The sequence below is a fragment of the Crocuta crocuta genome, unplaced genomic scaffold (assembly GCF_008692635.1).
Source record: "Crocuta crocuta isolate KB4526 unplaced genomic scaffold, BGI_CrCroc_1.0 scaffold343, whole genome shotgun sequence".
NCBI lineage: Eukaryota > Metazoa > Chordata > Mammalia > Carnivora > Hyaenidae > Crocuta > Crocuta crocuta.
This window is the reverse complement of record NW_027532679.1, coordinates 5,242,400-5,360,846: the sequence shown is the minus strand read 5'-3', so window position 1 is coordinate 5,360,846 and position 118,447 is coordinate 5,242,400. Positions and strand designations below refer to the sequence as shown.

The 118,447-nt window shown below is 42.8% G+C and overlaps 5 protein-coding genes, 1 non-coding gene and 1 pseudogene across 14 annotated transcripts; 4 read left to right on the top strand and 3 right to left on the bottom strand.

The window, feature by feature from the left end:
- Positions 1–4,445: 4,445 nt before the first annotated feature.
- Positions 4,446–15,458, bottom strand: PTTG1 (PTTG1 regulator of sister chromatid separation, securin). 8 transcript variants are annotated; one of them, XM_077780720.1, is made up of 6 exons: positions 15,356–15,458; positions 11,639–11,739; positions 11,021–11,205; positions 9,255–9,348; positions 5,376–5,534; positions 4,446–4,580 (listed from the first exon to the last, which is right to left on the bottom strand). In XM_077780720.1, the coding sequence occupies exons 2-6, from the start codon at positions 11,727–11,729 to the stop codon at positions 4,504–4,506; spliced, it is 606 nt and encodes a 201-aa protein (XP_077636846.1). In that variant the 5' UTR covers positions 11,730–11,739; positions 15,356–15,458; the 3' UTR covers positions 4,446–4,503. The 8 variants fall into 8 exon arrangements, with proteins under 8 accessions (XP_077636846.1, XP_077636851.1, XP_077636850.1 ...); XM_077780725.1 differs by lacking the exon at positions 15,356–15,458 and adding an exon at positions 15,011–15,029; XM_077780724.1 differs by lacking the exon at positions 15,356–15,458 and adding an exon at positions 12,226–12,244.
- A 74-nt stretch (positions 15,459–15,532) lies between these two features.
- Positions 15,533–32,337, top strand: SLU7 (spliceosome associated SLU7). Its single transcript, XM_077780717.1, has 16 exons — positions 15,533–15,632; positions 17,781–17,966; positions 20,269–20,422; positions 20,766–20,846; positions 21,141–21,305; positions 22,193–22,261; positions 26,583–26,630; positions 26,816–26,947; positions 27,210–27,307; positions 27,484–27,551; positions 27,686–27,825; positions 28,677–28,838; positions 30,653–30,757; positions 30,914–30,985; positions 31,307–31,423; positions 32,027–32,337. The coding sequence occupies exons 2-16, from the start codon at positions 17,797–17,799 to the stop codon at positions 32,204–32,206; spliced, it is 1,761 nt and encodes a 586-aa protein (XP_077636843.1). The 5' UTR covers positions 15,533–15,632; positions 17,781–17,796; the 3' UTR covers positions 32,207–32,337.
- Positions 32,338–35,012: 2,675 nt separating this feature from the next.
- FAM200C (family with sequence similarity 200 member C) lies at positions 35,013–41,267 on the top strand. The gene is made up of 2 exons (XM_077780736.1): positions 35,013–35,416; positions 38,850–41,267. The coding sequence occupies exon 2, from the start codon at positions 38,895–38,897 to the stop codon at positions 40,677–40,679; it is 1,785 nt and encodes a 594-aa protein (XP_077636862.1). The 5' UTR covers positions 35,013–35,416; positions 38,850–38,894; the 3' UTR covers positions 40,680–41,267.
- Positions 41,268–56,846: 15,579 nt separating this feature from the next.
- Positions 56,847–79,646, top strand: C1QTNF2 (C1q and TNF related 2). 2 transcript variants are annotated; one of them, XM_077780746.1, is made up of 4 exons: positions 56,847–56,939; positions 68,017–68,095; positions 74,971–75,223; positions 78,876–79,646. In XM_077780746.1, exons 2-4 carry the CDS (start codon positions 68,030–68,032, stop codon positions 79,487–79,489), a joined length of 933 nt encoding a protein of 310 aa, XP_077636872.1. In that variant the 5' UTR covers positions 56,847–56,939; positions 68,017–68,029; the 3' UTR covers positions 79,490–79,646. The 2 variants fall into 2 exon arrangements, with proteins under 2 accessions (XP_077636872.1, XP_077636873.1); XM_077780747.1 differs by lacking the exon at positions 56,847–56,939 and adding an exon at positions 68,865–68,944 and having other exon boundaries at positions 68,016–68,095.
- On the bottom strand, positions 60,290–60,841 carry LOC144245408 (surfeit locus protein 2 pseudogene; annotated as a pseudogene).
- An 11,492-nt stretch (positions 79,647–91,138) lies between the features above and the next one.
- On the top strand, positions 91,139–91,544 carry LOC144245365 (large ribosomal subunit protein eL33). Its single transcript, XM_077780755.1, has one exon. It carries the CDS (start codon positions 91,197–91,199, stop codon positions 91,527–91,529), a length of 333 nt encoding a protein of 110 aa, XP_077636881.1. The 5' UTR covers positions 91,139–91,196; the 3' UTR covers positions 91,530–91,544.
- Positions 91,545–116,536: 24,992 nt separating this feature from the next.
- On the bottom strand, positions 116,537–116,648 carry LOC144245420 (U6 spliceosomal RNA). The gene has a single exon (XR_013339258.1). It is a non-coding gene; the product is annotated as a U6 spliceosomal RNA (small nuclear RNA).
- Positions 116,649–118,447: the final 1,799 nt, after the last annotated feature.

Sequence of the window (118,447 nt, the reverse complement as noted above, 5' to 3'; positions counted from 1 at the left end):
CTTAAAGAGTGGAGATGTAGGAACCTCACAAGGGGAGAATGGAGATTTGTGTAAACCTGCCAGGCAATGCCATGTGTCCAGGTCAACACACAAAGTTGGTTGATCCTGAACCCGTACAGGCACTGGGTCATTTTCTCCAGGAATGATCTTCAGCTAAGGGCTCCCATACCAAAGCACCATGTCCCACCCCAGCCTCCTTTCAGGCTGTTTCAAAATCAGCTGGACCAGCCCAACCCAAGACACAAACTGGGTATTCAGGCTTCCCAGAACCTTAGGGGCTCAATGTAAGGCCCAAACCTGATGTCCCCAACCCCACAATGAAGTCTGTGAGCAAGAAGATAGGGATTCATTTAACTGTTATAAAGACAAATGGAATAGATATTTTTCTTAAAAAAAAAAAAAAATTGGGGGAGGGGGCAAGATGGCGGAGAAGTAAGGAGCTCCGTACTTGCACTCGCGCCCATACATCACACAGAAAAGATCTGAAGCCATTGGAAGCCTTACAAAAAAAAAAAAAAAATTTACCTTTCCAGCCTCCAGAGAGAAGAGCATTTTTCCTAATATTTATTTTTGAGAGCAAGCAAGCATGAGTAAATGAGGGGCTGGGGGGTCGGGGGGAGGATCCCAAGCAGGCTCCATACTGACAGCAGTGAGAGCGATGTGGGGCTCAAACTCACAAATGGCAAGATCATGACCTGAGCCAGTCAGATGTCCGACCAACCAAGCCACCCAAGCAGCCCACATTTTCTCTTTAAGTGGTGTAATCCTATTAATATACAAATTTTTAGAAGTGTAAACAATGCTAGTCTCCCATAGACACATGCAAGATTAACTCTGGTAAGGAATGAATGATCAGCTTTATGGACATTTTTATACTCACAAATAAACCTAACCATAATAGTAACTAAAAGGCTTACTATGTGTCAAGCCCATTTTGAGTGTTCATGTGTTAGCTCACGTACTCCTGACAACCTTTTAAGATAAATTCAATCATGGGTCTCGTGAATGAAAAAAAAAACCAAAAACAGAAGTTCAGGGAGATTAAACAACATGCTCAAGGTCACAGACTAAGTTGCTGAGCCAGGATCTCACTTTTTACTTCTTGTCACTATGCTTTTCTATCCCATAAGTATTTAAATAAAAGTGATCTTGGGCAGCCGAGTAGCTGTCAGTCAGACATCCAACACTTGATTTCAGCTTAGGTCATGAGCTCATGATTTGTGGGATCAAGCCCTGCATCAGGCTCTGTGCTGACAGCCAGAGCCTGCTAGGGATTCTTTGTCTCCCTCTCCCTCTCCCTCTCTCGCTGCCCCTTCCCTGCTATGTGTGAGCACATACTCTCTCTCTCAAAATAAACTTAAAAAAGTAATACTAAATGATGATCCTAAATATAACCCACTTGTGACACTGAAAAAGTTCCACATCCACATACATAGATCCTTTTTAATGAATACATTTCATCCCAATGTACATCTGTATATTTTCCCATTATATACTAAGCAGCAATAAACATCTTTGTGAACACATCCGGGGACCCTCAAGTGAGGGATGTTCCCATACATTGTTGATGCTGTCCTGTGCCTCTCCCCACCATTTGCCACCCTGTCAATATCAATTCTTCTTGAAGCCTTACTGTTCTCTGCCATCACTTCTTCAAGACCATTTAATCACCTACTGCAGACTCTAAAACTGGTCTCCCCACCTCCAGACTGAAGTTCTGAAACACAAACCTGGCCCTGTCAACTTCCCTCTTTAAAACCTTTTCAGATGCTAAACCCCCTTCTACAGTCTACAAAGCCATGTGGCCCTGGCTTAGCTCTCTAGACTCGTTACCAACTACACTGCTTGCCCAAACCTCAAGTAGGAAAAGGAAAAAAGGCGGGGGAGGGGGAGTTTTCATTTAATAGGCTGTATTCTCTTGCCCCCTGGCACTTGCAAAAGCTGTTCCCTCAGCCCAGAACACTTCTCTTCCATCAAGTGTTCATCACATGTTCCTCCTCAGGAAGCCTTCCCTGCCCTTCCAGAAACTGGGCTGGCAAGCACTCCCCAGCAACTGGTTCTTCTTGCCCCTATGTTCACTTTCCTAGATCGTGATAGCGTTTCATGCCAGTCTCCCCCAATGGACAACAGGCTCCTGAGGGCAAGGGAAACATGTTACTTAGCCATCACAGCCTTGGTCCCTAGCAGGGATAGGCCTGCTATATCTGCGGATGCCAGATCCAATACTCTCCCTTAAAGCCATGTGTCCTAGTGGTCTTATTTTATGCTTTTATTTATTTTTTTAAATGTTTTATTTATTTCTAGGAGAGAGAGAGACAGCGTGAGCAGGAGAGGGTCAGAGAGAGAGGGAGACACAGACTCCGAAACAGGCTCCAGGCCCTGAGCTGGCTGTCAGCACAGAGCCCGACGCGGGGCTCGAACCCACGAACCGCGAGATCATGACCCGAGCCAAAGCTGGACGCTTAACCGACTAAGCCACTCAGGCGCCCCTATTTTATGCTCTTTTAAAAGTCTTTCTAGGAGCATCTTGGGGGCTCAGTTGGTTAAGTGTCCGACTTCAGCTCTCAGGTCATGATCTAGCAGTCCATGGGTTCGAGCCCCACATTGGGCTTTGTGCTGACAGCTCACAGCCTGGAGCCTGCTTGAAATCCTGTGTCTTCCTCTCTCTCTGCCCCTCCCCTACTCATGCTTTTTCAAAAACAAACATTAAAAAAAAACATTAAGAAACAAGTAAATATAAAAAAGTCTAATTCCAGTCAGATTGATTCACTTATATTTAAAAGGTACAAGTTTTAATCATGTTTTTAAATTTTTTTAATGTTTATTTTTGAGAGAGAGAGAGAGAGAGACAGAGAGACAGAGAGAGACAGAGAGAGACAGAGCATGAATGGAGGAGGGTCAGAAGGAGAGAGGAAGAGAGACACAGAATCCAAAGCAGGCTCCAGGCTCTGAGCTGTCAGCACAGAGCCCGACATGGGGCTTAAACCAACAAACTGTAAGATCATGACCTGAGCTGAAGTCAGATGCTCACCAACTGAGCCACCCAGGCACCCCTACAGTAACTTTTTCAATCAAACAATGATCAGATTGGGGCGCCTGGGTGGCGTAGTCGGTTAAGCGTCCGACTTTCGCTTAGGTCATGATCTCGCGGTTCGTGGGTTCGAGCCCTGCGTCGGGCTCTGTGCTGACTGCCAGCTCAGGGCCTGGAGCCTGTTTCAGTCTGTGACTCCCTCTCTCTCTGACCCTCCCCTGCTCACGCTGTCTCTCTCTCCCTCTCTCCTAGAAATAAACATTAAAAAAAAAAAACTTAAAAAAAATTATCAGATTACAGACTTTTGTCTGTTAAACACTCCCACTAGTTTTCAGTCTTAAGCAAATTGTATAGGATACCAGCAATAATGATGAAAAAGAAAAGGTTCAAATTCTAACTTGATTATGTAGGTTATAGACATTTCAGGGGAAAGGTGTCCTATAGAAGTTGGTATTAAGTAAGATCAATTTAATTGCCTATATGGACCAGGCAAGTAAGTGATCAGAGACAGAAGGAACACTTGAGTTCTCCCTTCAGGCCATCTCACCAAGCGTCTGTAGTACAGAAAGCCCACACTCTACCTAAAGGCAGCCTGCACTTCGCTGCCAGTCTCAGTACTGGAAATAAGGGCCAACTGTCTGCTTTTCCAAGAGAAGCTCCAAAAACCAAAGGTAGGTAAAACTTTGGAATTTTAAATGGGGGCAACACTTTTTTTGGATCAACCCTCCCATTCCTCCGAAAAAGAAAATCCATGAGCAATTGTTTGTAATCTCTGATATTTTGATTCCAATCACAGATTTGGAATCAAATTAACAGCTCTTTATGCCTCTAGCTTATCAATGAACTTCCAAGCTTCATGGTCCTCAACTGAAAAATCAGGTCATAAACAAACACGATAATACTTATTAAACACTTCAAACAGATCACAATATAGTGTAAGCAACTAAACGGAGTTTCCTACAGGTGAAGAGTGGATATTACCATCTGTAAATTATCTGCTGCAATCTTCAAAGAACCTAATTGAAGATCTCGGAAGATTTAGAGCCTTTCAAATTCTGATTACTAAATAGTGAGTATTAAAGTCATTAGAAACCAAACAGAACCAGCAATAAAGAATGCTTAGCAATAGATATTTAATGAGCTGGAAGTGGCTCTTCTAATTAAGAAATCTAATAACTGTCACTAGTTAATAGCCACAGAAAGGCAATAAAGTACACATTTAGGGGTATATGTTTCAGGGAGAACAGTTGCAGCTTCTAAAATCAGCTATTAAAACAAACCCAAAGGTTTTAAGGTAAGCTTTTCAAATCAGATGTACTTCTATTGTCAGGTGACAGACCCTTGCCAAACACTTCCACTAATTTTCATACTGTTTTAAGTAAATTCCACAGAAAACCAACTACATTAGGAAGAGTCTATTAAAGAATTGCTTTATTAATACAAAACATACAAACAATTGAGTGCTAAGAAATTTAAATATCTAAGTCATAGCAAACAGGTGGCAATTCAACATCCAGGGTCGACAGAACGCTTGGAGACTGCAAAAGATCTAGAAAACAGGAATTTCTTATTCAATATCTGCAAACTCTTTAGTCACCATCCATCTCAACAAAGATGTTAGTTGTCAGTTTTGCTCCTAAATTCTTATTTTCCCCTTTGTCTAATGAATCCCTACACCCACCCCAGTTAGACATGCACGCATGTGTGTGCGCACACACACACACAGCCCAGTTAGACATGCACACATGCACATACACACTTCTTTGAATGTGGCTAAGATCCCAGAACTAATCTTCATTAGGAAATATATCTTAGACATAACTGAAACTCTATTGTTTTTAAGGACCCAAGTAAGAGCCAACCATATCATTAACTTACAAAATAATATACGTTATCCCATCAGAACAAATAGAAAACATACTGATGGGTTTTGATCATCAGTTTGAGCCAAGCCTCAAACCTTGTCAGTAAAGTTTTGCCATTCTATGCTACTGTGCTCAGGGCTCTTGGTCCTAGATTAGCTTTGGATGGAACTTGGAACTCTCATTCCAAGCAAGTTTATTACAGTTCAAGTTATAACCTAAGAAGTTATACGCTAAATTTAATCTTCCTTTCTGTATCTAAGACTGTCTAGATTCCAGAATGACTTTATTTTATCTGGACATTTGAGACTAAAAACAGCACCAATTGAGAGCAGTTTTCATTATTCTGAAACCCTATCCCTAAAGTTTGAAAGACAGAAATTACTTGTAGGCTAACCTTCCATACAACTCTGCCCCCACGATAATGAAAGTATTCTGACAAGTAATTTGCAGCTCTTCTAGAAAGACACTTGTTCACTTACTAGACTCCCATGGTTGAGAGGGCATCTTCAGAGGTGAAGGGGGCCCCAGGTGTAACAGCTTTTCAAGTTCCCTCTCCTCATCAAGGATCATGAGAGGCACTCCATTCAAGGGGAGGTGTGCAATCTGGTGCTCTTCAGGCAGGTCAAAACTCTCAAAATCTGCCACAGAGACAAAGCACTTTATCAGAACAGTGGTTCTCAGGGTGCTCAGTGGACCCCTGGGGATCTGAGACCCATTTAGTGAGTCCACGAAGTAAAAATATGTTCTTAATAACAGTAACGCCTTCTACTACTGTGTTGACATTTGCAATGATGGTATAAAAGCAATGATGGATGGAATTGCTTGCTGTGCCACAAATCAAGGTAGTGACAATAAACTGTATTTTGTAGTCCTTATATTCCTCAATATCATTGGCTTGCAGCTTCACATATCACTCACTTTACCATATGCAGTAAGAAGTATTAATTTTGTCAGCTCTAAACCCTTAAGAACATGTCTTTTAGTATCTGTATGATGAAGTGAGAAGTACTCCATAAAGCACTTCTGCTGCATACTCAAGTACCACGGTGAGCTCAAAGAAAAAAAAAATCTGCGTGATTATTTGGTTTGCAAGCTAAACTGGAGGACTTTTTCCTGGAACACTGGTTGAAATAACAGAAAGACAAAGTGTGGTTACTCAGACTTAGATATTTGTAGCACATTTCCTCAGAGGAATCAAAGAAATCCATCACCTCAAGGAAAATAGTATCTGTTGCAAACGATAAAACCCACAACTTCAAGGAAAAAACAAACTAGAATTTTGAAAACTTATCTGTAATCATTAGCTTTGACAACTTCCTAATACTTACACTTTTCTGATGAGATCAGTGGTGACATTAATGAGTGTATATTTGACACTGCATAATGAAACACTTCAATGTTTGGATGATCTACATTTCCCCATGAATCATTATTTCTAAACGATCAATGTGTGATTAAATGTATCTTTTATTTTTGCATTTAAATTTAAATTGAAAATAAAATAAATGGATTTTATTTTTAGAGCACAAATGTTCACTGACAGGGTTTCAGATTACACATTGCAACCATACATTCAGAAATTGCCACTTGTTGGGTTTTAGTGTGGTATGAAAGAACTCTCCACACTTATCTAAAAAGACTATTAAATGCTCCTCCTTGTCCTAACTACATATCTGTAGGAGGCCAGATTTTTTTTCCATGTACTTCAATCAAAACAGGAGATGCGATAGGTTGAATGCAAACTTGGAATATAGGTGTTGTATGTTAAGCCAAATTAAGCAAGTTTTCAAAAATATAAAACCATGCCATTCTTCTAGATGTTTTAGAAAAGTTATTTTATGTTTAAAAAAAAGTTACTTACATTAATATAATGGGGGTTTTTTGAGGGTTTTTTTTTTTTAATCAATTTTAATTCCTAATACAGGAAATTTAAACAATACACAAAAGTTCTTTGGGGTCTTCACTAACTTTTTTAAGAGTGGTCAAAGACCTTAAAAAAAAAAAAAAATCAAGAACCACTGTGTTTAACACTCCTTATAATCCAAATGCCTTACTTCTTAGAATTATTTTAAAAAGATTTTTCTTAGGGCACCTGGCTGGCTCAGTTCGTAGAACATGCAACTCTTGATCTCAGGGTCATGAGTTTGACCCCATGTTGGGCATGGAGATTAAAAAAATTTTTTTTAATTTTAAAGTAATTTTTTGAGGNGGATAGGGGGTGCAGGGAGAGCACAAGTGAGGGAGGGGCAGAGGGAGAGGGAGGGACAGAATCCCAAGGTGACTCCATGCTGGACATGGAGACTCAAATCCCAGGACCAACCAGATCATAACCCAAGCCAAAAAGCAAGTCAGATGCTTAACCAACTAAGCCACCCAGGTGTCCCTAAAAAACTTTTTAATTAAAAAAGTACAATAGATTTTTCTTGACAGTAACAAAAATAAAATTTAGATTCTTTCCTTTTTTCAAGGGGGTTAGCATTTCCTCAAAAGAACAAAGATGGGAGAGAAGCATTATGTTCTCAAGTGTGAAAGTTCTTTAAAGCCTAATTACTAGGAATTACCCTACTCTTTCCAAGACTGCTAAACCTAGAAGTTAAAAAGGAACTGAGTGATAGGGGACTACTTAATTTAAAACCACTGAATTATAAAGGAAACCATAAGCAGACAAGACTCCAGAAGAAAAAAGTCTGCAATCTAATAGAGCTAATTTCTTTTATCCACAAAAGCTGCTGAGAACGTCATTATCAAAGGAAAACAGAGATACAAACAGGAAGTTAAAAATACTATAGAAGGCCAATAATCAAATATTGGCTCACTACACAGACATGCACCCCAATTAAAAACCATGAGATACCCACGGCCTTTTTGATAAGGTAAGGCTAAGAGTGTTTAAACATTTGCCATTAGAGATTGAAGGGGAAACAGGCATCCTCAACCTCTGGAGGTGGGTTTGGTAATTTATGCTATTTTCGAGGACAATTTAGCAGCTCTTTCCTCAAACACAGCCTACTGTGGTCACCCTTCTTGATCAACATGCATAAATCTACCTCATCATTTTTTTAAAATGTTTTTTATTTATTTCTGAGAGAGAAATAAATACTGCTCACAGGGTGAGCAGGGGAGGGTCAGAGAGAGAGGGAAATACAGAATCTGAAGCAGGCTCCAGGCTCTGAGCTAGCTGTCAGCACAGAGCCAGACGCGGGGCTCAAACCCATGATCATGACCTGAGCCTAAGTCGGACGCTTAACTGACTGACCCACCCGGGTGCCCCACCTCATTTTCTTTAATGGCTGAATAGTAACCATTAGCATGGAAGCACTTACACTGCATCAAAACTTAATCACCTACCTTTGAGACTCAGTAATCCTTCAAGTTTACCCTCCAGCTATACTCACAAACTCACAGAATTTCAAGAACACTAACTACAGAACTGTATTATATAAAAGCCAAAGACAAGCTGGATGTACAGGATGACTAAATGCCCTTTGGACAAAAGGGTGAAAGTTCCAGCTCCGTAATCTAGAAGGTCCTGTGTGACCTTCCCCGAGTTTCATCTGTGTTGTCCTTCCCTCTGTCTTCATTTCCCAGAACCCCTCCAACCCTTGGCTCTGCCTCAGATCTCTGCACACACTCTGTGCTGTGGTCTTGCCCTGCCCCTCCCCTTCTTCACCTGGCTATCCCCAGATAGCCTTTAAAACTCAACTTCCTGTCACTTCCAGAGAAAGCTTCCCCACTTTTCCAGGTGAGACTCAGTCCCACTAAGGGACCGGTTTTTCTCCTTGGTCACTTACAGTGAGACGATTTGTTTGGGGTTTGACTTTCCCTCCCACTCATGGGCTCCTCGGGGTGGGGCCTATCTTGTTAACCACTGCACCCAAAGTCTGGATACAGTAGCCTCTCCTCAAATGGGATTAAGTCAAAGCTTGAAAAGATAGCTCTATAACAGAAAATACTTGATTCACATAGCAGGTTGAAGGAGTAGAAACGCACATGTTTTCACAGACTATGTAGGTTTTTTCACCACTGTTCAACTTGACATAAAGCCCACTTTCTAAAAGCCTTGCCAGGAATAATGTCCACTTTAGACTTGTTCACTATTAATGAATACATCTTATTGCCCTTATGTGGGAAGTTTTTGAGGTTGGGAACAATGTGCTCCACATCTTTGCACCAATTCCCCTTCGGGCCTAAGAGATTCCTTACAAAAAAATCCATCAAATACATTTGTGCAAAGACCAGATTCAGACAGTCTTATTACAATTTGGGGTCACAGGTCTATTCATATTAAATTAGAGCTGAATTGGATTCTAAGAGAAACTCAAGACCCAAGCATCTTTGTAATACCAAAAAAATAGTACCTAAAGGATTGAAGGGAAAGAATTTTTCTATTTCAGGATAGGTGTCATCCGAGGCTGGAACAGTGCTTTTTGCTTTGACAGTCTTCTCAGTTACCTAAAACCACCCAAGAAAATATGAATTAGAGTGGAAGCCTTGTCAACAGATTAGTACAAAAGATCATAAGTCTTTAAGATATGTGACTGCTTCACCACTTTCACAGACTTCTAAACAACTGTAATCCTTAGTTCTCATTAATCACATACAAATGCAATTCAGCAATTCTAGTAGCGTAGCTGAAGAATTAAGTCTGTTATTTAAGTATCAGTACCTCTCAGCCTAAGTTACCAAGAATAGAACGTTAATTCAGAGCTAATCAACTCAATCACTCAACCTGACACAGAAAATGAGCATGAGTCACGCAAAAGGAAACTAATCCTAGAAGTCATGTTTGGCTATCCGAAGTGTGCTTTCCGTTTGTGTTTCCATCAGTGTCACCTTATTTATTTGCTTAGTTAATGTTAAGTGAAATACACACGGAGTAAGAGCCAGCAAAAGACAGTCAAGGACTTTAAAAGCCTGGATAATTCCCTAGCCTAACTTTGGCAGATAGGCAGTCTACATACAATAGGTCAAAGCAGAAGCCTACATATTCTTGATTTAACCTTACGTCATATGTGTATACCTAGAGGAAATATTTTTTTTAAGTTTCAGAGAGACAGTGGGGGGGGGGGGGGGTGTTGAGAGACAGCCACACTGCCAGCGCAGAACCCGATGTGGGGCTTGAACTGACCCAAGAAGCCCCAAGATCATGACTTGAGCCAAAACCAAGAGTCAGATACTTAACCGACTGAGCCACCCAGGCACCCCTAGAGGAAAACTTTAAAGTAGGGTTTCCCACATTTCAGTACTACGTCACATTCTCATTATTTTTGCCATAGCCTTGCAATACTTGACTATAACATTTCTTGCTCAGCTTAGTTTGTAAAAAAAAAAAAAAAACATTTGGGGCCACCTGGGTGGCTCAGTTGGTTAAGCGTCTGACTCTTGATTTCGGCTCAGGTCATGATCTCCTAGTTCGTGAGGTCAAGTCCCACATCAGGCTCTGTGCTAGCAGCACAGAGCTTGCTTGGGATTCTGTTTCCCTCTCACCCTGTGCCCCTCCCCTGCTCTCTCTCTCAAAAATAAACAAACATTAAAAAAAATAAAAATAAAAAAGACACCGTGTCCTAAAGCACACTACAAGTTTCATTTTGATCTAAAGTATTAGTGTTCTTCCTACTATACATTAAAACCATTATTCGAATAAAGTATTAATCTACATGCTGAAGTTATCTTTCACAGCAAAGTTTACTTAGTCTGGGATGCACGGACTTGCAACTTGTGCACACACACAAAGGTCAACATGTTAGCAAAGTAGAGTACCTGGTGCTTGCTCTAGGAGGCCAGGAGGAGGGTGGCAGCACATATTGTATTGCTATGTGACCTCCTGCAAAGCTCCCTCCCTCTTAGTACTTTCTGTGTAAGTAGATACCACCACAAACCAATCTGCTTCGACTCTAGTTAAGAGCAGGTGAGGCAAAAACATTCACCAGCTGCTTGTGAGACTTCTCATCTTGAGGCACAGAGAAGTCCACAAAGAGAATAGGATTCTCCCCTGCTAATCGGTGTTTGGTAGCCTATATATTTCCTTCTATTTACAAGAAAGAAAGGTAAGGTGCCAATAGTCATTTTAAAAGTCAAAAGTGCTAAAGTGTTTATAGACAACCACTTTGTAGCCAACACTTACCTTTTTGGCAGAGAAGTTTGGCTGCTTCTGTTTGAGAGGTCCGTTTGTCTTTACTGAATTTTCTGTGGCTCTGTTGACAGTTCCTAAAGCCTTTCTGGTAGCTTTAGGTAAGGCTCCTTGAGCATCAAACATTTTGCCTACACATGGTGTTGAAACCTGAGATCTTCCATCTAAAGCTTTGACTGCTGAAGAAAAAAATCTTACCATAAGTTTATTCAGGCAAGGAAAACCTGCCCAAGTTTAAGGCTGACTGTGAGTATAAACTTGGCCTAACTCTTATCCCCAGACTCAACCCCCATTTTTGACAGTGGCTTGGCCATATGCCTAACAGTACTTCAGTTTTGTGCTCTCTTAAATCGTCTCTTAAGATACTTAATTGAGATACTCTTTTTCATGTAAAGAGTTTTTTTTTTAATTTTTTTTAATGTTTTATTTATTTCTAGGGGAGAGAGNGTTTAAAAAAAAGGGGGGGGGGGAAGACCCAAAACAAGCAAATCACAATAGTAGCATTCTGCAGTACTTGACTCCAGGTACCAACAAAGTACGCTCCCGGACTCCAAGCCACGCCCACAATTGGTTCACAGTACCTGTGGCTGTGACTACTGCGCGTCTACTTACGAGGCTTGGACCGCAGCTTCTGCCCATCCTTGGGAACCACACGGGTGCCTGGTTCTCCATTCTCCTTATCAACAAAGATCAGGGTAGCCATTCTGGATCAGCTGCGGGTGCGAAATACATATTAGACCCTGGAGGTTACGGAAGATGAGAGAAGCGAAGGTGTAGGTAGCAAAGACCAAACTTTCTGCCCTGGGCACGTCCACGCGAAAACTAGAACTAAGGAGACAGCGAACCCCGTTCTTGAGCCAACAGGCATTTAATGCTCTTAACTCTTGAAGCCTGGGTCCGAGGCTCTTAATTCCAGAAGAGTCGGCGGTTTGGGGCTGGCAAGTGCCCGTACTCCTCAGAACCAAACTGCCGAGGACTGGAGGAGGGCGCCCGCAGTCCCCGGCCGCGGCTCAACCTAGCTTGGCGCTACAGACCACCTCGCGGAGCCCCGGCCCCCCAGCTCACCCCCTTCCGCGCGGGACCCGCGGGCCCAACACTCGCGACCTCTTGGTTCACCCACGTGAGGACCAACTGCCAAACTCTTCCAAGACGCAGCCTGCAGCGGCCGCGCCAGACCCGGTGTTTAAACCACAACTCACGCCCCGATTGGTTGCCCGGGAGGCGGTACCGCGGGTGGGGCGGAGGCTCCCAGGAAGAACCAATGGGAAGAGCTAAACTCCCGGTGCACTTCTGGAAAGCTTTTAACGGGAAGTCAGTAGCTTGTTTCCTGGGAAGAAAAAAAATCAAATCGGCTGACAGCTTTACTTGTAGGTGTTTTTAACTTGCTCCTCACAGAGATAGAAAGGGAGTGAATATGGTCTTCTATTCCAAGAAGTAAATGATTATCATGATATCAAGATACAGAGATTTGGGGTTTTTTTTCCTGAGACACTAGGATGTCCAGGAAGTTTTTAAATGATTGTGAGATTCAAAAATTCAAGGCAAAGTGCCAACAGAACTACTTTCCTAAAGTCTTTAATTAATTATTTGTCCAAAGAGTAAATTGACCAGATCAAATAAAAAAGAAGAGGCAGCACTGGCGGAAAGGCATTGCAGTCATTAGAAAAATAACTGAGGAACTATGGATACATACACTTGTATTTCAACTAGATATATGAAAAAAAAACCATAGTCGAGTGGAAAAACAACTTATTCCCTCTAAAGAACAACTGCAGAGCAGAATTAAAAATTAAGAAACAATGTAAATACAGATCAAACAGCAATGTTTGTGTCATTCCTTTAGGTTTGTGATGAAGAATGGACTGATTATTCCCTAATCGCAGAACAACCCTCAACATTTTAGGCTAGGATGCAGCGTCAGGAACCTGGCTTATGAACAAAATGATCCTAAGGAGTACATAATTCAGACTTTTACTAGATAATTCTGTTACTAGAATTCATTTTAAATCTCTAACATCTCAACAATACATTCATCAAAGCTGCCTAGAAAGGCCTGGTGGGGGGAGGGCAGAAAGATGAGGAAAAGTTCTGGGGAATAATAAAAACACAGAAAAGGAATTTTAATTTCCAAATTACAGAGAGAAGTTATGCTTAGAAAATTAATGACCTTTTCCTATTTCTATAAGTAAATGGAAACAGATTGAACACATACAAGGTAAAGGAAAGAATTCAAAAGACCAAAGCTGACCAGTGTCATCCAATCCCTACTCCCCACAGGTCACTAGATACATTCTAACTTGGCAGTAAGTTGGGAGAGAGTAGTTGAGGCTACGTTATTTCACAAAAGTTTTCACACTATACCTGGCACAGATGCGGTTCTCAATATATGTCAGTTCACTGGCCCTTTTCCCCTGACATTTCAGGACCAGAACTGAAGGACTGATTCGTTCAATAAATATTTATTGAATGTTGGTTAAATGCTAGACAGTGGGCTAGACATCAAGAAAAATGATCCTAACTAAAGAAGGTAAAAAGGAGAAAAAAAACCACACACATACCTTTATTGCCCCTTCCCTGTTCTTTTTCTTTATTCCTACTCCATCCCTTATTTTCACCCTGTACCACCTTCTAAATGTTTCAGCTCCATATTACATCATCAGCACACAAAAGTGTTCACTTTGAAACCAATCTGTACAGCACTAAAGCTTCAAAGTGGGGATTCTTTACTTCCTAAGGTCTTTGGGTGCAAGACTTACATCTCCCCAGGGTAAGTCTTCCCCTTACAACAGGAAGCATGGTCTCCCAAGGTCATGCAGTAAAATGCTATAAACCACCCCCTCTGAGTGATTGGTGTCTTGTCACCAATGACACCCCAGACTCCCTACTATTCTGGAGTTACCCAATTAGTAAATCACCCTCACCTTATAACAGCACCTAGATCCTAATCAATCCAGTTAACTTCAATTGTGATTTGCAAATTCTAGTACTGACCCTTGCTTCTCTACACGCTCCTCCAAATCCTCCGGGAGGAACCCAAACCTTTCAAAATACCCTTCCCTCTTATCCAGCATATTTTATGATTCCTCTGGGAGATGTGCTCCCTGACTTGTCCCTGGTGGGTTTTTTTCCCCCCATAAGATTTAATGGTAATTAAATCTCTACACCCAAAATGAGGCTCAAACTCACAACCCCTGTATCAAGAGTTGCATGCTCTACCGACTGAGCCAGCCATGTGTCTTGTGTCTAGTGGTTTTTAACAGGCCTCATACTTCCAAGCAAATTGCAATAATTGTTTAAAAGGATAAAAATAAAACGTAGATGATTCAGAGACTACTTACTTTCAGGCCATTCTCTGACCTTTTCTATCCCTTCACCTATTGCCCTATAAAATCAAGATTAGTATTTATGTTCTAAACTCTAGGCACTGCAAAGTTTTAATAAGGAAAAAAATAGATTATGATTGGCTTCTATTGAAGCAAGGATGTTAACTATTTTCACCTTTACTTTTAAGAGCAATACATGTTGGAGCGCCTGAGTGGCTCAGTGGGAAAAGCTTTTGACATCGATTGAGGTTATGATCTCGCTATTGGTGGGTTCCAGCTCTTCTGTGGGGCTGTGTGTTGACAGCTCAGAACCTGGAGCCTACTTCAGATTCTGTGTCCCCCTCTCTGTCTGCCCCGCCTCTGCTCATTATCTCTCTCTTTCTCGCCCGCTCAAAAATAAACATTTCTTAAAAATTAAAAAAATAAAAACAATACGTTTCTTTGAGGAAAAAAAGACAACAGCACAAAGAAAGAAAACACAAGAAATTCTACTACCAAAATTACTGCTTATTTTGGTATTTTTATCTCATTTCATATGTGTACTTTAAAAGGAGGGCTGAGATATCAGATACTATTGATTTCCCGAAACAGAAATTTTCTTGTAGTATTTTTTTCTAATGATAAAACACAAGATCACTTGGGTGCAGAAAGTCACAATTACCTAATAGTCCCCTATGTTTTCATAGCATCTGCTATTCCTTTCACAGCGACTTTTTACAACTGTAAATTATTTGAAATTACTATTTTAAGTGTCTTTTTCACTCTGTATGATTAAATTCGAGGACATAAAGACACTTTTTCTTCACCACGTCCCCAACGTGTCACACACTACGCGGCTAATTAATACTAATTTTAACAGTTTTTTTTCTCTTAATACGTCACGAACTTTCCCATTCATTTTATAGCTCTGTAGAGAAACTTATGCTGCTGCCTGTCCTCCGGACTTTTTTTTTTCCCAACGTCCTAAGATTCTGCGATTCTAAAAGAAACAAGAATTCAAACGTACGTTAAGAGGGAAACAGCTGCTGAAACTTAACCCCCTTTCACAGTCTCGACGTGGGGTGGGGGGTGGGGGGGGAAAGCACTCGAGATCTCGCGATAACAACGTCGCGTGGGCGCCTGAGTTTCCTCCTCCCCTCTCCAAGATGTTAGTGCGCATGCTGTCGCTCCTCCGGAAACTACCGAAGTGGCTGCTGGGAGAGGGCGGAACAACAGGAAGTAAACATTGACGGATTGCTTTCGTCTCTGTCGGAAGCCCTTGGCGTCCGCTGTGGCCGGACCTGGTGAGTAAATGTGGAAATTTGGGGATCAGGAAGAAGTGAAGCTGGAAAAGTCTGGAAAATAGGCCAATGGCTCCTAACTCTTATATATATCCTTACGGAAGTGATGAACGCCAAGTTGAGGAGGGAACGGGGATTGGAGACCGAGAAAGAAGCCGCGGTCCTAGGCCTCAGACACTGAACTTGTACCTAGCCAGACCAGGAGTGCGTCTTCAGTAGTTTTTAGAGTAATAATGATCGGATGTTGTTGGAGCTTCACTGTCCAGCTGTTAGCTACTTGTGGCTCTTGAGCTCTTGAAATATGGCTAGTCTGAATACCTTATAAAATGTGTCAGATTTTAAAGACTTATTTTATTCTCTTTTAGGTTAGAAGACACTTTTTTTTATGTTTTAATATGACTACTGGAATGCTTAAAATGATGTATGAGGCTAGTGCCTCATTGAAGGGTGTTAAGCTTGTGTAGTAGGACATGATATGATTAACTACGTATTTTGAAAAAATAACACTGCAGTGTGGAGAACTGACTGGAGAGAATGACAGAAGACCAATAAGGAGAAGTAATGACTTAACACTGAAACAGTAGCATTGAGAATAGAGAGAAGTAGATATACTTTAATGCTATTCAGAACGTGAAAATAACAATACTTAGTGATGAAATAGATGTGGAGATTAGCTGGAACACATATGTAAAGGGATAAGTGGTATTTTTCATTGAGAGAGGAAACAGTGAATGGAAATGAGATTTCATGGAGGAGATCATAAATTTCAATTAAGATTCGTTGAGTTTTGGGGTGCCTGGGTGGCTCAGGCAGTTAAGCATCCGACTTCGGCTCAGGTCATGATCTCCCTGTTGGTGGCTCCGAGTCCGCATCGGGCTCTGTGCTGGCAGTTCAGAGCGTGGAGCCTGTTTCAGATTCTGTATCTCCTTCTCCCTCTGCCCCTCACTTGCTCACACTCTGTCTCTCTGTCTCAAAAATAGGTAAACATTAAAAAAATTTTTTTAAACAAATTTGTTGAGTTTAGGTGTCACTAAGACCTCTAAGTGAAGATGCTATGAAGTAAGCAATTGGAATATATGTATATGAAGCTCAGATAAAAGATCTAAAGAGGAGAAGTAAGTTGGAGAGCCAGCAGTGATTATCGTGGCTATCAGAGCCTTAGAAATAGATGACCTAGTCTACCGATAGAGTCCAGAGTAATGAAAGAGACTCTAGAACTGAACCGTGTAGAATCCAAAATTAAATAACTAGGCAGAACTAGATAAATCTGCAAAGAAGACAGGAGCAGCAAGAGAGATTCAAGAAAAAGCAGGAGAATATAGTGTTAGGCCAAGGATAAGAATATTTTGAGAAGGGAAGGAACAGACCTGAAAAATGTATAGTGGACTTAGTACATTGATCATTGATAACTCAGTAGTAACTTTTTAGAGAGGTAGGGGATGGAAACTAAATTAGAGTGACTAAGAAGGGAAGTAGAAGCTAAGAAAATAGAGTCAGTGGCTATAGATAATTCTTAATGCATTTCATCTTTTTTTAAGTTAATTTTTTTCCTCTAACAGTTTATTTTTTATTTCTTTTTTTAAATGTTTGTTTATTTTTGAGAGAGAGAGACAGAGTGCAAGCAGGGGAGGGTCAGAGAGAGGGGGAGACACAGAATCTGAAGTAGGCTCCAGGCCCTGAGCTGTCCTCACAGAGTCCAATGTGGGGCTTGAACTCACGAACCATGAGATCATGACCTGAGCAGAAGTCAGACACTTAACCGACTGAGCCACCCAGGTGCCCCAAGGCATTTCATCTTTAAGGAAAACAGACAGGACATTGTTTAGTCATGTAGGGTTAATGTGCTAGAAAATTTTGAGACATAGAAGTAAAAAGAGAAACTCAGGAATGTTAATGAGAGAGTCTAATGAAGTTTTAAGTATATTTCTGTATGTTTCTCTGCATTTATAAATTAGAGTTGAGGGAGGAACTGCAAATATTATATAGAGACTTTGTGGAGGGGAAAGAGACCCTTCCCTTACAGGTACTATAAGAACTTATGAAATATAAGCCAGACTGTAGTATGTATTATTAGGATGTGCTTTTAATAGTTTTACTGATGAGCTCGTGAAGGCCTAGTTTATATTAATATGTGTTTCATTCTTTTCATAGAGGAGTCCAGATAACCATGTCAGCTGCAGCTGTAGATGCAGTTAATGCGGCCCCCCTCTCGGGGTCCAAAGAAATGAGCCTGGAGGAACCAAAGAAGATGACCAGAGAGGACTGGAGAAAGAAGAAGGAGTTAGAAGAACAGCGAAAACTGGGTAATGCTCCTGCAGAAGTTGATGAGGAAGGAAAGTAAGTTCTTTATTTTCCGCATCATCTGTTTATTCAGAATTCAGATTTATGGAGTGCTTGGGTGGCTCAGTCAGTTAAGCATCCAACTCCTGGTTTCCATTCAGGTCATGGTCTCGGTTTATGAGATCAAGCCCCACATCCAGCTCTACACTGAACACATAGAGCATGCTTGGGATTGTCTCTCTCCCTCTCCGTCTCTGCCTTTCCTCTGTGCACATGTGTACATGCTCACTCTCTCTCTCAAAGTAAATAAATAAACATTTTTTAAAAATTGAAATTTATGTCCACATAGTAATTAGTAATTTCTCATCCTTTGCTTTAACAGGAAGCTATCTTTACCGTTTACATCCTTTCTGTTTTTATTATTTTATCAAATTCATATATGTAAGGTTTAATAATAAAAAAAAATACTGAAGGACTTAAAATGAACAACAGTCATCCCTTTCAACCCCTCCCACTCCTCGTTCCAGCTGCAAAAGTGATTACTTAAAAATCTTTCTGTTTTGAGTTTTTCCAGTTGATACCTCCATCTCTCTAAATAATATACCTACATTGGGGCACCTGGGTGTCTCAGTCAGTTAAGGATCTGACTTTAGCTCAGGTCATGATCTCACGGGTTGTGAGTTCGAGCCCCGTATTGGGCTCTGTGCTGACAGCTCAGAGCCTGGAGCCTGCTTCACATTCTGTCTCTCTCTAACCCTGCTCCACTCCTGCTCTGTCTCTGTCTGTCTCTCAAAAATAATAAATAGGGGTGCCTGGGTGGCTCAGTCGGCAAAGCGTCTGACTTTGGCTCAGGTCATTATCTCATAGTCAGTGGGTTCGAGCCCCACATTGGGCTCTGTGCTGGCAGCCTAGAGCCTGGAGCCTGCTTCAGATTCTGTGTCTCCTTCTCTCTCTGCCCCTCCCCTGCTCGCTCTCTGGCTCTCAAAATAGACATTTAAAAAAAAATTTTTTTTTAAAGAAAAATAAATAAATGTTAAAAATTTTTAAAGAAGGTACATTTAAAAAAAATGTACCTACTTTATTGTTTTAATCAATGCTAGACATTATTAGCTAGCTTCTTACTTCTTTCATAAGATATATTTACTAACATACACCCCAGTCTTCCGTATCTATCTCCCCAACTCAGTTCTGTCACTATTTTTAGTTTCTATATAGGAAATTTTTTCACTCTAAAATAAATTATAAATTACTTTGCTTATTTTTAATTTATTTTTACTATATTATAGAGATAAGCATATTGTCTTCCCTCTCCCTCCCACTGCGTTATCTCTGATCTTAGAGTCTATAAAAGTTTACCTTTGTAATTGTAATATCAATTATTTTCATATTTTCTTCTTTTTTAATTTTTATTTATTATTGAGAGAGAGTGTGAGTGAGCATAAGTGGGAAGGGGCAGAGAGAGAAGAAGAGAACCCAGAGGAAGCTCCACGTTGTCAGCGCAGAGCCCTGTGCAAGGCTCGATCTCATGAACCATGCGTGAGATCATGACCTGAGCCAAAATCAAGAGTCGGACACTTAACTAACTGAGCCACCCAGGCACCCCTCAAATTTTATTCTTTAAAAAATGTATATATGGCACAAAAATAGACACATCGACCAGTGGAATGGAATAGAGAACTCAGAATTGGACTTACAAATGTATGGCCAGCTAATCTTTGACAAAGCAGGAAAGAGTATCCAATGGAAAAAAGACAGCCTCCTTAACAGATGGTGCTGGGAGAACTGGACAGCAACATGCAGAAGAATGAAACTAGATCACTGTCTCACACCATACACAAAAATAAACTCAAAATGGATAAAGGACCTGGATGTGAGACAGGAAACCATCAAAACCCTAGAGGAAGAAGCAGGAAATAACCTCCTTGACCTCAACTGCAGCAATTTCTTACTTGACACATCCCCAAAGGCAAGGGAATCAAGAGCAAAAATGACCTATTGGGACCTCATCAAGATTAAAAGCTTTTGCACGGCAAACAGTCCATAAAGCTAATAGGCAACTTATGGAATGGGAAAAGATAGTTGTAAATGACATATCAGATAAAGGGCTAGTATCCAAAATCTATAAAGAACTCACCAAACCCCACACCCGAAAAACAAATAATCTAGTGAAGAAATAGGCAAAAGACATGAACAGACACGTCTCCAAAGAGGACATCCAGANGGTGCATGGGGGAGAGGGGATGGGGGGTGATGGGCATGGAGGAGGGCGCTTGTTGGAATGAGCACTGGGTGTTATTGGAAACCCACTTGACAATAAACTAAGAAAAAAATATATACATATATTTTTTTTTAATTACAGAGACATCAATCCTCATATACCTCAGTATATTTCTTCAGTGCCATGGTATATTGATCCATCAAAAAGACCTACTTTAAAGCACCAGAGACCACAACCAGAGAAACAGAAACAATACAGCTCATCTGGAGAATGGTACAAGAGGGGTGTAAAAGAGGTATGTGGGCAACTTTTATGTATATCCTTGTGGAAATGGAGATTTTATTAAGAACTTAATGTAAGAACCTTGGATACTAAATTAAATTGAAACAGATTATACAATCTTTTACCTGGAATTAAAATTCACAATACATACTATTTTAGTCTGTGTTTTCTTTTATAAGTTTTAATATGTTGCTAAAGTATTTAAATTTTCTCATTTATAAAGTATAGAGACTCTAAGTTGTTTTTCTCTTAATAAGTAAATCACTTCATTAGATGATATAGTAGTGAGAGCCAAAATTATTTCTAATTTATTCAGATAATTAGAATATTTTGTTTTTCTTTATATCCATTTATAGAATTCCATAACTACTAAGTACCGCAAGGGAGCATGTGAAAATTGTGGGGCCATGACACACAAAAAGAAAGATTGCTTTGAGGTAAGCTCACCTTTGAGAATTTGAGAAATTTGTCAGAAAGTCTCTTTCATTTTTTGTCAGATAGCTAATTCTGTTTTTCTAAAATTACCTAAATTTTGGCATAAGTTAAATAAAAATTTAATTTGAGTGAAATTAGATTAGCCCCTTCAAAATTTACTGCTGGGAGAGTAACTGATAATTGAGCAGACCATAAGCACCCATGGTGTGTTTACACTTGCTTTGTAAAGATCATCTAAAATTTTCCTCTGGGCTATAGGAGCTGAGGGAAAGATTTTATTTTATTTTATTTCCCAGAGACCCAGGCGAGTTGGAGCAAAATTTACAGGTACTAATATAGCTCCAGATGAGCATGTCCAGCCCCAGCTGATGTTTGACTATGATGGGAAGAGGGACCGGTGGAATGGCTACAATCCAGAGGAACACATGAAAATCGTAGAAGAATACGCCAAAGTTGATCTGGTGAGCAAAGTTCCCTGCTTTCCCACACTGCTTAAAGAATGTACATTTTGCTGTTATCAATGATTTAGCAACTCTATTTTTCTAGTCTTCAAGCAATATAAAAATGGTGGCATTTTTATAATAGCAGTAGTAGACCTAATGGAATAGTGAAGATAAAGTGGGCTAGCCCTACTGGCAGCAGTGTCTTCTTATTTGATTCTTATATTGTTTTTAGCTTCCTGAGGTTGCAGAAGATATTTGAAGCACGAGAACAGATTAGTATCTAAAGCTTTTGGCTTTTTAAAGTTATAAACTCTTGTCCCTTCCACACACACTCCAGCCCCACTGCATCTTGCCCATGGACCTGTTTTTACAGTTGTCTCACATAGCATTTGAGAGAGGTGAGAGGGGAATAGGATAACTCATTTCAGAAAATTGAATTTTATTTTAATTCAACCTCAGTTTTTTTCTGTTATGATTTTACCTACTCATCCCCATTCCTTAAAGTCCATAGTCATACTGCCCTTTTTTTCTTTTAAGTAGAGTTTACATTTAAAAATTATGGGATATCGCATAATGTAAGTTTCATCTGTTCTCGAACAATGATATGGTAATCCTTGGTCTGCCTGGCAAGGGTCAGTCACCTGGAGTCAGGTGACAGCTGCCCCTTCTGGACAGAGCTTGTGCTCTGCAGTTTAGTCACTGTTGCTGTTTGGCTCAGTTTACATTAATGCCTGTTTCAAACAGAAGTTACAAACTCCTGATCTGGAGCTATAAGAAATCTCCTAGAGATGACCTTGTTTAGTGACCTTTCTGAACACAATAAATTTGTTGATTTTAAATCTAAAAAAACTAAATGTTCATTTGAATGTTGTAAAGTTAATTTCAAGTGTTTCCTTTTTTATTAGGCAAAACGAACACTGAAAGCCCAGAAACTCCAAGAAGAATTAGCCTCAGGGAAATTAGTGGAACAGGCTGTAAGTAATAAAAATGATCAATAAAAAAAAATTCAAACTCTTAGTAAACAAAAAATGAAAATTAAAACAAGAATTCATTTTATCTCTCCAATTAGTAAAGATTTTAGCAGGGTCGGGGTTGGGGGTGGGGGTGGGGCGCGCCTAAGTGGCTCAGTTAGTTAAGCATCCAGCTTCAGCTCTGGTCATGATCTCATGGTTCATGAGTTCAAGCCCTGCATCTGTCTATCTGCTGTCAGCATGGAGCCTGCTTCAGATCCTCTGGCTCCCCCTCTCTCTCCCCCTCCCCTGCTCTCTCTCTCTCTCTGTATCTTACAGAAACAAAATAAACATAACAAAACAAAACAAAACCAAGATTTTAGGGACAGAGAAGTGCTATTCAGAGGAAAGAGTAAAACTGGCACTCATACCATTCACGGGAATATACCTGGACACAATCATTTTGGAAAGAATGTTGCCATAAAATATTTATATACATTTTCTGGAATTAAATTAGAAGATGCTTTCATCCTAAAGAATTTTCTAGTAATCAGAAAAAAAATCATATATGCAAATATATTCATTGTAGCACTTTTTAAGATAGCACGACATTGAAATAGCTTAAACAGGAACAGGGAATTGGTAAAGTAGACTCTCTTGCATCTGCATGATAGAATGGGGCATGGCTCTTAAAGTTGCTTTTGTCAATACTTTGTAACTACAGTGGATACCACTTACATTTAAATAACACCTGAAAAAATACTGTAATATCACAAAGGAAAAAAGATCAGAATACTAATTCTCATTCAATGTAGAATTAGTAAATTTTTCTTTGTATTTTTACTAGTATTTTCTACATTTTCCATAATGACTATAATAATTTTATAGCTGAGTAAAAGAATTTTTATAGTAAAAAGATATAGCCAATTTTTTACTTATGACAACTTGATAGTTAATGTATATTGTGATTATTAAAAGTTTTCTTTTTAACAAATTTATGGCACACATAAATAATAAACTAAACATTTGGAATTTAAATTCCTAAAAGGGATTCTTGGCAAGTATGAATTAGAAACAGACCTAAGTAAGCACCAAGTGAACAGTCCTTGAGGCCACCTAGCAGGCAGGCTCACAGCCCGGGTTAACAGATAGATGCTAAAATCCAGCTCTGTCCTTGGCTAGCTAGGTGATTGTAGAAAAATTAATTTACTTTTCTGAGCTTCAGTTTGTCATCTCAAATTGAGATAACATGTACCCCTCAGGAGGTTTAGCATTCATATCACATAGTAAGAAAATACTTGGTAATTGGTAACTGTTGTTAACACCAACTCTGGAAAAAGGAAAACAGGCTGTTTCTCTTGTTCAATATATTTTCTGTTTATCATAAACATAGTAGAATTTATCTTCCCAGTAAGCATACTTAAATGTATACAGGGGACTGATGATTTTTGCCCACTTCAGTACTTGGATATTAATATTAACTACATATAGTAGAATCGTCTACTATAGAGATTGAACAGCATTCAAATAGATTTCTATACAGCATTATAAATTTTTTTTTGTTGAACTGGCAACTTGTAGGTAGGTACTCCAAGAAAAAAAAATTTTTTTTTAAAAACAGGGGCCCCTGGATGGCTTAGTCAGTTAAGCATCCAACTCTTGATTTTGGCTCAGGTCATGATCTCACAGATCATGGGATCAAGGCCTGTGTCAGGACTTGGTATTCTTTCTTCCTCTCTCTCTGTCCCTCCCCTGCTCACGTGCACTCTCTCTCTCTCTAAATAAACTTTAAGAATATATTTAAAAAAAAAAAAAAAAGGGCGCCTAGGTGCTCAGTTGGTTGAGTGTCTGACTCTTGATTTTCAGCTTAGGTCACAATCCCAGGGTTGTGGGATTGAGCCCCACACTGGGCTCTGCACTCCAAACTGAGTATTGGAGCCTGCTTAAGATTCTCTCTCTCTCTTTCTCTAAAATAAAAAATAAAAATAAATGAAAAAAATTAAAAAGAACACATATATCTGGGGAGCCTGGCTGCCTTAGCCATTAGAGCTTGCAACTCTTGATCTCAGGCTTGTGAGTTCAAATCCCACATTGGGTGTAGAAATTACTTAAAAAATGAAATCTTTATTTAAAAAATGTCTGATTCTGAAAATAACACATATGCATTGAAAAAGATTTGGAAAAATTATAAGGAAAAAAATCAGTATCTCCTATGTTAACTATAAACATTTGAAGTAGACCTTTCTAGGTCCCATTCCACCTCCCCCTGGTACATCTCTACACATGTATAATGATAATACAACTTGTTTTTTATGTGGATTTCATCTTTACATACTTATCACTTCTTTCAGTTAAACAATAGGAGCAAACATGAGGTCATGTTTTCTGTGTAATTAAACAAATACAGACCTATTTATTTTTATATAAATTCACATGGTTCAAAACTCCAAGCAATTTAAGAAGATAGGCAGTAAAAAGTCTCCCATCCTTGCCTGCATCTACTCTATCTCAAAACCTCAACCCTCCCCCTAATCTGTTTTATTTTTCTTGTGTATCCTTTCAAAGTTTCTTACATAAATACAAAGAAAAACAAATATATAATGTTATTCCCATCTCTTTCTCCCTTTTTTTTTAAATTTATTTTTAATGTTTTTATTTATTTCTAGGAGAGAGAGAGACAGCATGAGCAGGGGAGGGTCAGAGAGAGAGGGAGACACAGACTCTGAAATAGGCTCCAGGCTCTGAGCTGGCAGTCAGCACAGAGCCCGACGCGGGGCTCGAACCCACGAACTGCGAGATCATGACCTAAGCGAAAGTCGGACGCTTAACTGACTAGGCCACCCAGGCGCCCCTCTTTCTCCCTTTTTAACAGCAAAAAAAAGGGAAGGGGCAGTAAATTATATGGTTTTATCCTGCACATTGAATAGAATCATGTATTTTTTTTTGAGAGCGCAAGCATGAGCAGGGGAAGGGCAGAGAAAGAGGGAAAGAGAATCCTAAGCAGGCTCCATGCCCAGTGTGGAGCCAGACATGGGGCTCAATCTTAACAACCATGAGATCATGACCCCAGCTGAAACCAAGAGTTGGACGCCTGACTGAGTCACCCAGGTGTCCCAGATAGAATCACATTTAATGAATGTTTAGTGTTCATTGAGTGCAGCAATGTATATACCCAGTTGTCAATTACTAATTTGATTTTTACCCAACTCTTTGATAACTATATACAACACTGTAAGTCACATTCTTGTACATATCTCTTTATTTAATTGAGGTATTATTCCCTTAAAGTAAATTCTTTAATGTATAGTTGTTGACACAGTGAGTACTTTTATTTAAAATTTTGATGTCATATCACTCAGAGGCCATTCAGGAAAGCTGTACAAATTTATGCTCTCACCAATATATTCTATGTGTATCTATCTCTGTCTATCATTCTATTTATATAGGGAGAATGGATAGACTGATTGATTCACACACATATATTTCCATATTCCCCCACTAATACAATAAGGTACCTTTTTAACCTTTGAAGCTTTTTAAAGGGACAGAATAAAATACTGACTGCTTTGGTATAGACATTTTGTGAAATTAGAGAAAATCATGACCAATTACTAATGAAGAAAGAGTATCTTTGTGCCAAGGATCTTAGACTCTCCTTAAATTACAATATGGTGTCATCTGAGTAGATTCCTTCATTACCTAAATTTTACAAAAGCTGTTTTGGCTCTAAAGATCCTTATTACATGATCCTGTAACATTTTCTTTTTGGACTTGATAGAAAACTAGTAAGGTTTAGCAAAAATGGTATGTCTAAAGGTTAACATATAAGAAATGAATATATATTGATTACATTGATCATCTTGATGTTCTTCTTACCTTGTTTGATTATAATCCTGTATCATTGAAAATTCTCTAGAAATTTACTGGCTTTGTAGACTCTATGATAAAATTTCATAATGACATACTTGTATTCAGAACTTAATGTTCATTACAATGAGAAAATATGAGGATTTGTTCAGTTAGATTTAAATTATATTATTTTACCTATGTATTTAACGTGTGAATCAATAGGTGCACCTGGGTGGCTCAGTCAGTTGAGCATGCAACTTTGGCTCAGGTCTCATACTTCATGAGTTCAAGCCCTGCTCTGTGCTAACAGCTTGGAGTTTGGAGCCTGCTTTGGATGCTGTGTCTCCCTCTGTACCCCTTCCCTGCTCATGCTTGCTTGTTCTCTCTCTATCTGTCTCAAAACTAAATAAATATTTTTAAAAAATAATAATAAAGTGTGAATCAGTAGATTCAGTGGAATAAAGTTACAAATTCTTTTTCTTCTTGCTTGATGCAGAATTCTCCAAAACACCAGTGGGGAGAAGAGGAACCAAATTCTCAAACGGTAATAAATATTTGCCTTATCTGGACATACACTAAATTTTTCAATTTCTGATGGCTAATAACAATAACTAATAATAATAGTTTTAAGGAATATAAGTGAATAAGAGTTTGATTAAAGGAAAGCAAGAACTAGATGCTGCTCTTTTTTTCTTGTAATTTGTTTTTCCCTCTTTCCTCTTCCTTCAGGAAAAAGATCATAATAGTGAAGATGAGGATGAAGATAAATATGCAGATGATATTGACATGCCTGGACAGAACTTTGACTCTAAGAGGCGAATTACTGTCCGGAATCTCAGGATTCGAGAAGATATTGCAAAAGTAAGCCTTGCCAACTTAACATTCACATTGAAGAAAAATCTGTCTGCCCACTCCAAATTTTGTCTACTCATCTGGGATCTGGACAGTACATGGGTGATATAGTTAGTCATTCCAAGATTAGGTATCATTCTGTTTTTTCTCTTTTGTTCTCCGGAAACGCATACACACAACTGATCATGATTGACTCCTCTGCCTAGTCTGTTGAAATCTTTTTTAACAGAAGTAAACATTAATGCAGTCTTTAACCATATTTCCCTTCTAGTATTTGCGGAATTTAGATCCAAATTCTGCTTACTACGATCCCAAAACTAGAGCGATGAGAGAGAATCCCTATGCCAATGCAGGAAAGAATCCAGATGAGTAAGTGTCAAGTTAAATGTATAGACTTCAAGACAGGGCGGAGGTTGGGGGAGAGTTTTTAATCATAAAACTGTATCTGGGTTAAAATGAACATCATCTATGGTTGGGTCAGAAGAGAATGAACTTTCCTTAAAGAAATTTCTGAAACAATTTGCTTTTTAAATTTGTATTTACAGAGTGAGCTATGCAGGGGATAACTTCGTTAGGTACACAGGAGACACCATTTCAATGGCTCAGACACAGTGTAAGTATTTGCTCTAAGTCAAGGTATTTTATATAAGCTCAAAAGAAATTTGAGAGCATTTTTAAACATTTGTTTTCAAGAAGCATGCAATAAGTGGAGCTGACAAGACATTAAGATGTGTTTGATGTTTGTAGTGTTTGCTTGGGAAGCCTATGACAAGGGATCTGAAGTGCATCTGCAGGCCGATCCTACAAAACTAGAGCTGTTGTACAAGTCCTTCAAAGTCAAAAAAGAAGACTTTAAAGAACAGCAGAAAGAAAGCATCCTGGAAAAGGTACTTTTGACCAAAATGCTTAAAGAATGTTCATTAAAGAGAAATGACTAGTTACTAATCATTCAGTTTACATTTGGAATATAATTTGCTAGGAACAGTCCTACCCTCACATTGACTAAATCACGTGCATATATTATCAGTAGAGCTGTATCAGGAAGCTTAAGCAGAAAAAAAAAACCTCTAGAAAAACACTACAGTTTAAAATAAACATTTGTTGTTTTTGACAGTTTTGTATGTCAGCTGAGTCTCCTGGTTTCGGCCTGCCCATCTGAAGCTGGATGATCTAGAATGGCTTCATTCTAGTCTCTAGCAGTTAGCAGCCTAATTATCCTAAGAGCCCTCATCTGGAACAGCTCATGTCTGCCCCGGGTGGGCTGTCATCCTTTGGTAGGCGAGTCCAGCTTCATATGACTTTCTTGGGGTACCAGAGGCTAGCAACAAAAGTATGCCCCACTGCACAAGTGCTTTCCAGGCCTTTGCTTGCATCACATTTGTCAGTTTCCCAAAGGCCTGAACAAATAACATGGCCAGGCCCAGATTCAAAGGATGGAGAAACAACAGACTATCTCTTGAGGAGAAGAATAGCAAAGTCATGTGGCAAATGGGCATGTAGACATGATTAAGAGGAATTGATGGCCATCTGGTAATCTGCCACACTCAACACGTAAATAGTGATTTTATTTGCCTATAAAAATTATGTGGCTTTTTCTTTTTCACTGTATTTTATATAACAGAGTCCATGAAGAATATTCCTTTAACGTTTCTGACTGGAAATAAACTCATCAATAGAAATTTGAATGCAAACCTTTGCTATAAAATGTATTTAATAATAATGTTCTATGTTCTTTTAGTATGGTGGCCAAGAACACTTGGATGCCCCTCCAGCTGAATTGCTTTTAGCTCAGACTGAAGACTATGTGGAGTACTCAAGACACGGAACAGTCATCAAAGGACAGGAGAGGGCTGTTGCCTGCTCTAAGTATGAGGAGGATGTGAAGATCCACAATCACACAGTATGTGTTAAACTAGAACCATTTGGTGTCCTTGTTAGCATTTTTCTGAGTTATATTTTCTTATTACAGCTTCATTAGCAAATCATTGTTGTGCTTGTTTTTTTCTTACATTTTCATTTTATTTTATGAAATTTTTCCATAAGTACAAAAAATGTAAAAGAATACTATTATGTTCACCCACATATCCACCACCTAAGAGTCGGAAATTTGTTGCATGTTGCCATATAGACTTTGTCTGGGCAGAGGGAGGGGTGTACGTATGCTGATATTGTATGTATACATACACATATAAATATATTTGTACTTTTCATACTAAAACACTTGAAAATTACAGATATTATGATATTTCACCCATAGGCACTATATCATGTATCTCCTAAAATTAAGGATATTCTTCTACATTATCACACTTCAGAAAATTAACATGGACTCCTTAATATTATCTAATCTATAATTCTTAATCACATCACCAAATATATACCAAAATATCTTTAATGTTTTATTTTTTTTATTTTTTATTTTTTATTTATTTCTAGGAGAGAGAGAGAGAGACAGCGTGAGCAGGGGAGGGTCAGAGAGAGAGGGAGTCACAGACTGAAACAGGCTCCAGGCTCTGAGCTGGCAGTCAGCACAGAGCCCGACGCGGGGCTTGAACCCATGAACCGCGAGATCATGACCTAAGCGAAAGTCGGATGCTTAACCGACTAAGCCACCCAGGCGCCCCTATACCAAAATATCTTTAAATAGGTGGTTTGTTTTTGTTTTTGTTTTGAGTCGTAATCCAATCAAAGTTTATTTTGGTTGTTACGTCTTTTTTTTTCTCTATCTCCCTCTGTCGTAACTCCCCTTTTTCAGGACAGTGACTCTTAAAACAGATCAGACCAGTTATTTTGTAAACTGTCTCACATTGTTTTGACTGGTTCCTAGTGATACCATACAAGTTATTCCTCTATCCTCTGTATTTCATATAAACAAATTCAGATCTAAAGGCTTGATTAAAGCTTAATTTTTGTTTAATTTTTTTATGTTTATTTATTATTGAGAGAGAAACAGAGCATGAGTGAGGAAGGGGCAGAGAGAGAGAGACACACACACACAAAATTGAAAGCAGGCTCCAGGCTCTGAGCTATCAGCACAGAGCCTGATGCAGGGCTCAAACTCACATGCCATGAGATAATGACCTGAGCTGAAGTCAGACACTCCAGCTTAACCAACTGAGCCACCCAGGCACCCTAAAGTTAAATATTTTGACAAAAACCTAAGTGATACAGTGGAATTCATACTGCATCACATCATAAAACATGTTCCTTGCTATACCTTTGAAGTACCCAAACTACAGTTGTCTCTCTAAGTTGGGTCTAAGTTTAGAACTCCTATAGGAGCCAGTCCACTAAATTATATATGAGTGAAGTGAGTCAGGCAAATTTTACAAACTAGAGAACACAAACCCTGTCTAAAAGGGGCATCCGCTGGTCAGCAACAGCCAGTTCTTGCCAAGTAGGAATGTGGGCCCAGAATTTCCTAGTCCTTCTTAATTTTTAAAGAGAAGTCAGATATCCTCTTTCTTTCTTTCTTTTTTTTTTTTTTTTTATAGTTTTGGGAATAGAATGTAAGACCATTATAATGTAATGCCTGCTTCTCACACTTGAGAGCAGGCTACCCTCTCCTTATTAGCTAGCCCTGGAATCCCTCCCAAATTTTTCTCCCAAATTAACCTTTTAAAGGACTGTATTATTTTATACTTATATCAACAGTATATGAGAGTCCTTAGTTTCAAGTTCCTTTTTAAGTAACAGCGCTCTCTCTGCATGCAGCATATCTGGGGATCTTACTGGAAAGAAGGCCGATGGGGATACAAATGCTGTCACTCTTTTTTCAAGTATTCCTATTGCACTGGAGAAGCTGGGAAAGAGATTGCTGTAAGTAATTGTCCTCTAGTTCTTGTAAGTGTAAAACAACCAAAGCTCTTAAGTCAGAACCTATGTGAAACATATTTCTCATGTTTCAAATTTTAACTTTTTCTTCAATGATGGGTAACTATGATACTCAAGTCAAATGGCTATATTTTCTCACAGAATTCAGAGGAATGTATTATAAATGATATAACTGGAGAAGAATCTGTGAAAAAACCTCAGACCCTCATGGAGGTAAGTCTATAATCGTTTGTCCTGAATTTTTTTCTCAGTGTTTACTTTTGAGAGAATGCGCATGCACAAGGGAGAGGGCCAGAGAGAGGGGAACAGAGGATCCCAAGCGGGCTTCCTGATGACAGCAGAGAGCCCAATGCGGGGCTCGAATTCACAAATCATGAGATCATGATCTGACCTGAAGTCAGACACTTAACTGATCGAGCCACCCAGCACTCCATGTGTCCAAAAATTTTAAGTGCTGGAGGGCAGACTTTAAAATTTGCACTAGAACTTAATGTTTTTGCATTAATAACCCTATATTTCAATCGTCCCTATCAGATACATCAAGAAAAACTAAAAGAAGATAAGAAGAAGAAAAAGAAGAAGAAAAAGAAGCATCGAAAGAGCAGTTCAGATAGTGATGATGAAGAAAAGAAACATGAAAAATTGAAAAAGGTACTTTGTGAAGTCAGAGTGATGACAATATTCTTTATTTGTAGTGAACTTAAGAAATTATCTAGTCCTATATCCAAGCTCATTTTAAAAATGAAGAAGTGAGCCCCAGGTCTGGGTGATTTGCTCAGGTCACCTTGTATAAGGCCTAGAATACAAATGGAGATTTTTTTGTCTTAGTATTGCCTGCTTCTTGGAATGTTTGATAAATATCACTAATGTGCAGAAGAAACGTGCTTTGTAAAGCTGTTATTTTAGAGTTCTTGACATACATCCAGAAAGAATTGCCGTCTAGCTCTAAACTTTGTAAGTGTCATCAAGTCCTTGGGAAAAGTTAGAATTGTAGTTTCCATCAGAAGTATCAGTTGTGGACTTATGTTAATAAAATGAATCTCACTGAATCTTTGTTATTAAGTAAAAATTTTTTACATTGAAAATGTGATAGAATGTCAGCCAAATAGTGATTAGTTGTAGCTTGACAATAGACGGGCTGACTCTCAAGCTCTTTCATATAAGCTAGGTTTTTGATACAGCGGTTTACATTCAGTGGGGTCTTTTGGTACTCTGCTACTGTTGGTGGTACTCATGTTTTTTCTTTCACTGTAGGCACTGAATGCAGAGGAAGCCCGCCTTCTTCACGTCAAGGAGATCATGCAGATTGATGAGAGGAAGCGGCCTTACAATAGCATATATGAAACTCGGGAACCCACTGAAGAGGAAATGGAAGCCTATAGAATGAAACGTCAGAGGCCAGATGACCCCATGGCCTCTTTCCTTGGACAGTAGTAACTAGTTATGGACAGTCACCCAAGATAGACACATAGATACATTCTTTTGTATCTGTATTTGTATTTGTAGGTAGAAAACCCCTTGACTGCTCTTTTTGCTGCCTGACTTTAATAAAGCTTCCAGAAGTCTCTTAGTAAATTCATTTCTTTGCACACCGAAGAAACAAAGAAGAAAAACAAAGAGAAATTACATTAAGTGAATATTAAGATTTTATTTCCAATTTTATATTAGGTGTTGTGGAAAGAGGCTTTGACTCTCTACCTAACAAGAATGTCTTCTACTCAACATTTATTAAGGCTTAAACTTTATTTCCACAATTCATATGGCCCTTTATCTAGTTAGCATGCATGTTGAAGACAGATTACTTACTTTCTCAAAATCAGGGTTTCATTTTTTTCAAATTATTAGTATAACTCTAATTGTACTTATTTGAGAATCATTTGTTTTTGCCCTCTAAGGTTTCCCTGGTCTGAAACTAAAAAATTATTCTCTCTTGGGCTTTGGGTTACTGAAAGGAAACCTGTAGAACATTTGAATAACTTTATCCCCCATGTCAGTCTGTATAGTAATAATTCTGTTTTCTACTTGGTTATAAAATTTTAACTTTTAAAATATTTCCTTGTACCTTACACCCAGAATAACAAAAATAATATTTTGTCATCTTTGAGCCAATGTTGGAATGGTCTTTTACCATTCTGGACATGAGCCTTTAGACACAGAAATGCTTTCCTCTATCACAGAATATACGGTTTGTGATACTGTTTTAATTGTGATTGCCTTTATGTAAGAATCATGAATATTAAATTTTAAAAGATTGTAGAATATCCATTATACCTAATCGCTACAGCAAGCAGGTGTCTGTAAAATTTGCAAAAAGCAAAACCTAAAGTTGAAGTTTTCTTCAAAGAAAAGGATAGCTTGTAGGGCTATTAATAACTGAGACCACCATGATCCTCAGGCCTCTTCAAAGAACATTGTGAAGATAGTACTGACAGTGAGAGTGGGGTCAATGAAAATAGCTTGTTTCAAACCTCTGACATGAGTACATTGGCTTTTTAACAGCTCACCAAAACTGATTAGGATATGGCTTTAAGTTACCATCTCAGAAATTGTGCTGGTAAGAGTAATAAATTGTCAAGTAGTCTGAATATAGTATGTAGATTCAGACTAGTATGAAATTAAAACAGCAATGCAAATAGAGCTAATTCTTACCTATTTCAAGAAAGTCAATGACTTGTGTGTTCATATTCCTACCTTAACATGAAGTAGTTCAACAAAGTGACAATGTCTATTTTGTATTTTATTTATCTTTTGGTAATAAAGAATATATAATTAGAAAACTGAGTGGTTTGTAGCATTATTTCAAATATTTGGCAGAAAAGTAGTTTATGGGACTGGCAGAGGGCTTAGCCTCTTTGATTCTGAGTTAGCAAATTTCAGGATCTTTTTAAGTCAAAAAATGTGTCACCTGACTTTTCTGAGTCTCTGTTTCCTCTTCTATGAAACCTAATTTATTGATTTTAGGAAGAATTCTATAATATCTGAATTCCTCTCATTTCTACTTCACTTTGGAAAAAAGATAACACCTGGAACAGGATTCATTATGTGAGCTCTGATTTTACTGTCTCACTTAATAGCTGCCTGTTGAGTGCTGGAACTATGTACTGTAATTTTTGCATATTCTCTCCACAGAAGAACTTAATGGAGTAATGGATAATCCCCCATTTTACCCTAAGCCCATGGGCTTAAGTCCAGGTAGCTTGCTCAGGTCCTGAAAAGTAAAAATGTTAGGGCCAGGACATAAAGCCAAGTATCTATTGACTCTAAAGCCTACTCCTTTCTCTACTATTTAAGGGCCTGCTTTCTGGACCAGAAAGACTGGTCTTTTGCAATTTCTCCTGTTGACAGAAATTCAAGCAGGCTTCACTCTACCAGGCTCGCCCTGCACCTGAAAATAATGCATCTATCCCACATTCTCTGATACTATCCCTCTCCCCAGCCCTGCGGGATGCTTCTACCAAGACAGACTATAGAAAGATGATTAAACTGTTCTTTCACTAAGTTTGTAACAATTCCAGAAGGAAATATCCCCCAAATACGGAGGAGGTCTATATTGGAGTTTCAGCAGTTTTCTAGTTTCTACTCTGGAATTTCTCCTCTAAAAATCTAATACAGGTTTATAACTTTAATATGCTATTGAAACGAATTTTATATAAAATTGAAGATCTTTTCTCTAGAATGATTCTGAGGAAATTCGTCCACATGCTTGAATTTATGGGAGGAGTGACCCGCGTGGGCAAGAAGTCACATGCTCTAAAAGCCCATCTCCACTCCGAGTATCTTAATGGAATTATAGCCTCATACTTGCCTGAATGTTCAATTTGGAAGTATAATGAGCTTCCTTCCCTTACCCCCTTGATCACACATAGAAAATGCTAATTATTGGAGCGTTACAATCCAAACCCAAAGCCTGACACAAACACAATTTTAATGCTCTGAAGAACTTTGTGTACTCTACCATACCTTCCATTCCTTAGGTTCTATATTCATCCTCTCTGGCAAACACACACACACACACACACACACACACACAATTAAACACACACACACACCCGCTCCACCTACACAATTAAACACACACACACACACACACACACACACACGCTCCACCTACACAATTAAAAAAAATGGAGAGGGCTAACACGCATGCTCCCTACTCGGGCCAGCCGAGCCCTCCGCCGGTGGCTAAATGCGCCTGCGTGCGGGGAGACACCTCGCTCTGTCTGCGGGCGGGAAGCCACAAGGAGAACCCGGATGGAACCCTGGCGCGGCAGGGGTGGAGATCGCTGCGGACGCTTCTATCACCGCGCCCCGAAGCTTCCTGCGCGGGGACCGGACCAGAGGAGCCGCCGCCCTGACCGGTTCCGGCGCCCACAGGCTGGACCCCAGCCCTAGCGGAGAACGACCTGGAGTCGGAGACGGGCGCCTGAAAGAAGCCCGAGCATCCCTTGGGCCTGCGCCCAGGCTCGGAGACCGGCGGGTGGAGACCCAGCGGAGTCTTCTTTGCTCGCCGCCGGCGCCCTAGCTCGGCCGGGCCGCTTCCCAAGCGCGCGGTCCTTAATAATGCACCAACAGGTCCTACCAGTTACGAGCTGCGTGTGCTTTACATGCATGCTTAATCATTAAAGCTCCCAACAATCCTGTAAGGTAGGTACGATTGTCATCCCACTTGAGGAATCGAGGCTTGGAAGGGACCCAGCCTCCAGGTGACAAAGCCAGGATCCTAAGCGTTTGCCTCTGGGGCATTTGCTCAGTTACTATATTTCCGTCCCGTTTCTCCGGGCTGTTGCCTTTACCTGCTGGGTGTACTGATGAATCCCGACGCCCGGCCACCCGCACCTCCCTTGGACTGGCATGGGCAACGGCTAGAAAGAAGTTGAGTGGTGTTTGCTCTGGAATTTGGGGTTTACGATTGCACTCGGGTGTTGTCAGTGCCGAAATCTATAGTTTAGCATTTCCCAGAGATTTCTGTGATATGAATGTTCACTTTGAACTGTTGTGATACGTTTTCCTATCTACCCTTATACCTCATAAACTTGCAAAAACATTTTTACTTTGTTAGATCACATCTTTCACTCTGCATCTTGAGATAACTCCCAAACTCTCAAAAGAAGCATTAAAAAAACAACAACAACGAATTATGTCTATCTTAATAAGATAATGTGTTTTTTTGTTTATTTTACTATTATGGAAAATTCCCCACATAACACAAAAATAGTGAGAATAGTGTAATGATGCGAACCCATCATTCAGCTCCAACAGTTACCAAGTCAAGGCCAATCTTAATGTCTTCTGTCTCCACCCCACTGTGTTCGTGCGTGTGTAGGCGCGCGCGCTGAAGTAGGGTACTTCAAAGGAAATTCCAGACGTCTTATCATTTCCCTTGTAAACCAGTAAGCCTGTATCTCCAATACATGAGTACTTTTTCTCACACAAGCATAGCATTATCACACCTGTTTAAAAGAACAGTAATTTCTTACTATGATGATGCCTTTTTAATGTTTACATATCTTAGGATATTGTGATTACTACTAAATACCACAGAGGAGCAAATGAAAACTGAGGTTTCTAAAACACAAGGAAGCCCGTTGGGCGGTCGATTCCTCTTTCAGGATCTTGAACATTCCTGCTACCCATTCTCCCTTTTTGAGGGGAAAGGGGACGCATGCTGCAAATGAATTTTTCTAAAAATTCTTTTGTTCAAAACAGGTACATTTTCAGTCAAAACATACTTGAGTAGCATAGTCATGGTGGATTGGAATAGACTCTTAACTGGTCCTGTAATAATATCTAATGAGACTGAAGCAAAGCTTTTTCACTCACTTCTTCCGCTCCCCAAAATATACATCGTAAATATACATAAGAGGATATAGAAAGATAAGCATTTTTATGCTGATGTCATAATTTTATTATCAATTAGGAGAGGTTCTAAACAGAGTTGGTCCTCTAGTCTTCATAACTTGACAAAAGAAAGCTTAAGATCAACCTTTAAACTTCAAATCGTCATTGCTGATTGGCAGACATCTTCCGACTTTTAATTGACTCATAACAAACAGCTATGTGGCATGTCACCTTATTAGTTTACATAGAAGTACATTTTAAAGCTAGTTAATGTGGCACAGTCACTAGAAAATTAGTGTTTTAAATTAATATTCTTGGCTTATTGGAAGGTTTTTTTTATGGCCAAAGTGGGCATTTGGATTTAAAGGTATCCCTGTTAAGTTATTTCAGCCACATTCTGTAGTGTCGGACTTTGGAAACTTAGAGAGTCACTTGTTTATCTGGGAGATAAAACTTTTCTTTTATATCTATTTATTTTATTCTTTTATTATTTTATTGATAGGGTGAGCAAATGGGGGACAACAGCAGAGGGGGAGAGAGAAAGAAAGAAAAAGAAACTTAAGCAGCCTCCATGCTCAGTTAGGAATTCGAAGTGGGGCTTCATCCCACCCTCCTAGGATCATGACCTGAGCTGAAATCAAGAGTTGGACACTCAACTGACTGAGCCGCCTAGGTGCCCCAGAACTCTTTTCTAAGGTATATTTGACCCTGTCTGTGGATTATACCTTGCTCATTGCTAACGAGGGAGAAAAAGAAAAGGCCTGGCTTTCTTTTCAGGTCCTTTGACTTTCTTTGGAGGTTATTATCAACTCAGAAACGTAAATGCCTATTAAAGCATTTAGACTGTTTACTTAGCAACCTAGAATATGTGCAAGGTAGGGGTTGGCCCAAAGGACTTGTCTTTATTCCTTTAAATGTGACTACTCACTACGATGTGTATTAGAATCACCAGGACAAGATTTATAGTCTTTTCTTTTTTTTAAAGTAATTTTTATGGCCAACATGGAGCTAAATCTCACAACCCCAAGATCAATACCGACAGAGCCAGCCAGGTGCCCCAAGATTTAGTCTTTTGTCCTTCTGTAGAAGATGATTTATTAGTTCTAAAGTATGCAGGGAGATATATAATTTCAAGGGGTTCCCAGTGATTGTGATGAGTATCTGTTATTAAAGATTACTGTCCTAGTTACTTTTCATAAGAATTATCTAAAATGTTTATGTAGAATACAGCTTCTGAGCCCCTACTGTAGAGCTAGAAAATCGGAATCTCTGGGGGTGGGGCCATGAATCTGAATGTTAACAAAAGTCTTTGCTGAGTTTTCCATTTACTAAATGAGGAGCCACCACTTTCTAATCCTTGTCCTCAGATTGAAACAAATTTTAATTGTGGGAATACTGCTTATTTTCCTTCCATTGTTTCAGCTTCTTTCTTGACTGCTTTTACTGATGGGTAGTTCTGTGAAAAAGCATCATGAAACTCCCATTGTAACTAAGGGTGTCCTTCTGTGAGACAGGTTTCTGAAGTCTCAGTAACAAGAATAGTTGTGTTTCTCCTGAGCAACTTGTTTTCCTTTTGTGCATGGACAACACGAATCATGGACTGGTAGTGTGTTAACTTTGGAAGCAAGGAAGCTCCGAGCCAGATCTGTATCCTACTTCTGTGTCAAAGGCAGCTTAATAAGACTCATTTGAAATTCTCTGCTTAAGTTGGAGTCAAAGTCACTCAAGCATCGAATAGTTTTACAGACCTGTTTAATCCTTAACTGCTAAAAAGAACTAGCCAGTATGTCAAAATGTACCCTTAGAGCATTTAGTGAATTATTTCCTTCTCTATATCCTTGTTCATAACTGCTGGTGTCGTATGTCCTTGGCGTAGAATGAAAGGTGGGGGTGGTAGTGAGATGCCCTTTCAGGGAATACAAAATGTACCAGATTTGTTTGGAACCTACATCATTGAGAACAAATTAAGCCATAACTTCAGTTTACCAATAGAGGATTTATGGGTGTTCCCAACTTACATAAGTCCAAATCTCCCATACGTAACTTGCTGGTAAGTGGTACTAGCTGTGAGCTAATAGCTTTAAGTTGGACTGCCATGCTGCCATGGTTTACTTGATACTGACATGTTACAGGATATTTCTTGACATTGTACACATGACAGGATGGCATGTGATGTGGCTTTGTTTTAATTCGGTTAGCCACTGATTTTTAATGTGTGGGTTATATTTTACTCCCAAAGCAAAATTCTGCAGCATCTCTGGAATACTGAGAATTTTGGGGTGCCATGTCGAAGAAGCGCAAATGGGATGATGACTATGTTCGTTACTGGTTCACCTGTACAACGGAGGTTGATGGAACTCAACGGCCACAGTGTGTATTGTGTAACTCGATATTTTCAAATGCTGACCTCAGACCATCAAAATTGTCTGACCATTTTAACAGACAGCATGGTGGTGTAGGTGGGCATGATCTCAATAGCCTGAAGCATATGCCAACACCATCTGATGGGAGTGAAACCTTGAAAGCATTTGGAGTTGCATCTCATGAGGATGCCTTATTACAAGCATCATATCAGTTTGCATATTTATGTGCTAAGGAGAAGAATCCTCATACAATAGCTGAAAAATTAGTGAAACCATGTGCGTTGGAAATAGCACAAATAGTTTTGGGACCAGATGCACAAAAGAAGCTTCAGCAGGTACCTTTATCAGATGATGTAATCCATTCTAGAATTGATGAAATGAGCCAGGATATCTTACAGCAAGTTCTAGAAGACATTAAAGCCAGTCCTCTTAAAGTGGGTGTTCAACTTGCTGAGACAACTGACATGGATGACTGCAGTCAGCTAATGGCATTTGTACGATACATAAAAGAAAGAGAGATCATAGAAGAATTTCTGTTCTGTGAACCTTTGCAGTTAACAATGAAAGGTAAAGATGTGTTCAATCTCTTCAGAGACTTCTTTTTGAAGCATAAGATCACACTTGATGTATGTGGCTCCATTTGTACTGATGGTGCCTCTTCCATGCTAGGAGAAAATTCAGAATTTGCTGCTTGTGTAAAAAAAGAGGTACCTCATATTGTGATCACACATTGCTTGTTGAATCCTCATGAACTTGTCACAAAGACCTTACCTACAAAACTGAGAGATGCTCTGTTTACTGTGGTGAGGGTAATAAATTTCATCAAAGGACGAGCTCCAAATCATCGCCTCTTTCAGGCTTTTTTTGAAGAAATTGGAATAGAGTATAGTGTCCTCCTTTTCCATACTGAAATGAGGTGGCTTTCCCGAGGCCAAATACTTACTCATATTTTTGAAATGTATGAAGAAATAAATCAGTTCCTTCACCACCAAAGCAGTAATTTAGTTGATGGATTTGAAAATAAAGAGTTTAAAGTTCACTTAGCATACCTTGCAGATTTATTCAAACACCTAAATGAACTTAGTGCATCTATGCAAAGGACTGGGATGAACACAGTGTCAGCTAGAGAAAAGTTATCTGCTTTTGTTAGAAAGTTTCCATTTTGGCTAAAACGAATTGAGAAAAGAAATTTTACCAACTTCCCTTTCCTTGAAGAAATCATTGTTTCAGATAATGAAGCAGCCAGCATTGGAGCAGAAATAACCCTGCATCTGCAACAGTTGAGCAACTTCTTCCATGGATATTTTTCTGTTGGAGATCTTGATGAGGCAAGTAAATGGATACTGGATCCATTTCTTTTTAACCTGGATTTTGTTGATGATGGTTATTTGATGAAAAATGATCTTGCCGAATTACGAGCTAGTGGCCAAATCCTCATGGAATTTGAGACCATGAAGCTTGAGGATTTCTGGTGTGCTCAGTTCACAGTGTTTCCAAGCCTGGCAAAGACAGCTCTACAAATCCTTGTACCATTTGCAACTACATACCTTTGTGAGTTGGGATTTTCATCACTTTTACATTTTAAAACAAAGTCCAGAAGCTGCTTTAATATGAATGATGACATCCGTGTGGCTATTTCAAAAAAAGTTCCTCGTTTCTCAGACATCATTGAACAAAAGCTACAGCTACAGCAGAAGTCACTGTAAGCTGATACATTTTTAATGTATAATTTTTAATATATTCTTAATTTCATTGTAAAATTAAACTGCAATTCTATTTCTTCTATATTTATGGTATACCAAATCCGATGAAAAAGTGCAGCTTGTTTACCTTTTCACTTTCACATTAAGTCCTGTGAAAATGTTCTGAGAATAAGAACGCAAGCAGCAGTAAAGACTAAGTACCACTGCCTAGTTGATACATAGAATTCTCTTAATTCTAAGTATCTGTTTAACCTGTTGATGTGATACATAAAGACTCATAAGCACTAGACTATCCAGCTAAATGGTACACTAGGCTAGGAAGGGAGCCAGAGAAAAGAGAAGATCTCCCAGAACATGCCTCTTCATCTTAAGAGTAAAGGTTGAAGGACCAAATGAGAGATTGAGGCCTTGCATCTCTGTAAGTGTTTTTATGGGGAGGTTAATGGGATCAGAAGAGGGGTATGAAATGTTATAGTGGGAGAAGGGATGATTCTAATTTACATAAGATTTACTTTTAAATGTTTTCTTTGGAGTTAGTTTTACAATGTCCAGTCCCATGCTCTAAATATCATGACATTAATAAATATTCTAATATCCTATTAGTCACTCTTTGTCTTCTTTTCAATTACATCAGGGCTCCAAGTCATTGAGGCTGCTAAAAAGAAGATACCAGAGCCTCACCCTAGAGATTCTGATTTAGCAGGTCTGTGATAAGCTCAATGGCCCTCATTCTTAACCAGCTTTCTAGATGGCTCCGATGGATTCTTTCAACCTCTAGCCTCATCTTATTTTTCCTTTACCCCACTTTTCTTACTTACTTTACATCTTATGCTATGTATAATGTTCTAACATAGTTCAAAACTTCTGAGTGGACCGGAATATAAAAAATAAATAAATTGACATGAAATCACTGTAGTAATTCAGGGCTATCAAAAAATTTCCAATGGGAATTTAAGTTAATATACTTCTGGATAATCATTTGGTAAAATATACTTTTTAATAAATTTACATTTTTATTTCAAAAGTTTATTATCTTATCAAAGTAGTGTGCTAAAAATGAGTCCTATAATGAAAAGCCACAGTTCCTTGCCTGCCCGATTACCATAACCATCTCTGCTTTAACTTTTTGTGCTTCCACCCTTCTAAGTAATATGTTTACACCAAACACATATGCCAGTTTTGTGTTTTGTGTTTTGGTTTTTTATTAAGTAAACTCTACCCTCAACATGAGGCTCAAACTCACAACCCCAAGACCAAGCATTGTGTGCTCCATTAACTGAGGCAGCCAGGTGCCCCAACATATGCCAGTTTTGATTTATCAGCTTTATTTTTTGTAAGTTTATTTATTTATTTAGAGAGAGCGCGCACAAGTAGGGAGAGGCAGAGAGAGAGTAAGAGAGAGAATCGCAAGCAGGGTCTGTACTCAGGGCTCCATCTCACGAACCATGAGATCATGACCTGAGCCCAAACTAAGAGTCAGACGCTTATCCGACTGAGCCATACAGGTGCCCCAATTTAGAAGGTATATATTGACTCCTCTAGATACTAGGTAATTATTCAATTTATAAAATGTTCATCTCCCCTACTATTCCCAGTTTTTTATTATTGTATTAATTTTAGTTCCCTTTTTGATTATTCATAACCTTTTGGGGATTTTTTTCCCCTCTGGGAGTTTACCTCCTAGGAAGAATTGGGGATATCCACAAAGTTTTATTTATAAAGCAAGTAGTTACAACATTTTTAGAATAGTGAAAAGCTGGGAGAAAAAATCCTGAAGGGGAATGGAATCTGACTAACTTAGGTGCCACCTGCAAATTAAAGTTTGTATTTCCTACATAAAACTCAGCTTCATCACCCTCCATACATAAATGCATACTGTCCATCTAAAAACGTAGTTAGAAAATATAAATTTTTTCTAGTATAATCTAGCGTTAAGAGCAGTGGGAAGAATTTCCAAAGCTAATACAGGAATAAATCTGGAAGAGTATGTATAAAGTTTCATATGTATGTGTATCTAAGAAAGGAAGGAAAAAGGATGGAGGCAAGCGCATGTAACGAAGCATTGAAACTAGCAGTACAAAAAGGCAAAACTAGAACACAAAGCCAGAAGCAATGACCTTTGATGGCAAGTATTTCATTAAGTCCACTAGAATTCTCTCTTGAACCAAATTCATTAATTTCTGCTCTGAAACAAAAACTCAAAGGTTTTTTAAAAAGTTTATTTATCTATTTTGAGAAAGAGAAGAATGAACAGGATAGAGAGAATTTCAAGGAGTCTCTGCACCATCAGCTTAGAGCCTGATGGAGGACTCAAACCCACGAACCATGAGATCATGTGCTAAACCAAAATCAAGAGTTGGACACTTAACTGACTGAGCCACTCGGGTGCTCCAACTAAAAAGGATATTTTAAAGGGAATAGCTGAGTTTTTAATTCATTTTCAAATTCAATTTTATTTCCTCCTGATCAAATTAAAGAAACTACAGTGTCTGCTAAAATGAAGAAGAAACTTAGATTTTTAAGTTAATTTTTAAGTTAATCTCCCACAGGGGCATCTGGATTGCTCAGTTGGTTAAGCGTCTGCCTTTAGCTCAGGGCATGATCTTACGGTTCGTGGGTTCAAGCCCCTTGTTGGGCTCTGTGCTTACAGCTCAGAGCCTGGAGCTGCTTCAGATTCTGTGTCTTCCTCTCTCTCTGCCCTTCCCTCACTCATGCTCTCTTTCTGTCTCTCAAAAATATAAACATTAAAAAAATTAAAAAATAAATTTTTAAAATATCCCACAAAGATACACGTGTTGGCACTTATAAGTCATATGTTGGTTTGTTTTTCTCCCAAGAAAGAGATATTTTTCTTATGTTTTTACTATACAAGTAAAGTCACTGGTAAATTGCAAAGAATCAGGATGAAGATGTAGTCTTTATGACCAGCAGATGTCACTCTCTGTGTATGATTGGTTGAAAGTAAATGTAACCGCATCATAGATTTTGCCAAATATCTGATTTTAAACATCTCTAGAAAAAGGATTAGTAGCTCAAATTAAAAATGCCTCTCCTGTGCCTCTGATGGCTTAAAATTGGCAGACAGAACAATGGTGGACCATTGAGAAACGGGTAGGAAAAATAACATAAATGGCTTTTTCTCTAAAACTGACTTGAGCATATGAATATTTTGACAGCTACTTTTCTAAGCCAACAAAAGCTGCCTGAAGGGGGTGTATAGGTCAGCACCTACTCCTTTGCTATTCCATGACAGTTAATAAGGCTGGCAGAACTACCAAAGGCAAAGCCATACCTGATAATGTGTCTTTTCCAGTGAGAGTAAATTGCTGTCGCTCCCATGATAGAAGGGATCTGTGTAATACACCCGCAACTTAGTGCCCATACCAGGGCTCATTGTTGGTCTCTGGTCTCTGCTGTTGGCAGGTCAGGCACTCAGTAGGTCAGTCTTGGTGAGGGGACATCCATGTTGCTGATGCTGATAAGCCAACATCCTTGCCACCGTGGCCACTCTTATACTTGGGCCCATTGAGCTGTCCTTAGGATGACTGAAGAGGAGGCTAATAGATACAAAGTACATCATCTTGTCCTGATTATTGAGAGTCTCCTCTGTCTTTATTTAGCTTCAGCAAGGCCATTGAGAAGTCCTCAAGCCAAGGTCAGCTGTTATAAGAGACCCATATATACCTTAGTATTCCTGTTTCTCTCAGTCATTTGCTGGAAGCAGCCCAAGGGAAGTGTAAACCAGCCCAGGTGTGGTGATGAATTTCAAAATACAATAGCTGGGGCTCATGGTTAATTATGTCCCCTGTAGTTGTATGTCTAGAAAGTACATTCTTACAGATGTACAGTGTCCTTTGGTGAACACTCACTGGAGCACAATAATCTTCAATTCTCTACTTATTCTAAGAGATCCATCCACACAGCTCAACCCCAGATCTTGTCACTTGTTTTACAAATCTGTTCTTTCCAAGTCCTGAATAGTCATCAAATACTTAGTTAGCTGCCCTGGGATACTAGAGTTTAGATCCATACTTCTGGACAGTGCTCGGTGCAAACATAGTAGACAACCAATTGTACTCAGAATTCTGCTTAGGAAGATTCCCCTTCATTAGGGTATTTCAGAAACGTACTCAATTGAGGTGGTAATGCAGCAGTTTTGTAGCTACCAGTTGGCACCAGCCTATTAGGCAAAAATAAACTACAAACCAGACCTAAAATTCTTATTAGTCAGCTAGTCATAATTAACTCCTCATGTAGCCAAAGTTAAAGACTGAGAAAAAGGAAACCTTGTAACAGGAGGAGGTGTCAAAGGAGTTAATCCTTGCTTTGTGCACTTGCTTGTGCTTTCTAGACCTGCCTGATCTTTCTCCCTTGTATACCATTTCTACTTGATGATTGATTGCTGCTGTGCACAGTCCAGTTAATGGCTTGCTTGGTCACACAGCTCCCATGGAACTGGTTCTCAAAAGCAAAATCAGTTATCTTCAAAGAGGGTGTGGATTTGCTCCCAAATCCTAGAGGTATATGCTTTGATTCTCCTACTGGCATTTGCCTGAGGCTCCATACAGAACCCTTACTTGCCACATTAAGTGTCCTTGGATCTGCTGGTCCTAAGTTTCAAGTGACCAAGTAGCTAGCACTACAACATGGACTTTCTACAGAGCCTTTTCCAGTCCACCCAAAACTGGCACTGTTAAGGTAAATGGGTCAGAGTGATACACTCAAATATGGTACGTATTGCCTATAAAAGCCAAAAGTCCCACCAACTTCAAGACTCTGTTGCAGTGGTAGGTGATAGAAGGTACAGCCACATGGGTTTCAGCTCAAAAGAACTATTGCAACATGCTCCAGACCACCAGCACATCAGAAACTTCACCAAGCCACATGAGTCCCTGGATTTTTATGGGGTTTAGCTCCCACTCTCCAGTCTGCATTTCATCAGTGAAGTGGACCAGTGTGATATACTGTGACATGTCAGGATGATCCCAGTCTCTGCAGATTATATTATAACAGACAGTAGGTTGAGGTAGTCCTAAAGAAAGACTGTAGAGGTGATCTCTTGGTTCTGCAAGTAACAACAAGCTGCTTCTGGTCATCATTGCAAATTGATATGGGGGGGAGGGGGTGGACATTTGCCAGATCACTAATGGTATATGAAGGGCCATATGGGTTGTGTTGATTTTGTCTCATAAAGACAGCACATCTGAAACAGCAGCTGCAATTGGAGTCATCACCTGTGTAAGTTTATAGTAATCCATGTAATTCTCAGATCCATCAACTTTTGGCAGAGGACAAACATGAATTTAAGTGGAGTTGTGATAGATACAAAGCCTGTGGTGATGGCAGTAATCTCTGCAATTTCCTGTAGGGATGTGCTATTGCTTTTGGCTTACTGCCTTGGTAAGGAGGCAACTTTCTAGGGTCTCCTTCCTACTTGGTCATTTTTACAACAATAACCCTCAGTACATGGATCAGTACATGGATCGGAGAGGAAATTTGGGGATTCTGCCAGTAATGAAGTATGTCTAATGCAATTTACATGTTCAAGAACTAGCGATACAACCACTGGGTTCACAGATCTACTAGCCTCTCTTTAATTTTAAGTTGGATCAATATCCCATTCATTACCTGATGACTGTTAGCCCCCATGTTGACTGGTGCACCATTGTAGTGTTTGGGGTCCCTGAAATTACTGCCATTTCAGAGCTAGTGCTTATTAATCCCCAACAGATTTGAGGATTTTCTTTTTTTTTGCAGTATACAGTCTGCATTAAAGATTCACCCCATTAAAGACTGCAGCTCTCTGGGGAAGTTTTGAAAGAAGGTTTATAGTATACATAGTGGCAGTGTTGAGTTCTTAAGAGAATTCAGCATGTCCTTCAGTCAAGGGGCTCTGGGTCTGACAGCTGGCTTAGGTCTGGAAACCAGAGGAGAGGCTATGACTCTCTCTGTAATGACTTTAGTCAGATTTCTGAGCACCAGGCCTAGAGTTTTTCCTATTGTGCTGATTAAGTAATATTTGGTAGACTTCCCATCTATTTCATTCCTAGGTCTCTGTACCAACTCGCTACTGTATTAGGGTTCTCCAGAGAAACAACCAATAGGATGTGCGTATATATATACATAGGAAGATATTTATTATAAGGAACTGACTCATATAATTATAGAAGCTGGCAAGTCCAAAATTGGCAGGGTGGGCTAGTAGGCCAGACAGGCAGGAAAGGGATCCAGTCTGAAGACAGTCTGCTAGAGATTGCTCTCTTGATTGGGAGACTTGGTCTTTTTATTCTATTCAGGTCTTCAACTAATTGGATGAGGCACACTCATACTTTGGAGAACAATCCACTTTACTCCAAGTCCACCAATTTAAATGTTAATCTCATCCAAATATACCCTTGCAGAAACACCCAAATAACATTTTCCCGGCCAAATTGACACATAAAAGTAACCATCAACAGCTACTATCAATGATCCCTGGTGGTCAAAACATTCTGATGGCTGTTTTGTCCCTGTTGTGTATTATGTTAAGTGTATCCATCTTATTTCTAATGACTTGAACACTGCCATTTGGCCTCTGCTTTTCTAGATCCCTTCAAACCCAATGAAATTAATGAACAGCATTGAACCGGTGAGAGCATCTTCTACCATTATACCAGCTTACAGAGAACAACCACCACAGAGATTTTCAAGAATATGGATAATCTCCTCTAATGTATTGCTCAATACCTTAGTGAAGGAGTGTCTGCTGGGTCCTCTTGAACCATACCCTAAATCTTTTCATTTCTTTCTCTGCATTTGCCAAGGAAGTTCTGTGATTTGAAACTTCTTATATTTAGGTCACTGTTGAGTCCAAATAAGCAAAATCTTAGTACAAGTTAGCACATTAGAGAACCCCTGGTGAGTATACCTATATCAGTCATTTGACTGTTATATTCTGTCTTCTTGGGTCTAATGCTCTTAGACTTCCATTCCACACATATTCACTGGGTTTCTGCCTATATAGATTAGAAAAATCTTGCAGTTATCTTAAGTGATAAAATCTTTCCTTCAGGATCAGACTCTGAACTTGTTTCCTTGTAATATGCTGGATCTGACCCTAGTTATGGGTCTAGTGGCAACAAGGAGCATTGGCATAGATCTTGAAGAGCGAAGGCATCTTCTTGAAAGGCACCTGCCTCAGGTGAGGTTATTACACGGACTTTAAGGAAAGGAAGCCTAATCTCAGACACGGAAGGTGAAGACAAGGAAGACTCAGAATGACTTAGGGGTTAAGATTTTCAGCTTCCTCCAAGCTCATGCAGATGTCCTCACCCCAAGTTATGGAATTAGACACTGTCCCTATTCTCATCCCAGCTTTCACTGGAAGATGTAGACTCTGAAATCAATTTACATTTAAATTCTGCAACCCTCACAATTAAATATTGTGTCTGAGTTTGCAGTACAAAAGATTTGAGATACTTTTAGGGCTGCCATAGAATCTCCCTAACCAGGACTTGAGCTGAGACTTTAAAAACCTGAGCATGTCATTTTCTTTGTGTAAGCCCTCCTGTGCTCTCAGAAGAAGGCATCCCACCCAACAAAGCTTGAAGTCCTCATTATTCCCGGCTGCCGCTTGATCTCCCAAGGCACCTGCTTCAGGGAGTTGTTCATCCCAATAGTCTACAGCCAGTAATTGGATCAATCAGTACCACTCTGTGTCACAGGCTGCCGGCATCCCATTTCCATGACAAGAAGCTCAGTATCCCATTCAGCTCTAAAGACAAATCCAAACACCTGCAAAAATTCCATCTTTGAGGGTCTGTTTCCTGAGACTTCTGGTACCAATTTCTGTATCAGTCAGGAGACACAAACTCTACAGATTACTTTCACAGAGAGAATTTAATATAAAAAATTGTTACCCAGACATTAGACAACTGGAAAAGCAAAAGGAATACTGGAGTAAAAACACCGAAGGTAGTTACCAGCCCAACGGCTGGAAGAAAGAAGAGCTTGGGATTAATAAAATTTGGTAGCTTGGATAAAGGGACAGGAAAGGCATCTGCCAGCTGTTACCAGTATGTCTGAAGAAGTATAATGAGGCTGGTTCTGAAATTGTGGAAAAAATGTAAACTTGAACCAGCTGCTCCCATTGGAAAGAATTCTGTCATTGGCAGAGTGAGGAGGAACTGTTGTTTGGGTGACACTGACAGTAACAGGAAGCAAAACAGAAAAGAGCAAGTTCCTGGCCACTCCTCTGGAATCCCAGTCTGCCTCTAGTGCCTCCTGTTGGCAGACTAACAAAAGGTCAACTCGTAAAGAAGAAACCATTTGCAGAGTCCCAGCCTCGTAGAGCAGAGTGAAGCTAAGAGACTTAATAACTGTGTGTGTGTGTGTGTGTGTGTGTGTGTGAGAGAGAGAGAGAGAGAGAGAGAGAGAGAGGAGAGAGACCTTTTTTCTTCATAAGCAATAGCACACATAAGGATTTTTATGCCAATCATAAATTAAGTGAATAAGACATCTCGAGCTAAGTGTCTTCTGAGTGTTATTTCAAAGAAATCTGTAAAAGTCTTTTGAAATACAAGATTTAGAGAAATTGGCCTCTTTTCACTGCACAGTAACAGATAGATTAAAATTTTCTTTCTAGACACTAGCCAAATCTCACCTATGCAGTTAAATCATGCCTTGTTTCCTCAATCTGGGATTTCTGCTTTTCTTTCTATTATTTCTCATACTCCCTCCTCAAATTGTTCTGGCAAAACGTGGCAAGGCCTTGGTTTCTATACTCATTCCTATGCTGCTCTCTCTCAGAGCTTGATTCTGTAAAACCTTAGACTTTCTTAGCAAGGCACGCCCCTGAAATCCAAATGTCTGTTAGTTTCTGGTCCCCACACTGACTTGAGAAACGTCATCAAGAGCTTTTTGCATTAGACTCCAAAATGTCTCTCCAACCAAGGTCCCTCGAGTTACATCTGGAAAGTGGTTGGATCTTTTCTGGGTCATTTCCTGTTGAACATAAAGTAGTATCTATTTTGGTCTGACTTCATTTGAGCTGGGACTACTTGCAGGCTCGGGGCTTTAACTCTCCGGAAACCTTAGGCCAAAGAAGCCTCTCTGAACTCTCTGGTTCCTTTCCTTCCCGTGAAGACTGTGATGGCTGTGCTTGCGGAAGCGCTTGTCCCACTGACTGTGGCCCCAGCAGCTTAGGGCCTGATGAGGGCTGCGTGCTCATCGCACCTCTGTCCCGGCTCACTGTGTAAGCTTGAGATGGGCTGCTTCTGTGCCTCCATTCCTTCAGCTGTTTGATGGGAGAAGGACTAGTCCCAAACTTGAAGAACAGAACAGAACGCTCTGTGAAATGTTTTTTATTTACAGAAATTATATAACTTTAGGGGGAGTGTCACTATTATTAACTCTCTCAGCTCTCTGCCACATCCCCAGATCCATCAGAGCAAAGGAAAAATTTCCAAGAAGTGCAACACAATATATTCTTTTGTTTTAAATTTTATTGAGGGGAGGGGTGTGCAATAAATACTAGATTCCCATGGTTTAAAAGTCAAANTCTTTCTCTCTCTCTCAGAAATAAATAAAACATTAAAAAAATTTTTTTAATAAAAAAAATAAAAGTCAAATTATTCTGGGGGCGCCTGGATGGCTCAGTTGGCTAAGCATCTGACTTCGGCTCAGGTCATGATCTCATGGCTTATGAGTTTGAGCCCTGCATCAGGCTCTGTGCTGACAGCTCAGAGCCTGGAGCCTGCTTCAGATTCTGTGTGTGTGTGTCTCTCTCTCTGCCCCACCCCGCCCCCCCACTGACACTCTGTCTCTTTCTCAAAACTAAACTTAAAAAAAATTTTTTTAAGTCAAATTATTCCAGGGGTGCCCAGGTGGCTCAGTTGGTTAAGCATCCAATTATTGGTTTTGGCTCAGGTCATGATCTCACTTTTCGTGAGTTTGAGCCCAGCAACTGGCTCCACACTGACAGTGCAGGGTCTGCTTGGGACTCTCTCTCTCTCCCTCTCTCTCTACACCCTCCCCTCCCTCCTAAAATAAATAAATAACTTAAAAAAAAAAAAAAGATTGGGCTCCACCTCATGTTTATTTAAGAAAAAAAAAGAGTCAAATTTTTCCATACTATGGAAAAGAACTCTTCCTCTTAACAGTGTTTCCCAGTTCCCCTCTCCAGAGACAACTTCTTGGGTCACAATGTCTTGTCTCTCTTTCTTGAGACAGATTATGCTCATACATCCATGTGTGTTTGTGTGCAGTTTCCTCACCCCTTTTTAACTTGGTTGATAGCAAACTATACACACTGATCTACTCCTTATCTTTCTCTCTCAACAACATATCTTGCAGATAATTCCATAGTAGTACATAGAGCTCTGCCTCTGTGTACGTATGCATAATGATTTATTTAATTATTTAATTAGTTTATTTAATAAGTTCCCTATGGCTAGCCATTTAGATTGTTTCCAGTCTTTTATTAGTTCAAACACAGTTGCAACACTTCCAGGATAAATTGTGGAAATAAAACAGCTGCATCAAAAATAAACTGTGTATTTTCAATTTTTATAGATCTACAATGTTTCCTTGCAGTTCAGCTATCATCTTGTTTGATTCTAAGTGACATAATACCCAGGGCAGCCAGCATTCACTCCAACATCATGATCTTTCTGTAATAGCATCAAGTTCCTCTCTTTCAGCACCTCTCTCCCCAGTGCTGCCACATTAGCAAGACCCCATCAGGAATAATCTCATCCTAGAGAACTCTGTAGCCCCAAAGCCCCTTGTTGAAAGTAAACATTGACAATCTAGGTCATGGCCATTAGCTATTTGGAATGATTCATCAATCATTTTAAACCCTCTTTTGTACCAAAATTGGAGAAAGGGAAGGGTGGAAAAAAAGACAAAAAAGGAAGGCCACAAACATCTACATTTTAATCATGGATGGAAGTCAAAATATTGTGGACTTTCTTTGTCTTGACTCCACAGCTGACTACCAAGTCACTGAAGGACTCTGCCCTCTTCGTCCACATGTGTGAAATGAAGACCAAAAACCAAATTATTCCTCAGGACCTTTCATCCATTGAAGATCCAGATGCAGTGCAGCTCAGGGGCACTTGTCCTCCTAAACTCACCATATTCAAAAAGCAAGAGATGTCACAAATCAGTATATGATTAATGCCCAAATGGGTGGTACAGTTGAGAAGGCATTTAGACAGTGGTGTGCTGGTAATTAGGCTGGAGGCTGGGTTGAAGGAAGAGAGTCTTGATTTCTAGTCTTTGTTGATTTCTGTCATATAATTATTCCCACTATGACAATTGCAAACTTCAGATATGTCACTTAACTCAGAATTGGAAAGAGGGACACGGAATTGGCTGCTGTCTCCAGCAAACCACTAGTTAAGAATTCAAAGACAGCATATTATTCAGACTGTTCTGTGTTGAGAGGCCCTTCATGAAGAAGAGATTTGAAATAGGCACTGAAGGATAGTACTATAGGAGTCTTCCCATGACTTATCATGGGAACAATTCACACCAGCTTAAAGAAAGAGAGAGAATATGAGAATGTGAATGTTGTCCAGTATCTGGACAAAGGTTTCCAATAATGTAGTCAGAGCACTCTTTCTCCCATCTTTCAGTTCTTGCATCTGCTTCTATTTGTATATTGATGTCATTGACTCCTCCCTCAAGCAGGCTCCCTCCAAATGACAGAAAAAAAGGCTAGCGCAGCTAACAGAGAGAAGAGAGGGGAGAGAGAATCCCAAGCAGGCTCCTCACCACCCAGGGCTGTATCTTTACAGTTAACAGTTCAGAAGAAGAGCAGTACTCTTTTATGGAAATCACATGGGAAGTCTCTGATTATTTCTGCTTGAGTCTCATGCCCACCATTTGGACTCTTTACTGGGCACAAAAGAAAGAGGTACCTGATCCACATGCCCATGCCCCTGCAGCTAGAGGGCAGGCAGAGTACTAAGATGGACCACTTTTTCCCTACCATCCAATGCACATGAGAATCACCCAAATAAAATTCCCCAACGGACAGAGGAATGATGGGCAGGTAAAATCCATGAATCTCTAGTAGACATATGGGTAAGGCTTTGTGGAGAGGCAGAAGAGGGGTTCTAGTTAGAGGGAACTGTGTAAGTGGAGGTACAGACACATAAAAGTTGAAGGAGTAGTTGGGAGTCCACAAAAGGATGACTCTAACCAAAGCAGAGCTACCCATAGGACAGTAGTTCTCAATGGAGGGCAATTTTACCCTCCTTGGGACATTTGGCAATGTCTGGAGATGTATTTGGTTGTCACAACTTGGAGGCAGAGGGATTGTTGTTATCATCCATAGAGAACAAAGATCCTGCTAAACATCCTACAATGCACAGGATAGTCCTGCCAGGGAAGGCTTATTGAGCCTCAATGTCAGTAGTGCAGAGATTGAGAAATCCTGACATAGGAAAAATAGAAGTGTCTGGGAAGATGTCAAATCACAAAGGCTTCCAGTTAGTGAGGCTACAGAAAGGCTAGAGGGTTGAGGCTTTATCCTATGACCATTACACAGAGAAGCATTAAAAAGGGTTGGGGACAGCTAGTGTAGCTCTTACAGTTCCTTCTTCCTCATGCCTCTCTCACTCCTCCTTTGCCACCTTTACATGGCTGGGTCATTTTCATCCTTTGTGACTCAGCCTAGATGTCACCTATTCAAGAGATCTTCCCAGACCCCCCAATAAAGTAAATTCTCTGCACCACTATTCTCTCCCACAGTTCCCTCTTCTTTCTCTTTTATGACTCTCTTTTATTTTTTTAATGTTTATTTATTTTGAGAGAGGGAGGAAGGCAGAGAGAGAGAGAGAGAGGGGAGAGAGAATTCCAAGCAGGCTCCTCACCATCGGCACAGTCTGAGGCAGGGCGCTATCTCATAAACTGTGAGACCGTGACCTGAGTTGAGATCAAGAGTCAGACACTTAACCAACTGAGCCACTCAGATGCCCTTGAATTATGTGTTTGAGTGCTACTTCAATACCTATCTCCTCATAAGTACCAGCAAGTCAGGGAGCTCACTTATTTTGTGCACTACCATGACCTCAACAAAAAGCAGAGTTCCTTGTGCACTGTAATTGTTTGATATTTAATCAATCAATTAATTGCATTGAAGGTTCCTAATAGGACTGGAAAGGTGAAATGGAAAGAGTAAGGAAAGGTGGCCCATTCCTCCCTGCTATTCTGCTCACACTCACGTGCCTTCTCTGACACTCACAGCACCTGTGGTTCACAGCATGCCGTATCAGGGCTCTTGTGAAGGTACAAGACCATTCTAGCTATCTTAAGAAAACACAGATTAATAAAGAGAATCAAGTGAATTCAGAATCCTTGCAGAGCAAGTTCTGGCCTGGTGCTCCAAGAATGATTCCCAGAACACCGCACCATACTGACCCTCCAAGAAAACTACTATTCCTGCCACAGTATGGAAGCTGGCATTCAGGAAGTCGCCAACTCAGTCTCTGGCTATAGAAATACACAGTTTTAGGTGTAATCTGGGACCAGGAGTTACTGCCCAAACCCCAGGGCCATATTGCACGTTCTAGCTCACCACCAGCACAATGGATCCCTCCCAGGCTGATGCCTCATCTCCACCAGACTCAATTGTTTTTCTTAACTCAATTTTGAATTCAGGTTTGCACAAGTGCACAGGACTGGCTAAAGCTAAATTACAATGGGAACACCAACAGCAAAGAGGTTAGGAAGTGGGTTTTTAGCTTTCTAGCCTCTATAGTACGGGAAGACACACCAAGAAAGGTTTGGACACATGTGGAACGAACAAGCCAATCTACCACATCTGGCACAAGGCTGCCCCTACTGGTTTGTAAGCACTCTATGGCCGTAAATGTCACAATGTCATTCATCTTTTCAATATGCTGAGCATGTTCTCTAGACATGAATGGCATTATGGAATTAATTGAACTGAATCAAACAAATGGGAAAATCCTCATTTCACACACTTTGTATGTCTTCTATAGCACTTATTGCATTATGCCTCTTAGACCAATTTGTGTTCTGATTCATTCTCCCTGTAGACCAGAAGTTCACCTCTTTATCCCCACACTCATAGGTAACAAATGTTTGCAGACTGATTTAAGAGAGAAGCAGGCTCGAGAAGGAAGTTCTGAGTGCCATTTTAGCTTGAGGCAGCTCCTATAGCTCCTGGAACAGCCATTTCATGAATTTTTTGGATTTCCTGCTACATGAAGCCATCACTGCCTAGGCTCCTAGGTCCCAGGTCTCCTCCAAAAGTTGGAAGAACGTCCACTCCCATTCATTCAGCCAGGAAACATCCATTAAGTGCTTCCCTGGTACTGAGTGTGGCACCACTGCCTTTTCCTGTGCTTCTTTTAAACATTTCCTTACTGACAAGAGCATGTCAGGTATCTCAACCTCTGTGGCAATGGAGCCCCATGGGTAACACATGGAGATTCCTACTCTACCCTAGAGTCTTTCAGATTGAGAATGGCATCCATGCATCATTCGAAGGAAGGCTTCCTTACCTTTTTCCATTCCTGACGTACTTAGGAACAGACCAAGGTACTCAGAGGGAGTGGTGGACAGAGGTCCCGTTTCCACCCGTCTATGAATCAACACACTAGACCCTACTTCACAGGTCATCTTTCCTTCGTTTATACCTCATACCTCTCCTACATCCAGACAAGTCTAAGTTCTCCCTCACAGCTCAACCCAGGCCTTCCCCTAAACACCCAGGTTTATACTCAGTGTTTGCCTCTTCTGTAACACTCATTTCACTTGTAGCCACTTGTGTCACCCCTACTAGACTCTAAGCTCCATGAGGACAGGCACAAAGCCTATTTGGTTTCTTTCCACATCTCCAGCACCTAACTCAGGGAGTAACACGTAACAGATGCTTGCCAACTGTTTGTTGAATGAATATCTGTTGAGACCACTAACTTTCATCCTCAGACAATATTTATGTAATATTAGTAATAATTCTCTACATAGTTCAGTGGCTTATCACACCTTCGTGGGTGAGTGCCCCAACTTTGAGGGGAAAGACAATACAATAATATAACCCTTCTCTCTACTTTTCAGAAAACAAAACACCGTCTATCAAGTAACTGACTTGACTTAGGTGGTGGAATCGGCAGAGGTCAAATGCATACCTGTATTAAAATTCTGAACGTGGGTCATATATCATCTGCTAACCAGATGCTCTGACAGCTGAGTGAAATAGTGGTAGCTTGTAGAAAAGAACAGCGGGAAGAACAGGAAGAAGCTAAAGTTGAATGTCTATGATTTTTCTTTCCTCAGGTATCTACTTGCAACCTAAACAGGATTACTCTGCCTATTCTGGAACACTCAGCAATTTGAAGCCAGGCCACAGAGTTCGTGAAGCCAGTGAGCCTTTGCTTCTAAGAGGAGGGAGATGAGGGCTGGGACACAGGGGCACTATGATGTACGTGCACCCTCACATCTGGACAAAATCTACACCAAGGCATGTGTACATATAAACATACAGAATGAGCCACTGCACAAACAGGTGCCACAAAGAAATCACGCACATACACACTGATACGTGGTTGTGCACATCTGGACACACATTTAAACATGTACCCAACACATAGATATCCAGCCACTGATGTGTAAACCCAGCAAATGAAGTACATTTCAGTTACACATTGAGCTGCAACCTTCGACATGTGCATGCATATTCACGTACAGGAGCCCTGATGCACGTTTGGGCACATGCGTTTATGAATGAACACACATACAACTAAACCTGCACACACGATTCATAATCACTCAAGTACATGCAAATTCAGTACACTGGGGAATTTACGCTCCTATAAACCGTCATGCCCACACGCATCCTTTGATCCACAGCCAGATGAATGCTCACGTGCAAGCAACACAGATGTCTCTTCAGACACATGCACAAGTACCCACTCCCTCGCAATCGGCTGAGTAGCAATCACTCTCGTGCATGTAAACCTTCAAAGACACTGACAAATTCTACACACAGACATGCATTGACACACTCAAGTTGTCACCAGCGCTGAAATTTTTTCCAAACCTGTGCAGCTCCCAGACGGAGAGCTCCTAGCTGCGGGCTGGCCCACGTGACCAGGAACCAAATGCTCCCGCCCATGACGGGATGGGAAAAGTATGCCTGAGGCGGGCGCTGGCCGAGCTGCCTCGGCAGGAGGCGGGGACGCGGAGCAGTGCCGAGAGCTTCGAGCTTCGTGGCTCCGGAAGCCCCGGGACGTGGCCGAGACCGCTAGGGTGAGTGACCGAGAGCTACCCGCACCTCCGCCACCCTCCCGCAGGGGCGGAAAGCGCAGGTGGGAGGGGAAGGATCCGGTGCTGGAAAGTGGACAGAAGTATGTCCTCGGGTGGGAGGTGGAGTGCTGCAATCGTCCCTTCTTTGCAGGCCGGGCAGCCCCGGGATTCCCGGCTCCTGACCTCTGCCTTATGAATTATAACATGAATTAACATGTACTGAGTACTCACTGTATGCCAGGCTCTGTGCTCAGTGGCTTACCTGTTGACAGTAATACCTCTACCATTTATTGAGCGCCTATTTTGTGCCAGGCTCTGCCAGCCCTCTGGTGTGCTGTTTCATTTCCATGACGACAGGTTATTCCCATCTGCAAAAGAGGAACCAGGCTCAGGGATCTTTAACAACTTGCTCAAGACTGTACAGCTAGTAACTGTACAGCTAGTGGTAAAGGGACTTGAACCCTGGTAAGTCTGAGTCCAATACCCCAAGCTAACAATCATAGTTGTTATGTGTGGAGTGCATGATCTCATTTATTCCTGATAGCACTTCTTTAATTAAATATATTATGTAGATGGGCAGACTGAGTTCAAAAGGCAGTAAATGGCAAGCTGAGATTTGCACCCAATTCTTTACAACTCTCTTCACCCTCCCTCTTCCCCCAAACTACTTGTCTCCAAGCCTTGTCTTACTTTGTTCTTATTTCTCTAACCCACTGCTGCGGTCCTATTCCAGGACATTATCTCTCAGCTGAAGGACTGCAATTGTCCCCAGCGGTCTCCCAGTACACTTCTCTGCCCCAGCTCCATGAACCTTTACACAACCTCAGTGTCCTCTGCTCTTTGGCTTCAAGACTCTCCTATCTGAACCCTTCAAAATCTCCCCCTCTTAGATCCGACATCTCCCAGAGACCTTGTGGTCTTACCCTGACCTGTTCCTACTCCCACTGAACCAGCAGCAATAGCAACAACATCCTATATATGTCAACTCACGGCTGATGCTCGGTTGGCATTGTTCAAAGTCTGTGCTCTCCTCTCTCTCCCCCTGTCTCCTCCCCCATCTGCACAGTTCTCTTCTGATTTATTCTGTTATCTGCTAATCGTATCCATTAAGTCCACTGTCAACTGCTAACTCCCCGGCCCCCTCGCACTTCTGAGAACATCACTGTTACCCTTCATTCTGACGCATCAAGTGCACCATTGAGTTTGCATCTTTCCAAATGTCTGACCTCTCCCGGTCTCCTAGCAGGGACACCACACTTGCCTGTCTTCTGATCCTTAAACATTAGGGTGACCTTTTGTTTTAAATGACGTAAAACTAACAACGCTCATCATAAGAAATTCAGACAGTAAAAAGAGGAAGAAAGTGAAAAGTAAAAGCCCACACACTTGGTCCTAATTCTGAGAGGTAACCTGTTTATCAAGAAGTGGTGTCCTTTCAGAAATTGTGTGTGTGTGGGGGGGGGGGGGGTCCTTTTTTTTTTTTTTTAACTCAAAGAGAATCATGCTTTACATTCCATGCTGCAACTTGCCTTTTTCACTTTGTGTATCTTGGCCGTCTTTCCATCTGCACGTCTGGACTTACTTTGTTCTCATAATGGTGTCACAGTGTGTCATTGTACGAGTAAATTGAGATATCTTTCACAAGTCTGGGGTCATCTCTGAAGCTATTCTGTCTCCATCAAATAGTCAGCAGATTCCCTCAGGAAGTGACTGCTTTCTCTACAAATCCCTCTCTTCTTCCCTATCTTGCTACTCCTCATCAGCTGATTGGACACAGGGGACTGAACCTTCTTTCCTACAGTGCCAGTCTCTAGTGCTATCTGCTCCTGAATGTTCAGCATAAGCTGATAGAGACCATGTACACACTCACGGCTTCCCTCACCCTTCCCCCCATCAGAGGCTTGCCAGCCAGGCTTGCCTCTGTGAGATGAACTCCTGCATAAAGCAGATTTCAGTTCAATTTCTATTCTAGGTTTACTTTTGAAAGGAATTCTATGCCAAGTCTTTTTTCAAGGAAATAATTCTCCTTGGATTTGTGCATCGCTGTGAATGGCTTACCTCTATAACACACATGCATGTGCATGCACACACATACACACACACACACACAGCTGCCCTGTTAGTTAAGGCTTTAGGCTCATGGGTCCTATGCCCAAGTGCATGGTAGAGGGACGTGAGCCCTGGTCCCTGAGTCAGCAGGCGCGGATCGCCTCCCAGCTTTAACTGGGAAAAAATGACTTCACTTTTCTGAGCCCTGTTTTCTCTTCTGCCAAGTGAGGATAATAGTATTAGCCTTACAGAAGTGTGAAGAGAGTAAAAGGGCAAAAGGTACATCAAAGCTTTGGAATAAGAACACATAATGTACATGGAAAACACCCTTTGCCTCTAGGTCACAGGTTGCTGGCTCAGCTGCCAGTAGGGGCTGCGCGTGACACAGAAGTGAGCAGAATGCATGCCGTTTGGGAGTGGTGAGGACTGTGGACACAGAAGAGTGTAGGTCCTGTGTAGTGGTCTGCTAGGGCGGCCATCACAAAATACCACAGCAGGTGGCTTAAACAGTAGACAGTTATTCTCAGAATTCCAAAGGCTAGAAGTCCACGATAAAGGTGAGGGCAAGTTTGGTTCCTTCTGAGGTCCTTGACTGAGGTCCCTGCCTTCTCTCCTTGACTTGCAGATGGCCACCTTCTCTCTGTGCCCTCACACGGTCAGACCTCTGTGTGCTGTGTCCTAATCTCCTTATAAGGATGCCAGTCATAGTGATTAGGGCCCATCCATAGGACTTTATTTTCCTTTATCTCTTTAAAGGCCCAATCCCCAAATATATAGCCCCATTCTGAGGTTCTGGGGGTCAGGACTTCAACATATGAATTTGGGGGGACATATTCCAACCCATAACACTTCATCTCAAGAGGTGGCCAACTGGTGCCCTGCCAAATGTTTTTCAAGGAAATAATCCAGATTCTCAAGAATACCTAGAAATCTTGATTTATTTTTTATTTTTTGCTTTCTCCAATAAACTTTCATTAACCTGTTTAAAAGTGCTGAAGCTCTTAGGTTTATGGTGATGACTTTTTAAATAATTTTTAAAATGTTTAATTATTTGAGAGAGAGAGAGAGAGGGAACAAGCAGAGGAGGGACAGAGAGAGGGGGACAGAAGATCTGAAGCAGACTCTGCATTGGTAGCACAGATCTTGATATGGGGTTCAAACTCATGAATTGTGAGATCATGACCTGAGCCTAAGACTCAGAGCCTCAACTGACTGAGCCATCAGGTGCCCCAAGTTTATGGTGATAACTTTTGAACTTCTGCGAGCCCAGCTCTTTTCCCAATGCTTAAGGACCCTGTCCCTGTCTACTTCCATCTCTTCTCTGACCCCAGGGCCCTTCTACCCACGGTTCCTGGCTTCTCACCCTCCTCCTCTGGCAAAAAGACATTGGTGCTGTCCCCATGTTCAGTCCCTCCCAGGTCCTTTCTGGTGAACAACTCAGGTGGGCACAGGTCTGTCATTCTATCCTCACTGTCACTCACACCTTCTCCATCATTGCTGGACAAGGATTCCCAGAAGGCTTCTCCTGCGTGAGGCGGCCCAGAACTGTCCATCTGGTCTTCCTTCCTCCTCCTTTTGTGCAGGAGACAGGGAGGCGGGCACACACTCCACACGCTGCTCCTGACACTGCGCACGGAGCTCTCTGGTATTGCCGGCACTGGGTGTGCCTGAGCCTGTCTCCAGGACCTTGTTGATGTGCCTCAGGGTGAGGTTGCAGGACAGCTGGTGTGGGTTTTTGGTATGGGGCATGATGTGCAGTTCGGAGAGGCACAGACCAGCTGCCAATATTTCTTGCCACAGGTGTAGACCTGGAGCTCAGGCAGAAGGCAGGGCAGCTGGTGCCCATGAGAGCACATTCCCTTGCAGGCATCAGCCTCCAGCCAGACTCTGGAGCCCTTGCCCAGAAATCTTGAGTTTAAGATAAGAGCTCCCACGTTTTACATTGGCAACAATTTCAAATTAAAAACAAAAAAAAGCAGGACGCCTAGGTGGCTCAGTTGGTTAAGCGTCTGAGTTTGGCTCAGGTCATGTTCATGGGTTTGAGCCCTGTGTCAGGCTCTGTGCTGGCAGCTCAGAGCCTAAAGCCTGCTTGGGATTCTGTGTTTCCCTCTCTCTCTCTCTGCCCCTCCCCCACTCATGCTCTGTCTCTCAAATAAATAAACATTAAAAAATTAAAAAAAATAAAAGCATCATGTAGTCACTGGTTTGCATAAGGCCACTGATAAGCCTCGGGTCTAGATTATCATTCCCTCAGTGGCAGGGCCATTCTCCCTAGCTTATTTATTTATTTACTTATTTAAGTTTTATTTATCCATTTTGAGAGAGGGTGCGGAGGGGCAGAGACAGAAGAGAGAGAAATGCAAGCAGGACCTGGGATCATGACCTGAGCTGAAACCATAACCTAAGCCACTCAACAGACTGAGTCACTCAGGACCCCCATCCTCCCTAGCTTTTTAATACCTTTCAACCAGAGGTCAGTGCACATTGCAATGTTAATAAAGAGCGGTTTGTTGAATGAGTAAATTCTAAGTTTACAACCTCGTTTAAAGTAGATTACACTTAGGGGCAGCTGGGTGACTCAGTGGGTTAAGCGTCTGACTTAGCGCAGGTCATGATCTCATGATTCGTGGGTTTGAGCCTTCAGTTGGGCTCTGTGCTCACAGCTCAGACCCTGGAGCCCATTTCTGATTCTGTGTCTTCCTCTCTCTCTTCCCCTCCCCCACTTGTACTCTCGTGTGTGTGTGTGTGTGTGTGTGTGTGTGTGTTTTCTCTCTCTCACTCTCTCTCAAAAATAAATAAACTTTAAAGTAGGTCACACATACAGAAATCCTGGACCTTTGCATTTGTGCCTTGCTGTAAAATCGTATCCGCTGTTAAAATCTGCCTTCCAGCTGTTTACCCCAAAGCTCACAATTGTTCAACTCACCATAATCATATTTTACAGAGGAGGAAGCAGAAGCCCAAGATCTGCTCAGTTAACCTCCCATAATATCGTTATATCATATCTCACATTGTTTTCACTTATTATCATTGTATCAGAATAATACTACCATTAAGGAGTGCTTACTGTTGCCTAGTTACTATATTATATCATTTGATAGTCACAATTATTCTATAAGAGAGCTTTGAGCAATCTAATTACTCAGAGACACATGCCTAAAGACCTCAAACAATTCAGACTTGTGTAATTTACAATTCACCTGCTGAAGGCTGGCAGCTATTTATGTTTACCTGTTTGGAATAATGTTGCATGTGGTTCTAGCATAAGCACGGTTTACAATTTACAATCCACACTGCCTTGCAAGGTTCCTGACAAACTTTTAATTTGAGGATTTTGTGTTATTTCAGATTTCACACATAAAAATGGAATATATTTTCTACCATGCTTTTTCCAAATTCAAATGGTTTAAACAAGACCATGCAGTGTGTTTTTCTCCATTTTTCAGATAAGGAAATTGAGGTCCAGAGGGGTTAAAAAAATATCTATAACATGACTCCTAAGCACCAGACTAGCTCTGTGCTTCTTGAAGGCCAGCCCTGTGTCAGGTCTTTAGAATTACCCCAAATACCAGTCAGAGACTGACTGGGACTGACTCCATGGAGACCAGCAAGCCCAGAGAGGTCAAGGAAAACATAGCCTTTTCTCCCTAGCCCTTCAGAGTTCAGAATTTGTTCCTCTACCTTAGTTCCTGGGTCTTCAAGTGTGGTGCCTTCTATACCATTCCAAGGAACCATCTAGCCCTGAAATTTCCTTCCCTTGCCTTCTGCATGGTCCTGGATGCTCTTTGGAGAGATAGCCTGCTTCAAAGACAAAGGAGGTTCAAGGCTTGCTTTCCCTAATGGTCACACAGGTGTACGAGGCTGGGCCCTCAGTATAACCAGACCATGTGCCATATGAGAGTGACTACCACATCTTTTCATCTCCGGAACCTCAGTGTCTGGTCTCAAAAGTGATAAGAATAAGTGACACCATTTATTGGACATCCATGTGCCAAGCCATGGTACCAAGCACATGATACCCCATTTGGCCTCCTATCACTTGATGAGCTGAGCACTTTGCCATTGATTCATAACTTGTGTTATGGAGCATGAACACAGCACGTAGCTCAGTGACATGGGGGCATGGCAGACAGCCCCCTCCTTCCCTCAGGATGCAATGCCAGGGCAGGAGCAAAGGGCAAGCCTCCTCTCTTTGGGTGGCAACTGACAGAAACACAGCACAAGCCACCGTAAATGAAAATGGAGAAATAGAAGAAGGCAGGGGCCCTGCCTGAAATGCCACAGGACTCAGAGATTAGGACTGTTTTTCATGAGTTCAGCTGCAGTTAGTGACAATTACAGTTTTAAACAAGGTCTTAATTTTTGTATCATGCTTTATCTTCAATATCCATTATCTTGTTTGATCTTCAGAAGGATAAGAAATAATAATAATAGCTAATGCTCTTGTATCCCTTATCGCATGCCAAGCCTTGTTCTAAGAACATTCTATCCTCATAACAACCTTCTAAGGTAGGTTATTGTCCTACCTTATTATTTTCCCTATTTTGGAGAGGATGAGGCTGAGAAACATAGAATAAGTAATTTGTAACAGGTGCCACAGCTAGTTCATGGGATTTCAACGCAAGCGGCTGTGTTTAGAGCTGGTGCACACCACATGATAGCTGAGCGCTTGGAATGTGGCCAATCTGCATTCAGATGTGCTGCAAGTGTAAAATACACACTGGGTCTCCGAGACTTCGTGCCAGTTTATGAATGTGAATGCCTCATTAATAAGTTTTACATTAATTACATGTTGAGATGATACTTGAGATCTATTAGGCTATATAAAATATTAAAATAAATTTCATTGCTTTTTACCTTTTTAACATGACAGTGAGACCCATTTTGAACGGTAGCCGCACATCATATTCCTACTGGACAGCCCTGCTCAAACACGCTCCCTGGCACTCCGGCCTGCCACTTGGAGGCTGGCCCTCGAGACAAGCTGGATACAGGGCTCCAAACACCCTCAGACCTCCTTCCCTCCCCTCACATCTGGCACATCAGCTGCATTCTTCTAGCTCACTGCAGTTCTTGGTCTCCATGGCAGAAAACAACTGTGGGCAGCTCCAAAGCTTGATGGCTTTGTGCCCTCATTGCACAGGCAGCTGAGGCCCAATGTGAAGCAGCCCGGGGGCTCAGGGGAGGGGATGGGCCCCCTGCCCACCACATCACATCACCTGCCACGTTGGTTGGTTTGTATGGGTTTGGGTGTGTATAGCAGAGGTCTACCTTTGTCAGTCACACTTTGTCCTCGGACCTCTTTTTCTACACTGGGACAGAAACAGGGAGTGGAGGAGGAAGAAAACAGATAAAATAGTTTCTGGGGCTTCTTGGCAAGTGGACCCCATACCTTTTAATCTTCTGTGTTAGGCTCTGGTTGCTGGAGTGTTTCCAAATCCCAGGAAAGGGGACTTTTCTGTGAGCACTGTGTGAGGAGCTGCCACCAGCCCCTCTCCTCCAGGCGGTCCGTCTGCTTTTCAGAGAAGTTGGAGAGGGCTGTTTCCAATTTGCTTCCTGGAATTCAGGGAGGGCACGGGGTGTTTTTCATTGTAGAATTCTCACTCCCATCAAAGGGAATTTTCAGGGAGCTTCAGCAGCAAGCAAGCCCCACCCCATTCCAGCCACCAGCCCTTCCCCTTTAACCCCAAAGTCTGGGAGAATCCCTGGCCGGGTCAGAGTCAAGTACACTCCCCCACCCATAACTCACCCAGACACTCCAAGGGCTCCTAGTGGGAGGTTGGGACTGCTCGCTGTTCAGGGGCAGGAGGTGCCAATTACAACTTCAGGCTCTAATTTTTGTATCATGTTTGCTTTCAACATTCGCTATCTTGTTTGATTCTCAGAACAGCCCTGTAAGGTAGGTGGGGTGAGTGTTATTACCTCCATTTAATAGGTGAAGAAATGGAACCTCAAATACGAGGAAATGACTTTCCCATAGTCACATAACCAGTAAGTTACAAAACTAGGGCTGGGACCCACATCTTCCAATCCAAGACCGGTCATCTCTCTACATTTCCTTCATTGACCAAGTGTGGCTTTGTCATCTGCACAAAGCAAATGAAAGTTGTGATCCTGTGTTATGCCCAGATCACGATCTCCCCAAAATCCCAAGACCACCAAGGAGTCCAAGTCACATATGCAAAAGCAAAGGGCTTTATTACGGGCTTAAACTTGGACTCCCAGACTTCACCAGCATATGGATCTGTGCTGAGAGCCCCAAACAAGGGCAGAGTAGGGTTTTTATGGGGTTTGAGACGGGGGAGTTACAGAAGTTGTGACATGGGAACAGTGATCCAATCATAATTATTCAACATCATTAACAGAGGGTTTAACCATACACATTGTCTAGAGTATTCATTACTTTTGGCGGGATCCAATTACAACATTTAGAGTACCTTTAAATTCAACCAATCACAGAGCGAGCCTAGGATCTTGTTCGGCGACTAACAGGTTAACTTTAACATTAGGTAACAGGGTCCTATCTATAGTTTCTATCTCCCTTAACAATGTGGAGGGTGGTAGCTGGCCTTTCTGGATTGGGTGTTGCAAGGGTGGTTACTCCTGCCTTGGGCAATGTGTAACTACCTGGTAGTTTCGGAAAGCCGAAACTCAGGCCTTCTAGTTTAGAGGGGAAACTTAAAGCCTGTCATGGAGTCAGTTCGGTTTAGACGTTTAGACTTGTGACCTTACACCTGTTGCCCTTGATTAGGAGTGCTTCGTCCAGGGCTGTGAAACAACTCTGAGCTGAGCACTTCCTAAGTGCATGGCAGACACAGTGCTGGACTCTGGTAATATAATAAAGAGCAAGACAGGCAGGGCCTCGCTTTCCTGATCCTTCCACACCAAGGAGAAGACACAGTTAGTGGGTCAGGAAACCAATACATATATAATCACAACTTGGTCCAAGTGCTTTCGAAGGAAAAGCAAACCAGGAGTGGAAAAATACTTTAATCCAGCAACCAGGCAGGTCTCTCTGAAGAGACAGTAGTAGATCTGAAAGTTGAAGGATGAGGCAGGCAACTGTTTGTGGGCTTCACAGGGAAAAGGTCAGGGTTGGGGCAGAGTTCACAAGGAGGAGGTCAGGGTTGGGGCAGGGTTCACAGGGAGGAGGTCAGGGTGGGGGCAGGGTTCACAGGGAAAAGGTTAGGGTCCAGTCAGAGTTCACAGGGAGGAGGTCAGAGGGGGGGCAGAGTTCACAGGGAGGAGGTCAGGGTGGGGGCAGAGTTCACAGGGAAAAGGTTAGGGTCCAGTCAGAGTTCACAGGGAGGAGGTCAGAGGGGGGGCAGAGTTCACAGGGAGGAGGTCAGGGTGGGGGCAGAGTTCACAGGGAGGAGGTCAGGGTCGGAGCAGAGTTCACAGGGAGGAGGTCAGGGTGGGGGCAGAGTTCACAGGGAGGAGGTCAGGGTGGGGGCAGAGTTCACAGGGAGGAGGTCAGGGTGGGGGCAGAGTTCTCTCCAACTACTGAGCAGTTACTGAGGCTCACACTGGGCTTGAAGTTTTGAGTATGGTGCCTCATTGCTCCTATAAAAACTCCAGGAGTCAGATATATTATTACTTCCATTAGATAGTTGAAGAAAGTAGGGGTGCCTGGGTGGCTCAGCTGGTTAAGCATCCGACTTCGGCTCAGGTCATGATCTCATGGTTTGTAGGTCTGAGCCCCACATCAGGCTCTGTGCTGACAGCCAGCTCAGAGCCTGGAGGCTGCTTCAGATTCTGTGTCTCCCTCTCTCTCTGACCCTCCTCTGCTCATGCTGTCTGTCTCTCTCTCAGAAATAAATAAAACATTAAAAAAGTTTAAGAAACTGGGGGGAGGGGGGGATGGGCATGGAGGAGGACACTTGTGGGGATGAGCACTGAGTGTTATGTGGAAACTAATTTGACAATAAACTATTAAAAAAAAAAAAGGAATTATTCAAAACAAGGAAGAGTAAACATACTCCAGAAAGAAGAAAGTGCATGGCTGATGAATAAACGCATGGTGCACATATAAAAAGAAAGTAAATAAATTTGGTTGAAGCAAATATAAATATAAAAGACTTTGATTGAAGTTTTATTGTTTAGTAGAAACTTAAATCCCATGCAAAGTTATTTTATCCTTTTTCTTAGCCAATGTTAAAAAGTGCTACAAAATACAAAGATAATTGTAACTAATGAAATGAACGAGTAAGTTTTCCTTTGCACAATTCTAAGATTCTAAATTATTTGTTTCTTTTTCAAAACTTCTGAAATAAAATAGACCAGGAAATACAAAAAAAAAAAAGTTTAAGAAAAAAAAGATAGTTGAAGAAAGTAAGTGAGTTTACCATGGCTCTTTTTTTTTTTTTTTTTTTTTAATGTCTGTTTCTGAGAGAGAGTATGTGCTCGTGTGTGCAGGAAATGATCCAAAGCAGGCTCTTCGTTGAGAGCAGAGAGCCCAATGCAGGGCTGGAACCTACAAACCATGAAATCATTCCCTTAGTGGAAGTTGGAAACTTAACAGACTGAGCCACCCAAGTGCCCCTGGTTTCCCATTGCTCTTAATCACAGAGTTAAATACCACCACTACCTGTCAGTGTGTCAAAACTTGAAAACCAACAGGCCAGATTTATTTAAGTGTAATATATATCTTCCTGTCTCCCAGGCAAGATGACTCAGAATTGAGCAGCCTCACTGAAGGCCCAGGCCAGTGTCCCACTCAGGTGTGGTCAGCAGCACACCGATGTCCCCACTTCTGGTCCTTCTCATGGCACAGTCTGGGCTGTGGGTCCTTGGGAGTGAACCAGGGGCCAATGTCCTGGGGGTCAAGGGCAGAAAGGAGAAGGAGGTCCCCTACTTTAGCTCCTAGTTTTCCTAGAACATGTGTACTTATGAATCATTGGCAACTTAACTGAGAGATAAGAAGCCCAGGGACTGGGCAAATTAAAACCAGACGTTAGAACTCCATCCACGTTTAGTACCACTTGATTTCATTACGGGGGGTTGACCTACTAATATATCTTTTTCTCTACAGCAGGAAGACTGTCATGCGTCCTTCTTACTCAGCTCCCACCAGAAAGGAGAATTTAGGAACTAAGATAGCTTTTAAAAAGGTAAGGAAGAACCAATATATTTTTTTTCTCTCTGATCCATTGAACAGATACTTATGGAATACCTGCTATATGTAAAATGTTCTGAAAGCTCCCTCCCCAGAGTGAGGGTGGGGACTCCCTGTGCTGTAGGAAGTCAAGAGGAATGAGAGATTAGAATTAGATATGGTTTGGATTGGAAAAATCGAGAAAGGGAGAAAACTTATTTATTTCGAAGGATTCCTTTTAGATTTAGGCCATTGCCTTGTTTTCTCCTCACTGTGGATTTTCTTGAGGGTAGAGTGTGGATCTCACTCATTAATCAGGTAACACCCTGAACACCCTCTGTTTGCAAGGAAGTTGGAAGACCTGGGGATATAGCAGGGCCATCTGGGGTTCCTGCCTCGGGAGTTTCTACTTACTTCTACTTACGGAGAGAGAAAACAGGCACAGTAAGCAGATTAGCAAGCAAATACAATGAATACACATGCATTGTTGTAAGAACAGACAAGGAGCTGGAGTCCAGGGGAGAGCTGTCTGAGAGGGCATGTCAGGGAAGGCCTTGGAGGAAGTGACATTTCAGCTGAAACAAAATGAATAAAGAGCCAGGGAGCCAAGAGGGTGGGGCTCCCAGGCTGGCAGAATGCAGAGCTTGGCCTGAAGGAGGTGGGGGGGCTAGGCAAGGGGGAGCAGAAGAGACAGGGGGAGCTGGAGCTGGGGAGGTGGCCGCAAGGGCCGGGTCATTTAGGGCCTTGTGGGCCACGTCAGGGTTTCCAATGTTTGCTATTTGCAGCCAGCAACAACTGGGGTAAGACCCTCCAGGAAGTGATGTGACTGAGTTATGGTTTTGAACAGTCCTTCTGGCTTCACATGGTGAGTACGTGTTGGGGGGGACGCAAGAGACCAGGGAGGAGGCTCCTGCTGGGATGAAGCAAGGAGTGAGTTGGGGCTGTGCCTTGTGCTGGTCTTTTGGTTCAGCTCCTGGGAATACCCTATTAATACTCCAAGGGGACTTGTTGACGGCGGGGCCCAGGGCCCCCACCCCCACCCATCACCTTGAGTAAGCCAAGTGTGGGCCTCTCAAAGGACAGGAGGTTTTCCTTAAGCATCGATTTCCTCACGTATCCTGAGGGAGAAAAAGCATCACTTCTACGTTTTCAAAGTCATGTATTATACATCCACGTGTGTATGTGTGTACGTGTGTGTTTGCAGGCGTGTGCAAATATATAAGTTGATATGAAAGAAATCTCCCTATTGCTGTGTGTGGCTTTGGCAAATGCTTCAAGGTCTCTTCTGTGATTCAGAATATTTAGGAGGAAAATCTAAGAAATGCTGACATAATGGAAAGCATTTGGGCATTAGGGTCAGCCAAACCCAAGTTCAAATATAACTTCTGCCATGAACTAGTTGTGTAAATGTGAGGAAATTAGCCTCTCTGAGCTTCAGTTTCCTCTTGTATAAAACATAACAAAAATACCAGGGGGAGGGAGCAAGGTGTAGTAGCTTAAGTGTAGTCTTCAGAACCCCTCAGACTGTAGTCTCCATTCTCCAATTGTGTGGCTTTGGGTAAATCATTTCACTTCTCGAGCCTCTGTTTCTTCCTCTGAAAAATAGGACAATAAGTTTATCACCTTCATAGACTTTATTATAAACTCCAAATAAAATAATTCATGTAAAGAGCCTCAAACAGTGCCTGGAACATTGTAGTTGTCTAATAAAGTCAGTTTACCTCTGCCTTAGTTTCCCTGTCTGTAACTAAAGGGGTCCCTTGGGACCTTCCCCAGATTTGCCAATCTAAATTTATTTAAAAGAGCCTGGAAGAGGTAATTTATCTGGATTCTTTGGGGGCCCTGACTCCCCTTCAAGCACCTAGCCCCCAGATTTGCTCACCACCACACTGTGGAGAGTAGGCTTCTGGGCCAGACTCAGGAGGGTAGAGGCACTGGCTGGAAGCAGGAATTTTTAGAGCCTTGTTTTTCTTGGAGGTGCACTGGAGGCAGAGTCTCTCCTCTCCCTCCAGAATCTAGTTTCTCCGCCTTTATTTCCAAAACAGTTCCTGGCTCAGACTGCGGGAACCACCAGCCCCCAGCTCTGTGAAATCCCTTCCTCCCTGCCTGTTCCAGAGCCCTGCTCCTCCACCCAGCCACTGGGGCCTGCTCTGGGCCAGCTGTCATTGAGCGAGAGCCCCTGTTGTCCAAAGAGGCAGAGGTAGGCCGGACCGAGGACCCTACCCCCTCTTTCTGGGCCTGTATGGCTGAGAGTGATCATCAGAAGAGAGAAAGGGGCTGCAAACTGAAACATGCTTCTTCTCCTTCCTCTCTCATCTAGCTGTTTCTCCTTCCTGCCTGTCTTTCTCTAGCTGTTTGCATGACTCTCATCTGCCTGGGAGACTCGCTCCCACCCACTTCCTTCCTCCCTCTCCCTGGTCCAAAATGTTTGCAACTTTTCCAAACCATTACAAACCTGCTTTGAGAATTGGGTTTCTCTTGTGGGTGCCCAGATGTGTCACAGCTCACAAGTAACAATGACAGTTTTCCAAGACTCTCATCAAGCAGACCAGGGAAGGAGATGGGGATGCCTGAGGCCTGGGAGTGTCAGGGGCACGGTTCTCTAAAAGTACATCATGCAGGGGGCACCTGGGTGGCTCAGTCGGTTAAGCGTCCAACTTCAGCTCAGGTCATGATCTCCTGGATTGTGAATTCAAACCTGACAACTCAGAGCCTGAAGCCTGCTTTGGATTCTGTGTCTCCCTTTCTCTCTGCTCCTCCTCTGATCACGCTCTGTCTCTGTCTCTCTCTCTCAAAAATAAACATTAAAAAAAATTTTTTTTAAGTACATCATGCATATGACACTTCCACCATGTTCACCAGGTCTGCCAACCACCTCTGCTGTCATTTAGACCAACCATGCTGAGTACGTGTGACACCAGAGGCACATCAAACTGTAACTTGGTTTTTGTCTCCTCTGCCCCTTTGTAATGTAGCCAGGGAGGGACCCCCCTCGCCCTGGCAATCTACTCCCACATAATCCAATCTTCGATCTTCAATTAAAGGCGACACTGTCTCTTATCCCTCAGCAAAGACGTGAAGCTGGCAGGGCCATCTGCTCCCTTTCTTAGCTCACCCCTTTCCAGGCTGAAAGGAGAGGTAAGGAGACAAGAAGTAGGAAGGCTCTTCCATGTTTCTTGGCAGCGACAGGGACTGAACTGCTCTGCCTCTCTGGGCTGGGCAGACATTGAATCTGCCTCTTTCAGGGACACCTTTTGCTGGCTCCTTGGGGTTGCCATATTGGACCCTGACCGTAAACAGCCCTGAAGGGGGCCACACACATTCTCCTTTTGCTGGCAATCCCCGGGCCTCGCCTTTGGCCTCTGGCTTTCTGGTGTCTGCCCTGCATGGTTATTGCTGCTGGGGCCCCTCACTTTCTGTCCAGACCCCTCTGGCCCAGGCTGGCTCCCACTGGGGAATGTCTTCCATCTCTTGGGGAGGCGAGAAGGCAATCGGCCCCCATCCCACGCTGTCTTTCCCCTTTTACCCAGCCAGTCTCTCACCTTCCAGCTTCCTCACACAGGCCTCAGAGGCATGGCCACTCTCCCTCCCCCTCCCAGGGACATAGCTCATATTTTAAAATCCTCAATCCACCCAGAGAGCCCAGGAGTCCTGGAGTGGGCTCTGACACTGTTCCTTTGTCGATTCTTCGCTTTAGCCTGACCGGCCCATTTAGCACGCAGCCTCTCAGGAGTCCTAGTGCCCAGGTGGGAGTCTCGATTGTAACACTCTCTTACATTCACCCTCTAAGTCTTGCTTTTCCCCCTCCCTGGAGGATGAGTTGCCCAGAGCTCACCTGTGCCCCAGTCCAGGTCTCCTTCTCTATGTGGCCACAAGCCCTCCCTTCATCCCAGCAGACGCTTTTCCCCAGGACCCCTGGTGCCATGCTCCTGTCTGGGGCTTTTCAAGGTCTCTGTCCTACTTGGGGGTTCCTGCCTGAGAGTCTTTAAGAATGGGTGTGCACTGCTACAGATGACAGTGCTCTTGGTTAAAAAGGGTTACTAGAAAGGGCAGGGAGGCATTAAAGGTACACTCTCACCAGATTGAGATAATTTTCTTGACTTAATCAGGATTAAGGAAATTGAAAAGATAATAATTTTGTTATTATATGATAGAGTGTTATTGAAAACAGCCTCTAGTACTAAGTCAACTCTGCCTGGCCAGGGCACCATTCTGACACTTATCTAGAGAAACCACCTTAGGTCCATACAAGGTAAGCCTTGGAGCCACAACTAGAACAGGCCCCTGCATCTGGGGCAGTACAGTGCTGTGGTCTCCTTTCCTCTCCCTGGCAGAAGAGGCCTGGTTTTCTCTCCTCTTCTATCCGCTGATGTCTGGACAGGCTCCTAGGACCAGGGCAAAGCAGGTTTGGAAGGAAAAGGAGGTTGAGGGCCCAGGATGAGGGGGGAGGGGCTGCCAGCATCACAGCACCTATTGCTTGAAGGCTCTGGTTAAGTAGCCGAAAGCAGTGCGGCCACAGGGGAGCCAGGAAGGGTTACCTATCTGCAAGAGGGCAGGTTGAAGTCTGAAAGGCTCAGCATCAGAGTTGCAGAGACCTGAGAGACCATCTAGTCTAGTGATTCTCAGAGTGGACCCCTGAACTACCAGCAGCAGCATCGCTCAGATACTTACTCGTAATACAAATCCCCTAGCCCCAGCCCAGACCTACTGAATCATAATCCTCAACCCCTGGGGACGAGGCCCAGCAAGCCAGGTTTGAACAAGCCCACCAGGTGAGTCTGACCACTACGCGGAAGTGTGGAACCACTGACCTGGTTCAAACCCCTTATTGCTCAGGTGGGAAACTGAGACCCAGAGAGGGAAAAGGTCTTGCCTAAGGTGACAAAGCAGGCTACACTTTGGGGCTCATCCTCATGGCAAGAAATCATGCCTGGAAAGTTCCTTCTTGAGAGAGAGGCTGTTGATTGCAAAGTGACTGAGCCAATTTATTGAGAGATCTTGGTCAAGTTGCTACTTCCTGCTCTGGACCTCAGCATCTGCATCTTTACAGTGTGGGGCCGGGAGTGCATCACCTCCGAGCATATAACACTCTGGCCTCTGGTGATGATGCTGTCGCTGTCACCAGCCTTGAGGACACAATATAAAATCGAACTATATGGATACCTGCAATTCCTTAAAAATGACTTCCCATACCACTTTTCCAGGAAGCTCTTACAGGATAGGTGCCACCAGACTGAGGGATTTTTAAAAAATTGTTTTTAATTAAACAGAGAGAGAAAGACATAGGATTCATGAAACAAGAGCTACAACCCAGGAGAGAGGCAAAGACAATCACCACAATGATCATAAAGGAGAGTCTAGAATGCTAGCTAGTTAGCATGCGTGAGGATCAGAACATGAGGACGGGGGCTCCAGGACTTGTATCTTTAGGAAAATAAATGGAACGAATGATCTGATATATCTGATAGTGTGGAAAATAGCGGCATAGGGAAGTAAGCAAGTGAAAAAATAAAGTTAATATGTCCAGGAAGAAAAGAGTGTACGAGAAAGGAAATCAAATTGTAGGACAGTGCTTAGCTTAGCAATAAACAATACTCATAATAATCCAGAGAGTAAATTTTTATTTTATCAAAAATTATATTTTAACCACATGAAGGAGAAGAAATAGGGGCTAAGGTGATGGAAGGGGGACACGTTCCTCATCTGTCATAAATGAAATTCAGAAGATAATGTCTAAAATTGATAAATAAGGGGTGCCTGGCTGGCTCAGTCAGTAGAGCATGCAACTCTTGATCTCAGGGTTATGAGTTCAAGCCTCCATGTTGGGTGTGCTGCCTACTTAATTAAAAACTTTTGGGGGAGGGGCCTGGGTGGCTCAGTCAGTTAAGTGACCGACTTCTGATCTTGGCACAGGTTGGTGAGTTTGAGCCCCACAGGCTGGCAGTGCAGAGCCTGCTTGGATTCTCTCTCTCTCCTTCTTTCTCTCTGCCCCTCCCCTGCTCATGCTCTCTCTCTCTCTCTCTCTCTCAAAATAAATAAAAATTTAAAAAAAAATTTTAAAAACCTTTAAATAAAAAAACCTTTTTCAGATCATGACCTGAGCTGAAGTCGGAAATTTAACCAACTAAGCTACCCAGGTGCCCCTCCAATGAATTCTTTTAACTTAAAAAACAAAAAGGATGCATTATAGCCTGCTGCTAAAGGACACAAGCTCTGGATCTGCCCAGTCTGGCTCAAACCCCAGCCATGTCACCTGCTGATTGCAGGAGTTAGGCTTGTTGTTAATGTCTCTGGGCCTCAACTTCCTCACCTGTACCTATCTGGCAAGGATGCTATGAGGTGAGTAATGTACTGAAAGCTCTTAGCCCTTGCCTGGTGCACAGGAAGCACTGGGCAGAGAGGCTGCTACTGCGGCCCACTGGTGCTGCTTAGGTCTAGGGCACCTTGACTCAGAACCAGAGACTCAGTGCTCACTTGGCGATGTGCTACCCCGAGTACCCCCGGAGAAGCAACATAGTTGCAAAACATTACCTACAATTCAAACTATTTCTGCTCTGTCCCTTTCTACTTGAGCCATGGATTTCAATGAATTCCTAGCTTGTTTCTCTCCATCCACCACTCCTCCCAATTGGCATGACTGGGCCGTTAGGTCCTGCCTCTATTTCAGCTCCGCTGAAGGACAGCAGTGTGATGATGAGTGCCTCACCCCCAAGACCTCTCCAAAGTATATTCTGGGTCCATGACTGAGTGCATCCAAATATGTCCCCAAGACATGAGGACACTGTGCAGCCGCTTGTGTGTGATGGAGAAGAGAGTCTCTTCCGGCTGTCTCCTTCTGGTTGCCCTTCTGACTGACCACCAATCAACTCACAGCTCTTTTGCCTCCCACAGGTGACCACCATGATCCCTTGGGTACTCTTGTTCTGTGCTCTCCCTTGTGCAGCTGACCCGCTGCTTGGTGCCTTCGCTCGCAGGGACTTCCAAAAAGGCTCCCCTCAACTTGTCTGCAGCTTGCCTGGCCCCCAAGGCCCACCTGGCCCCCCGGGAGCCCCAGGGCCCTCAGGAATGGTGGGAAGAATGGGCTTTCCTGGAAAAGATGGCCAGGATGGCCAGGACGGGGACCGGGGGGACAGCGGAGAGGAAGGTAAGAGGCCCAGTGCCTGTCTCTCCTATTCCTGCCCAGGCTCAACATCCTCTGGCACAGAAGGAGTTTAGTTATGAAACCCAGTATGAATCCCATTTCATTATAAATCAAATTAATGTCTTTTTTAAAAAACAGAACAGTGTATGCTCCTGAAAGGACAGTGGGTATCAGATCTTGTGTTCCTTCCCCAGCTGCACCATTGATTTGCTGATTTGCTTTAAGGGAGTCTCCTGATATATGATTCAGAACACCTTTGGTTGCAAGTAATAGAAACTCAATATATAGCCCCAAATGGAATTTATTGGCCCATGGAACCGTGAAGTTTAAGAGCCAGGCTTCAGCAATGTCTGGGTCCAGGAACTCAAAGTTATTGTCAAGGCTCTGCTTCTCTGTGTGTTTTAGTTTTAGTTTCACAAAGGCTGGAAATTTTGAAATGGTTACCAATGGGCTCAAGTCTACCTCTTCATGGCTTGATCCACAGAGCGAATCTCAGCATGACTAATCCTCCTAAATCGTACAGGTATCCAAGGACCAGCCTTGACATTCTTTGTCTCAGAACCCTTAATATCAGCAACATCCCTAAGTACACGTTTTAAGCAGAAGAGGAATCAAAGTAACTTTTATTTGTATGGCATTTTAACATTGACAAAGCACTTTTGAGTGTGTTGCTCCACTGACCATCCATACCATGCTATGAAGGAGGTATTCTTATATCGTGTTAACAGATGAGGAAACTGAGAGTCAAGGGTGATTAAGTTGAGAACAGCATGTCATGGCTGCAAGACCTGAACTCTGAAAACAAACTTGGGGACCTGTTTTGGTGAATTAGTTAACCTCTCTTCATTCTTCAGTTGCTTCCTCTCCAAAATAGAGATGATAACAGTGCCTAGCTCACAGGGTTGTAATGACGATAAAACATGACGTGTGAAGCATCAGCCTCAGAGTAGATATAGAATAAACGGTCGTCTCCCCTTAACTGATGTGCTGAGCTCATGTAACAGGCCGGTAGCTGCCTCCAAATCCAGACCTTCTCCTACCACACCAAATCAATTCCTCCAAAGCACCTCCTTTCCCAAAGAATAGCTATGTAAGTAATGGTAATGGCTTTGACTTGGGGAGGTGTCACAGTGTGTCAGGCACGGGATGTCATGGTATCCCACTCCTTGACCCCAGTGGTAGCTTCAGTCTGGGCTAATACTCCAAGCAGGGCCAGACAGATTTTTCCCTGACATTCATCTTACAGGTCCTAGTGAGAGGGTATCTCTGCTATTGACTTTTTCTCCTTGATCACGAGCCATGAGGATGTAGACTTGGTCATCTCTCCTGCCCACGCAGAGAGTCTCTGCTGAGAATTAAGGCAACACACCCATGAGGATATAGGCTTGGCCATCTCACCTGCCCTTGCAGAGAGTCTCTGCTGAGAATTAAGGCAACACACCCATGAGGATATAGGCTTGGCCATCTCACCTGCTCATGCAGAGAGTCTCTGCTGAGAATTAAGGCAACACACCAAGGAAGACAGTGTTAAGAGATGGAGAGTCCTGACCTGTAAAGCTGGGTTGTTCTGGGACCAGTACAGGGTATTATCCAACCACCTCCCTCTGACATACACATGCAAATCCATCTCCACAAAGGTCTTAAAAAGTAAAACCAGCTTTTCATGAAGTTTCTCAAAAAGGTACCAAGAAGGAGGCACACCACATAACACACTGCAGAACTTCCTGATAAGCTTTCTTATCTATTTGTTTACCCCCAAATCTCCAATCCAAAATGAATCAGTCTTTATTCCTCCTTACGTTTCTCCCACTATTAAAGCAGTAACTTTTGCTTATTTTTATTTTTTCATGGGACAGCTTTGTGATCTTACTTTAACTTTTTTACCATTAAAAAATTTTTAATTACAAATAACACACAAATACATTCTTATTGTAATATATTCAAACAATACAAATAAAGCAAGAGACCTCCTTAATTCCTACCCTTTTCATTCTCTCCTCGCTTTCCAGAGGTAACTACTACTAATTGGTTAGAGGTATATCCTTCTTGGCCTTTTTCTACATAATTTATATATATGTATAGTATTACCAGGCATTGCCAGGCACTTAACATAAGCAATCTGCTCCTAAAAATTAGATGAGAAATTTTAGTGAGAAAATGCTATTTGAGAATCTATTTCCCAATTACTTAAAATAGGAAAAATTTAAATGCATTACATGTTAATTCAAAACTTTAAGACATAGTAAAATACCTACATATATACATACAAGAAGCAAAGAACCTTGTTAGAATGGAAAATGCCTACAGCATTACTTTCTGATTACCCAGTTCATTTGGTGTCTAGCAAAGAGTCATCTGCTTACAATAATACTAGGATGCCTTCTGGCATGAGCAACCTTCAGAAGCAGGCCCTCAACTGACATTCAGCAGGCTTTTCAAACATCTACACCCAATTCTGCCAGTCTACTAATTGTACCAATTATACAATTGTATTTGGATGTGACTCAAATCTTTACCCACATTTGTTTTGTTTAAAATGTTGTATTGAATTTAGGGGACATAAATAGACATGTTTCCTGTATAATCATTGGCCAAAAATAGGGTATTGAGAGAAATGAACATGTTATAAAATCTGGGTATAAAACACCAAGGAGCATTCTAGAGGGAAATGTTACTTGGGAAATGTTCTGCAGGATATGCCAACTATATTCAGTGAGAGTTTACTATGGGCCAGCCACTCTCTTATGCACTTAAACAGTTGTAGAACTAGTTCGTCTTGTGGTTTCCTTTCAACAAAAAAGATCTTGCCACCTGCTTTTTCCTCTTAAGAGTGTACTTTAGAGAAGTTTTCATACAGTACACATAAATCTGCCTCATTTTTTAAAATTCCTGTATAGAATTGCACAGTATGGGTAGACCATAATTTTGGGACCATTTCTTTTTAATGTTTATTTATTTTGGGGAGAGAGAGAGAGCATGCACAAGCAGGTGAAGGGCAGAGATGGGGGGGGTGGAACAGAGGATCCACAGTAAGCTCCATGCTGACAGCATAGAACCTGATGTGGGCCTTGAACTCACAAACTGTGAGATCATGACCTGAGCCGAAGTCAGATGCTCAACCAACTGAGCCACCCAGGTGCCCCATGAATCATTTCTCTTTGGATAGACATTTAGTTGTCCCTAGTTTTGCTATTGTAAGCAATGCTGCACTTAAACTCTTGCACATACAGGGACCTTGGGTACTGGGCAGGGCTCTTACTAAGATCAGTATGTTGAAGTCAAGAGGCTTCTTCCAATTCTTTTGTCAACCCATTACCAGTGCAGCCCACTGAAGGACTGGTCTGGCAGACAAACCAGACATTTCCCTAGAAGGCAGGGAGAAGGAAAGGGGTGAGCTGTTATAAGTTATTCTTTTTTGCCTTGTCCATAGTGGTTCTGGAGGGTGAGTACCACCATTCCCATTTTCCAGATAAGACTGGGAGAAGAGCCCCAGGTAATACCAGCAGGATTTGCACCCGTTTCTATGTAACTCCAAAGCCTTCTTGCTCTTTCCATTACCCAAAGGCTCCTGCTCCAAGGATGGAAAGCCAAGGCCCACAGCCTCTGCCTAGCTCTGTGAAGGCCCCTCCATAACACCAGCTGCTCTGTCTTCCAGGTCCACCTGGCCGGACAGGTAACCGGGGAAAGCCAGGACCAAAGGGCAAAGCCGGGGCCATTGGGCGGGCCGGTCCTCGCGGCCCCAAGGGGGTCAGTGGTGCTCCGGGGAAGCACGGCACACCAGGAAAGAAGGGGCCCAAGGGCAGGAAGGGGGAGCCGGGCCTCCCAGGCCCCTGCAGCTGCGGCAGTGGCCACGCCAAGTCTGCCTTCTCGGTGGCAGTGACCAAGAGCTACCCACGGGAGAGGCTGCCCATCAAGTTTGACAAGATCCTGATGAACGAGGGTGGCCACTACAATGCATCCAGTGGCAAGTTCGTCTGTGGCGTGCCGGGGATCTACTACTTCACCTACGATATCACCCTGGCCAACAAGCACCTGGCCATCGGCCTGGTGCACAACGGCCAGTACCGCATCCGGACCTTCGATGCCAACACAGGCAACCATGATGTGGCCTCGGGCTCCACCATCCTGGCTCTGAAGCAAGGTGATGAGGTCTGGCTGCAGATCTTCTACTCAGAGCAGAACGGGCTTTTCTATGACCCTTACTGGACCGATAGCCTCTTCACAGGCTTCCTCATCTATGCCGACCAGGACAACCCCAATGAGGTGTAGATAGGAAGGTGTTGGGTCTCCAGGGAGATAACGAGATCCTGGACTTCCGGAATAAGACCCTCAACTCTCTGCTGGGTGGGAGTGGGAACTTCCAGCCTCGGACATTCCTCCTCTGCCCATTTTTTCCTCCATCATTAAATCCAAGCTTTTTTATTCATCCTTCCACCTCTCCATTCACTAAATTTTTTAGTGTCCACTGTGTGACAGGCACTATGCTATGCTCTGGAAGATGCCTCCGTGAACAGGAAAGACAGAGGCTCTGTCCTTGCGGGGCTTGCATTCTAGGAGGAGGTACAATTTACAAATAAACAATCAAAGAATATAATTATTGTTCCAGGATGGAGGCACAATCCCATGTTCAAGAGTTATAGGAGCTACTACTACTATAATAATGAGACAAGGAAGAAGTTGAAACTTTTTTTAGATTTTCCTTTTTTAGGTTTACTTACATAAAGTCTATAAATCTTAAGTGGACAGCTCAGTGAGTTTTTACACATGCACACAGCTTGTAACTCCCGTGTAGATCACAAACAGAATATTTACCCCTCCCCCACCCCCAAGGCTCTCTTAAGTGCCCTCCCAGTCAGCACCAGGAAGAAGTTATTTTTTTTTTAAGTTTATTTATTTAGTTTGAGAGAGAGAGGAAGAGAGAGAGAATCTCAAGCAGTCTCCACCCTGGTGGTGCGGGGCCCAATGCAGGGCTTAATCTCACAAACCGTGAGATCATGATCTGAGCCAAAACCAAGAGTCAGATGCTCAACTGACTGAGCCACCCAGGTACCCTAGGAAGAAGTTATTTTTAAGCTGAGTCCAGAAGCAGAAGACAGAGCAAGGCAAAAGTCTGGGGGAAGGGGCCTCCTGGAAGAAAGAGTTGTGGGTGTAAAGAACTTGTATTAGGAAAGAGCTGAAAATATCTGAGGGACTGACTGAAGGTCAGAGGGATGAGTAAAGTGAGAAAGGAGACAGGAGGCATGAGGTGCGTGTCTGGATATGATACATTATCTCACAGGCCGTGGCAAAGAGTTCACTCTGCTCAGGAAATCTCACGGAAATGCAAGAGTGAGCTGACATTAATATGGGGATAACCGTGAATCTGCTTAATGCATGAGTAAGCCAGTCTCACACTTAAGCACTTTACTGTTGGTTACAAATCACCTGTAGGCTCACTTCTCAATCAGGCAGATACACCAAGATAGGCAAGGGTGCCTGAGAAGAAGGAGTAGCATATAAATGAATCTTGCCTCCACCTCAGCGGTTTCCAAAGCACAGGGATCTGAAGGACAAAAGAAGCCATAGTATGAAGTGGCTGGTGCTGAGAGAGCCCCACAGGTCAATTGCTGAAGAGAAATTTCTGATGGAGCTGGCAGGTTGCCCTGAGTGACCTCTAGCTGGAAAGGTGGGCCCAGCAGGGCTGCCTGGGGTGGTCCTGGAAATGATGGCCCCTCCATAAAAAATGAGCTTTACTTAAAATAACTCCATTCTCTCTGGGTCACAAAAAGTAGGAGACTGGAGTGGGTTTAAGAAACTCGGGAAGAGATTTGGGGTCCAAGTGGATTAGTGTGTGGATTGCGGTCCTGCCCATCACCCCTGTAGGAAGGAAGGTGGAAGATATCTTTGTCTATAAAAAGTTCTGTTTTCTTTTCCTATATATAAAAAAACTTTTTAGGAGCATCTTTAGCCACTTCCTCTTCCTTCCTCCAGGGATTTAGTCACTTGAAGGCAGTTGACTTAACCCTGTATAGACTAAGTAGTAAATCCAGCCTGAGTAAGACGGGCAGCATCCCAAAGCCCTGTGGTCGCCCCTTCTGGGCCTGACCTAACACATGTCCCTCTGGCACCCTGCCAGGGAAGCCCCCAGGGAGGGCCGTGGAGATGATGTGGGGGAACCTTAGCATTCTTTGTGAGGAGTGGGGCAGAGAGAGGTGGAGACCTTGCTTAGATGTGGTCCGGGGCTGGAGGTGGTGCAATAGAAGCACCAGGATTGTGGCGTGTGGGACAGACACAGGGGACACAGTTGAGAGCGTCGCTGGCAGCCTGCTGATGGTGAGGATGAGGGCTGCTTTATCCCACCCACTTCTGAGGTGGCGAGCCACCTGAAGTCCTTAGGCAGATGAAGCAGGATGGAGGCCCAAGTGAGGAAGGTGTTCCAAGTAGGTGCCTTCCCAGGCACACTGAGATACACAGGGCCTGTCTTTAGGCCGTTATGTTTGTAAGGCATTGACAAAGACCCAGAACCCGGTGCATCTGAATGCAATAAAATTGCCCTCGAACCCAGATTCTTTTCTCATAAGAGACGCACTTTGAAAGGCAGCCATTGTCAAAAATAAAGAAAGCTGACATGAGTTAAAGTGGTAAAGATAGATTTTAGTCAGTAATATAACCTCACAATAGGGAAAAGCGTCCAACGTGAACTGAACCCAACTTGGATTTGTACAGAGGCAACTAAGTGCTTTAAAGGGGGATGGAGGGAATAGGGATGAGGGGCTCTGTGGAGTCAAGGAAGTGAAAAACTACAAAGTAGAAGAAGGGGGCTGGTCCATGTGACACCCACCCAGGTTTGCTAAGAGGCGTTTATTGAAGTTGGGTGCCTACCTTCTCACAGAGACTGGGACACAGGGGTGTTGGCTGGACCAAAGTACACTCTGTTGGCTGCCTACAGTTTTCTCAGTCAGCCACTTTCAGGGGGGCTTAGGGTCATCCTGGGGACCTGACCCTGAGCTATTAGAAACTCTGTTAATGTTTGTTCAAGTCTTCATAGGCTAAGGTTGACAGGCATAGTCAAGAAGAAGGCTCCAAGTAGTGTGAGTGGTGTTTGGGCCAACAGAGAGTCTTTGTCACCATCTCCTTTTGGAGAAAGGCTGGATGATCTGCAGCTCCGATTATCATGGTGCAAAGAGCAGCAGGCCCACGCTGCCCTAACGAGCCGGCCTTGGCCCTAGCTGGACCTCACGGCTCTTCTGACGAGTGAGGGTGGTTGCGTGTCATGTGTCTGCTGGGTCTTCCAGGGCTGATTTCCAGATTAGGACCATGGCTAGGGGCCGGGGGCAAATGAGACACTCACCTCAGACCCAAAATTTAACGGGGTGCCAAAAACCTCAGTAACAAATACAAATAGTATTTTAAGGTAATATTTTAATAAATCAAGATTTATAAAAAAAAAAAAAACCTCTACAATGAACACAATATCAGAATTTTAAGTAAAGCTGGGATCTGACGGTGCTGTGATTAAGGTGAGGTGAGGGAGGCTTCAGCATCAGACGCCTGGCGACCAGGCCCCGGAGGGGGAGACTCTCTTTTCTTCACGTCCGGCCTGTCATCTTTGTTCATTCCACTAGGGGGAGAACGTCTACCACACAAACCTCCAGTCCTGAGGCTTAGAGGCTGGAAGAGCCTCTCCCCTCTTAAGGCTGTTTTCTAGATTCGAAGCCAAAGGGAAAAAAAAGAGAGAGATTCTGACCCATGGTATGATGCAGCCATGACCTTCCACTGGGGAAAAGAGAAGGAATAAAAACACAAGAGCCATGTGCCTTCCTAACACTTTGAGTTAAAGGATTTCACCTACACTCAAAATTGCAGACAGCTGGGATAGCACAGGAATACAGCATTTTTCTGGGAAACAAGAAATCTGGGTTTCCGTCCTAGCTCTGCCTTGATTCTTTGAGTGGCTTTGGCCAAGTCATTTCCCATCCAGTGGCCTCAGTTTTCCCATCTGTACAAAGAAGGGTTGGATTGGATTGTGTCAGAATCCATTTTGGCACTAAACATCTGTTTCTGTCTTGGAAGCAGAGCTAGAAGAGCCTGAATTTCATGAAACATAAATTAAAACAGCTCGATGAATCAGGTCAGCATGTCCTGAACTTCCGTATTCGTCCTTCTTCCACCGAAAAGTTTCAACCAACTGCTGGTACTAGGTTTCCTGAGCTGGAAGATAAGACACTTTATCTCACATTACTAGCCTCATGCTGGCTTTTCCATGTATTGTCTCTTTTCGGCTTCTCAACACCCAGGTGAGCAGCTATGAGGATCATCATCCCCACTTTACAGATGGAGAAATTTGAGCCCTTAGAAATGGTAGGTCAGTGCCAAGGTCACCTAGCTGGTGAATGCAAGGCCCGGACTACAAGGGCACCTGAATCCAGAGGGAGCACCTTCAGGGACCCTGGCTGCCAGCGGACCCACATGTGGGCCCTCCCTGACGCCTGTGTGTCCCCTGGGAGGAGGGGAGCCAGGGAATGAGAAGTGTCCTGATCTGGAAGCGCGCCTGAGCGGTGGGGGGCTGGGGCCCAGACAATGACGTCCTGCAAAGCAGGATCGTGTCTAATGATGGATTCAGCAGACATCTCCTGAGGACTTGCCGGGTCAACACTAGTTGTCCCCTCGTCAGGTGGGGAGTCAGAGCCAGGGAGTGAGAACCAGGGCAGGTGGGGCGTGGGAGGGGCTGAGACAGCTGTACCTTCCCCCCCCCAACNGAGAGTTGTCTGGCCGGTTAACAACCCCTTAGCTGATTCTGCAGCACAGCCAGTTTTGCCAATTCCCCGGCTGAGGGAAAAACTAAAGCAGGAAAGGCTCCAATTCTGCTCTTTAGTGGTGGGTGTTCCATTTTCATTTTCCCCTTTCCTGGTGCCACTTCCACAGCCGTCCTTAGGCCCAGATGGACAAATATAAAGCTCTGAGGAGGAGCTGGAAGGTCTAACGCTTCAACCACAGTGACTGAGGGCAGTGCCTTGCTCCCCGACTCCTACGAACCTTGGAGAAATTCCTGGCCTGGCCCCTCCTACTCTCCCTGCTTCAGAGACAGAAGCCTAGAAAAAAATGTTCTCACAAAAGATACAAAGATGGCCCTGGCCAAATTGCTTTTTTATTTTTATTTACTTTTTAAAATTTTTTAAATATTTTTTATTTATTTCTAGGAGAGAGAGAGAAACAGCGTGAGCAGGGGAGGGTCAGAGAGAGAGGGAGTCACGGACTGAAACAGGCTCCAGGCTCTGAGCTGGCAGTCAGCACAGAGCCCGACGCGGGGCTCGAACCCACGAACCGTGAGATCATGACCTAAGCGAAAGTTGGACGCTTAACCGACTAAACCACCCAGGCGCCCCCAAATTGCTTTTTTAAAGACATTCTTCATCTGCTTCATAATTTTTTCCCTCAGATTGGTCCTGATTAAAAACAAGAAGGAAGATTTATCTCTAGGATTTATTTTCACTGATGCCCTTGTAAATTAGCAACACCTATTCATGCCTATCCCATGTGGTCTTCAATCTTCAAGTTGGGGCTGACAGTTATCCAAAATGGCCTCCTGGCATAAAAAGTCCATATTCCACTTGGGGCTCTCTTATCAAATAAATCTCATTTAATGTATGAGCTTAATTACTTGGAGACCAAGGGCCTTGGAGGTGAAAGGCTAAGGAGGGCATTAAATCTGGAACCACTTCTCAGCTGCCTCATCACTTGGCAGAGCTGTATGGGCAAATCACTCTTGAAAAGCTCCCCGTCCCCTGGTTGTCCCATTGAGGCACCATACAACCAGAACCTGCCCAGGGCAGGGTGCGGAGTGTCTGGAAGAGCCACTTTCTATAAGGAATAGAGAGGAGAGGGAATAGGAGTCCCGACAGTGTCAGCCCACCTCTGCAAAGGGGTCCTGGGGTCAAGGGTGCAGACTGCTTTGAGAAGCTCTAGAAAGCATACTTGAACAACTATTGCACTTTGTCTTGTGGCCATTTTTGGCCAGTTTATTTGTTCAACAAATAATTATTGACCCTCAGGTACGTGCCAAGCACTGAATTAGGCATTGGGAATACCAGGATGAGCAAAATACAAATATAGTCTCTGTCTTCTTAGAGCTTAGAGTCTAGCACAGCTACAGATGTTGGACAAATGGCCACCAAATAAATGTGAAATGTCAGCTGCGACATGATGCCGTGAGAATTGCAAAGTGAGGATTTGTTCTGATAAGAGAGGTCAAGGAGAACTTGAACTGGTAGAAAGAAGACAAAGCTAAGAGCTACAAGGTGAATTAGCCATGGGCAGCCAAGAGGAGAAAGCATTTCAGGACAGAGCATCACATGCAAAGGCCCTGTGGTGTGACAAAACCTGGCAGCTGGAGGCAATTAAAAAAGTCCCCTCCCCCATGCTGTGAGGGGGAAAGGGTGTAAGATGAGGAGATGACTGGAAGAGCCCAGATCTTGAAGACTTGGTGGGTCAAACTGAATACTTTTGTCTTGACCCTGAGAATAACGGAAAACCACAGAATGATTTTAAGTGGGCGGGTGATAGAAGCAAACTTGGGTTTGAGAACTTGCTTGAGAATATCACTCTTGCAGCCACCAGAAGAACATTTGAACTTAACCTAAAGAAGAGCTTTCTACTGGAATGCTTGACTTTGGGAAAGTAATAACAATAAACACATCTATTGGGCTCTTACAAGGCATGAAGCACGGTGCCCTATGCTTTTCATGGATCAATACATTTGGCCTTGAGGACAGCATATCAGATAGGTGTGTTATTTTGATGCACTTCTTATAGATGAGGAAATAGAGGCACAGAAAGTTGGTTGTGGTCACTCAGTGGAACAAGTTGCAGAGCAGGAGCTCGAATCCAAGTCTGTCTGACTGCAGAGGGACCACTCATAATGACTGCAGCACCAGAAAGCATCAAGTGGCCAGAACCCTAGTCCCCAACCTTGGTTGCACATTGGAGTCACCTGGGTGGGGCGTTAAAAATTTGAATCCTCTTCCCAGAGAGATGCTGTTACAATCAACCTGGAGTGCAGCTTGGGCATTGGGAATTTTTGTAAACTCCCCAGGTGGGTTTACAGATTGTGCTGCTTGTTTGAGCCCCACTGCCTACAGCCTGGGAAACCACTTGGGAGGCTGCTGTAGCTTACCGCCATCTCTCCGGCTTTACTCAGTGACCTCCAAGTTCCCTTCCAGCTTGGATGTTCTGTGATTTTATGATCCACCAGTTGTGCTGCCAGAAGCTTTTCTCCCAAGGTGAATGGGTTTCTGGAACTGACAGATGGAGGCCAAGGGACCTAGGTGACTCAGCATTGGCTCTAATGGTTAGGCATCAAGAGCCAAGTGTTCAAGGCTGCATCTTGAGCCTTGCCAGCCACCTTCCCTCTGGCCCAGCCCCAGCCTGCAGACAACTGGAGAGGAGGAAGAGCTCTCAGCACACAGCCAGAGCTGGATGTTGCTGACTGTTGGCCCTATTACTGGGGACTGATCCACTCCTTTGAGAGCATCTGGAACCTTGGAAGATAGGGGGATCTGTCCCAAGGCCAACACCTCCCAAAGGTCAAGGGTGACCATGCCTGAGAACTGGGTGGTGAAAAGAACTGGGGAACATCCCTCACCTGCCCCCTGAGGGTTCCTTGGCTTCCTGGAAGTACTGCTGCCTAGAGCAGGTTATGACCTCTTCCCCATTGTCTCTCCAGCAAGGCTGGTTTGCTACTACTTGAACTTGCCAAATTCATTCCTCCATTTAGGTCCTGCATTTGCTGTCCTTGGGCTTAGAACACCCTCCTCTAGCTATTCCCTTGGCAACCCTGGGCCCAGCACCCAGGCCTGACCTGGTAGACTTGGTAGAGCTCTGAACAGATTCTTGTTTGAGGGGCCTAGAGGCAGGTCATGCCTGAGTCGCCCACACACTTCCCATCCCCACCCTTTCACCTCCCCCACCCATGCTCCTCCCAGATGCCTCCTCTCTAACATCTGGGGTAAGCCTTCATCTGCCCCCAAAGAGGCCAGCCCCACCTGAACTACATCACTGGTCATCTGAAGATTCAAATCACAAATGCTCACGTGACCCTCTCTGAACTCAGACACTGCACAACCACAGGAGGCTGAAAACAGGTAAGGCATGGAGTACCCAGGTGGGTTGGTCAGTTAAGCATCCAACTCTTGGTGTTGTGATCTGGTGGTCATGATCTCAGGCCGTGATCTCATGGTCATAAGATTGAGCCCTTGACAACATGGAACCTGTTTGGGATTGGGATATTCTCCCTGCCTCTCTCTCTGCCCCCACCCGAAATAAATAAATAAACTTAAAAATAAAAGTGGTGGGGCAGCAGGGAATAAAACCACTACCTCACATTTGTAAGCTGCTTTATGGCTTTTCCAGGCCCTCTTGGAACTATTATCTCATTTATAGACTTAGAATCTGACAGCCTCATGACAACCACATGTGCCCCCATCTTAATATAAATAAGAAGTTTAGGGGACCAGAGATTTTATGGTACAAAGCCATGCAGCCTAAACTCCATCCCCAGCCAATTTGGATGCATCTTTGATTTTCAGGATAACTTTGCAAGATTGGCATAGCAGTATCAACAGCCCATTTGACAGATGAGAATACAGAGGTACAGAGATGAATCAATCTGCCCAAGGTTACACTGGACCTCACTGGCAAATAGACACCAGAAACCTGCACTATTGGCCCCTGCCATTATTTTACCCCAGAGCCCTGCTTCTGTGAAGGGCAGCGAGAAGGCAGGGGCAACACAAATAATGCCAGTTGAAGTGAGTTCTGAGTGGAAAAGTTGCTCTTAGGACTGTGAATTTGCAACTCCTCAGAACTAGAGTTTGCCCAAAAAGGTCAATTCCAGCCCAGCATTTTTCCTTCACCCCTGTGAGTTTTGGGTTTTTCATTTATTAAATGACAATAAGTGATAGTTCTTACTCCATAGAGTCATCATGAAGATTAAATGAGATAAAAGCCTCAAAATGTATGACCTGAACTTAGAAGCCAATAAAGAATAGTTACTATTTATATTTAATTTCCATTATTATATTTCCATGATAATCATAACCATTCTGGAAAAAAAATGAAACAAACAATGAAAACACCTTCTCCAGTGATGGGGCCTCATTTCCAGCCTTCTGGGCTCCTAGCTGGTAAAATCAACCCAGAAGGAATCTGGCCTTTTTTGCCCTTCCTTTTTTCTTCCTCAAAACACATTTGTGCGCCGGGGCCAAATTTAGTACTGGCTTCTGAGGACCTATTGTTAAATTTTCAGGAATTTTGTGAGCTGGTAAAAACAGCCATTATTAAAATTAAATTATGTAAACCATTGGGAGCCAATTCTTCATGGGTCTCTCTCATTTTAGCTGGTATCACAACTGGAGGCATTGACTCTTCATTCCAGGTAGTCTTTTCAAAATTGTTTATTTAGTGTTTACCTCCAGAAGAAAGGGCAGATTTGCTTTCATCCAGAATAATAAAAATGTCTACCTCTGAGCATTATAAAAGATGATAAATTATCATAAAAGATTCAAGTCCCTAAGCTCAGGCTTCCTCTCCTGTGTACAACCCACAGCAAGTGTAAGTGGCAGCTGGCCCTTTGCATCCCCCCATGGGAATTGGGGCTCAGGGAACTAATGTGAAATAATGCTGACACTCTGATTACTGCAGCTACTGTGAGTAATAAAGGCCTTTGTTTCTGAGCTGGGAGTCTCGTGTCTTTTGCAGGCATCCATGAAACTGACAATTTGTTAGCTTACAAGTAGGGTAAACTCTTAGAACTTCCCAAGGTCTTGCTATAAAATTAAATAAATTACACTAAAAAAGCCCAAAGGTAATAAATAATCAAAACTCATCACTTCCTACTACATTTTATTATTATCTGTATTTGTTGTGAGTTTGGAAATACTACATATTAGTGTGCTTCTGAGCAGCTCTTCCTAACCCCTTGTTCAGTGGTATAGTATTGGTAGCTTGAAGTCAGCTAAGAAGGTTGTATTTATACCACAGAAATTGCCCCTCTCCATCTGGAGCCTGTTGTGAAACATTTACCTTCACTTCACTATTGAAATCCCACAAATTTCTCCCCAGCAGTTCTCAATGAGGAGCTTGTTAAAATGCAGGCTCCGCCTTATACAAAAATTAACACAAAACTGATCACAGATATAAGTGGAAAACTTTAAACTTTCAAACTTTTAGTAAAAAGCTTAGGAGAAAATCTTTAGGATCTGACCTTTACTTCAAAGAATCCTTAGACTTGACACCAAACTGACCTATATAAGGAAGAATTGAAAACGAAACACTAAAAGCTTTTACTCTGTGAAATAGCCCATTAAGAGTATGGGAAAACAACCCATAGAGTGGGAGAAAGTATTGAAAACCACAATTATGACAAAGGACTAGTACTCTGACTATATTGAAGAAACCCTTAAAATTCAATACTAAAAAAGCAAGCAATCCAATCAGATTACGGGCAGAAGACATGAAGAGACATTTCACCAAAGATAAGAAATGGCAACTAAGCATACAACAACAAGATGTTCAAGATCATTAGCTATTAGGGATGCCTGAGTGGCTCAGTCAGTTAAGTGTCCAACTTCAGCTCAGGTCATGATCTCACGGTTTGTGGGTTCGAGCCCCATGTTGGGCTCTGTGCTGACAGCCAGCTCAGAGCCTGGAGCCTGCTTCAGATTCTGCGTCTTCCTCTCTCTCTCTGACCCTCCCCTGCTCACGCTGTCTCTCTCTCAGAAATAAATAAAACATTAAAAAAAAAAAAGATCATTAGCTATTAGAGAAGGTGCAAATTAAACTCACAGTATCACTAGGAATCAAAATGGCTAAAATTAAAAATAGTGATGATACCAAAATGCTGGCAAAGACGCAGAAAAACTATATCACTTTTACATTGTTGGTAGAGATGTAAAATGACAGTCCCTCTAGAAAACAGCTTGACAATGTCTTTTGAAAAGTCAACATATGGGGCTCCTGGGGGACTCAGTCGGTTAAGCAGCCAACACTTTTTTTATTTTGCTTTGAGAGAGAAAAAAAGAGCAAACACACACTCACAGGGGTGGGGCAGAGGGAGAGAGAGAAACTCGGTCAGGCCATATTCAACGCAGAACCCATTTGGGAGCTCAATCTCAAAACCATGAGATCATAGCAGAAAACAGTCTTCAGAATTTTGCTAAAGTTTACTCTGAGCCAGACATACACTTTGCTGAGCATTTTTTATGTCTGTCTCCCTCAGCCCTCAAAACACTGTATATTACCAAACAGGCTTTCGTTGGACTCATTCTTAAAGATGCAGAAATGATACAAAAAGAAGTCACAAGACACCGCTGAAAAGTACTGGAGCCAACACAAAAACCCAGACAGCCTGAGTTCCGTGTCCACATTTTCAGGAACTGTGCATTATACTGTGGCAAATAGTATGTTGGATGCTTTAGAAGTATTTTGTTTAGGAGTGCCTGGGTGGCTCAGTGGGTTGAGCATCCAACTCTTGATTTTGGCTCAGGTCATGATCCCATGGTGGTGGTCAAGCCCTGTGTCAGACTCTGTGCTGAGCGTGGAGCCTGCTTAAGATTCCTTCTCCCTCTCTCTCTGTCCCTCTCCCCTGCTCATACTTTCTGTCTTCAAAAAAGAAAAGAAAAGAAAAGAAAAAAAGTAAACATACAACTACCATACAAGCCAGCAATTGTGCTCATAGGCATTTGTCCCAGAGAAATGAAGACTTGTGTTCACACAATTATTTATGGCAACTTTATTCATAATAACCCCCAAATGGAAACGGCCCAGATGTCCTTCAATGAGTGAATGGTTGAACAACCCATGATACAGCCATACCATGGAATACTACTCAGTGATAAATAGAAATACACCACTGATACATACAAAAACTGAGATGAAGCTCTTTCCGCCATCTTTGAACCCGTGGAGGCCTGCTGGGAACAGGACTCCTGAAACGACAAATATGTCTGGAAGGTTGTGGTCCAAAGCCATTTTTGCTGGCTATAAACGGGGTCTCAGGAACCAGAGGGAGCACACAGCTCTTCTTAAAATTGAAGGTGTTTATGCCCGAGATGAAACTGAGTTCTATCTAGGCAAGAGATGTGCTTATGTGTACAAAGCAAAGAACAACACAGTGACTCCTGGTGGCAAACCGAATAAAACCAGAGTAATCTGGGGAAAAGTAACTCGTGCTCATGGGAACAGTGGCATGGTTCGTGCAAAATTCCGAAGCAACCTTCCTGCTAAAGCCATCGGCCACAGAATCCGTGTGATGCTGTACCCCTCAAGGATTTAAACTAACTGAAAAGTAAATAAATAAAGGTGTAGATTTGAAAAAAAAAAAAACTGAGGTGAAGAACTATAAAGAAAAAAATTCATCCCTTTGGCCCCATAGTCGTACCTTGAAGAAGAGGGAGATGCTAAACACAGAAAGATGAATTATTTAAATAAATACTTACTAAGTACTTGTATGTGCCAGCCTCATTCTAGACACAGCAGATAGAGCCACAAACAGAATAAAGATTCCTGCATTCATGGCATTTATGTTCTAGTAGAGAGATAGGCAATAAATCAGGTAAATAGGTAAAATAGCATGTTGGTTGTCCCTAAGTACTATGGAGGGAAAGTAAAGTGAAGGAGAAAGTAGGAAGCTGGTTGGGGGTGGGTTGCAATTTTGGCAAGGTGTTCAGAAAAGGTGTTACTGCAAAGGTGACATTTGAGTAATGACCTTTAGAAGATGACATGCGAGGGGCGCCTGGGTGGCTTAGTCGGTTGAGCGTCCGACTTTCGCTTAGGTCATGATCTTGCGGTTTGTGGGTTCGAGCCCCGCGTTGGGCTCTGTGCTGACTGCCAGCTCAGAGCCTGGAGCCTGTTTCAGTGACTCCCTCTCTCTCTGGCCGTCCCCTGCTCACGCTGTCTCTCTCTCTCTCTCCTAGAAATAAATAAAACATTTTTAAAAAATTAAAAAAAAAAAGAAGATGACATGCGAATATCTGAGGGTGCTATGGGGGGAGGGGAACAGTTTAGGAGGAAGGAACAATAAATGCAAAGGCCTGAGACAGCAACATTCACCGTGTGATGGTCAAGAAGCCACGTGGCACGAATGGAGGGTTAGGGAAATAACATTGCAGCAGGTCTCATGGACCACTGACCTGACACTGGCTTTTCCATGGAGATGGAGAGCCACCTGGAGCATTTTTAACAAAGGTGTTACATAAATGATGAACATGTAAACAAGAAATAAATGCAGCTCCCAGGTCCTCCAGCAGAGTGCTGATTGGGCGGGCCAAATCTGGCAGTGTTCTCAAGCAGGCTTCCCTAGTGTTCTCTAGTGATCAACAAAAGAAAGGGAGTGGGGTAGGAACCAGCTCCAGAGAAATGCCATCCTTGAACTTAGTTACACCAAATTATAGATAAATAACCCCACGAAGCAGGGAAGGAATGTTTTCCCTCCCCTTTCTCTGGCTGTGCTCTGCCAAGCTTGGGTTCTGCGGAAGGTTGCATGAAATCCTAGCAGTGCATGGACCTGGACAGTGGGACATTAGCAGGCTGTGGCTGCCCCTCCCCCCAACCCCTTCTCTACTGGGGTCCAGTCACTCCTCAATGCCTTGCATACAACTTCTCATTTCCACTTACTTACTTACTTACCTACTTACTTTATTTAAAGGTTTTATTTGGGGGGCAGGGACGCCTGGGTGGCTCAGTCACTTGAACGAGCCACTCTTGATCTCCACTCAGGTCATGATCTTATGGTTTATGGGATCCTGCCCTGCATCAGGCTCTGCGCTGACAGTGTGGAGCCTGCTTGGGATTCTCTCTCTCCCTCTCTCTCTGCCCCTCCCCCCACCCATCCCCCTGTGCATGCCCCCACACTCTCTCTCTTTCTAATAAATAAACATTAAAAAATGTAATGAATGGTAGAATTGAGAAAATTCAAAGTTATTACACCCATTCTGCAGATAATAAAGTTGAGGCTCCTACATTCAGAAGTATAAAATCAAAGACTTGAATGCACAACTATTGTGTCTGGCCCCAGCTCCCTTATTTTAGTAACTGGAAACCCTTCACCTTCCTGCTTAGCATAAAAATCTTGGGATCAGAGGCACCTGGCTGGCTCAGTCCGTGAAGCATGAGACGCTTGATCTCAGGGTTGTAAGTTTGAGCCCCACGTTGGGTGAAGAGATTACTTAAAAATAAAATTTAAACAAAATTTTGGGACCATTCCCTCTACCACAGTGTTGACAAAGAGAGTTCATCTTGATCCTAAATTAGTGGGACCTTGGCTTGGCAGATGGAGCCTCCTACCACAACTACCATCTGTTGATTTTTTTGCTCCATGGCCCAACTCCTGAATTTTGCTGCTATGCTTAAACCTTTAAAATGTATGTGACTTTGACATCCTACTTATTAACATCTCTATCTGTTGTGAACATAGAAATAAAATGTATTCCTTAGCCAAATTTTTGAATAACAGTGAAACTTGAAGGGAAATGAGCCATGGCCTTGGGCACCCAGAGCACATTGATAACGTTGTTCCATTTGGTTGTCTGTTTCCAATTAGTCAACCACAGCTTGCACTTGGCAGATATGGGTAACAGATGAAAAGCACTCTCTGTGTCAGCATTAATGTCTCACTGAAAGCAAGTCAGTAACGATTTGTAAGATGAGGCATACATCAAAGAGAAAACCACCATATCATCAGGCTGAACTATTTCAGGGTAAGCAAGGCTTTACGCATTTAAAGTGAAGGATGTGTTTGGATGTGCTTTTGGCATGCTGCTTCTTATAAATTCTTAGTGTTGAAAGCAATTATGACTTCTCACTCTGGCAACGGTAAACTCAAAAATATATTTTTTATTTGTTTATACCCAAAATACATATATATTTGTTCATTATTATCTTTCTCTTGGATTTTATTGTTCTGTCTTCAAAGCCATCTCTTATTTATGGGATTGAGGCTTAATCACAAGTACTTGGGCAAAGTATAGTACTGTAGTTAATTTTGCCAGGTCTTTTTCAGGTTTTAGTATACTTAGGATGAATTATTGTGGTAATACTAGTTCTTGCTGGGGAGCCTGAGTGGGTCGGTCAGTTAAGTGTCTGACTCTTGATCTCAGATCTTGAGCTCAGGGTTAAAGCCCTGCATTGAGCTCCATGCTGGCCGTGAAGCTTACTTAAAAAGAAGAAAATACTAGTTCTTGCTTACTGAGCCCTTACAATGTGCCAGGTCTCCTAGTAAGTATTTTCTCTACATTATCTAACGTAATTCCTTCCTATCCAGCTTAGATTTCATGGTCCAACATTATAATCACTCCCTTACACAAATGACCTTAATGTCCTTATCTTCTCTTCCTCTTATTCTTCCCTAGCAAAACCTTGATCTGGCCACACCCAAACCTCTTCCTTCTCCATTCACTTATTCCCATTTGAATGTTGAAGAGAACAAACTGTACCAATTGGTCACACTTTATTATCATTATTTTTTAAATTTGGTCTTACTTTATTTTTTAATGTTTTTTTAAGTTTATTTATTTTGAGAGAGAGAAAGCACAAGTGAGGAAGGCACAAAGAGAGGGAGAGATGGAGAGAATCTCAAGTAGGCCTCACACCACCAGTGCAGAGCCCAAAGCAAGGCTCTAACTCATGAAGCATGAGATCATGACCTAAGCCGAAGTCAGACGCTTAACCTACTGAGCCACCCAGGTGCCCCAATTTGGTCTCACTTTAAATTCATGTCTTCAAATCTCCAATGGCACAACATATGAATTTGAGGGGGGTACAAATATTGAGTCCACAGCATAAAGTAGAGATGCTGTTACAAAAAGGAAGACATGATCAACCATGTCATGATGCAGCAGGAGAGGTAGGATGGCCATCTCCAATAGCCTGGCAATTCTATCAGCTTCTCTCCTAGACTCCCAGCATTCTCAGTGAAAAGTTCCTGAAGTGGCAAGCAACATGGTTTGTTCAAGGGGCTGAGTGTTGAGGTAGCGGGGGGAGTGGCTGGCAGAGAGGTTACAGGGGCCCAGCTCATGTAGGCCCTTGTAAGACCTTGTAAGGACTTGGCTTTTATATTGTGTGAGCTGGAGGACCATCGGACGGTTTTGAGTGAAGGAATAGCAAAGTCCAACTTAGATTTTTACAGCATCACTCCAGCTACTGTGTTGAGAATAGACTCTAAGGAGCAAGGACAAAATCAGGGAGATGGAAAATGATTGCAAAATCCTGAGCAAGAGGTGATCTTGGCTCGGCCACAGGGAGTTGCAGGGAAGGAGGTCAGAGGGGTGACCTGATTGGCAGTATCTTTGAAGGTAGAGCCAACAGGGTTTGCTGATGATTTGGACATGGGGTGTGATAGAAAGTGAAGAGTTTGGCCTGAGCAACTGAAAGGCTGGCGATTGTCTTTTCCTGAAATGGCAGAGACAGTGAGAGGAGCAAGTTCAGAGGGTGAGGCCTCAGGGAGGGAAGTACCGAAGACCTTGTTCTGGGCACATCAGACTGAAGTTGTCTGTTAGAAGTTCTATTAGTTTCCTAGGGCTGCTGTACAAATTACCACAATCTTGGTGACTCAAAAGAACAGAAACTGGTTCTCTCACAGTTCTGGAAGCCAGAAGTCTCAATGCTGCCAATGGAGTCATGTTCTCTCTGAAGGCTCTGGGAGAACCTGCTTTTTGCCTCTTCTATCCTCTGTGACTGGTGGCATTCTTTGGCTTGTGGCCTGTGCCCTCCTCCCACAGAGGCAGGAGAGAACCAAGGGATTGTGGTGTGGGAAACCAAGTGTCTTAGTCCATTCAGACAACGATGACCAAGTAGCATACATTGCTTGTGTCATAAAAAATAGAAATGTATACCTCATAGTTCTGGAAGCTGGAAACTCCAAGATCAAGGTGCTGGAAGACTTGGTGTCTGGTGAGAGCCCACTTCTTGGTTCACAGACAGCTGACTTTCTGCTGTGTCCTCACATGGTGGGGCAAGGAGTTCGCTGGGGTCTCCTTCAGAAAGGCAATAATCTCAAGTTCATGAGGGCTCCACGCTCATGACCTAATCACATTCCAAAGGCCCCACCTCCATGTACCATCACATTGGGGATTAGGTTTCAACACATGAATTTGAGGGGGGTACAAATATTGAGTCCACAGCATAAAGTAGAGACACTGTTACAAAAAGGAAGACATGATCAACTATGTCATGATGCAGCCGGAAAGATAGAATGAGGACCAAGCGCTGACTGTTGGCTTTAGCAAAATGGAGCTCAGAGGAAATTTTGGAAAGAGCCATTTAGGAGGAGAAATAGAGGTAAAGCATGGTTGGGGAAGATTCAAGTGACAACAGGAGGCTGGACCTTTTCTGAATCTGTTCATCAGCTCCGGTAGCTTTCTTGTGTCTTTGAGATTTCCTATATGTGGGAAAAAATTGGAAACAGTGATGATGGTTACCCAACAGTGTGGATGTGATTAACACCGCTGGATCACACACTTAAAATCTTTAAAAGGGCATATTCTGGGTGGCTTAGTCTGACTAATTTAAGCATCTGACTCTTGATTTCAGCTCAGGTCATGATCTGACCTGACTCAGCCTTCATAGTTCATGAACAAATACATTTTTAAAAGGTTCATACTCTGTGTTATACATATTTTAACACAATAAAATGTTAAAAAGTAAAAAGAGATGCTAGGTGAAAAACTGTTTTTGAGAAGTTTTGTTGAACATTTGTTGAAAGTGAAGAAATAACAAAGAGGGAGATTTGAAGTAACTTTTGCTTAGGGAAATGTTACAGCAGGTTTCTATACTGATGGGGGCAACCCAGTAGAGAGACAGCTGGTCTGGGACAGCAGGAGGGAAGGCAGCAGGAAGGGGAGGAAGAATGATGGGGAACTTGTGCAAGTTGTCTTCTGAAGGCTTCTGTTCTCTCAGGGAGGTTGAAGGCCAGGTCATCAGTCAAGAGCGAAGATGGCGACAAGGTGTTGGATGTTGAGCAAAGGTGTGAAATGGTGGCCATGGTCCTCACAGGGGCCTTCAGACCAGCACTGCAGCCTGACCTGGGCACTGTTAGAAATGCAAATGATCAGGCCCACCCCTTCTTATCAGGTACTCAGAACCCCAGGGAGCAGGGCCAACCATCTGCGTTTAACAAGCCCTCCTGGTGAATCTGAGGTGGATCTGATGCCTGCTGTGGTCTGAGAAGAAGGCCTGGCCTATGGAAATGTGCTATAACTGCTGGGTGTTAGCAGCACTGTGAAGTCAGCAGACCTGAGCACTAGCGTAGAGGCTCTGATATGGATTCTGGAGCTAAACTGCTCAGGGTTCCATTATAATTCTTCCACTTAGTTGTGTGATCTTGGGCCAGTCCCTTGACCTTTCCATGCCTCAATTTCTCATCCTGAAAATGCAGGTAATAATAATAATTCTCTTGAGGATCAAATGACTTCTTCTATGGAAAGTACTTATAATGGTACCTTCCCATAAGGAACAGAATGCATGTAGCTATTATTCAAAATGAGCCCTTCGAGTGCACCTGGGTGCACTCACTCAGTTAAGCATCTGACTCTTGATTTTGGCTCAGGTCATGATCTTGCAGCTATGAGATCAAGCCCTAGGTTGGGCTCTGCACTGCACGTGGAGTCTGCTTAAGATTCTCTCTTCCTCTCCTTTTACCTCTCCTCCTCAAAAAAATAAAAGTAAAAATAAAAAAATATAGTGAGGCCTTCAGCATAGGTTCTGTGTTTTTTATTGCAGCATCTAGTTGCCTAGGGGTAGAGGAAATGACTGTTACATTCTCCACAAGGCTGGAATTTTGCCACATGGAAGTCATGAAGTGAGAAAGTGCGGCAGAAGAGTTGAGTGTCTGGACAACAAAAACTTCATGTTAAGCTGTGGAATCTGCTGTAGGCAGAAGCAAGTATGGGCCTGATAGTAGGTGCATGGGACAGTGAAAAGGTGGAGATCAATGGATGGAAGATGTAGTGGGATGGAATGGTTGTTGGACTTGAGGGGCCAGAGGAGTGAGCTGGAAAGATTGGTGAATGGTCATAGCATGTGATGCCTGAAATGGGTGGGTTAAAGTTATTAATAATAACAAAGTCTGTGTCTGGGCTAAGTTAGTGTAGAAGACAAGATCACTGAAGAAGCGCTCAGTAACTGAGGGTCCTGGGTTTTGGAAGATGACTTAGGATAATGAAATCAGCAAGAATTATGATGAGGCAGTGGTAGGGACAGTGACAGTGAGGCAAAGCCCCAAGTTCTTAAGGAATGAGGATAAATGTCCTACGGCCACAGGACATTGTGACCAGATGGTCTAGTCTGATGATGTGAATTTCTAAGCGGTGGGGGTTTATGGAGGAGGGAGAGAGGATGGTTTGGGTGTGGCAATGAGGCACAGGAGGTCACCTGCCACTTCCCCTTCAGACCCCTTGGTACAGGGGGATGGAACAGAATACAAACCCAACCTAAGGAAGCTACAATGGGAGAACATTCTCAGACAGGAGCCAAATTTTAGGTAAAGAGAAAACAGGAAGGGAATAGTCAGAGACTGGTGGTATTAGTTCCCTTTCTATGCCAAACATTCAGGTGGGCACAAAAGAGTAAAATGTCCTGTCCTCAGACACAGAGTAGACAAGTTGAAAAGTCAAATATATAGTCTATTAGTGCTAAATATTGGGAGAAAAAATAAAGCAGTGGAGAGAGACTGAAGTGTCAGTAATTAAGAATTAAAACTATAGTAGATGGCCAAGAAAGGTTCTCTGGAGGGTGACCTTGAGTACTGACTTGAAAGATATGGAAAGCTGACCGGATATCTGGTAACAGGAACAGCAAGTGCAAAGACCCTGAGATGGGAGTATATGCAGAATGTCTGAGGAAAACAGGGAGGCTGGTGTGGTGGTAGCCGGTGGAGGGAGGGGGCATCATGGCAGGAGATGAGGTCAAAGGGAGAAGCAGAGGGGTGGGCAGAGCATGTAGAGCCCTGTAGGTAGAACTTGGCCTCTCTACTCTGAGAGAGATAGGGAGCCACTGAAGGGTTTGGGGCAAAGGAGAGATGTGAATTGCACTTTGATGAGAAGATTCTGGCTGCTGTGTGGAGGGCAAAGTGGTGGGACAAGAACTGATCAGGGAAACACAAATCAAAACCACAATGAGATACCACCTCACACTTGTCAGAATGGCTAACATTAACAACTCAGGCAACAACAGATGTTGGTGAGGATGTAGATAAAAAGGATCTCTTTTGCACCGCTAGTGGGAATGCCAACTGGTGCAGCCACTCTGGAGAATAGTATGGAGGTTCCTCAAAACATTAAAAACAGAACTACCCTATGGCCCAGCAATTGCGCTACTAGGTATTTATCCAAGGGATACAGGTGTGCTGTTTCAAAGGGGCACATGCACCCCAATGTTTACAGCAGCACTATCGACGATAGCCAAAGTATGGAAAGAGCCCAAATGTCCATTGAGGGATGAACAGATAAAGAAGATGTAGTATTTATATACAATGGTGTATTACCCAATCAAAAAGAATGGAATCTTGCCATTTGCAACTACATGGATGGAACTAGAGGGTATTATGCTAAGTGAAATTAGTCAGAGAAAGACAAATATCATATGACTTCACTCATATGAGGACTTTAAGATACAAAACAGATGAACATAAGGGAAGGGAAGCAAAAATAATACAAAAACAGGGAGGGGAACAAAACATAACAGACTCTTAAATATGGAGAACAAACAGAGGGTTACTGGAGGGGTTGTGAGAGGGGGAATGGGCTAAATGGGTGAGGGGCATTAAGGAATCTATCCCTGAAATCATTGTTCACTATATGCTTATGAACTTGGATGTAAATTTAAAATATAAATTTTTTATTTTTTATTTTTTATTNAAAGTCGGACGCTTAACCGACTAAGCCACCCAGGCGCCCCTAAAATATAAATTTTTTAAAAAAGAAACTTTTGCCAAAATCCAGCCAAGCATTGGTGGTGGCTTGAAGCAGGGCAGAAACTCAGGAGCCCAGATGGCCTGTACATCCTTCCTAAGGGAGAGCAGGCAGGGTGTGGGGACCCGTGTGCAGTAAGAGGGGCACAGGTGTGCTGTGGAAGTTCCTCTGATTTCTTCTGGTTCTTAGTGAATAAGGAAGCAAACTGCATGTGAGGTGGGAGAGGAAGTATCACACCTTTGCAGGAAGAAGAGGAGGGTGGGAGAGGAGACAGACTAGAGCATTGACTCTTCAACCTGAGCACGCACATCAGACTCACCCGGACGGCTGCTAATGCCTACCGCTGCCTGGCACTGCCCCCCCATCCCCCCCAGGTTTCTGATTCAGTCGGTCTGGGATGGGTCCTGAGAACTGCATTTCTGACAAGGTCCCAAGTAACGCTGATGCCGCCAGTTCAGGAACCACCTTTGAGAACCACCAGCCGATACTACAGTGGGCTAACCCGGCAGAATGGAGCGCTCACTTGGGCTTAATGATGGTGGCTTCACTGAAGGCCACGAGCATGGCTGTGTTCTTGTCCAGTCACGCTCAGCTGCACTGGGGCTGGCACAGAACAGGCAGGCAGGTTTAACCTGGGTTGAAATTAAGCCAAGCAGATGCTACAAATCATAAGAAAGAATGGGGTTAAGGGTGGATGCAATGGAGTGGTTTGACAGATTGAGCTTGGAGCTGAATGTGGACAAGGTGGGAAGAGAGGATGTGAGTCAGTGGAGAGGGGGCAGGATCCAGGCCTTCAAGGATCACTGGCGGCTGAGTCCTAGAGGGAGTGAACTAGAAGCTGAGATTATAGCAAGGGGGGAGCAAGGGAGGGTGGAAGACAGGGTGATTGGAAGACAGAATGTCACGGAATGAGCATCTTGGAAAGTACATGTGTCTGTTGGGTATTGAAAACACCAAGACATAAAACAGAACCTGGTTAGAGAGAGTGACAGGAAACTAGGAGCTAAAATCCTCAAGCAATGAGGTGGTGACCTGCTGGCCAGGAGGTGACCGAATAGAAGTGATGAGAGCTGCACTCCCATGACAGGAGGTTCACAGCCAGAAGGTTTTACAGGAACAACAGTGGAGAAAGGTCTGGCAGTGACGGAGGGGACGGAGGAGGAGCCCCCCACCTCCAGGCCCATGGAGAAGAGGCAGGAATGGCAGCACCACCACTTGAGAGGGAATGTGAGCCCTGGGCAGAGCCGGGGTCTGTGTCCTGGTCCTGGAGGCACAAATTAGAAATAGCTGGAGAGGGGCGCCTGGGTGGTTCAGTGGGTGAAACGTCCAACTTCGGCTCAGATCATGATCTCATGGTTCCTGAGTTCGAGCCCCACATTGGGCTCTGCACTGAGCGTGCAGAGTGAGCTTCAGATCCTCTGTCCCTCCCTCTCTGCCCCTCCACCGCTCTCTCTGTCTCAAAAATAAAAAACTGGAGGGATGCCTGGGTGGCTCAGTCAGTTAAACATCTGACTTTGGCTCAAGTCATGATCTCACAGTTCATAAGTTTAAGCTCCATGTCAGGCTCTGTGCTGACAGCTGGGAGCCTGGAGCCTGCTTCAGATTCCGTGTCTCCCTCTCTCTGCCCCTCCCCTACTTGTGCTCTCTCTCTCTCTCTCAAAAATAAGCATTAAAAGAAGTTTTTAATAAAAATAAATAAATAACTGGGGAACCGGAAGACCATACCAGTGTCTGGACCCCACCGTCAAAGATTTTAATCTGTCTGGTGAGGTGCCTGGACTCTGGTGTGTTTTCAAGCCCTGGAAGTGATTTGAATGTCCAGACCAGAAATGACAGCCAGAGGTGAAGGGGACACTAAGTCTGAGGATGTGGGAGGCTTTGCCTATGACTTGGTGGGGTCCCTGTGGGAGACGGGGAGAGGATGGGGGAGCATGAGGATCTGAGTCTGGGGGAGGGAGGAGAGGCCTGGGCTGAAGAGGGCTCAAGTCCCCAACATGCTCGCAAGGCAGACTGTGATGGCAGTGGTGAGGCTATGAGTGGTGGGAACAGGGATGGATGGGTCTTGCCTGGAGCACAGAGAGGTCAGCGGCCCCTTCTTCATCAGCAGTGGTGGCCTGAGGCTGGAGAGACTGACAGTTCTACCAAAACGCCTGCAACGGGGGCCTGCTTTGCTTCAAGCTTCCTCCTTCCCTACATCCGATCCCTCAGTGGGCACTAGTGAGGCAGAGTATGTCTGTGGAACCAGATGGTTTTAGTTCAAATCTCCTGCCTGGGTGACCTTAGGCAAATCACTCAACCTTTCTGTGTCTCAGTTTTTGTATCTGTAAAATGGGGCTAAGAATCGTACCCATCTTCCTAGGATTTTGTGAACATTGAGTTATATATAGAGGGTTGCTAGAAGAATGTCTGGCAAACAGTAGGCCCTATTTGTGTTTGCCATCTCCCCATTATTACTACACTAGTCCAAGCCACCATCATGGCTGGGCATCCTGTTTTCACTCCCTCTCCACCAACCTACTCTCTCACAAAACTGCAGATCAATCCATGTCACTCCTCTGCTTAAAATCCTCCCATGACCTCTTCTCCATGGCATTTAGAATGATGTTCCTGGATTACGATGCCCCTCACCACCTGGCCTCCTCTCCACCTCATTTCCTCACCCATTAAATTCCTACTTCACTCACCTTTTTCTTCTTTAACATGCCAAGCGCGTTCCTACTTTGGGCCTCTGCATCAGCTGTTCCCTCCATTCTAGATTATTCTTTCCCCTAGACAGTGCATGGCTGGATTCTTCTTGTCCCCAGGTCTCAGCTGAGGATTTCCATGGCCCAGTGTCATGTGGCCTCTGATTACTTAGCTCATGCCTATTTTAATTCTCCACATGGCACTCACTACCCTTTTGTACTTTTTCTTTCTTCTTCTTCAGTGTCTGTTCTACTTTGAATTTCCCTGAAAGCAGAGACAGAGACAAGAATTTGGCTGTGGATAGGTTATTTGCAAGACGTTACCAGAAGTGGGGGTGAGGATGCAGGCTGAGTGCACGTGCTGCCTAAGTGAGCACAGGGATATGGGAAGAGTGAGACAGGAAGGTACAAAGTCAGCTAAGAGGGTTAGCCTTACTACTGTGGGGGAGGGACAGTATCCCACCTGTACCTCTGGGAAGCTTGCAGAACACCTCACAGTGTTGTTCTGCTGAAGTGCGGATGGGGGGCGCCTGGGTGGCTTAGTCGGTTAAGCGTCCGACTTTCGCTTAGGTCATGATCTCGCGGTTCGTGGGGTTCGAGCCCCGCGTCGGGCTCTGTGCTGACTGCCAGCTCAGAGCCTGGAGCCTGTTTCAGTCTGTGACTCCCTCTCTCTCTGACCCTCCCCTGCTCACGCTCTCTCTCTCTCTCCTAGAAATAAATAAAACATTAAAAAAAAAAATTTGAAGTGCGGATGGAAGCCTTTATCCACTGCCCCTCCCCCCCCCATTGGTTGAAGGCTGCATTTGGGGCATTAATTCCTTGACTTCCAGATTGGGCTCACCTGAGGGCCAAGCTAGTTCTGGCCGCTTGGCTGCTTTGGAGAAGTGTCTGGGAGCCAGAGGCCAGTCAGCACTTCCCAACACATCTGTGGCTAAATGCAGAGGTGGGTGGTACCATGGGCTCTGGTGTCTGCTGCCTGACCCATGTCTCCCTCTAGAGTGGATTGGAGAGTGTCCTCTCTGGTCACCCTTGGATACCAAGTGCCCAGCACAGTGCCAGAGAGTTGGTATTTGTAAATACTAGTGGAAGGAATTTAATTCCTCCTTTCTTGAATCCAGGGGTAGTTACTATTGTTATCTGAATGTTTTTAATATTTTTTTAAGTAAGCTCTATACCCAACATGGGGCTTGAACCTATAATACTAATATCAAGAGTCGCATGTTCTACAGACTGAGCCAGACAGGCACCTGTCCCCACCCCCCTTTTTTTAAGGCAGGATTCTTTGTATGTATGTATATACGTATGTATTTAAAGTAAGTTCTAGGCCTCACCGGTGTACCCCATTATCTGCATTTTCAGGTAAGAAAAGTAAAGGCCAGTCTTGTGTAATGGGGTCACCCAGTTCACTGGCAGTACAGCTGGAATATCAACCCAGGGAAATCTGACTGCAGACCTTAAGGTTTGAACTGCAAGAACTTACTTCATCAGTAGCTCTAGTTACCGAAGAACATTATTAGTCTCAATCATCAAATTTAGTATTGGCAGTATAATGGTTTTAGGTACGTTTTACAGATTGCCTTGTTTATATGGCTTTCATGTTGTGTTAGGGTGTGATTTAGAGGATAAATAGGAATGGAAAATGCAAATGATTCAAAGTCCTTGGAAAGTAAGAGAAATAATTGCACTGGCCAGGTTTGATCTACGAGTGGGTAGGGGTTTCCTGGCAGAAACTGGAGAAGCATGCTCCATTTAAAGGGAGCCTCTGTGGGGGCCCACATTTGGTGCTTTACAGTAGGGCTCAGCAAACCTTTTGTGTAAAAGACCCAGTGGTAAATAGGCTTTGAGAGCCTGGCAAGACTGGCTTTTACTTTTCTTACCTGAAAATGCAGATAATGGGGTACAACCGGTGGGGCCTAGAGCTTACTTTAAATACATACATACATACATACATACTAAGAATCCTGCCTTAAAATAAAAGGGGGGAATGGGTGCCTGGCTGGCTCAGTCTGTAGAGCATGCAACTCTTGACAATCTCTGTGGCAGCTACCTACCTCTGCCATTGTAGCACAAAAATAACCACAGAGAATACATAAGCAAATGGGTGTGGCTGTGTTCCAATAAAACTTTATTTACAAAAACAAGTGATGGGCCAGATTTGGACCTTGGGCCATCGTTTCCTGAACCCTGTCTTGTAAAACCGTAATTCAAATCTGATTTTTCAGGAGAAATGGAATTGGGAATTTATGTGACATTTCTCAATTCTAAAAATATCATATAGGCTGCCAGTGTGCACTCACTAATTTAATGACTTGCCGTATTGCCTCGAACGTTTGTGTACTTCTGTTCAGGAAATAAGACCTAATATCAACAATCATAACACATGTGGTATGTGAAAATACTGTAATTCAAAAGAGAGAAAATTTCCTTTGGGCCAGGAAATGGTTGCTAAAGACTTGAAGGAGGAGGTGGTGCTTAACCGGGGTTTAAAAGTTAGGTAATATTTTTCCATGCAAAATTTATACTGTGGGAGCATTCCCAGCAAAGGCAATGGTATGAGCAAAAATATTTGGAGAACCACAAATATTTGTTTTGACAAGAGAGCAGTAGGCAACAAGGCTGGAGAGCAGGCAAGAGATGAAGGCCTGCCAAAGAGGTGGGAGTCCAGTCTGTAGACCTTGAGTAGTGCTCACAACTGCCTTCTGGGAAGGTTGACATCAGCAGTGTCCGTTTAAGATTGGAGCTTGGAGGGACCAAAAATGGAAGCCAATTGGGGCGCCTGGGTGGCTTAGTTGGTTGAGCGTCTGACTTTCGCTTGGGTCATGATCTCGCGGTTCGTGGGTTCGAGACCCGCGTCGGGCTCTGTGCTGACTGCCAGCTCAGAGCCTGGAGCCTATTCCGGAGTCTGTATCTCCCTCTCTCTCTGACCCTCCCCTGTTCACGCTGTCTCTCTCTCTCCTAGAAATAAATAAAAATATTTTTAAAAAAATGGAAGCCAATTAAGACACTGCTGTAAACTGAATGTTTGTATCTGCCCCCCCAATCATATGTTAAATTCCCAGTCTCCAACGTGATGCCTTTTGGATGTGAGACCTTGGGGAAGTAATTGGGTTTGAATTAGGTCATAGAGATGAAGCCCCATGGTGGAACTGGTGCTCTATGAGAGGATTAAAGGACCAGAGCATTCTCTTTCTGCCAGGTGAGGATATAAAAAAAAAGCAGCTGTCTAAAAACTAGGAAGAGGACCCTCTTTAAGAACCTGACCATGCTGGTACTTTGACCTCAAACTTCCAGCCTCCAGAACTGTGAGAAACAAATGTCTGATGTCTGAGTCACTGAGTCAATGGTAATGTGTTAGAGCAGCCCAAGCTAAGACAGCAACTGCTGTAATAGGCAGTAAAGGTTTCTTGCAATGAGCTCTGAGCTCCCAACCTAATTTCTAGCTCTAAATCTAGAATCATAGAATTCCAGAGCTGGAAGTGAGCTCAGAGGTCTAAACATGTCTAGCCCCCATTGACAGATAGGGAAGCTAAGACCTAAGAGATGTCACCTGCTGATGGTCATACATCAAGCTAGGTCATACATCTGCTAGGTGCAGAGGTTGGCTTGCACCTGGGTTCCCAGGTGCATTTGAGCAGGTATTCCAAAGCATTTTGGAATCATATCTCTCAGGAAGGGAAAAGAGGTTTGACTATATATGTCCTATAAGTTATAAAAACCCAGGATAAAATCTAAAGGAAGCAGAAGGAATATTTGCAACAAATTCAACAGACCAATTCTTGTTAGCTTTAATACACAGATAACTCCTCCTTTAGCAAAACTCAAGTATGCCAACAGAAAGAGGGATAAAAGACAGTTTGTAGAAAAAATAAAATACAAATGACAGGGGCGCCTAGGTGGCTCAGTTGGTTGAGTTTCGGACTTTGGCCAGGTCATGATCTCACAGTTCATGGGTTAGAGCCCCACGTCAGGCCTCTATACAGACAGCACAGAGCCTGTGCTCTGTCCCTCTGAAAAATAAAAACAAACATTAAAAGAATTTTTTAAACTTAAAAAAATACAAATGACAAATAATCACATTTTTAAATTCCAATCTCATTGGAGAGCAGAGAAAAGTGAACTAAAACATTGTATTCCATTTCATAATCAATTTGGGGGTAAAATCTAATATACTCTTCTTTCTTTGTTTTGTTTGATTAATGGTAGCTCAGTTTTGGTGAAGGGCCAGGGAAACAGTCACTTTCTAACATTGTATTGACAGTAATGTGTCTTGGTAGAAACTTTCTGGAAGTTAATTTATAATCTATTTCAGAAACCATACAATGGTTCATACTCTTTGTCACAGCAATTTCATCTCTAAGAATATATCCTCAAGATATAATTGGAGAAGCATAAAGAAAGTATGTTTTTATAAAAAATTTTAAGTAGGCTTCACACCCAGCGTGGAGCCCACTGTGGGGCTTGAACTCATGACCCAGAGATCAAGAACTGAGCTGAGATCAAGAGTCAGATGCTTCACTGACTGAGCCACCGAGGTGTCCCTGTTTTTAGGATTTTTACCTCAGTGTTGTTTATAATACACAGAGAAAAACCAGAAGCAATGCAAAAGTTACCAATAGCTCTTAGTCACAATTTAAAATATCCAACAATAAAAGACTGGTTAAATAAATAATGATTTATCTATATGATAACATATCATGTAGCCAATACAAGTATTTTTGAAAGATATATTTTTAAAACATTTATTTATTTTTGAGACAGAAAGAGAGACAGGGAGAGTGTGAGTGGGGAGGGGCAGAGAGAGAGGGACAGATGATCCCAAGTGGGCCCTGCACTAACAGCAGAGAGTCAGATGCAGGGCTCGAACTCACAAACTGTAAGATCATGACCTGAGCCAATTTCGGACGCTTAACCAACTGAGCTACACAGGCACCCCTGAAAGATATTTTTAAGGTATCTTGTGAAAAATCCTAATAAGATAATTTTGGGCTTAGAAGGAGCAGGTCCCAAAATTATACATACATATGATTACAACTTAATGATGATATAATTTTGCCTCATACCTATTCAGTGTCCTGTACTCACCAGACAGTGTATCATTTGGTCTTCATATAACTCCATAAAGGAGGAGCTGTTATCCCCGTTTTGCCGATAAGGAACTTGGGATTAAGTAACTGGCCGAGAGCAGCAACTGGAAAGAAGTGAGGCTAAGACTGAGGTCTGAGGTGGTGTCACTCACAAGCCAGCCTTAAACACTGGGAGGCTAGGGTGAGAGGAGGGCAAAATATCAGAAACATCCCTGGTGAAAAGATTAAGATCTTTGTATGAGTAAATGAGCACTTTGTATGAGTAAATGAGCACTTTCGGTCTTCAGGTGCTCAGAATGAAAATCTTGGAGGTCTTCCTGATGCCCCTAAGACATATCCCACATCTGGTCTCGCAACAGGGCCGCCTAGTAGGCTTAACTTCGAAGTATGCTTGGAATCTGGCCCCTTCTTGTCTCCTCCACCAATGCTACCAGGAGCTTCTGATCTGGCTGTCCTTGACCCCCACTGTCTGCGTGCCCCCCACTGGACGAAGAATACCACTGTATTGTCTGCCTGGTGCTGGTAGGAGGGTGGGGTTATTCAGGATCTTAATAATATTTTAATTACGCTTAGGAGGAGAGTGATACTTGTGTAATCAAAAACGTTTTTAAATAGAAGATTGCCCAGCCCGCTCTCCTATCCCCTGGCCTGACGCCCACCAGATGGGTGGCTGCTATCATAACTCTTGGCCCTTCACCTCAGGTCTCTACACACCTGTAAGCTTTGGAAGCACCTCACAGAAGGTGACCTACTGGCATCCCGTTGCTGGCAGTCAGGACCTTCCCATCTGAAGGCCCCACCTGCAGGCCCCAACAAGCTTGTCTGGTTGCTTTTTACTGTCCGATCTCAGTTTCCTTCCTGTTCATTGTCTGTCAGAGGAGGGGGGCCTGGCAGGCTCAGGGGCTTTGAAGTTAATGGCTGCTTTTATTTCCTCGTCCTGGAGACTGGCTTGTTCTTAGGGTCTTGCTCCATTGTTCTCCACAGACTCCTAGTCAGTCTGGGAGACCCCTTACCACACACCTATCCCAGAGTGCACAAACTAGGGCTGATGCCGGGTGTGTCCACACAGCACATTTTTTTAAGCCAGTGTTTTAAAAATTAAGTAATATCTCAATTTTTTCTTTCTTTTGAAAAATCTAACAGTTGGGGCACCTGGGTGGCTCAGCCAGTTAAGCATCTGACTTCGGCTCAGGTCATGATCTTGTAGTTCGTGGGTTCGAGCCCTGCATTGGGTTCTGTGCTGACAGCTCAGAGCCTGGGGTCTGTTTCAGATTTTGTGCCTCTCCCTCACTCATGCTCTGTCTCTCTCTGCCTCAAAATTAAATAAACTATATTTTAAAAAAATCAATAGTCTAGCAATAATAGGCCCAAATTCTGGAGCTGGGACAATCAGAGGGTGTGGGAAGGGCTTCTCGCTTTGGACATGCCACAGCCTCTCATTTCACAGCTGTCCTACCACTCTATCCGGCTCCCCTGCACCTCCCTGGCACCTCGCCCTTGGCCCTCACAGAGAGAAATACTTCCTTATCCCTGTATCTCTTCCAAAGTGTAGGTGCAGTGGGGTGTAGACCAAGAATGCTGTGAGGTTTTTCTTCTCCTCGGCAAGCCTCTCTCACTTAAACGTTGTCTTCTGGATCTCATTAAGCCCCGGGTTCTGTGTGCCCCCACAATCTCATTCCATCCCCTCCTTTGATAGAAGAAACTGAGGCCTGTGGAAAGAAGGCTGCTCACCAAGTCCCCACAGTGAGTTTACACAGTGCTTGCTTCAGGCTCTAAAGAGCAACATCCTAGGAAGATTCTAGCCTGTTGGTTGTTATTCTGAATGGGAAACATTAACAAGCAGTTTGTACTTCCCTGAATGTTTCTTCTTTTCAGTCACAACAGTTTTTTTAAGTTTATATTATTTATTTCGAGAGAGAGAGAGTGGGGGAGGGACATAGAAAGAGCAGGGGGGGGAGGAGAGAGAGAGAGAGAGAGAGAGAGAATCCCAAGCAGGCTCCAAGCTGTCAGCGCAAAGCCCGACATGGGGCTCAGTCTCACAAACTGTGAGAACGTGACCTGAGCCAAAACCAAGAGTCAAAGTCTTAACCGACTGAGCCAACAGGTGCCCCATGTCACAGCAGTTTTAGGGAAATAATAGTTCCTCCTTTTTACTAATAGGAACAATAAGGCTCAAAGAGCCTACATGCCCATAGTCACACAGCTCTCTCAGTTTCATATGAAAAATGGGGACAGTAACTTCTTACCAAACTGAGATCTGAGTCGGGTGATTCCTTCAAGCCCTGTTCATCTGCTGTCTATATGCCCCTCATTTATAAATTAAATCACTAAACCTGTATTGAGCACCTCCTTTAAATCAGGCACTGTGCTTCCTGTCCTCAAGCAGCCCACACTGTGTGAGGGTAAATAGTCACGTTGGGGAGAAACAGGGAAAACTTCCCGCCAAGTGTTGCCCATGAGGGAGAGGGGCGAGTTCAGATGAAGAGTGATATGGCATAGAATATTTCAGGGAGGAAACCTAAATGGGATGCTTTAACAAAATAGCACAGGCGAGCCACTTACAAGCAACAGGAATTTTTTTTTTAAATGTTTTTTATTTATTTCTAGGAGAGAGAGAGAGACAGTGTGAGCAGGGGAGGGTCAGAGAGAGGGGGAGTGACAGACTGAAACAGGCTCCAGGCTCTGAGCTGGCAGTCAGCACAGAGCCCGACGCGGGGCTCGAACCCACGAACCGCGAGATCATGACCTAAGCGAAAGTCGGACGCTTAACCGACTAAGCCACCCAGGCGCCCCACAAGCAACAGGAATTTATTCCTCACAAGTTCTGGAGGCTGGGAACACTAAGATGAAGATGGCACCAGTATGGTCTTGTTCTGTTGAGGGCCCTTGTCCTGGTTCATAGCCAGCACCTTCTCGCTATGTCTTCACATGGTGGAAGGGGCTAGGGATCTCCCTGGGTCTGTCTCATCAAGCACAAATCCCACTCATGGGGCTCCACCAACATGACCTAATCACCCCAGTGACCCCACTTCTTAATGCCATCACTGTTGGGTGTTAAGATTTCAACATATGAATTTGAGGGGGACACAAACATTCAGACCGTAGCAGCAGGTTTCCTCTGGGATAGATTCCAGAGGGGACACAGGTGGGAGCTGGGCCAGCTACACAATTTGCAGGGCCCTGTGCAAAATGAAAATAGGGGCCCACTGTTCAAAAGGCAGGGAAATGTGCTGTTAAAAGTGGTAAAATATAAAGGTTTTTCTTTTCTTCTGCCGTCTCTCAACTTGTCATGGGTTTCTTAGTTGCTACTTAATTTTCTAAATAAACAAATACATTAAATATTAGAATGAGTTTTACTGTTCATCTTTATATCGTGCAATATCACTTTTTGATGAAATAATGAGTATTAACTCATCTGAAGGATCCCTGAAATTATACAATTCATGTTTCGTAGCACATATGTACATATGTATTTAGTTCATACAATAACAGTAGAAATGCCACAGATGGTTAACGGCTCTTATTTCACTTCTTTTTCTAATTTTTAAGTTTTTTAAAATTTATTTATCTGGAGAGAGACAGAGACAGTGTTTATTTTTATTTTGAGAGAGAGAGATAGAGAGCAAGGGGGGAGGGGCAGAGAAAGAGGGAAGACAGAATGTCATGCAGGCTCTGCCCTATCAGGACAGAGCACAGTGCAGGGCTTGAGCTCACAAACTGTGAGATCATGACCTGAGCCAAAATCAAGAGTCAGATGCTTAACCAGCTGAGCCACCCAGGTGCTTCTCTTCTTTTCTTTTCTTTTTTAAGTAGGCTTTGCACCCAGCATGGAGCATAACGCAGGGCTTGAAGTCACCACCCTGAGATCAAAACCTGAGCTAATATCAAGAGTCAGGAGCTGGGGCTCCTGGTTGGCTCAGTTGGTTAAGCATCCAACTATGGCTCAGATCACGATCCCTTGTTTCTGAGTTTGAGCCCCACATCGGACTCTGTGCTGACAGCTCAGAGCCTGGAGCCTGCTTCAGATTCTGTGTCTCCCTCTCTCTCTCTCTGTCCCTCCCCTGCGCATGCTCTGTCTCTCTCTGTCTCTCAAAAATAATTAAATATAAAAAAAAAATTTTTTTTAAGAGTCAGATGCTTAACCAACTGAGCCACCCAGGCACTCCCCATACTACAATTTCTTTGTCCATTCATCCATCCGCAAACACTCAGGTTGTTTTCATATCTTGGCTATTGAGAGTAATGCTGCAATGAACTTCTTGATACATGCCCATCTTATCAATCTCTACCTTTGGCTTATTGATGAGTAAGGAAGGGCAGAAAGGAAAAGGAACAATGGGTTGCCCCATCGCTTCCTTTCCTTTGGTGTCATGAAATGTGGTTGCCTAGTACAAGGAAGCAACACCAGTAAGGATTTGAGAGAGTTCCTTGTTCATTCATACTTCTTAAATGTTCATTCATTGCCTTCTTTTATAGGTTGAATTGTGAGCCTTCAACACTCAGTATGTCAGAATGTGACCTTATTTGAAAATAGGGTCATTCCAGATGTAGTTAAGATGAAGCCATACTGGAGTAGGGTGGGCCCTCAGCCCTGTATCACTGACCGGTCTCCTTTTAAGAAAACTGTGAAGGTGGAGGCTGAGAATGCAGTTATGCAGCTTGCAGGACAAGGGACTCCAAGGATCGATGGCCACCTCCAGAAGCGAGGCAAGGAAGGAGGGATTCTACCCAGCATCTCAGAGGGAGCATGGCTATGATGACACCTTGATTTCACACGTCTTGTCTCTAGAACTAGAGAGAATAAATTTCTGTTGTTTTAAGCCACCCATTTTGCGCACTTTGTTACAGCAGCCCTGGAAAATGGATATGCCTTCTTTCTGTGTTTTTCAGGTAGAAAGCATGGCCCCTCAGGGTTGTCTCCAGGAACCCCCATGCCTTGAAGGTTCACTGGAATTCTGTGCTCCTGCTCTTGATCTTAGCCAAAAGGCCAAGAAGCAATGGAATTCTGTGCTCCTGGGATATGGATAACATCAGATGCAAAGGGTGGCGAGGAACAGTAGTCTCCTCAGCTCATGTGCATGCTCCGCTGTCCCCTCAGACTTCATTTACAAACACAGCTTCAAAAATAAAATTCTGAAAACTTTCAAGTGGTGATGGTAGAGCATTAAACCAAGCACAAGGCCATTCATTCTGAGCATGGGCCTATGCAACTGCACAGATCACACACCCATGAACTGGCCTCCAGTGAGCGGGAGATGTTATTTTTTACTTTTTGATCTTCTACCTTTCTTTTTTAATTAAAAAATGGAATATGGGCCAGCTTTACAAATGTCCTAGGTTTTCAGTTCAGTTTGCAAAATGCTGCCTTTTTAGTCTTCCTGCCTGCTTCTCAGATCTAATCTGTAGAGTTGTATCTCAAGGATTTCTAGTTAAGGATCATGAAGGATTTGGCCAATGTCCTTCTGAGTATGTAGAGCACACAGCTAGAAATAGTTTGAAGGCATTGGCTTGGTTTCTGGTTCAAGACCAAAGTGGTAAACAAAGCTTATGTCTCAAGGTTTATGGCCCAGATGTCTTCCTTCTGTTCCCATAAACAGAGCCAGCCTTCATGATTTGGGTCTAAATGGAGCAATGAAAACCATTAAGACCCAAAGCAAACACTACTTACTCAAAGTGCATGCCTCATCTTCCTCTGAAATCAGAGTGCTTGAAAAATTTATATCACTGACTCTGCCGCTGCGGGGCAGGGTGGCTATGACAGCAAAGGCTGGAAACAACCTAAATGTCCAGCAGAAGAAGACTGGTTACATATCTCATGATGGACCCATTCCCTGGGACATGGGCTAATTCTGCAGCTCTGCAGCCATGGCCATGAAACCAAAAGGAAATAACAAGGTGAGGTGGAATGTGTACCATATGCTACCATCTATGTGAGAGGAAAAAAGCATAAATATCTATTTTATTAAATGCAGGTTATACTTAGGGAAAAGAACAAGGCTTGGTACCAGGGTGAGAACACATACATTTCACCATGTATATTTGTAATATGACACCTTGTATCATATGAAAACAGAGAGAAAGAAAGGAAAGTTAAAGTGAGCATGTGATGATATTAGATTGATTTGTCCTCTGAGGACCATTGGAAAGGTCAGAGAGGTTTTTTGCCCTTATTTTATACATGGGCAAGTTGTAGGTAGGTAGGATGGTCTTGCCCTAAATCTTTGGTTCCAGCCTGTGAGCTTCAGAAATTGGGGGTAAGAGGGGGTTCAGTGGTTCAGAGTAAGCACTTGATAAAGGTTTGGTGTTGAATGAATGAATGAGTGAACAAATGAATACTTCTTGGCGTGGGTGGCGTATAGCAGGTAGGAAAGGGAACTCAGTTGCGCTGTTTCCCTGCTGGCCCCAGAGGAAGCTGCTAAGGGCACTGACATCATTTCTACCTGTGGACAGCGACTCACCACTGAACCTATCAGTGCAATGTATTTTTATTCTTCAGAGGTACTAGGAAAACAAGAGTCTCTGAAATGATATACAAAGGATTGCAGACTATGACTGATTTTTAGAATCTTCTGAAAATCATTCCTGGAGAAAAGCCAGCTTTCTGCCTCTCTCTCACTTGTCAGAACTCCTGATAACTGAGGGGTGTCTGGGTAGCTCAGTCAGTTAAATGTCTGACTCTTGATTTTGGCTCAGGTCATGATTTCACGGTTTGTGAGTTTGAGTCTTTTGTCAGTCTCTGCATGGACAGAGTGTGGAGCTTGCTGGAGATCTCTCTCTCTCTCTCTCTCTGTCTCTCTCTGTCTCTCTCTCTCTCCCCTCTCCCCCATGCACACATATATGCACTCTCTCTCTTTTCTCTCTTTCTTGCTTTCTCTCTCTCAAATTAATTAATTAATTAAAAAAAAAAAGAACTCCTGACAACCGAGAGCGGAAGTTTAGGAAAAGAGGAACTCCAAATTAGTGAATAATAAAGGCCCTTCATGTACCCTGTGTAGAGATATTATAATACTGCTATGAAAAATAAAGCACAGAGGCACCTGGGTGGCTCAGTTGGTTAAGTGTTCAATTCTTGCTTTTGACTCAGGTCATGATCTCACTTTTCTTGAGATCAAGCCCCACATTGAGGGGCTAACAGTGTGGAGCTTCCTTGGAAGTCTCTCTTTCCCTCTCTCTGCCCCTTCCCCCCTCAAAATAAATAAAGAAACTTAAAAAAAATAAAGAACAGCAACAACAACAAAAAGCAAAACAATACTGCGAGTTGTTTTGTTTTTAATATTTATTTATTTTTGAGAGAGATGGAGAGAGAGTTTGAGCTAGAGAGGAACAGAGAGAGAGGGAGGCATAGAATCTGAAGCAGGCTCCAGGCTCTGAGCTGTTAGCACAAAGCTTGACGCAGGGCTCAAACTCTCAAACTGCAAGATCATTATCTAAGCCGAAGTCAGAAACTTAACCAACTGAGCCACCAGGCACCCCTGTGAGTTGTTATTCAATGGAAGTCCACTCTAGTAAGTTTATCATGTGATTTTTTTAAAACAACATTTACTTTTTTTCTGATCAAAAGAGTAATGCATGTTTCTTGTAGAAAACTTAGAAATACAGATATCCTAGAATAATTTTTTTAATGTTTATTTATTATTGAGACAGAGAGAAGCATAGCATGAATGGGGGAGGGGCAGAGAGAGAGGGAGACACAGAATCCGAAGCAGGCTCCAGGCTCTGAGCTGTCAGCACAGAGCCTGATGTGGGGCTCGAACCCACAAACTGTGAGATCGTGACCTGAGCCGAAGTCAGACACTTAAGCGACTGAGCCACCCAGGCAGCCCCAGATATCCTAGAATAAAAGTAAAATACAATTTCCTATAATCCTACCACTCTGATTACACAGTTAATACTTTTATATTCTTCAGTATCTTTTGCATGTATGTTTAACCAGTCGTATTCTAATCATGATTTATTATTTAACCAGTGCCTGTTTTCATAATTCACTACAGTAAAAAAAGCACTGTCATGAAACCCCCCATAAATAAATCTTTATACTCATCTGCCTTTTTTTTTTTTTTTTTTTTTAATAAATTTCTAGAAAGGGTGCCTGGGCGGCTCAGTCAGTGAGCATCCAACTCTTGGTTTAAGCTCAGGTCATGATCTCACAGTTCATGAGTTCAAGCCTTGTTTCAGGCTCTGTGCTGACAGCTTGGAGCCTGCTTGGGATTCCCTGTCTCCCGCTCTGCTCCTCCCAACTCGTGCTCTGTCTCTCTCTCAAAATAAATAAGCTTAAAAAAATTAACAGGGTGCCTGGGTGGAGAGACAGAGAGAGACAGAGCATGAGCAGGGGAGGGGCAGAGAGAGAGAGGGAGACACAGAATCCGAAGCAGCCTCCAGGTGTGTCAGCACAGAGCCAGGTATGGGGCCCAAACCCATGAACTGTGAGATCATGATCTGAGCCGAAGTCAGATGCTTAACCGACTGAGCCACCCAGGTGCCCCCCAAAAGTTTTTTTAATTAAAAAATAAAATAAAATGAAATCTCAGAAGTGGAATAATTAGATCAAATGATATATTAAATTTTTGGTTATATCTTTTAGTAAGATAGTATTATAGTCCCAACAACACCATATATTTGTCAACCTTGCATGTTATACTTGTACGTGTTATCTTTGCACAGGGCCATTCTAACCTTCTCTGTATCAGTCCTATTTTAGTATATGTGCTGCCGAAGCGAGCACTCGCATGTTGCATATAGATTTTTTAAATTTTTATTTATTTTGAGAAAGTGCACGAGTCGGGGAGGAGCAGAGAGAAAGAATCCCAAGCAGGTTCCACACTGTCAGCACAGAGCCTAACTCAGGGCTCGATTCTACAAATCATGAGATCATGGCCTGAGCTCAAATCAAGAGTTGGACACTTAACCAACTGAGCCACCCAGACACCCCTCGCCTGCTGTATTTTTAAAAATTCTCAACAAAGATGTATCACAAAGCTTCTAAAAAATTTTTTAATGTCTTTTAGTGAGTATGAACATTTAAAAACTGATACTAATCCATTTGAATTCTTTCATAGCATACATGAAATTCTGAATTTTGATGCGTTTTATGTGGTAATCATTTACTAGAGGTTCAGATAGGAAGATCTACCTTTTGTCATATTTGTTAAACATTTTATCCACTTTGTCATTTGCCTTTTTCTGTGATATCTGATATGTCTAACTAAGTCTTGCATATTTACTCAAATATATATACTTATCCCTGGCTTTCTTCCTGTGCTTTATATCTGGGCTTTCTCTTCTAAAATACTGCACCTATGTTTTCTCCTAATTGTCTTGTGATTTTGTTGTTGTTGTTTGTAGTTGTTTGGGCTTGATAAAGCTAATTTATAGAAATGGATCCCTAAAACAGAGGCCACCCTAGTAGCCTGTGTCACATCTAAAATCAAAACCTAAGTTGTTCTGCACTTTTCTGGAAACACCTGGCAAGGAAACCTAATATACACTAATCACAAATCTCCAAGTTAGCTTTAGCTAGTTTGCCTTACCTTAGCAAATAGGACGTGCTATCCTTATAAGAAATCTCTAACCTCTTAATGAGTCATGCCCTGCTTCTGCATAGCTTCTTGTCTATAAACCTTGTTCTTGCCCAAAATCCCTCTGGAAGAGGGTTCCACTGCTGGTGAGCCAATGCACTCTCCCATCCCATGGACTGGGTTTCCTTGAATAAAGGACATCAAACTTGTTACTAAATTGTTTTAATTTTGTCATCTGGCACATATATTTTATATACAATCCTTATATGTATTATTATATAAATGTTTACTCATTTTTGAGAGCATGTGCATGTGCATGAGCAGAGGAGGGGCAGAGAGAGTGGGGCAGACAGAGGATCTGAAGTGGGCAAGCCCAATGCAGGGCTCAGACTCAGGAACAGTGAGATGATGACCTGAGCTGAAGTCAGACCCTCAACTGCCTGAGACACCCAAGAGCCCCTATTTTAGTTTTGTCATTTCACAAGTTCTTACATTTATTTTGGTGACGGTTTAAATAAATCTGTAGTTTTACTTTTCTCCCCAAATTAACTAATCTTCTCAGACTAATTTATTGAAGAATTTATCCTTTTCCACACAAAAGTGAAATAAATGCCTTATTTATCCTAAGATTGGTTTCTAAATATACTGTATATGTTTCTAGACTTCAGTTATTCCACTGATGGTTATCCATCCACTCTGTATCAACACCACACTATTATAATTATACCTTAGCAGTATTTTTTAAAAATTTATTTATTATTATCTTTTTATTAATCTCTACACCTGATGTGGGGCTCGAACTCACAAACCCAAGATCAAGAGTTGCATGCTCTTCTGACTGAGCCAGTCAGGCACCCCACCTTAGCAATATGTTTTAAGATTTGGTAACATAGGTCTAGCTTCCATTTTCAAAATTTAAAATTCTTAGATTTTCTCATGGATATTCTTCCATTTGATTGAATGTTAGAGAAAGTGTTACATGTTCTCTCCCATCCAGCCCTGCAAT

Bases quoted from the DNA above. Each gene is read 5' to 3' on its own strand.
- PTTG1 (XM_077780720.1), bottom strand. From the start codon at position 11,729: ATGGCTACCCTGATCTTTGTTGATAAGGAGAATGGAGAACCAGGCACC. The intron at 9,349-11,020 runs GTAAGTGTTGGC...GGGTGGTTTTAG, and splicing joins CAAACTTCTCTGCCAAAAAG to GTAACTGAGAAGACTGTCAA. The intron at 4,581-5,375 runs GTAAGTGAACAA...CCTGTTTTCTAG, and splicing joins CTCTCAACCATGGGAGTCTA to ATCTTTTGCAGTCTCCAAGC.
- SLU7 (XM_077780717.1), top strand. From the start codon at position 17,797: ATGTCAGCTGCAGCTGTAGATGCAGTTAATGCGGCCCCCCTCTCGGGG. The intron at 20,847-21,140 runs GTAAGCTCACCT...TTTATTTCCCAG, and splicing joins AAAAGAAAGATTGCTTTGAG to AGACCCAGGCGAGTTGGAGC. The intron at 22,262-26,582 runs GTAAGTAATAAA...TGCTTGATGCAG, and splicing joins GGAAATTAGTGGAACAGGCT to AATTCTCCAAAACACCAGTG.
- C1QTNF2 (XM_077780746.1), top strand. From the start codon at position 68,030: ATGCGTCCTTCTTACTCAGCTCCCACCAGAAAGGAGAATTTAGGAACT. The intron at 68,096-74,970 runs GTAAGGAAGAAC...TGCCTCCCACAG, and splicing joins CTAAGATAGCTTTTAAAAAG to GTGACCACCATGATCCCTTG. The intron at 75,224-78,875 runs GTAAGAGGCCCA...TCTGTCTTCCAG, and splicing joins GGGGGACAGCGGAGAGGAAG to GTCCACCTGGCCGGACAGGT.
- FAM200C (XM_077780736.1), top strand. From the start codon at position 38,895: ATGTCGAAGAAGCGCAAATGGGATGATGACTATGTTCGTTACTGGTTC.
- LOC144245365 (XM_077780755.1), top strand. From the start codon at position 91,197: ATGTCTGGAAGGTTGTGGTCCAAAGCCATTTTTGCTGGCTATAAACGG.